The 142,209-nt window shown below is 44.7% G+C and overlaps 10 protein-coding genes and 3 pseudogenes across 11 annotated transcripts; 8 read left to right on the forward strand and 5 right to left on the reverse strand.

Annotated features, from left to right (window-relative positions):
- The first annotated feature begins 25,178 nt into the window (after positions 1–25,178).
- Positions 25,179–28,258, forward strand: LOC136523399 (protein SUPPRESSOR OF GENE SILENCING 3 homolog). The gene is made up of 4 exons (XM_066517092.1): positions 25,179–25,280; positions 25,444–26,238; positions 26,679–26,970; positions 28,157–28,258. The coding sequence occupies exons 1-4, from the start codon at positions 25,179–25,181 to the stop codon at positions 28,195–28,197; spliced, it is 1,230 nt and encodes a 409-aa protein (XP_066373189.1). The 3' UTR covers positions 28,198–28,258.
- A 137-nt stretch (positions 28,259–28,395) lies between these two features.
- Positions 28,396–29,870, reverse strand: LOC136523400 (uncharacterized; annotated as a pseudogene).
- A 3,821-nt stretch (positions 29,871–33,691) lies between these two features.
- LOC136520474 (uncharacterized) lies at positions 33,692–38,244 on the forward strand. Its single transcript, XM_066514017.1, has 3 exons — positions 33,692–35,864; positions 35,979–36,207; positions 37,754–38,244. Exons 1-3 carry the CDS (start codon positions 33,963–33,965, stop codon positions 38,005–38,007), a joined length of 2,385 nt encoding a protein of 794 aa, XP_066370114.1. The 5' UTR covers positions 33,692–33,962; the 3' UTR covers positions 38,008–38,244.
- Positions 38,245–51,211: 12,967 nt separating this feature from the next.
- Positions 51,212–52,753, forward strand: LOC136522087 (uncharacterized). Its single transcript, XM_066515875.1, has 2 exons — positions 51,212–51,688; positions 52,436–52,753. The coding sequence occupies exon 1, from the start codon at positions 51,252–51,254 to the stop codon at positions 51,657–51,659; it is 408 nt and encodes a 135-aa protein (XP_066371972.1). The 5' UTR covers positions 51,212–51,251; the 3' UTR covers positions 51,660–51,688; positions 52,436–52,753.
- Positions 52,754–53,559: 806 nt separating this feature from the next.
- On the forward strand, positions 53,560–56,864 carry LOC136522086 (uncharacterized). Of its 2 annotated transcripts, none has more exons than XM_066515873.1 (3): positions 53,560–53,953; positions 54,985–55,212; positions 56,548–56,864. In XM_066515873.1, exons 1-3 carry the CDS (start codon positions 53,773–53,775, stop codon positions 56,721–56,723), a joined length of 585 nt encoding a protein of 194 aa, XP_066371970.1. In that variant the 5' UTR covers positions 53,560–53,772; the 3' UTR covers positions 56,724–56,864. The 2 variants fall into 2 exon arrangements, with proteins under 2 accessions (XP_066371970.1, XP_066371971.1); XM_066515874.1 differs by having other exon boundaries at positions 54,988–55,212.
- Positions 56,865–57,000: 136 nt separating this feature from the next.
- On the forward strand, positions 57,001–62,567 carry LOC136522085 (uncharacterized). The gene is made up of 9 exons (XM_066515872.1): positions 57,001–58,974; positions 59,072–59,159; positions 59,349–59,459; positions 59,641–59,723; positions 60,074–60,188; positions 60,787–60,878; positions 61,271–61,336; positions 61,421–61,514; positions 62,128–62,567. The coding sequence occupies exons 1-9, from the start codon at positions 58,649–58,651 to the stop codon at positions 62,236–62,238; spliced, it is 1,086 nt and encodes a 361-aa protein (XP_066371969.1). The 5' UTR covers positions 57,001–58,648; the 3' UTR covers positions 62,239–62,567.
- Positions 62,568–62,827: 260 nt separating this feature from the next.
- LOC136523401 (WRKY transcription factor 72A-like) lies at positions 62,828–63,787 on the reverse strand. Its single transcript, XM_066517093.1, has one exon. It carries the CDS (start codon positions 63,785–63,787, stop codon positions 62,828–62,830), a length of 960 nt encoding a protein of 319 aa, XP_066373190.1.
- Positions 63,788–74,687: 10,900 nt separating this feature from the next.
- On the reverse strand, positions 74,688–78,431 carry LOC136523402 (WRKY transcription factor 72B-like). The gene is made up of 6 exons (XM_066517094.1): positions 78,295–78,431; positions 77,792–77,863; positions 77,429–77,503; positions 76,720–77,298; positions 76,473–76,586; positions 74,688–74,936 (listed from the first exon to the last, which is right to left on the reverse strand). Exons 1-6 carry the CDS (start codon positions 78,346–78,348, stop codon positions 74,688–74,690), a joined length of 1,143 nt encoding a protein of 380 aa, XP_066373191.1. The 5' UTR covers positions 78,349–78,431.
- A 2,878-nt stretch (positions 78,432–81,309) lies between these two features.
- On the forward strand, positions 81,310–83,053 carry LOC136523403 (glutathione S-transferase T3-like; annotated as a pseudogene).
- Positions 83,054–83,457: 404 nt separating this feature from the next.
- Positions 83,458–84,768, forward strand: LOC136519909 (uncharacterized). The gene has a single exon (XM_066513290.1). The coding sequence runs from the start codon at positions 83,458–83,460 to the stop codon at positions 84,766–84,768; it is 1,311 nt and encodes a 436-aa protein (XP_066369387.1).
- Positions 84,769–94,802: 10,034 nt separating this feature from the next.
- On the reverse strand, positions 94,803–97,937 carry LOC136521815 (single-stranded DNA-binding protein WHY1, chloroplastic-like). The gene is made up of 6 exons (XM_066515581.1): positions 97,508–97,937; positions 97,320–97,412; positions 96,775–96,869; positions 96,046–96,119; positions 95,870–95,958; positions 94,803–95,317 (listed from the first exon to the last, which is right to left on the reverse strand). Exons 1-6 carry the CDS (start codon positions 97,838–97,840, stop codon positions 95,204–95,206), a joined length of 798 nt encoding a protein of 265 aa, XP_066371678.1. The 5' UTR covers positions 97,841–97,937; the 3' UTR covers positions 94,803–95,203.
- Positions 97,938–105,004: 7,067 nt separating this feature from the next.
- LOC136522418 (glycosyltransferase-like KOBITO 1) lies at positions 105,005–107,245 on the reverse strand (annotated as a pseudogene).
- Positions 107,246–109,554: 2,309 nt separating this feature from the next.
- Positions 109,555–110,696, forward strand: LOC136523404 (uncharacterized). The gene is made up of 2 exons (XM_066517096.1): positions 109,555–110,495; positions 110,579–110,696. The coding sequence occupies exons 1-2, from the start codon at positions 109,555–109,557 to the stop codon at positions 110,694–110,696; spliced, it is 1,059 nt and encodes a 352-aa protein (XP_066373193.1).
- The last annotated feature ends 31,513 nt before the right edge of the window (positions 110,697–142,209 follow it).

Consider the following 142,209-nt stretch of genomic DNA (forward strand, 5'->3'; position numbering starts at 1 on the left):
ACCCTATAGGAAAAATCTGAGGAATATATGGATATGCTATAAAAACTCCTTTAAACCTTATTGGAAAATAAGGAAGAAAATAGCATATTTGTTTGTGTGGTTTAAATAAACCACTATGTCATTGGTATCCCATTAAAAACTCCAGTGAGGAAAAAAATATTGGAGATACGACATAAAGATAGCTCCCCAAAAAACCTTTTAGGAAAAATATGAGGAGCAATATAAAGTGATATGCCGCTAAAACTCCTGTAAAAACCCAGTGGGAAAATTAGGAGAAAATATGACGACATATTATTGGTATTGCCTCTTGAATAACTCACATGAAAAACCTTTTCAGGGAAAAACCATGGTTGAGTTGTGAGGGCAATATGTGTCTTTGATATTTTCTACAAAAACCCCGATGGGAAAAATATAAAATATGACACATGCTTATGTTAATATTACCTCATTATAAACTTGAACAAGAAACCTTATGAGTAAAACTTGTGAAAGAAAAGATTATAATATGATACAGGTACAGGTTAGCATCTAAGAGATGTCTCCCCCTGATGCTTGCAAATTTCTAAGTCGTCGCATACCAATCTTATGTACAAATTTTGAAATATAGATGTTGGTAAGGACTTAATAAATAGGTCAGCGAGATTATCACATGACTTGATTTGCAAGATGTTTATCTCCCCTGCTTTCTCGTAATTCATGGGGATAAACCAGCTTAGGGGCAATGTGCTTAGTGACATTACTCTTATGTAACCTGTTTGCATCTATGTAACATAAGCGAAATTATCTTTATAGATAATTGTAGGTGATTCAATCAAACCATTACCCCATGACTGTTGTATGCGGTTAATCATTCTACAAAGTCATACACATTCATGTGATGCCTCATATAGAGCAATAATTTCAGAATGATTAGTAGAGGTCGCTGTCAAAGTCTGTTTAGAAGACTTCATAAAATAGTTGTACCTCCATGTAAGAATATAAATCATGTTTGGGATTCATAATTATGGGGACCAGATAAATAACCAGCATTGGTGTATCCAATCATATTGGGATCATGATTTCTCTTAAAGAATAAACCAAGATCCTTTGTGCCACTAAGATATATGAGGATATGCTTCGCTCCCGTCTAATGACCGTGAGTTGGATTTGCACTATGTCTAACTAGTAGTTCCCTGCAAATGCGATACCAGGCCTGGTGCAATTTACAAGATACATAAGTGCTCCAATGACACTAAGATATGGAACCTCGGTCCAATATCTTTTCTCCAATATCCCGTGGTCTAAATGGATCTTTCTCTATTTCTAAAGAACAAACAACCATCGAGGGTTTTGTTATGATATGATTTGTCCATATTGAATTTCTCCAATATTTTCTAGATATAGGCTGATTGATGCACTAAAATTCCTGAAGGACGGTGCTCAAGCTGTAAGCCTAGGCAATATTTGGTGTTACCCAAATCCTCTATCTCGAATCCACATGATGAAAATTGTATATCAAATGATTGCATAATTATTTCTGTATCATGATGATATCAGAATAATCAATATACACAATCATGCTTAATTATACATAATGTATGTTGCGATTTGTATTTGGATTCAGAATGTGAAGTCCATTGGGACTTATACGTCCGAATCTATCAAATTCATTTGATCTGCCAATTACTGAATTTGGAAAACTTCATTTTCACACATACAATGGGGTATGCTATGCTGGGTCTCTGCGTGAAACTATATGCTATAAGCTCTCATTGTTCACCACCTTGCTTCTAAAAGAAACTCTGTAAGGGAAGATATTACTGTTGTAATATTTCTCATCATTGAACAAGAGCAATCTCCTTAATTGCCACCTTTTAGTTTGACCAAATTTGACTGTGAAGACACTCTGCCTAGGACTTTTGATCTGGATCTAGTAAGGTGAAGAGCAATCTTTGAGGAGTTTATGTCAAGACAATTTGTAGTCTTTAAATGATTGATTCATTGCTTGGAATCAATATAGCATGTGAAAATATTAACCCTTTTGGACTCCATGTCATTTTTCATGTGGAGTCAGTGTGTTTTGATGCCTAACGATCAGAATTTGGGTGCACCGTTGATTCAGGTGGATTTTGATCCGGGTTTTGGATGCTCATCCATTTTGGGTGTCTACCACTTGAGGTTGGCTTAGATTTACTAATTTGGAGGATCTTGTCCTCGGTATCGTCGGATGCTTACTTGGAGCATTATCCTTAGGAGCGGCCATACTTTTTCCCCTCTTCTTTGAAAGTGAGAGTTGAATGGTTTTAATTAGTATCTCCATTCTTTCAGGCGCATTATGAGTAGGATAAGAGGATTTTGTGACACCCTTATTATCAGTAAATGCTTCTGGCAGATTCTTTGCAATATGATGCAAATATGAAATGTTCTAAATGATTAGGTTTAGATTCTTTGGTACGTGGATGTGAGGATTGCTCTTTTGATTCCTAGCATTCTTTGTGTGGTATAAATCTCTCCCTAATGCCTAGAATCATCCTCAAATTATGATCAACATACGGGCAATGTATAAATCACTTGCAGGGTTACCTCATTGGGATCCCTAATGCCCATTGCTATGTTGGGGTAGTGATATCGGTATGTGAAAACATACTCGATGCGCAGATGGGAAATGTTTGGCTGCAGCCAAAGTTCCATGTACGCACTGCAACGGAGAGAGTTGAATAAGTGCAGCTTGATGAATTTGAATTAATGATGCGGCGTGTAAGGCCGCATGAAAACAACTTAGTGCTGGTAAATTACAATTCTATTTTAATATGTCATGCAATTTGATTCTCAATAAGAGACACAATCAAACTATTTTTGGTATGGACATAAGGTACTTGATATATAGTACCCAAAAACCAAATAGTTCCATATAAAATGGATTTGATCCCACGTCCAGGATAATTTGCTCTAAATTGAAGATTTCGAGCAATGAGTTTGGTATAGTGATGGTTCTCATGACCAAGAGACACACCTGGGACTATATTATGGATGCATAAATGAGCAATACATAGTATCTTTATGGTCCATAAAATGGTAAATAGAGTCACATATATGTTCTTAAATTTCTTCAAGAAATTTAGTGGCTCATATTGATGCTATGACCAATAGAATTGACAACAATTCCCACGTTATCTCTATAATTAAATAACCAAGGCAAATGTGCCAAGTCTTGTTGACATTAAGAGAGACAATTATTTTGTACGCAACATTAGATACAGGTTATGTATGTGTAGTCAAATCCAACTGAGGATGTTTTATTTAAGTATTGCGATATCCATTGTTAAGAGAAAATATTCCTCTTAGTTGTCATCTTGGGGTTTCCATATGAAAACCACATTGACAGATATCTCTATAATTTTAATTGGGTACATTATAGAATCAGAATACAAGAATGCATTCATGATTATTATTTGAGTATCAATAGGGAGTATGATAGTAGCACGACCAAAGCCCACTATCATGACATCGCGTCAAGCGATTAACAAAATATTTCCTTATCTCTATATAAGAGTTTAGGAATATTTTGCTTCTCTATGTATAGAGTTTGTGGTGCAACTATTCACTAGGCAAAATTTCTCTTTGCATTTGGATTGACTCCCGTATAAGTCTATATATAGCATGAAGAATAAAATGACATTCTTTACAGATATATAGATTACATACAAGTTAATTAAAGGAATATCAAATGTGATGGCACATTATTGTAATATTCAATTGAAATTGATGACAACATTTTATATTATAACACCAAATGAGACATAGATACTAGGTATCTTTGTAAATGGGAGACAAATTTTGGTCTCCAAAATGGATCAAGCGAAGTAAAGTCGATGATCGTGCTCTCCATGCTCATAAGACCCACTTAGTAATTAAGTGTTTGGTTGCTACTTGGTTTCTTCATGAAATTTGTTGTGAACAACTGCCCTTCCTAGTGGTGTCAGGTTGAAGATAGAAGCGTGCTTCATATCTTTATTGTTGAGCCGGATATTTATGTCCAATAGATTTGTAATACCGATCAATTAAATGTTTCAAGGCATGACATTTCCAAGTTGTGTGGCTGTAACATACACAATTGGGACAAAATATGGTTCTGTCATATTTGGGAAATGCCTTGACCCTAAGGAATGCACGGGGCTGCTACTTCTTTTTGTGTTAAATCTTACCATTAAAGTTCTTTGGATGGCATTATTACATGGCATCGAACTTGTTATGATTCTGAAAATTCAATGTACTTCAGATGATAGAGCATCACTATAATGCTAATGATGATTCCTCGATAAGAGTTTATCATACACTTAGACCTGAAGTAATGTAGGAATTAATCTAGAATAGATTTGGTAAGTTGTGTGCTTTCGCGAAAACGCAATGTTGGGGGATATTTTGGAACAACATAATTATATTCTCAAGTGGACTTAAGATCCTAGAGATAAAGTTGTGGCCAATCAGAGTTGGCATTGGGCAGAATGACTGCCTTGTGTTGTTCATACCACTCATTGAAAACTAGCCATATAGTGCTTCGATTTGCATCCATTGAGATATACATATGTGTGATCTGGATGTGTATGGTGCTTTATTTAAATAAAACTCCATACTTAATTGTTTAGTAAATGGTGATGCTCTCTTACGAGGAGCACCAAGTATATTTGCTATGAATCCATAGAACAATAAAGTTTAACTTTACGTCCATTGGCCATGTTGGATAATGGTGATCATCAAGAGTGAGAGATCAAACTCTTTCGTGTCCATTATTCCAACTAGGTGCAAACCATAGATTTTCGGAATTTACTTTTAAGGGTAAATTAAAATTGCTATGGTAGTGTTGTAATGGGATGCAAAATAAAGACAAGATAAATCTTGTATTAATGATAGTGTAAAAAATCTCATATGCATAATATCATAATGGAGGTAGTCACCATAAAGGTGTAGACCTCAAATTGGGCATAGTCTATTGAACAGTAGATGCCAAGTGGTGTATGCAATTTGTATAAACACGTTTTAAGGTAATTGTCGATGTTTTACCACCGATAGCCTACCACGGGGGTCCTTGAGGCAGTATTGTTCGGGCTTCAGCGTATGCGGAACTCGACGGTGAACGCAAGAGACAATCGACTTATCCTGGTTCAGGCCCTCGACTGTGGTCGAGTAACAGCCCTACATCCAGTCGGCGTTAGCCTCTACGTTAGATTGATTATGAAGTGTCGTACAATTATTGTTCTGTTGTCTTTTTCCCCAGGAGCCCTGCCCTCCTTTATATAGTCAGGAGGCCAGAGTCCTAGTCGGTTTACAATGAGAGTTCCTAGTAGGATTACTGAATAGTACTACTACTAAGATTACATGAGAAGAATCCTAGTTAGACTAGATCTTCTCTCTTCCTTGCAGGGTATCCTGTGGGTCCCGCATCGACAAGCCCCCGAGCACTTCATGGTTGAGCTCTGAAAGTCTCGTTCTGCTCCTTCAGGTTTTGTTGAGTAGGAACAAACGTCATCCGAGTGCTTTCTCTTCAGGTCTTGTTGAGTAGGAACAAACATCATCTGAGTGCTTTCTGGAGTGAAACCTTGTAGCGCTTCTTGGGATCTTCGAGTGGTGAGTGCTTTTTTGAAGAAAAAGTACATCCATCTGGTTGTAGCCCCCGAGCCTCTTGCTATTTGGAACAAGGAGCTAGAGGATCTTGTCTTGAAGTTGCTCTGATTGTTCGTTGAAGTTTTATAAAAAAGAACTCGAATATGGCTTGTTCTGGGTTCTTTTTGTCGTAATGTCTTGAAGTGGTCTGCGTTGAGGAAGTCTTTTGGTGATGTGCGCTTTTTTGAAGAAAAAGGGCACTCACTGAGTGTAGCCCCCGAGCCTCTTGCTATTTGAAACAAAAAGTTGGAGGGTCTTGAATCTTTATGTTGTTTGAAAATTTGTGTTCTGAAGTAGTCCCCGAGACTTGGATTATGTCATCATCCGAGTAGTTTTGTGGCATCTTTCTGAAGCAGCCCTTTAGTCTTGGATTAAACCATCATCCTTGTAGTTTCGCGGCATCCAGCCTCCGAGCTTATGTCCGGGTTCTTTTATTCAGAAAGAACTCGGTTACATGGCCTTGGCATACTCTCTGCTAGTCTTCTGTTGTCAGATGTGGTTGTGTGGAGTTGGTTGGGTGTAAATGCTGTTTGTTGACGGGTTGTACCGTGGTGGTATATCCTTCCGAATATGCTTATCCTTGGTCACTGTTTCTTCACGCCTGAGTCCTTTTTCATTGAGTTCTATCTTTTCACTGTTTCCTTTGTCAGGTCTTTACCTTTGGTGCTCCCGGTTCATGTGCACCGCTCTTTTGGTCTATAAATACCCTCCTGTGGTGCTTGTTTTTGAATCATTGAGCATTCTATTGTGTGGCCTGAAGTCTTTGTAGTCATGGATATGGTAGTTTGTGAAGTTGAGCAGCCCCTGGGCGTATCTTGTAGTTGTTGTATATCTCGTCGTAGCTGGAGGAAGTCTTGTGATAGGGGTTAGAGGTAGACTAATCCCGCAGTGGCATTGCATCAGGAAGTTGGTGGCGGTAGTTGGAGGAAGTCTTGTGATGTGGGCTTCGTTCCTTCATCCGACAGTTTTTGGCTGGCGCTCTTTGTCTGCCCTGCGGCTGTCCGGTGCAGATCAACACCTGATCCTACATCACATCAGGCTTGGGTAGACAGATGCCTGCCAGCCTCCTTTGGTCCATGCTTTCCTGCTGTGCTGCTGATTTCCGTCTTGGATGCACTGTGTTCGTCCTTTGAAGAAAATAGTGTAGCCGAGGGCGGTTTGTTCTACCTGGCAGCAAATTGGAACACATAGTCGTTCCAGAGGCTAGCTATGTCCGGGTTCCTCTTTGCTACCTTGCTTGTTGTAGTACCGAGTTCATCGGGTCTTGTAAGATGTGTAATCTTGTACTTCTTGATTTCATTTGTAATAAAAAAGATTCTTGCCTTCTTAGTTGCCATGCTTTCTCCTGCTGTGTTGCTTATGGAATTTCCGAGTTCTTTTTATCAAGAACCAGGTTCTTTTGTTCCTTCAGAAGTTACCCTCCCTTTCTTCTTTGAGGATGGGTTGTTCTTGCAGTTATCTGATGGCTCCGCAGTAGTGCTGGATGGATAAGTCTGAAATCTGCCCATTGGATTATACCGTTGTGTGGATTTGTGCCCTCCGTCGTTTTAGCTGCGTCGGTAAATGGACCGTTGCGTTCTCACATGGTGTTTTAACGGGCCTGGGGGCCATTTCTAACGCTGTAAAATTTATTTATAGACCCTTCATCCTCTTTTTCTTTACTGTCTTTCTTTTGCCTTCAAACCCTAGCTCTTAATCATCCGCCGTCGCCATTGCCACCGCCATCCTTAGCGCCGCCATCTAGGTTTTCTTTTTCCTCTGATTTCTTTTTGCCTTCGTTAGTACATGGGCAAGAAGAAAACCGCCAGTAAGTCCCAGTCTTCTTTCGTGGACAAGGAGTCTTCACTCTCCTTGATCGAGAATCAGGAGTTTGTTGCCATGAGGGCTGCCCAGAAGTTTTGGCCGGCTCTGACAACCACCGAAGCGCAGCTTCGTGAGCTTGTCAGCGATGGCTTGATCCAGGGCTAGGCTTTTGCTGAATGGAGAGTTCCAGGCGAGCATCGAGTTCCTGTTCTAGTTCCTGGTGAGATCGTTCTTTTTGTCTCATTCATTCGCGCTGGACTTTGTCTTCCCGCCTCCGCTTTTCTTCACCAATTTCTTGATTATTTTGGGATTTGCCTAAACCACCTTGCTCCTAATGCAGTTCTTCACCTTTCTGTCTTTGTTCATCTTTATGAAGCTTTCCTTGGAATTCCCCCTTCTCTTTCTCTGTTTCGTTACTTCTTTCGCCTGAAACCCCAACCCCGCCGCGAAGAAACTAGCGTTCTTGGCGGTTGCGGGATTCAGTTTCGCCAGGGTCTTAAGAGCAAGTTCTTTGACTATGACCTGGTTGATTCTGTAAAAGATTGGCGTGCCGACTGGTTTTATGCTGCCAATTTGATCCCTTCCCTTGTCGTCCACTCTGGATCTGATCCTGTGGTGAATGACCGATGGGATAAGAAACTTGAGTCACCTACTGAGATTCAAGTGATCCATCCATTCCTTGATAGGATTAGCATGCTGAAATAGCAGGGTTTAACCGGTTTTGGTATTGTTTCGAGTTTTCTTCGTCATCGAGTTCAGCCTTTGAAATAGCGGGAGCACCTTGGCTTTGAGTATTCTGGGGCCAAGGATCCTTCACGCATGGTCCTAGCTCTTGAGCTGACCGATGAGGAGGTACTCGAGCATCTCTAGAAGATGTTGAAAGGAGTGAGCGTTGTTCCTCCTGCTGTCTCCGAGTTCTCTGCCAACAACCCGCCCCTAGCTGTGAGTTGTTTATCTCTTTGTTTGGGTACTTTATGTACTCTTGCTACATCCATTTTTGCTTAGCTTTTCCTTGTCTTGCTATTTTATCCTTTTTTGTAGGAGCTTGGGTGGAACTTTGTTGACCCGATCCCTCTTGATATTCTCCCTGCCGTGGTGGAGACTGGGGATAAATTTGCTGGAACTTCTGCAACTAGTAAGTCCCCAACCTCCACAACGCTTCCTGGAGTTTCTTCCGGATTTGTTGATGTATATGAAGAATATGTTCCTCGTCTAGTCCCTCGCGGTCCTCGTAGTGTCCCGAAGAGGGGGCGAACGGATGGGTCTTCATCTGGCCTACCTGTCTCCAAAAAGTCTCGCAAACCAAGTACTCTCTCAGGTACTCCAGTTGTTGCTAGCATGCTCTTAGGTGAGCACATTTAATACTCTTTGTTCATTTGTTTTCCTGTTTTTCTCTTGAACCGAGTACTTTTTATTCTTTTTTCAGCAGGTGCTCTGGTTTCCTTGGTTGAGGCCAAGGGAGAGGAGGATGATGAAGTACCCCTCATCATGCGGTGGTGAGTTGTTTTCATATTTCTGTTGCATTGAATTTCTCTTCTTTGTCTTGACTTTTAGCCTTGAACTTTTTGAAGTAACCGGACATCAGGTACGAGTTCTTCTGAGGCTCCCGCGCCGACTTCTTCTGAAGCTTTGGTGTCAAGTTCTTTGGTAGCCTCGGTACCGAGCTCTACTGCTCCTCCAGTGTAGAGTTCTTCCACGGCTCCAGCCCCAGCTTCTTTCGTGGCTCCGGTATCTGCTATCCCGCTCCCATCGTCGGGTGGCGGGGATGTTTTCGCCATCGTGGTCCCCCCTGCGAGGCCTTCTTTTGGCTTTGCGAAGAAGAAAGTGGCTAGGTGAGTAGATTCTGGCTTCATCCTTTTGCTTCTGTCTTCCTTCTTCTAGTTCTTATCGGTGCTTTCTTTTATCAATTTCCAGTCTTTCGTCTTCTCTCGTTTCTTCATCGACTTCTTCTCAGCCTTCCGCCGTGCCATTGAGTTCTGAGCCTCAGGACTTGCAACATACTGTTGGTGAAGTTACTGCGGGGGCTTTGGAGCTACCTGGCAAAGTTGCGGACTTGGCCGCCCCAGAGGTAACTGTGGCCATCGCGTCGGGTCCTTCTAAGGGATTGGCTTCGGCTTCCCAGGAGGTTGCTTTGGTCGTTCCTTCTTTGCCCTAGCCGGCCTCTCCTTCCCCTTCTCTTGCTTCCGGCAGTCCCTCTTTTACCGATGACGTGGTGCAATAGTTCGATGCCACCCATCGGCTATCGGAGCTGACCACAGCCTGGGGGAGCTTGGCGTCCTCTGCGACTTCTTTCGGCGAGAAGCTTCACGTAAGTTTTTCTAAGATTCTTTCTTAGGCCATTTGTTTTGCCTTTGTCCTTACGCCTTATTTTTCTCTTTCTTTAATTGTTTAGACTTTCTCTCGTGACCATACCGGATTCTTCTTTTTGTCTGAAACTGAGAAGAAGTTGTCCTCCAAGGTAAGTTCTCTGAAGACTGACCTTGACCTCCTCCGGGCCGAGTTGGAGGCTGAGCGTAAGTCGCATCAAAAAGAGGAAAAGGCTCTCCGTGCTCGGGTGGTAGAGGTAGAGAAATAGAGAGACACTATTGCCCAGGAGTTGGAGAAATAGAAAGATGCTACTATTCGGGAGGCTTCAAAGAACTCGGAGGCCATGAAGAGCTTGGAAGCCGTGAAGAAAGAATGTAAAGGTATTCTGGGTTCTCTCTATTTCTTTCGGTATTCAAACCTTTCCCTCCTGCTGACTTGTTGTTTGGTGTCTTGTCCAGCTCTCCGAGTTAAAGGAAAAAAGCTCTCGGAGGGCATTGATGAAATGAAGACTCTTGTTCGTACAAGTCATAACAAGGCTGAGGAGGTAATTACTCATGCTGAAGAAGAACTTGCACTTGCTAAGTTGATCAGGCGTGGAGCTGATAAAGATCTTGTGCATGCCCAAAAAACTATTGAAGACTTGTCTAGGAAGCTGGCGACGACTACTGAAAATTGGAACGTTTTGTGAAAATCCTTTCGTTCAGTAGCTGATGTTCTCTAGACTCCAGCGGATGACGGGCAATCTTGGGCTCAGTTCATTCCTCGGATTCCGACTCGTTTCCAAGAGTTCGCGAAGAAGTGCGCTCAAGTATGTACCAAGAATGTGCTGGCCTCTATCCAAGATAGCAGAGGAAGCTGATAGGCAAGAATACCTTGATGCCGTTGAGAGGATGGAGCTTGAGGTCAAAGGTTTAGCCAGTAGGGTTGTAGACAGTCTTAATATCGATATTTCCCTTCCTGATGACAATGCCTGATCCAATTGACCAGCCTCTTGTAATATTACACTCCTCTTCAAATGAAGATTCTTTATTTTCATTGATGTATTCTTTGCCCGGGTGTGGTCAGAATTACTTGACTTGCTGAGTACTTTGTCCCATTTTTGTCTCTGCCCTGTAAACAACTCTGTGCGTTATCCTGACGAAATCCCTCGATTTGTCGAGTACTTTTCTTTTCTTCCTCTTTTGTGATCCATCGAGTGCTTTGTCCGCGCTATGACTTGTTAGATGTAGATCTTTGTGTTGACAACCTTTCATCTGCGCTATGTAAAACGACTCGGCATAGAATGTTGCCTTGACAAACTTCGGCATCTGAGTGCTTTCTTGAGTGGCACTTGTGCTTTTCTAAGGAAAAAGTATTCCTATCTAGATGTAGCCCCCGAGCCTCTTGCTTTTTGGAATGAAGAGCTAGAGGGTCTTTTTAAGCTTAATTTTGGTCGACTAGTTTTAGGTGTTAGCTTTTAGCTACCCTCATCGGCGGGCTCAAGCGTCTTTTTAGCTATTTTGCTCTCGGCCGGGATGCTCAGGCATGTTTTCAGCCATTTTGCTTTTTGTTTGGGGTGTTAGCTTTTAGCTACCCTCATCAGCGGGCTCAAGCGTCTTTTCAGCTATTTTGCTCTCGGCCAGGATGCTCAGGCATGTTTTCAGCCATTTTGCTTTTTGTTTTGGGTGTTAGCTTTTAGCTACCCTCATCAGCGGGCTCAAGCGTCTTTTTAGCTATTTTGCTCTCGGCCGGGATGCTCAGGCATGTTTTCAGCCATTTTGCTTTTTGTTTCGGGTGTTAGCTTTTAGCTACCCTCATCGGCGGGCTCAAGCGTCTTTTTAGCTATTTTGCTCTCGGCCGGGATGCTCAGGCATGTTTTCAGCCATTTTGCTTTTTGTTTCATGAAAACAACTTGTTGAAAGTCATGACAAGACATGCTGTGATGAATATCATCTTTATTGATCATGAATATAAACTAATACATATGTTGTCGAGGAATATTGTCCTTTGTCGATTGTGAACGTTGGTCCCTTGTGGCTTGCATATCTGTTTTTTCTTGAGTTGTTTTTACGCGTAGAATCTTCTTAGTTGGCTGATGTGCCATGTATTGTTGACTTCTCTTCCATCTTTGGTTATTAACTTGTATGTGCCTGGTCCGGTGACTTTTGTGACAATGAACGAACCTTCCCATGGACTGAGTAGCTTATGTCGTCCATCAGTTTTTTGTATCCTTCTTAGCACTAAGTCTCCAACTTGTAATGATCGAGGATGGGTACTCTTGTTGTAGTGTCGTCTTAAACCTTGTAGGTATCTGGCTGATTGGAGGATAGCGTTTATTCTGACTTCTTCTGAGCTATCGAGTTCTAATCTTCTTGTGTGTTCTGCTTCTCCTTCATCATATTGTTCTATCTTTGGTGATGTCTAGATCAAATTGGCAAGCAGTACGGCTTTTGACCTGTAAACTAGGAAGAAGGGTGAGTAGCCTATTGCTCTGCTTATTTGAGTTCATAGCCCCCATACTACTTTAGGTAATTCTTCAATCCATTTGGACCCATAGTCCACTAGTTCTTCGTATAACCTTGGTTTTAATCCGGCTAGTATGAGTCCATTAGCCCTTTCTACTTGTCCGTTGGCTTCTGGATGTGCAACAGACGCATAGTCTATACTGAAACCACAGTCTTGTGCCTAGCTTTTGAATTCTGTAGCTATGAAGGGGGAACCTAGATCTATGATGATTTGATTGGGCATGTCGCTGTATTTCGCGAGTGGTTTGTATTCAATCCACTTGGTGAACTTGTCGATTGCTACAAAGATGTACTCGAAGCTACCTTTTGCTTTCTTCAGAGGTCCTACTTGATCTAGCCCCCAGCAAGAAAAAGGCCAAGCAGGTGGGATGCAGATAAGGTTGTGAGCTAGCACATGGGCTTGTCTTGCAAACATTTGGCAACCTTTGTATTTTCTGACAAGTTCTTCTGCGTCTTTCAAAGCGGTTGGCTAGTAGAATCCGGTGCGAAATGCTTTGCCAACCAGTGTTCTTGAAGCGGCATGATTTCCACAGCAACCTGAGTGTATTTCATCTAGGATCTCTTTGCCTTCTTCAAATGAGACACATTTTAGGAGTACTCCTGATGATGCTGCTCTTCTGTAAAGTCTATCTCCTACTAGAACGTAGTTTTTGCTTCTGCGAACAACTTGGGTGGCTTCTGCTTTATCTGCTGGCAATTTATTTTCTTTGATATAGTCGATGAAAACTTGGCTCCATGAAGTGTTGATTACCAAGATCTGAACGCCTTTAGCCTAAATTTCATGGGTTGTTTTACTGGGTTGTTTGATAGAGGGAACTGATAGCTCTTCTATGAATACGCCGGGAGGAACCTTTGCTCTATCTGATCCGAGTTTGGCGAGGACATCTGCTGCAATGTTGGAATCGTGCAGGACGTGTAGAATTTCTAATCCTTGGAAATGTTTTTCAAGTTTCCGTATTTCAGCACAGTAAGCACCCATGTTTTCTTTGGTGCAATCCCAATCTTTGTTGACTTGGTTGATGACTACTGCTGAATCACCGTATATGAGTAATCTCTTTATTCTGAGGGTAATTGCCACTTGTAGCCCGTGGATGAGGGCTTCATATTCTGCTTCGTTATTTGTAGCTTGCCATAATATCTAAAGGACGTACTTGAGTTGTTTTCCTTCTGGAGAAATGAGGAGAACGCCTGCACCAGCTCCACCTAGTTTGAGTGACCCATTAAAGTACATCTTCCAGTGGTCAAGGATTGTATCTGATAAAGGCTGTTGAATCTCTATCCACTAGGCCACAAAATCGGCAAGGGCTTGAGATTTGATTGCTTTCCGCGAGGTGAAATCGATGTTAAGAGCTCCGAGTTCAACTGCCCACTTTGATATGCGTCCCGTCGCATCTCTGTTGTGTAAGATGTCTCCGAGCGGGAAGTCTGTCACCACTGTGATCTGGTGGCTTTCAAAATAGTGGCGAAGCTTGCGTGAAGTGATCAATAGGGCGTAGAGTAGTTTTTGCACATGCGGGTACCGTATTTTTGATTCAGATAATACTTCGCTGATGTAGTATATGGGTCATTGTACTTTATACACGCGTACTTCTTCTTCTCTTTCTATGACTATTGCCGTGCTGACCACAGCAGTAGTCGCCGCAATGTATAGCATCATATCTTCGTCTTTCCTTGGGGGTGTGAGAATTGGTGAGGATGTGAGGTATGCCTTAAGTTTCTTGAAAGCTTCATTGGCTTCTTCTGTCCATTTGAACTTATCTATCTTCTTTAGTAGTTTAAAGAAAGGTAGTCCTTTTTCACCGAGCCTTGAAATGAAATGATTGAGTGCCGCCATGCAGCCCATTAGCTTTTGCACATCTTTGATGTTTCTGGGTGGGCCCATCTTCGTTATGGCTCTAATTTGCTTGGCGCTTGCTTTGATTCCGCAATGACTGACCAAGAAACCGAGTAGTTGTCCTGAAGGAACCCCAAACACACATTTGTTCGGGTTCAATTTTCATCTCCACTTTTTCAGGTTCTCGAAGGTTTGTCTTATGTCTTCAATCAGTGTATCTGGGTTCTTTGTTTTTACAACTACATTGTCCACGTATGCTTCTATGTTTTCACTGATTTGATCGCCAAGTCATGTTTGGATAGCTCTTTGGTAGGTGGCTCCAGCGTTTTTGAGTCCAAATGACATGGTCTTGTAGCAGTAGGCACCAAACGGGGTGATGAAAGATGTCTTGCTCTAGTCTTGCTCTTTTAATGCTATCTGGTGATACCCTTAATAGCAATCAAGAAAGGATAATAGGGTGGATCCTGCTGTTGAATCAACTATCTGATCAATGCGTGGCAGCCCAAACAGATCTTTCGAACAGTGCTTGTTGAGATTTGTGTAATCAACACACATGCGCCATTCGTCCGTATTCTTTTTCTGTACTAGAACTGGGTTTGCTAGCCAATCTAGATGAAGGATTTCTCTAATGAATCCGGCTGCCATTAGCTTTGTGATTTCTTTTTTAATTGCTGCCTTCTTGTCAGGTGAGAATCGTCGTAGCCGTTGCTTTACAGGTTTGGAGCTTTTATTAACATCAATTCTATGCTCAGCCAACTCTCTTGGGACACCTGGCATGTCGGCCGGCTTCCAAGCGAAGATATCTTTGTTATCCCAAAGAAAGTTGGTGAGCGCGAGTTCCTATTTTGCCGAGAGGTGAGCACTGATGGTTGTTGTCTTGGAGGTATCGCCAGTGCCCAAGTCGATTTGCTTGACGTCGGCTTCTTTTGGTGGTGCGATGATGCTGGGCTTTTTAGCCGGTATTTCTAATTCTTCTTGGCTCATCTCTGCAGCAATTGTGGCTATTTCTTTTCTTCCATTGTCGGCTTATGCTTTGGCTACGATTTGGATTGCCTGAACATCGCAGCCAAAAGCACGCTTCAAATCACTTCGAAGAGAAAGGACATCGTTGGGTCCTAGCATCTTAAGCAGTAAGTACGGATAATGTGGTATTGCCATGAATTTTGCCAATGCTGGGCGTCCGAGGATTGCATGATATGACGAATCGAAGTCTGCAACCTCAAATTTGATAAACTCTGTTCGGTAGTTCGAAGGAGTTCTAAAAGTAATGGGTAAAGTAATTTGTCCAAGTGGCATGGCTGCCTTGCCTGGTACTATGCCGTAAAAAGGTGTACTTGTTGGTGTGATCATCCTGGCGAGTTGTAGTCCCATCTTCCTTAGTGTTTCTGAAAAGATGATGTTGAGTCTGGCTCCCCCGTCGATTAGTACTTTGGTGACAGTCATACCAGCAATAGTTGGATCTAGAACCAGTGGATAATGGCCTGCGTTTCCCACGCTAGTCCATTGATCTTCTCTGGTAAATTGGATAGGATAATGTGACCAATTGAGATATCTTGGTGTAGCCGGTTCTGCTATCATGATAGTCCATAGTGCTAGTTTTTCTTGATGTTTGCTTCTGCAATCTGGAGCCCCTGAGAAGATCACTGCTACCGTTCCCCTAGGTTTTTGAAATCCTTTGTCCTCGTGGTTGTCTTCATCTTTTTTCTGATTGTCCTCTTTGGTGTTCTCCTTACTATCTTTTCTTGTGTATCGATCATTGAAAGTGTAGCAATTTCCGATGGTGTGTCTCCCATTGGGGTGCAATAGGCAACGTATGTTTTCAATATCATCATATCTTCTAGGTTTGGAAAGCTTCTTTGATTTGTCGGTCATTGCCACGGTATTGTCTGGTCTACGTTTTCTTTCTTGATGTCTGCTATTTCGATGATTTTGCTTGTCCGGGTTGTCCTGGTTGCTTCTATCCGGGAACCTCTCTCGTGTTTTTCTTCTGCAGTAATCATCTTTTCCACTGTTCATCTGAATTCTTCATTGTTTCTCAGATTTTCTTTGCAGAAGTCTTGAAATTGCCACCTAGCCATGATTCCGTGAGAGAAAGCTTCAATTACTTCTCGTTTGGTGATGTCATGCACTTGAGCCCGTAGTTCATCGAATCGTCGATAGTAATTTCTGAGACTTTCGCCTCCCTTTTGCTTGAGTCCTTTTAGTTCTGCATGAGTGATCGGGTGTGTGATGATACCCGCGAAATTTTCACAGAAAGCTCTTTGCAAGTCATCCCAATTTCTGATCGACCCTGGGTTCAATTTATCAAACCATTGGAGGGGCATAGTTTCTAGTGCCATGGGAAAGAATAGGGTCTTGATATCATTGTCTCCTCTGGCTAGTTCAATTGATTGTGAATATATTCTAAGCCATTGCCTTGGTTCAGTTTTGCTATCATACTTAGAGTGGTTAGACGGTTTGAACTTGTGAGGTAATCGTACCGATGCAAGCCTATTCGCGAAACAGGGAAATCTGTCATGTGTTCTGGCTTCTTTGAATTCAGATTCGGCACCTCCTTCTGGCCAACTGTTATTTTGATGGGAATAATTCTGCGAGGCTGTCTGGGTAGGCACCTTATTCCTGGTCTTTCTTGGTTGTTCAAATTAGTGGCCTTGATTATGTTCCTTCCTACTTCCTCCATTATGGCTTCCACCTGGCCCAAGTCTTTCGAAAGCGGACTTCCTTTGATTTTGATCTTCTTGCCTGTGGGTTGTTGATCTGGCGGGTAGTCTTGATTGATCTCTCTCTTCATGCGTTCTTAGGATCGTCGACCGGAGCAAGTCTTGGAGTTGTTCATACTTCTCACCGGGATGTGAAGTTGCTCTGAGTTCTTCTAATGCTTCTCGAATCTTATCGTAAGGCGTATTTGCCGTGCGTCTTCCTTCGACTTCTTGTTGTGATTTTCTTCTATCGTATTCAGCCAACTCTGACTCATATCTGATCTAGGCTTCCCTGCGCTGCCTAGCACGGTGTTGGCGCCCTTGCTTCAACTTGTTTTTCCTTTCTCTAGCTTGTTTCTGACTCTCGGTTTCTCCATCGTAGCCCTAGGCAAAGGGTGATATGTTGGATTCTGATTCATCTGATGACCTGACATCGGGTGCTTCTGGGGGATTTAATGGTGACCGAGGACATCGAACCATGAGTACTTCCCGTGCGTGAGTCATTCTATTATTGGTGTTGGTTTTCATACTATCGGAGTTGTTGATGACTTTAGTAGATGCCTCGATGTCGCAGATCGAGTCCCCTTCTTGGTAGGGTAGAATAGTCGTCGTCGTTGTGTTGTCCAATCGGGTACTGTTATCCTCAGGAACAGAGTTCGGCCAGTGAACGATGCAGTCTTGAGATGTTATAGTTAGGACGAGACTTTCCTAAGCTCCCTTCAGCGGCATTCTTAGTACTGGATCGAGGACTTCTCTGAGCCGTGCCTGATAAGATGTTGCCATGTTTAGGAGTCCAAGTGGAGGAAGATCCAACTTCTTGAAGGGATTCTGCGCGTACTCTGAGTTGTATTCTTGATAGGTCAAGGCCGCGTTCTTAAGTCCCATCGGAAAAGAACTTGGTTTCCCGAAAGGACTCGGATAAGACTCCAACTCGAATGCGGAGCTCGAATTCGAGTCGGATGTGCAAAGCTGTGGAACCTGAGTTGAATCAGACACTATGAGCTGCGCGAATCCTCCGGAGATTTGATCTGTCGTGGTCGTCGAAATAGAATCGTCTTCATGGTGTTTCGAATCTTTGAGGAGATGACTTTGGAGCTTGCCATTATTGTCCGCCTCGCAGATCCATGAGCCGAAGATGAAAGTTGATCCCGTTGAGAAGATCATGTTGTTGAGGTCCATCGAGCTCTCGGATGTAAATTCACCGAAAGCCCCTACCTGGCGCGCCAGCTGTCGATGTTTTACCACTGATAGCCTGCCACGAGGGTCCCTGAGGTAGTATTGTTTGGGCTTCAGCGTATGCGGAACTCGATGGTGAACGCAAGAGATAATCGACAATGCAAATTCACCGAAAGCCCCTACCTGGCGTGCCAGCTGTCGATGTTTTACCACCGATAGCCTGCCATGGGGGTCCCCGAGGCAGTATTGTTCGGGCTTCAGCGTATGCGGAACTCAACGGTGAACACAAGAGACAATCGACTTATCCTGGTTCAGGCCCTCGACTGTGGTCGAGTAACAGCCCTACGTCCAGTCGGCGTTAGCCTCTACGTTAGATTGATTATGAAGTGTCGTACAATTATTGTTCTGTTGTCTTTTTCCCTAGGAGCCCTGCCCTCCTTTATATAGTCAGGAGGCCAGAGTCCTAGTCGGTTTATAATGAGAGTTCCTAGTAGGATTACTGAATAGTACTACTACTAAGATTACATGAGAAGAATCCTAGTTAGACTAGATCGATAGTTGGAGGAAGTCTTGTGATGTGGGCTTCATTCCTTCATCCGGCAGTTCTTGGCTGGCGCTCTTTGTCTGCCCTGCGGCTGTCCGGTGCAGATCAACACCTGATCCTGCATCACGTCGGGCTTGGGTAGACAGATGCCTGCTAGCCTCCTTTGGTCCATGCTTTCCTACTGTGCTGCTGATTTCCATTTTGGATGCACTGTGTTCGTCCTTTGAAGAAAACAGTGTAGCCGAGGGCGGTTTGTTCTACCTGGCAGCAAATTGGAACACGTAGTCGTTCTAGATCCTAGCTGTGTCCGGGTTCCTCTTTGCTACATTGCTTGTTGTAGTACCGAGTTTGTCGGGTCTTGTAAGATGTGTAATCTTGTACTTCTTGATTTCATTTGTAATAAAAAAGATTCTTGCCTTCTTAGTTGCCATGCTTCTGTTTCCTAAGCAGAAGGCCATAGGTTCGACCCCTACCTGGCGCGCCAGCTGTCGATATTTTACCACCGATAGCCTGCCACGGGGGTCCCCGAGGCAGTATTGTTCGGGCTTCAGCGTATGCGGAACTCGACGGTGAACGCAAGAGACAATCGACTTATCCTGGTTCAGGCCCTCGACTGTGGTCGAGTAACAACCCTACGTCCAGTCGGCGTTAGCCTCTACGTTAGATTGATTATGAAGTGTCGTACAATTATTGTTCTGTTGTCTTTTTCCCCAGGAGCCCTGCCCTCCTTTATATAGTCAGGAGGCCAGAGTCCTAGTCGGTTTACAATGAGAGTTCCTAGTAGGATTACTGAATAGTACTACTACTAAGATTACATGAGAAGAATACTAGTTAGACTAGATCTTCTCTCTCCCTTGCGGAGTATCCTGTGGGTCCCGCATCGACAGTAATCATCAAAAGATTGATGTAGACCTTAGTTAATCCACAAATGAATTGGGTACGCACATTGAGGATAGTAACTAAGTTGTGGACTTAGTGTAGATCCCGCAGTAGCAACTATGGTGCTACCTTGTGTATTGCCAATAGGAATGCTGATTAATGGTAGTCATCTTGTGAAAAGATGTAGACCATATGTTCCAATTTGTGATGTTGGATACGCACGTTGAGGATAGTTACTAAGAACTTAGTGTAGATCCCACGGTAGCAACTATGGTGCTACCTTATGTATGGCCAACAAACAAATATAGAACATGTGTGTTATACATTTAATGAGAAAAATACACATAAAATTTTGCATCCAAGTTTTAAGCGCTTAGAGCTTTGGTAAAAAGCATAAATGGGCTTAAATTAAAATGATCAATTACAAAATAAATAAATAAATTGCAAGATCATGGTCATTAGGAAGGGTATTTGTTTATCGGATTTGCCATATAATGAGGCAAATATTTTGAACAATGCCATAAGCGGACATTTTACAATGGTAAAACATCACAAGTACAATTATTGTCAAAGTCAGTGACCTCAACATAACAGTACTATTTTTTCCAGCACAGAAGAATTTACAAGAGACATCAAATAGTCATATGCGAATTCATGCTGAAAATCAAATGATAACATGCCAGCCGAGTCAAATGAAAACAAAAATTCTTTCCATACTCGGCATGGCCCATCATGCGTACAGGCACAATGGGAAAATAGGAAGTGCAGGGTGTTGATATGGGCTGTTGGCCCATATTGGCTTGGACATGCATCCAGTCGGTTGGCTGGCAATTAGAGTTACGTATCTTGCAGCCGATGTGAGCCACCGCCGCCGTTTCCGATTTCTCCGCTGCGCCGCCACCGTCGCCAATTCGCAGGGGGTGCTGCCCTTGGGAGCAGCCGCCGCAGCCAATGGAGCCGTTAGGTGCTGCAGCCAGCCAAGCGAGATGCTACCGCGGGCTTGTATACTGCCACCGCCGGCTGCAAGGAGCCGGCCACCGCCACGAAGGGGCCCGGATTGGGCTGGCCGTCGTCGCGTGCCCGAGCATGGCGGAGCCGCCGTAGCCGTATTGGGCGAGGCGTCGCGGGCACCCGGCCACCAATGCCACCAGGCGAACGGGGCATGGCCGCGTGCACGAAGCCGTGCAGGAGCAGCAGGCCGCGCGGGCGCCTCCGCCGGGAAGACCTGGCCGCCTTCCGTCGGGGGCCGCGAGCGAGGAGGCCGTGCAGGGCGCCGAGCACCGGCGCTGGGGGGCACAAGGAGCGGAGGCCGCGTGGGCTGCCTGACGGGGAGCAGCCGGCCGCGGAGTCGCCAGGCACGGGCGTTGCCACCCGGGCGCACAGGAGCGCGGGCACCGTCGTCGATGGGCAGGCACGCCGTCGGTCAGGATCAACCACAACAGCATATGTGCAGAGTAGATCGACCGCAAAAATACCGCTTGCGAAGGGCGCAGAAACGCAACCAACAGGAAGGTAAACATCAACGACGAACTCGTTCTAGATGGTTCTGACCGGATTGTTGAATTCTTTCTCTGAAGATGTTCTTTGCCTTCAATTGGGAAGAACGCAGATAAAAAAATTTGCAGCAATTGTGTTGCAGAAAATGAATGAGTACATGTCCACTTGCGTCGGATCCATGCTAGGGGCTCCGATTCCTGCGTTGCTTTTCTCGAACGGTGATGGTACAGAGGCATACGAAGCCTGATGTGCAGAAGGGAGCACTGGAGATACGAAGGAAAGAGAACCTGAGATTTTCTCATCGGATACCATCATTCCGCCTGGCAAAAGAGAATGATGGCAAGCTCTATGGCTTTTATGAGCTTGACCCTGCTGCTATTCCTGACCTTCTTCTTTAGGAAGGATCTTGCCTGAATCAGCTTTCGATGCCTGACTTGTCTCAAGACTGTAAGAGCAAATGTCTGAACTTCTAGGATGTTTTGCTTAGCTTAACCTATTCATGTATCCAGAACCATGCTATCTTCTGTTGCTATGTATCCTCTTCTGTAGTAGACATGTCATGTGGAAAGTAAATTGAATTGTCGCAGTACTAGTACAACCTAACATTCGAATCTGCATGACCAATTTCAACAACATATCATGACTAAGGAGATGAATCAAGGCTGTGTCCTTATCAAAATTATGTAAGGGTCCATTTGGATCCCTTCATTTTGGAAGAACTAAAATTTATTTAATGGATTAGGCTATTAGGCTTGGAATTTGAGATTCCACAACTTTCTAAAGTTCACATATAAGCTTATCTCAAATTCATAGGGTGCGAGATGGAAATCGATTCTATAGATCACCATGTTATGTTTCTACTCTGTAACTTGGCAAAATATTCAGTGCGAGCCACATATTCGGTGCAATCCATAAAAACTCCATTAAAACCATACTTAGAAGTTTTCAAAAAGATTGAAACTATGCACACCAATATGTGCATTGTCACAAAATTTGAGATTCAAACTCGTTTTGCAAAAAATCATATGAAAATAACAAATTTCATTGAAAACTCCTAAGTATGATTTTGCAAAGGGTTTTCACGATTGCACCGAAAATGTGGTTTGCATTGAATATTTTGCCCTGTAACTTATAGCACGCTCTTCAACTCACTTTCCTATAGAAAGAAATACAACATATAAACATCTCCCTTGCATAACAGTATACAAATATATTTCATATATAACCATATTAGCTTAATTAATATGTGTCTAAATTATAATTTATTAGAATGAATTTAATTGCAAGGATCCAAAGGGACTTAAGTGTTTATAGAACATTTGTATAGTATTTTTGTAGGGCAAAACCAAAAGTGCCAAATCTTTTATAATGAAGTGGTGTCAGCCACATGCCTCCGTTGTTCTCCTTGCTCTTGTTCTTGAGAGCAAAAGTGCTGATAACGTGTTAAACGTGAATATAAATGAACAAGATTGGAAGAACTGTCTCTTTTATTGATCTATGAAATATATTTATACAAGTGAAGGGGAGTTACGAAGGGACAAGACTGTTCCCGAAGGACATGCTCTTTGGGAGTAAAACTAACTGTCTAATCCTATCCACTAATCTTGTAATTGATGGATGAGATCACTTTGTGAACAAGTGTCTGTTCGTGGCGTTGTTGATGAGATCACCGAAGGGGTGTCTGTTGAGAGACACTGTTTCGTAACACTCCTCATGGTTGAACCTTGTTGCTCTGTATATGCCCTTGTCTTTATACAGTAATAATAAAATAATAATAATCGCTGCTTATACACATTTTCTCTGTAATGCAGCTACGAAAGTAAGAGTGCATCTCTTCTCTTATTATCAAACCGGGGGACTTTGGCCGCCGCTCAGGCTGGCCACGTCGCCCCAAAATCCGCTGTCCGTCCGATTCGCCGATCGACGGCCCGTGTTGGCTCCGCCGCTCGCTACAGGACGCCCCGCCCGCTACGAAGCCCTCGGCGGCTCTCCCCGACCCCGACGACCGTCGGTCCGGATCAACCACAACAGCATATGTGCAGAGCAGATCGACCGCAAAAATACCGCTTGCGAAGGGCGCAGAAACGCAACCAACAGGAAGGTAAACATCAACGACGAACTCGTTCTAGATGGTTCTGACCGGATTGTTGAATTCTTTCTCTGAAGATGTTCTTTGCCTTCAATTGGGAAGAACGCAGATAAAAAAATTTGCAGCAATTGTGTTGCAGAAAATGAATGAGTACATGTCCACTTGCGTCGGATCCATGCTAGGGGCTCCGATTCCTGCGTTGCTTTTCTCGAACGGTGATGGTACAGAGGCATACGAAGCCTGATGTGCAGAAGGGAGCACTGGAGATACGAAGGAAAGAGAACCTGAGATTTTCTCATCGGATACCATCATTCCGCCTGGCAAAAGAGAATGATGGCAAGCTCTATGGCTTTTATGAGCTTGACCCTGCTGCTATTCCTGACCTTCTTCTTTAGGAAGGATCTTGCCTGAATCAGCTTTCGATGCCTGACTTGTCTCAAGACTGTAAGAGCAAATGTCTGAACTTCTAGGATGTTTTGCTTAGCTTAACCTATTCATGTATCCAGAACCATGCTATCTTCTGTTGCTATGTATCCTCTTCTGTAGTAGACATGTCATGTGGAAAGTAAATTGAATTGTCGCAGTACTAGTACAACCTAACATTCGAATCTGCATGACCAATTTCAACAACATATCATGACTAAGGAGATGAATCAAGGCTGTGTCCTTATCAAAATTATGTAAGGGTCCATTTGGATCCCTTCATTTTGGAAGAACTAAAATTTATTTAATGGATTAGGCTATTAGGCTTGGAATTTGAGATTCCACAACTTTCTAAAGTTCACATATAAGCTTATCTCAAATTCATAGGGTGCGAGATGGAAATCGATTCTATAGATCACCATGTTATGTTTCTACTCTGTAACTTGGCAAAATATTCAGTGCGAGCCACATATTCGGTGCAATCCATAAAAACTCCATTAAAACCATACTTAGAAGTTTTCAAAAAGATTGAAACTATGCACACCAATATGTGCATTGTCACAAAATTTGAGATTCAAACTCGTTTTGCAAAAAATCATATGAAAATAACAAATTTCATTGAAAACTCCTAAGTATGATTTTGCAAAGGGTTTTCACGATTGCACCGAAAATGTGGTTTGCATTGAATATTTTGCCCTGTAACTTATAGCACGCTCTTCAACTCACTTTCCTATAGAAAGAAATACAACATATAAACATCTCCCTTGCATAACAGTATACAAATATATTTCATATATAACCATATTAGCTTAATTAATATGTGTCTAAATTATAATTTATTAGAATGAATTTAATTGCAAGGATCCAAAGGGACTTAAGTGTTTATAGAACATTTGTATAGTATTTTTGTAGGGCAAAACCAAAAGTGCCAAATCTTTTATAATGAAGTGGTGTCAGCCACATGCCTCCGTTGTTCTCCTTGCTCTTGTTCTTGAGAGCAAAAGTGCTGATAACGTGTTAAACGTGAATATAAATGAACAAGATTGGAAGAACTGTCTCTTTTATTGATCTATGAAATATATTTATACAAGTGAAGGGGAGTTACGAAGGGACAAGACTGTTCCCGAAGGACATGCTCTTTGGGAGTAAAACTAACTGTCTAATCCTATCCACTAATCTTGTAATTGATGGATGAGATCACTTTGTGAACAAGTGTCTGTTCGTGGCGTTGTTGATGAGATCACCGAAGGGGTGTCTGTTGAGAGACACTGTTTCGTAACACTCCTCATGGTTGAACCTTGTTGCTCTGTATATGCCCTTGTCTTTATACAGTAATAATAAAATAATAATAATCGCTGCTTATACACATTTTCTCTGTAATGCAGCTACGAAAGTAAGAGTGCATCTCTTCTCTTATTATCAAACCGGGGGACTTTGGCCGCCGCTCAGGCTGGCCACGTCGTCCCAAAATCCGCTGTCCGTCCGATTCGCCGATCGACGGCCCGTGTTGGCTCCGCCGCTCGCTACAGGACGCCCCGCCCGCTACGAAGCCCTCGGCGGCTCTCCCCGACCCCGATGCCCTCCTCCTCGCCGCTCTCTCTCTCTCTCTCCCTCTCCCTCTCTCGATCCATGCCACCATGGCGAGGGTCCACGGAGCGCACGGCCGGGGCGGCGCAGCTGCGGCCGCCCCCCTCCCCCCCCCCCCCCCCCCCCCCCCCCCTCCCCCACACGGCGTGCCCTCTCCCCCCTCTCTCTCCTCTCCGCTCACTGCCTCTCTCTCCCGATGCCGCCAGGGCGGCGGCAGCCAGTGCACGCAGCCGACCCGACGCGGGCCGCCGCCGCCGCCGGCCTGGCGGCATCGGGTGCTCCGTGCGAAACAGATTTGGTTAGCCTCGCCCTTTCATTTTTTTCCCTTTTATTATAAGAAATCGGTGATCTACAGGTTAATAATTTGTTGCTTAATTGTTAGAAACTATTGTAATATTAAATTTAAGAAATCAACGATCTATGGGTTAATAGATCCTTGCATTTCTACAATTTCATATTAGGTTAAGAAGTCAAAGAAACAAGGCCAAGTAGGTGGGAGACAGTGGGCACCATGGAGTTCCACAAATGCGACACCTAACACAGCAAGGCCAGCATGGGGTGGCAATGGTTCCTGCCACACTTCTGGAACAAGTCGGGCTCAAGCTTCAGATCGTGGTGCTGCTAACCGATGCAATCCTAGACCGCCACCACAAACACTGCGCCCTGTCGTGACTCCACCTCTGGCAAATGGTTGGCAGTGGCAATCCAGGCCTCGCCCATCTGGTTCTGAAGTAGAGAAGGATGATGCTCCTCCATCTGGTTCTGACCCTGAGGTGGAGAATGTTGATGGCAACAATGCATCAGATGATGATGATGATTTGAGTAATGATATCAGTGATGACTATGATTCTAATGCAAGTGAGAAAAGTTTTGAGGCTCGGAAAACTAACAAGTGGTTCAAAGGGTTCTTTGAAGTCTTGAATACATTGAGTGTGGAACAGATTAATGAACAAACTAGGCAATGGCGCTGCCCGGCACGCAAAAATGGACCTGGGGCAATTGGCTGGTACAAAGGTCTGCAACCTTTAATGACTCATGCTAGAGCAAAAGGTTCTACAGGGGTTAGGCTTCACAGAGAATTGGCTGCATTGCTGGAAGAGGAGCTCTCTCGCAGGGGAACTTCAGTGATACCAGCGGGCGAACAATTTGGGAAATGGAAAGCGCTGGGAGAAAGCACTGATCGGGAGATAGTGTGGCCACCAATGGTTATTGTTATGAACACCTTCTTGGAAAAAGATGACGATGATAAGGTGACTGTTTTTTTGTATATAATTTCATATTAGCAGTATTTTTCCCCCTGTGAAATGCTAAGTACATGTTTTGCATTTGGATTCCCTCTATCCCTTTTACTCATAGCTTGACACTTATGCATCTTCTTAGAGCATTTGATCTGACTGTACAAAGGTGCAATATGCTCCCTAAGTGGATCAGTTACCATGAATAATGTGTTATGTTTATTTACCTACATATTATATTCTTGTCTTGTGCATTCTGAGTTGACCACATTGATCCTCTTTATTATTTATAGCTAATTGCGTTCAATACATTGTGTGCTCACAATTTTTTTGAGCTGAGTGTGGATCATAATGCTCCTTAGATCTTATAGAAGAAGTCCTTTATAGCTCTTCAAGGGCTATACAATTAGGTTATGTTGTATTCTGATTCCTGTTTATTCTTTGACCTAATCTTGTGGAAGGGCATGGGGAACCAAGAGCTCCATGATTATTTCGGAGAATATGCAGCAACTAAAGCACGTCATGCCTATGGTCCCTCTGGGCACCGTGGTATGAGTGTGTTAATATTTGAAAGCTCAGCTGTGAGCTGCATGGAAGCTGAACGTCTGTATAGGCACTTTGCTAATCAAGGTAAAGACAGGAATGCATGGCAGCTCAACAACAAGGTTCGATTCGTACCTGGTGGGAAAAGGCTGCTATTTGGTTTCTTAGCGAGCAAAGAGGATATGGAGGAGTCTAATAAGCATTGCCATGGTACTGTTTCTTACAAAATTACTGCTTTCTATTCTGTGTATGTTTTTTTTTTATCTGGTAAACAACATGATTTAGTGGACTTCTCCCTGAATTCTTTATGCCTTGAATTGTTACTGCTTTCTATTCTGTTGTTTTCCTTTCCTTTTTACATCCTGTTTAATCTGTGAACGCTAAGCGGGATTTTTATGGTGGCTGGAACATAACATCAGTTTATTTCATTTAAGTTTTAAGGTGCGTTAATAGATGCGCTGTTTGGATTTGTTCCTTTTCAAGAGCAGTTCATATTTCTAAATCTGGATGCAGCGCTTAAATTAAAGCATCTTGTTGGGAGAGCAATAACAGCAAAAAACTTGCTAATATTTCACAACGCTTCCACCGACTAACTTAATCCACAGTGGAGCACAACTTAAAATGACGCTTATTTTTAGGAAGAACGATACTCGAGCTGTAGATTTCCTTTTTTATAGGCCAATCAATTCTGGTTTAGTGCAGCTCCCTTCTTCACGGGCCTGCTTGTGAAGGCAGGATTTCTCTATGAACTTATGGAATGTGGCCTTTTGAACTAAATCATATGGCCATTAGACCGCTTCCTGATAACTTACGAATCATCGAAGCAAAATGCTTCTTTGTGTGCCATTGTTGTCTTGTTTGTGAAAATGAAAATACATCACCTCTCTTAACTGATAAACCATTGCTCATTATGAATGGGTGAAGAAATTGTGAACACAGGGACTATGACTTTCCAAACAGTACAACAGATAGATCAAAGAATTGAAATCTGTGTAAGATAATCTGCTGCTCCGCTTGATTGTTTTCCTGCAGCAGGGATTAGGCAATAGGTCATCTATTGCTGTCCATCTACCTATCTAGTCTACTCTACCGGTACGGCAATAGGCCAAACCTGTAATGGCTTACCTCAGCCATGTCTAAGTAGTTGGGGGCTCATCTCATTTCTCATGCAGTGTGAAGACCTCAAATAGTTTATTGCATTGGCTTCTATGTTCTTGCTAGGAAATGTGATCTACCACATCAAGCATTTCATGTTTAGAATTCTGAATAGTTTTACCGTATTAAATATAAAAAGAGCTCCAATCTTTCAGTTTTTGTGCAACAGATATCTACATTAAACTCATAATAGTGTTTCCATACAGATATTAAACATATTTTTTACCTGCGCCTTAACCAGATGATTGGCCGACGCGCGCGAGGACACGCGTAATGGACTAGTAATGGAAAAAAGGGATCGAGATTCAGTGACTTGCCTCTGTAAAGTCAGTAAGTCACGAGGTAACTTTCTTTCCATCTCATCCGTCCAAAGCAGATCCGAGTGCTCTCAGATCATCTTAGACATGGGGCCACCTGTCATACCTGGAAAGGTACCGCTCGTATCGTCGTCTCCAATCCGCAGACAGCGGCCCTAACTAATTAGTGCCAGCGCCGCCGCCGCGTATCCGACGATCCCCCTGGTGGCGGCACTTCTTTCTCTTGCATTAGCAGCCCGAGCTCGGCTCCTTCTCCTCCAGGGTGGCCACATGTGGCAAGCAGACGAGACGTCTGGCGAGGCGAACGGGACGGCAGCGAGGCGCGCGAGAGGCGGGTGCGCGGCTTCTCCTCTGGGGCGGCCATGTACGGCGCGGGCAAGATGGTCCAAGAGACTGCATAAGAGAATTCTTGGAGATAAGAGGGTAAGAGAACTCTTGGAGATGCTCCAATCGATTGCACTCATGCCTTCGGATATGGTAGAACCCCCGGCACGTACCCACCTTGATCCGACGGTGGGGACTAGCACCGTGCGTGGAGATTGGGGGAGGGGAAGCATAACATCATAGTTGGTGGGGGCGCGGTTTATGACTAATGAGAACACCGTGGCGCCTACGTGCATGAGAGAGGAAGATACCGACTGTATCGGAGGGTTGTTGGCGGACAGTAAGGTAGCTGGGGTATTGAATGTGCCTTGCGGCCGCCAGAGAAGACGCAGCCGGACACCGACGGCGGCGTAAAGAACCCGGATTGGGACGACGCGGTGTTGGCGTTCGACCTCGACGGGGATAGCGCGCAGCAGCAGCGGCAGCTGGTGGTGGAGTTCGAGGTCAATGCGCAGGTGCCGATCCTCGGCAACAAGCTCGTCGGCACGGCTAGCGTGCCTGTGGCCGACCTGGCGGCGGCCGGAGGAGGAAGAGCCGGAGACGACGTGGGGCTGCAGCACGTCTCCTACCAGGTGAGTGCCCCGACGGCAAGCCGAACGGCACACGCAGCTTCGCATACGCCATCAGCGGCGGCACCCGGCGTGCGCCCGCAGCCACAGCTCTATCTGGCACGCATATGAGCAAGGAGAGCGCATATGCCCTCGCGCGCAGTCGCTTGTTGATGGCGACGACGGTGACATCCCACCACGTGGTGGCGAGCGCCAGCAGGTAGATCGCGACGAGTGCAAGGAGCAGCGTGGCGGTGTATGCCAGGTACGCACAGTGCCCACTGCCATCCGCGGCATGCGCGAGCTGGCCTGGGTAGGTGGCAACGGTGGCTGGCGTGGTGAGCACGAGCACATGCGCGTTGAGGAATGGCAGGCAGGCGAGCGTGGCCACCGAGAGACGCGCGCAGCAGCAGGAGCACGCAAAGCGAGCGGCCCTGACTCGCAACGGGTGACGAGCGGATACGCGAGGCACGACATGACGTGGCGGCGCGGAGGCAGCATGGCGCCGCGGAAAAACAGGAGGCGGAGCATCTCAGCGTGGGCCACAAAGCGATGTGCCGAGGTCGAGGATGTGGCGCAACCGGCCCTGCCCCACGTTCGCTTCCAAAGAGACAAGCACGAACGATGCCGCGACGGCGAGCGCGCCGATGACCGCGAAGTCGGCTGTGCCGGCGACGGGCGGCGGCGTGAGCTTCCCAGCATCCATAATCGTCTAACAAGCAGGGAAACTGCAGCAGCTGCAATAGTGAACACTGAGCAGCACTCCATGAATCCATCCTCAGACTCAGACGTGCAAAAGCCGGATGAGACGAACGTGTTCAACAGCCAAAGCCATACATGGAAGATGTCAAGATCACACACAAGAAACAGAAGCTCGACAGGGGACAACTAGTAGCTGAGGCGATCGTCCCTGCCGTCCGTGGTCACGTGGTGATGCCGATGGACGGCAACGTCATCGAGACGCCGCTGTCCTCCTCGGCAGCGGGGGATTGCTCCACCGGCACGCTCTCGATCATCCTCACCACGTCGCCCATGGAGGGCCGCTGCTCTGGCCGCGGCGCCACGCACGCCAGCGCCACCATCTCCTCCTCGATGTCCCTGTACCGGAGCAGCTCCACGTTGAACACCTCCGCAGTCCACTCCTCCCTCTCCATGTACCGCACCCACCGGGATGCCCAGGCTCATCGCCGTGACCGCCGCGCCCTTCTTGTGCCTGTCAGGCGCCGGCGCCGGCTGCAGGTGCTGCGCCGGCCGGCGCCTTGCCGGTCAGCGCCTCCAGGACGAGCACGCCAAAGTTGTACACGTCGCCACGTCGGTCTCCTGCGACAGCCGCTTGTTGTCCACCTGCTCGGGCGCCATGTAGTGTCACACCCTTGGCCGCCGGCGATCGCCGTTGACGTGAGCACGAAAGGGGAAATCGGGTACGAGGACGCCGGCAAGGCAAGCCCTCTGCCTTGGCGAGATTTCTGTATTACGATATAATATCTGAGTCCCAATCCCATACGAGTGCGGCACTTATGTGCGCTTACAGAGTCTGGCCATCAGGGCCCACAAGATAGTGTAACAATTGGAAAACGTAAATAGACGAATACGCCAACTAAGTATACGATACAGCTTTCTTCAGTCGCCACCAGCTCACTGTATGTCGTCCGGCACGACATCTCCCCCCCTTGAGGTGCCGCTTGTCCCCAAGCCGGCGCATATGGGAATCTTGTCTTGAGCACATTGTAATCTTCCCAGGTCGTAGCTGATGGAGGAAGACCGGTCCATGTGACCTTGACTTGAGGAATCACCGCGTCGCCTTTCTTGACCAACCGGCGTTCCAAGATTGCTTCAGGTTTGGCCGCTGCAGCTGCCAAGTCAGTAGTGACTGGAAGGGTATCATAGACAGGAGTATAATCTGCAATGAAAGGTTTGAGCTGAGAAATGTGAAAGACAGGGTGAATCAACGAGCCTTCGGGCAAGAAGAAGATAAACTCATTTGGAGGCCTTCACAACAAGGACAATGCACTACAAAGGAAGCCTACAAACTATTGAGCACCCAACCGGTGATACCCAACTTGGTTTCAGGTCCAAGATCTCTTACAAACAATTCACAGATCCTTCTTAAAACCATCTGGAAACATAAACATATGCCACCAAGAATTAAAACCTTTGCTTGGCGCCTTCTTCGACAGTCCCTAGCTTCAGCTGAAAGAGCAGGGCGCTACTCCACCCATATCAGCAAAGACTGTGTAGCCCATGCGGCATCACAGAAACAGATAGGCATCTCTTTTTTTATTGTGATTTTGCTCGAGTTTTCTGGTTCTCTGCAGATCCTCCTCTTAGGACGCACCTTCTACCTCAAGACCAAGATGGTGTACAGGAAGCAATTGCAGCTATCCTGCCACAAGGATCCTCTCCGGAGAGGGTACAAAAAATATTCACCTCTCTTTGGTACTTATGGAAAGCAAGGAATGATCTAATAAGGTTCAATAACAAAAAATGGACAATAGCGAAAGTACATCATGAAACAAAAGCAGACATTTCAGTGGCCACTAACGCTCTGTATGCTCCAGCAGTCACTCTATCAGCAACAACAAATTTTCAAGAGAGTCGCAGAATCTGCACCATTCCTGCTCTTCTTCCAGGTACTAGATGCTTTGTTGATGCAGCCACTAGTCTGGATGATGGTTCAAACTATTTAAGGCCAGCAGGCATTGGAATTTTCCTTTTCTCCCCATCCCGTAAGCAATCTCTGTTTGTCCAGGCACAAGTTCAGCAAGTCTCCTCAGTGATAATGGCTGAAGCTGCTGCACTCAGTCTGGCTGCAAAAATCTGTAAGCATCTTAATCTTCAGGAAGTAAGTTTCCTCTCCGACAAAGAGATGTTAGTCAACTATCTAAATGGCTGCCTCCACAGAGCTGAGCCATGGAGTATCAAGTTTTCACAACTGAATTTAGGCTGCAATCTCAAAGCTTCGCCCACCAGGTGCTCAAGATTAATAGAGATGTTAATGTTACAGCCCACAACTTAGCCTCTAGAGCAAGATCAACTTCAGGTTTACATTACAGCTTCTCCTGTTCAAATTCAGCACATGTTACTATGTGCCCTTGTAATTTAGCTTCTCTGTCAGCCTGGGAGCCTTTCTCCCTTATCTTTGTAAACTGTACCTAACCTTAATATATCACGTTTCTCATCAAAAAAAATTAAAAAAAAATCAGGAGCGCGCAGAGAAAGCTCACGGAAAGGCTCCTCTCGCTCTCGGGCCCTTCAAGGTTGAGCGCCTTCTTGACGGTGATCAACTCTAGGAGAACAACGCCGAAACTGTAGACAGTCGCTCTTGTCTGAAGCTGGCATGTCTGCATGTACTCGGGGTCCAGGTACCCACAGGTCCCTTGCACCAGAGTGACAAATTGTGACTCGTCGGTCGGTGCCACTATCGAAGCTCCAAAGTCTGATACCGTCACGGAGTACTTGTCATCAAGAAGTATGTTGGAGGATTTCACATCACCGTGAAGGATTGGTGGTGACGCACACGAATGCAGGTAATCCAATGCTAGGGCAGATACATGGGTAATCCGTAACCGAGTTGAGAATGGGGCGTCACAGCACCCACTGCCACCATGGACGAAATGGAATAGTGTGTCGTTGGGGATGAACTCGTAGACTAGCATTGGGACCTCTACTTCGAGGCAGCATCCTAGCTAGGAGCTTCACGATATTCTTATGGTTGACTGGGACAGAATGAGCATCTCCTTGCCAAACTCCTTCCTGCGCTGTTCACCTGTCATTGATATGCACCGTTTGATTGCGACCAGAGTGCCGTTCTTGAGCGTGCCTTTGTAGACAGTCCCATGACCGCCGCGACCAAGAACATTCTTGTCGTCAAATTGGTCTGTCGCCTCCATGAGCTCTGCTTCTGTGAAGATTTTGAATGTAGTGCCTTGCCCTGTGCTTATCTGCTCCAGAAGCAGCAGACCCCCATGTTGTCGAAAGTAACTCTCCTTGATATTGGCCAGTTTCCTCCTTTCGCGGATCAAATATGAGCAAGTGATGGCTATGTCCAGTATGACAACAGCGACGCTTATGCCTGAATTTTTTTTTTCATATGTTACTAGTACAGTTTAACCGTCTAAGAGAAGAAAAAAAAAGGCCACTGGATATAATTGTGATTTACCAATAGATAGTATCGCTGTGCCAGAGTGTGACAAGCCACGCGCCTGAAGTCGGAACTACCTCGTCTGTTGACGCAACGCCCAGGGCATGGAGATGGACTAAGGGCACACTCATCGATGTCTGAAAAATGAAAATGGTGGCACACGATCTCAGAGATCAGCAATTTGATTAGCTCCAAAATATCAAATCTAACGATTTTTTTTAGGCCGCTGGACCGGACGGCTAATGGAGTGCGTTTCCACCGCAGTTTCACACCGAAACATCAGGCAGCACGGAAGACTCCCTCACCTGCTCCTGACCCGCTCCGGCCCCGGCGTCCACCTGCCCACCGCCGGTGGCCAGTCCGGAGCCAGAGTCGGCCCGGCCTGCTCTTCCCCTCTTTTCCTCTTCGCCGCGCGCGCAGCCGGCCCAGGCCGAGGCCCAACGGCCTCTCTCTCCCCAGCGCCTGCGCCCGCCCCGATATCCAGATTTTCCATCCCCACGCCGAGTCGCCCGACCTCCGTATGACCACCATATCCTATCCGGAAAAAAACTAGATGGATAGTGATTGGGCAAGTCACGCCGAATCTGTGTCCGAAACCCTCGTTTTGACCTGACCTCCACGCACACGACCTCCGCCGCTCGCCATACAGATTCGGCGATGCCGGGGTTTCGACTCTTTCGCCGGACGGTGGTGCCGACTCCCGACGCCCCTCGCCATACAGATTCGGCGATGCCGGGCTCCTCAGTCACTCCCCGCCCTCCCTTACCGGGGTCGAACAGATTCCCTCCCGGTCATCCGATGAATCCCTATCCGGTACAGCGGAACTCCGGCAATCCCTCATCCCGAGCCTCCGGTTCTTTCTCCTTGATTAGCTCCTTGTCCAAGATCCACTTAGATCTACCTTTGAGTACCTCCAGCGGCGGCGGCGTCCCCGCCTGCAGCCGCACCATATATGGGCCGAAAGAAGTTCGGGACAATTTCCACCGTAACCTAAAGGAAGATGAGGTTAAGCGAGTTCTTGCCAAGATCGAGATGATCTACCGCGAGGTGGAGCTTGACAGCGACGAACTGGAGAGCGGCTACTGCTGTTGCTTGGGCCTTCTGAATCCCAAAGCAAACATCCGCGTCAACGGCTCTATTTTCAACAGTAATGGCCTTCTGAATCCCAAAGCAAACATCCGCGTCAACGACTCTATTTTCAACAGTGATGCTTCGTCGCCGGGTAAGGGAGGAGACATGGCCCAGCGGTCGCTAGACGGCCTCATCACCTTCCTAACTTGCCTCTTCCCCTACCTCCCGGTCGCGGAGGCCCTGGCGTACCTTGACGCTGTCGACGCCGACCCCCTTGCCGCCGCTGCCCTTATCATCACCAAACGTGGGCGGAACTACTGCTGGAACTACTACTGGATGAACCCTACCATTGCCGCCGCCACCATGGAGATGGCCCTCAAATGCGGAGCAGTTGCCGCCCAGCATCCAGACCCATCCCTACTAGTGAAAGGATGGACGAGTCTTTCACCTTACCTGCATCAGATCGCCCTTCCTCTGTCAGTCCCCTGTCCTGACTACAATACTTGGAGTTTCATACTCCGCAATCTTCGAAACGAATATTGCAATCTTGAGGTCCAAGCTGCGTGGGAACTTGCAGATGACAGGCTTCATGCAAAGCTTAGGTTTTCTGATGATGGTGGCTTACCCACAGGGCTTCCTCCTGTCCGCGCAGCCATGAAGCGCGTGCTCCTTGCAAAAATCCATGGATTCTACCTGAAAGCATTGTGCAGTCTCCCCAAGGATGAGCTGACTCAGAGGTATCACCGTGCCTTGGTCATGGGTGGCTACTGCTATGGCCCACTGCAGCCTGCTGCCAACATCATCGTCAACATGATATGGTATGAGCAAACTTTCCCAACAACCAAAAGATTGAAGAAGATAACCTTGATCAGCACCGGATTCCTGTGGCGAGTTGCGGCTCGGTCACTCTATGGCCTCATATCCTTCTTGTGCACCCGCTACCCGAGCCTCACACCAGACCATGCCGTGCAACGCCTGCTGGTGGCAGAGGCCAACTTGCAAGTTGCTGATCCCAATCTTTTTGAAACGCCTAGCAACCTAGAGATGGACTGGTCTTGGTGTCCACAAATTGGATCAGGCAAAGGCACTGCTTCCATACAAATGAAGGCGGTTAGGAAGGCCTCTGCCAGTGTCCTAGAAGCATATACTGCTGCAGCCACTGCTGCTTTCCACCCCAGCCCACCTGCGCAGAAAGAGTTTCTTGGATCACCGGATTCTGTGGAAAAACTCAAGAATGCCTCATATATGGTTTGTCTGGATAATGGTCACCAACTCTCAAATGAAGAATTTGGTTTGCTCTTCATGTTCTTACAAAAGTGCTGCCTATCCTCTGTTGGCACGTTGGACCATCAACAGGAACCTGAACCTACAGTGGTAGGCAAGTCAGAATACGCTGAAATATCTCGACGCGTGCACAGTTTCTGGGGCCTGCATGACCGAGTCAGTAGCATGGTCAACGCTGCACTGGAGAAATTCAACAGAACTCATGTTGGTTTCTTCTATTACTCACTCTTATTACTTGCCTCAGTTATATTAGTCTCTTTTTCAGCTATGCCTGGTTTCCATTTTAACCCTCTTCTTCATGGTTGAAATTGATTGCAGGAATCCCAGTATAGCCTTCATATTATCTGTGGTGTTAATGAGCTTGTATCTGGGCCAAAGTTTTGCAACAACTTTCTGGCGCATCTTCCTTTCAAATATCAGCATTACCATATCAACTTTCTGGCGACTCTGGATGCTCAACCTCCAAAGCTCTTCTTTGCTGAATGTAACCTTGATGATCATAATGATACTTGGTGTGTCCCTGTGGATTGGTCACCCCCAGTTGGTGGTATGCTCTAGTCTCTTATCTCATGGGTCATGGTTTCTATTTTATTATTAAGTCTGGTCGATTAGATTGACCTCTTTCATTCTTACTATATCAATCAATTATGCAATCTGGAATGTCCATTTCGAAATAGAGTTATGCTATTTAACCGCTGCACGATTTGTGGCAAAAGAATTATATATTGGATTGTCTTTGAGATCTGCTGCTATGCTTGCTTCATTTGCTTATCTTGAACCCATTTGAACTACAACCTGTTTAGTCATTCACCATAGGTAGAGCAGCAGTATTTGCTGAATTGCTGTGGCTCTCAATCACCTCTAGATCTGCTCTTCTTTTTCCTCTATTTCCTTCTTCAAGATCTGAGGTTTTCCTTAAACTTTCTATGGGTTTGAAACATATTTCATGGATGTGGATGCCGTCTATTGAGTTCTCTGGCTTTTCTTTCTCTTGTGTCTTTTTGTGGTTTAGAGTTTGCTTGGTTTTGACTTTTGAGCACTGGTGAGATGACTATACAAATGCTTTCTTTGTTGATTTTCATTTGCTTGTTATATTTGTTGGGTTAGAGAGAAAGGTACTGCTTAATTTTGTTTTGATTTTAGTTGTTTGTGAAGGAATTTCTTTTTCCGTTTAGTTTTTGAGGGGATTTGAAGGGCGGGCCTGGTGCAAGCGGTAGAGTCTCACCGCCTGTGACCGGAAGGTCCCGGGTTCGAGTCGCGGTCTCCTCGCATTGCACAGGCGAGGGTAAGGCTTGCCACTGACACCCTTCCCCAGACCCGCACAGCTCTGTGCGCTGGGTACACCCTTTTAGTTTTTGAGGGGATTTGAGTTGCTTTTATAAAATTTGCATAGTAACTTTTTATATACTCTTATGCATTCTAAGTAGTCCACTGCTAGTGTAATTGCATCATTTTCTCATTTTGCATCAGCTGCTCTGTGATAGTAATTTTCACCTACTCCTACATATTGCCATGGATCTTGATTTGCTAATCAACATGTACATTTCAACCGTATCATATCTGATGTTTATTTCAATGTTACCATCACGCTAAATTGTTGATCTTTTCTATGTAATTTATATGAGCTTCGTTCTTCCTTCTATTTGCTCCTGTGCTATTTGAGTGATATATGACTATTGGTTGTGTTTGTTTTAATCAAACCTGTTAACATTGATGCGTATCTACTGTCTATTGGTTACAATTAGGTAGACACACATCACGCAAGTTATGTGTGCCTACTGATCTGTCATGATTTATTGGTCACATCCTGACAGATTTTCTTATAAAATCTTGCGAAAGATATGTAGATATTCCCAATTCAAAATATAGGGCGTATAATTAAGTCAAACTTTAGAAAAGTTGGCAAACATTTTTTTCAAATTTATGCTTGGCTGATAAAGTTACATCAGTAGATTCTCATTCAACATATCTTCTAGTATGATTTATTTGCATTGGTATATATTGCAAGAGTAATCTGTGGTCAAAGGACGCATTCCAAATACTGATGCGTCCATGGTCTATACACATTTATTTATAATTTGTTGCATCTGCAGGACAAGCTCGGTGCTTTTATTGTGAGAGTCATGGGTATAGGATCATCCATCCAGCCTTGTCCTTCCATGGGTTTGACTTTGAAGATGCCTTCTTTGGGCCAGATAATAAAGAATTTTATGACAACGACCAGATCATCTTCTTTAAATCTGCATTTATGGAATGGGTGAATGGTGTGGAAGAAGATGCTATCTACATCAGTTACCGACTTCGTGGTGATGATGGTGATGGGGACTCCAAGCGTTTACGACTTTGAGTATGCTTTAGATGATCACCGTCGAGACATCAAACTTGACTTAAAACAATTACTTATGTGTTTTTTTTGTTGAGTATGCTGTTATACTACCTTGGATGATTGATCGTCGAGAGAACTTGGTGTATTGTAATTGTGTCTACTTTGTGGAGTATGCTGGTGTGTGAAGTACTTTGTGGAGTATGCTGCTGTATTTGGATGTACTTGTATCTATCTCAATCCACATATTTGCTGTTAGTATATGTGTGTCTTGTATATTTGTGTTTATATTGGTTGCGGCTCCTCGCCCGCCTGGCCGCCTCCCGGGCTCCTCGCCCTCCGTCCTCGCCGGCCCGTGGCTAGGTGCGCCTCACGTCGCGTGCTGCGGCGCTATCGTTGCGCCGCCCCCCCGGCCTTGGTGCGCTGCCACCGTGCGGCCTGCCGCATTGCGCCGGCCCCAGTCATGGCTCCGGTGGCTCTCTGCTGCCTGCTCGTCTTTGCTGCCCCGGTGTCTCTCCTTTGCAGTTTGGTCATCATCTGAACAGCTCTGTTTTTTATTGTTCTGAACAGAGGCTGAAAACAGGGACTTGACTGGTGCCGTCTTTCTCCTTTTGCTTGGAAGAGAGGCGTGCCATTGTGTCCAATAAAAAAGGAGAGAGTGATGGAGCACCGAGTTGAAATTTACTCTACACGATGCATGTTCGTTCCTCGGTGCGCGGAAAGAGTAAAAAAATGATAGAGAGAATTATCTGTATGGCCTCAAAAAAACCTATGTCTTTTTTCTATGGCCTTATTTTTTTTGAACTTACCTATAAGGCCCGAAAACAAAAATCTCTTACCTGTATGGCCTTCCGTCCATTTCAGACACTTAGTGGTATTAAGTGAGAGGTCAAATGACCATTTTACCCCTAGAAAAAAAAGTACACATACAGTGTTAAGTGGAGTATAGATCAAATTGACATCCATGTATGAAAAAAATCACATCTAACAGATTGCGTTTGTCCCTGACATCAAGCTGGGCAATCGTTTTTTACCGTACATGCAGTACTTATAGATTTCTACGTGAAGTACACATATAGTATGTACGTACATATAATTTTGTATCTATATAAGTTACATCTAGGGTTAATAATAAAAAAAAGAAGGAAAAAAGCTTATGGCCCTCTTGGCCTCTTCCTGGCTTGCATGCCGTCGAGTTCGCACAGCACCTGCTCCGAATCCCACATCGGCATGTGCCTCGAGCACGACTAGCAACGCGCTGTGGCCGCACAGCGCCACCGAACGGCCGGCGTGGTCCAAGCAGCCAATGCGGTGGCCAGTCGCCAGTCGGGCAGCCGGGGCCTGGATCCGCCGGCTCCCTCGCCGCTGAAGCCGCCGCCGCCGCCTGTCTGCAGCCCGACGGCTGCTCGTTGTCGTCTCCCTCCTGCATACACGCGCGGTGGCCAGTCGCTCGGGTTCTTTCGGTCGCGAGAAATAGAAGGGAAAGAGTCAGAGAGGAAGGGGTAACTTAGACATTTCGCATAGAGTGGAAGGAGAAAATTGACCGAATACAGTGACAGAGTAGACGGAAGGCCATACAGGTAAAGGTAATTCGTATTTGGGCCTCATAGGTAAGTTCAGAAAAAAGAGGTCATAGAAGGAAGATGCAGATTTTTTTTGGAGGCATACAAATAATTCTCTCAAAATGATATCCTAGCCGGAGCCGCGTGTAATACCCATGGCCACCCGCCATCGCCGGAGACGTGAGAGACAAGGTGGATATCGCCGACGAGGAAGGAGCAGAGGACGGCTCTATCTTCCGTCTCACTTTAACAGCAAAATATTCTTAATTGTCTTACAAGCCACAGTGCTAGAATATAAGGCATACAGCCGACTGGTCCGTGGGACCCACTAGTCATACTCTATCATATAAAGCAACTAACTGAATAAACGCTTTCTATAGCTGGTGGCGCGTTGCGCTTGTAACGCCTTCACCCTTGAGTCTTGACACCTCCCCCGGCAGAAGAATTTGCTTGTCCCCAAGCAGGCGCCGCTAGAAACCGAGTCTTGAGCACATGGTGATCCTCCCAGGTAGCTGACGACGATGGTAATCCCGACCAGGTGACGAGAACCTGCGGTACAACAGTGTTACCTTTCCTTACCAGTCGGCGTTGTAAGATGTGCTCTGGGACAGCATCAGTAGCCTGCAGATTAGTGAGTGTAGGTAATGTGGAGAAGACAAGGGTGTAATCAGGTGTAAATGGTTTGAGCTGGGAGATGTGGAACACATGATGGATTTCACTGTGAGCTGGTAATTCTAGCTTGTAAGCAACAGCACCAATTCTCTCCAATATATCTTACAAGGACTGAAGAACTTGTAAGCTTTGGAAACGGCCGACTAGTAACTGATGAGCCATTGCATGTAGATGCGGCGACCACGATCGACACCTGCTGAGCCTACCAGCACCAATACATTGAGAACAAGGCTAGGATAATAGGATGCCAGCCTTGTTGTCTTACAGTTACCTAGTTAGCTTCAATTTGTTATTGCCCCACAAGGTAAGCTGGTAAGGCAGTAGTAGATGTAGTGACCAGTGAATCAGCTTTATTTTGTTACACAGCTTGTGATTGTACAGCTTGCTTGCTACCCCGCTGGTTCCTGCAAATGAAGTTTCTTTCAGTCGATTAATACTCCTGTATAGTTTATTGCTTCATTCTGTATAGTCGATTAATCACTCTGTACAAGTCCTCACAATTTGAGATTCAAATTTGTCAAACCACCTTGATGTCAAAACAACCAAAACCAAAGTCGTAGATCTCTATGAAAACTACAACTTTATAGTGGATGATTTCTTTTTTCATTTGAATTTGTTTAGAGTCCCAAATATTGATTTCGAAATATTGAAATGTGAATACAAGGGGAATATATATGCACTATAGACACTAGCGACTTTGAGGTAGAGTGCTTAGAGGAGATACATGCGAGGGCACAGATCTTGGGTTCGAATCCTGCCGTGTATTTTTGCGTGAAAAAAAAATCATGTGATTTGTGTGGGGACTTTCTGGGATTTAAAATTTGTTTTTTTGGCCCGATTGTAGGACTTCTCGAAATCCCCTTGACCACAGATTCATGAACTACCTTGTAAGTTCAGGAAATTCGTTCGTTTGTGCCCAACACTTTGATTCACTGCTTAGAAATTCCAGCTTCTTTACTTATCAACCAATCTATTGATCTTGCTACTAAATGTCTTACTTTGAGATATGTCCCTGTTTTCACATTTTTCCTTGTGAATGCAGAGGCTTTGGCATTGTGTCACCCAGATGTTGATGCAACTTAGAGGAGCACACAAAAGCAAGACTTTTGACAACAAAGTCACCTATGTCCCTAGGATTTGCTCAAAAACTAAAAATAAAAAAAAATCTATATGTCTCTAGGAGCAGATTGTGTTGGCGAACTGTTTTTTTTTTTTGACAACAATGTTGGCGAACTGGTTGACCTGTTCCCTTTGCATGCCTAAACGGCTAAACCAAAGGAGAAGAGTGAAGAGAGAAAAGAAGACCTCCAGCATACTGTAAGAATATTAAGAATTATTATTAATAACATATATAATTAATTAGATGGTAATTATTATCTTTAGCGATTGGCTCCATAGAGTATCTCCAAGAGTCTATCTAAAATTTCCACTCTAAATCATAAATTTAGAGAGTCATTGGAGTAAAATTCGTTTTTTATATCTTTGTACCATCTGACAGTTTTTCTATAATTTGTGCGCACTCTAGACGTGAAAGTCGTAGTTTACTTTTCGTAATTAAGTGGCAACTAGTGGACTAACCTTTGTCTTAAGTGTTGTTTGATTTGAGATAGGTGGTGTCCACACCAAGAGTTTCGTGCTTTCAAATATAAGTACATCTTTTTCTAATTGTAACACTGATGGAATTAAGCACTATATATCTCTTCCATACTAAGCACTAGATAATTGTGATAGTTTTAGCCCTTGAGAAAAGAGATACACTAACGTTTTGTTTACATGGTTTTTCAAAGTAATGGAAATAAGACCATTTTCTAACTTTTAATTACGAATTTAAAGATTTACGTACTTATTATAATTTGTATCGATCATCTATTCAAGTATAATGTCCCTGGTCCGCATCTTTTGCAACTGGTACGAGAAAAACCAAATTGCTGTTTTTGTTCTTAGATTTTCTCCTCTTATTTGTGAAATCACATTTTGGGTGCACATTAGTGTCTTATTTAACATTGATGATGACTAGTACGGTTGTTCAGAGTCATCAATACATCAATCTGCATCAGATGCGTGCATGTGGGGCGTGACGAAGGTCACGCGTGATGTCACGACCGAAGAAGGGGCTGGACGCGCGGCCGGGAATCGGCGGCGCCGGCGGCACGGTGGAGGTGGTCGGCAAGGCAGAGACAGGAAGAGAATCTTGGCGAAACATACCATATAAAAAGGAATGGAAAGAACACCACTTTTGTTTGTTCTAGCTGCTGACCTGCTCCAATCTCTCCTTAACAAAGCCAAGGACATTGGGCTCCTCAGTCTCCCAACCCCATCAAATACTACCCCTGACTTTCCTGTAATCCAGTATGCCGATGATACCCTCATTGTGATGGAAGGGGATGCTAGACAACTTCATTTTCTGAAGTCAGTGCTTCAATCCTTCTCTGAATCTACTGGTTTAAAAGTCAACTACAACAAGTCAATGATGCTTCCAATCAACATCCCTCCTGAGAAGTTTCATCACCTGGCCAATACATTTGGATGCTCAAAAGGGACATTTCCTTTCACCTACCTTGGACTCCCTCTTGGGATGACCAAACCAAAAGTTGAAGACTTCCTGCCCCTTGTAACCAAGTGTGAGAGAAGATTGGTCTGCACATCTTCATTCCTATCTCAGGCAGGAAAACTTGAGTTAACAAATGTTGTTCTTTCTGCCCTGCCTATATTTCACATGTGTGCTCTGTCATTGCCTAAGGGAGTTATCAAACAGATTGATAAATTCAGAAAACATTGTCTATGGAGGGGGGCTGATATTAACTCAAGAAAACCACCGAAAGCAGCTTGGGAAATGGTCTGTGTGCCCAAAGAAGATGGTGGACTAGGGATAATAAATCTGGAAAAGCAAAATGAGGCACTTCTAATGAAAAACTTGGACAAGTTCTACAATAAAAAGGATATACCATGGGTTTCTTTGATTTGGGAAAAACATTATAGCAATGGAAAGCTTCCAAATAATTCAACAAGAAGAGGGTCATTTTGGTGGAGAGACATTATGAAGTTACTGGAGACTTTCAAATCCTTCTCCACTGTTCAAGTACAAAATGGAGATACATGCCTTTTCTGGCATGACAAATGGTTACAGCAACCTCTGAAAGAAGATTACCCTGAGCTCTATTCTTTTGCCTTGAACAACAATGTGTCAGTTACAAATTATTATGCACATCAGCAACTGCAAGAGATTTACAGTCTTCCTCTATCTACTGAAGCTTTCCAACAGTTTCAGTTAGTACATTCCTTTATTGAACACTTTCCCTTAACAGATCAACATGATAAATGGTCATACAATTTGGGAGAATATTCAGCATCAAAAGCCTACAGATCACTGATGGGTCAAACAAATGTTCCCCAGATTTACAGTTGGCTTTGGAAAAGTTTTTGCCAGCCAAAACATAAGGTGTTTTTTTGGCTATTACTAAAAGACAGACTAAGTACAAAGAACATTCTAAAGAGGAAAAATATGCAATTAGACTCTTACCACTGTGATCTATGTCAGTTGTCAATGGAGGAAACCTGTGAACATCTTCTCATTGAATGTCCTTTTGCAAAAGATTGCTGGAACCTACTGGGCATTTCATTTCAGATGGGACTGAACATCTCAGATTGTGTTACACAGCTCAAAACTCAAACCCATCCAGTTTTCTACATGATGGTGGCAATACTAATGTGCTGGGCAATTTGGACAGTGAGAAACGACTTCATCTTCAAGAATGTCCAACCAAGTGTTCAAGCAGCCAAAGAAACATTAAAAAAGGAGTTGTCTTTACTCTCCCTAAGAGCCAAGGCTAAAGTTTCGGTTGATCCAAAATCTATTGTAATCTTCTTGATTTTGCTTATTTTTTTCTTCTCTTTCTTTGTTTCTTGAGCCCTGTTCTTTAGTTTAGTTTAGTCTAGTTTTATTCTGTTCTGTACTGTACTGTTTTCAGTTTTAATAAATTTCTGTAGGGGGTGCCCCGTCCAGTTTTATCAAAAAAAAAAAAAAAAAGGAAAGAACACCTCACTCCATTAGAAGGGGTGACTTTTATATATATAATCGTAAGGTACTCAGTACAATTACAATTAGGGCACTTCCAATACAGAAATCATCATAGTTTTTATGGACATTAATCGTACTGCCACCTAAGCGTTTTACTGATGTGGCAAGGTAGTTATTGAAAATAGAGAGCAAAAATCATAGAAACTGGGTCTAAATTAGAAACTATGTCTACACGAGAACTAAGACATGAAGGGATATGATTGGTAAAGAATGGAGAGAGAATGTATGTGATTGGATAAAAAAATTCTTCTGTAGAAACTATCCATTGAGACTATGGTTTCTATATGTAGTGTTTATAAAAATTAATTGGTATAGAAACTACATATAATTTCTAGCATTGGGATTGCCTTAGACCCTAAATATATACAAATCTAACAATATCCATGCCATTTATGTCCATATTTACCAGTTAAGTACGTGCCAACCTAACAAATTAGCACACAAGCCTACGTCAATAATAAAGTATTTTTTACTTTTGCAAGTTGCTTATGTCCAGAGCATAGTTCTTTTTTTGAGGACACGTCCTTGACACGCGCGCTTTTCATTAAGAGGATAAAATTTTACAAACAAAAGCAAGCTTCCAAGTGCAGAAACGCGAGGACCGTTTGCCCTGGACGTACAGTCGCGGCGACACCGGCTTGACAGTTGCCGGCTTGACCAAAGAAGCACGTAGTCGTAGTCGCAGAGCACCCCGGAGGTTAGGTCGCCAGAGATGTCGCGCACCCAGCGCCTACCTTGCAGCGCGTCATGATCATGAACCGAGCGGTATTTCGATGAGCGCACCCAGAGCATAGTTCTAGAAAAACCAAAACATCATATAATATAGAATGAAGAGAGTAATTTATTTAGCGAATATTAAATGGACATGGAGATTAATTTTTCTAAAACATGTACATGTGCTGAGTATTTGTGACTTTGTGTTCATGGGACAACTTCCATCCGTTCCCTGGTCCCGGGGGGTCGAGCGTCGTGTTGCACGACAGCACCGCGTCACCGCGGAAAGTATTGCCCGCGCGGCCGCGCCCATGTTGATCCTGCCCCCGCCGCCAGCCGCCATGCCAGCAACGGACCGCGGAAACATGCTTGTCTATCAGTTAGATTAGGCCTTGCTAGCATCAGAGCGTCCGCAGTGTGGAGAAGCGGGGGCGCTCCTATCCTGGGTCCCACAAAAGACATGACTTGTGCTGGTATTCAGGTCGCAGTGTATCGAATCGGACTCGGCTCCATATCCTGGTATTTAGCTCGGCAGTGATCTATGTTTTTATTGAAAAGGGGCGGGGTCGATAGCTCGGAGTTGCTTCTCCATCAGAACCACCCCACAATGTTACGTACCTGGTTCTGTAGCTGCATTTAATGCATCGAACCGGCTACGAAACTCACACTGCGGACGCTCTCACCACGCACCACAATAATAAAACAGATACAATAACTAACTATTAATAAACCAGGTAGCTAAAGAGGATTATACAATAGCTAATAAAGAACACAAAATTTGAAGGAAAGTAAAAAAGCATGCAGTACTTGATTTAAGAAAAACTTTCCCTAGCTACTCCATTAACTAATAATAACGCCTTATATTTTTTTTAGATAATGGACGTGCTGCCTTATACTCCTATATATCTATATCTATACTTTATACCTAATAATAAAGAGGCGAAATTTTCAGCCATTTTTCCGTCCATCCATTTTTTTTTGTCCATCTCCATCTAACTACGGAGTAGGAATCCTAATCTAAATAGATAGATTCCTCAGATCCTAAGTACTCTAAATATAACTCATAATAATCAAATAGAAAATGATAAGAGTTACGTTCTTTATTTTTGCTCCGCTTTCTTTATTTAGTTATATATGTCAAAAGCGAGGCAAAAAAAATCACGTCCGTGTATTCCTTATTTTATATTTTCAATCCGTTTACAAAGGAACCAAACTCCAACTGCTATCCCTTTTTTCTTCAAGCTGTCTTTCTTTTTTTCCGTGTCCAACTTCTTTTCCCGTTTTGTAAAAAAAAACTTCTATTCCCGTGACTTTGCCAGTTTCCCCACGGTTCTTTTTTCCGTATATCTAGCTTTCTCGTTCTGTGATTTTTCTTTTGGTTTTTTCTTTTCTAGAGTATCTCCCGTTTTATTATATATAAACATAAAATATAATAAATACAATATTATAGATCTTTAAACTTTGATCGTTCTTTATCCGCCCTATCCCTCATAACTAAATATTCTCACAACTAAGTTATTGATGTAAGTTTAATAGTTAGAAATAAAACTTATTATTAGAACCTGGATTAGTCGATGGTCTAATTAATCAAACCATAAGCTGAAATCTCGAGTAGTTTGTCAACTTAATGGAAAAAAATGTATCTTTAAGTTGTAACTATACACAAATGCAATCCTCGACGAGGGTTGCTATGTGGAAATTTAATCGAGAGAGGTCTTGACAACAACTAACTCCTTGCCGATTTTAATCAGATATCATAATTACATATTAGATGCCACGTAGAAATTGAGGTCTTGGACAACAACTAACTCATTGCCTATTTTAATCAAATATTATAATTACATAGTTTTATGTATCCTAAAAGGAAGTAACTTATATCTAACTCTACAAACACATGAAAAATAAAGATGGTAAATTTATGAGTACCTATTTTTGTGCCTTACAACAGAGGAAAAAAATCTATAGTTTAATTCAGTGTAGATTTGATAGGACATCATCTATTATTGCCAATATTAACTTATAAAATATTGTTATATTATATTAACGGCTCTGGCACCGGAGCAAGTGAAGCCACATCAAACAAGATCGTACGGAGGAGCGCTTCTGTCCTTCTGTACATGGAGCCAAAGTTGTTTTAGTGGCTCCGCCTGTAGGCCTTCAACTCAGGCTCCGACTCTGACCACACAACACTCGGCACAGAGCCGCACCAAATGTGCATGCCCTTATATTGTGGTTGCTATAGTGAAGCCACATCAAACAAGATCACACGGAGGAGCGCTTCTGTCCTTCCGTACATGGAGCCAAAGTTGTTTTAGTGGCTCCGCCCGTAGGCCTTCGACTCCGACCACACAACACTTGGCATAGAGCCGCACCAAATGTGCATGCCCTTATATTGTGGTTACCATAGTGATCATATAATAAATTATGGCTATTAATTTTTCTATAGAAAGGATAAAAATAAATAGATATGTAGTATCTCATCCTAATTTCCTATTAAAATTTGATAGATTTTCTCTCCTGTTGCAACGTACGGGCATATTTGCTAGTAGATATTAAATCTTAATGACCCTATCTAGCTCATTCGTCGTCCCCGATCTCAAGCTCCTCGTAGGCGCGCCCGTTGGTGATGTACTGCAGTATCAGGTCATCTTCGTGCCGGTGGCTCTCGTTGATGATAGCGGCAGCCCTCTCGGTTGCTCGGATCAGCTGCTCATACCTTGGGTCATCGGGCCTGGGTTTCCACGCCGCGAAGTTGTGACGAGGGCGGCACGCCTTTCGCCACATGAGATCGAGTATGTACTATGTAGGCCTCGCGCACCTCCACCAGCTTCGTCTTCCTCGTCGGCAGCCCCGCTGGCTTGGTGTTGGCCGGCACGTCAGCCGCCGCCGAATTGTTGCCATTTATTCCGGCTCCGGTCTCCTCCATCTTGCGCGAGCGCGAGCGATCGAGCAGCGTCAGGTCGAGGGCTCGGAGCGCAGGCTTTGGTCGTGGCCTTCAGGGTTGCTAGGCCAGGGCGTTGCTATATATTGCCGGAGTTTTGGACTTGTTGCGGTTCCGTGTGCCGGCCGAGTCAAAGCCGATCGAGATGGTCCTGATCTTTTCGTGGATCCTCAGCAGGCGACCGGACATGACAAGCCAGCGGGTCAAACCTTTCCCCCGCCAGCTTTACGCTGGATTGTAGGCTCTCGGGCCACGCGCCATCCTGTGACTTGGCACGCGGACGCGCAGGACCCGAAGCTGGTGTCGCACCCTTGGGACGCGTGCGCAACACACCGCCTGCCCGGACTCCAGGCCTCGGTGCGTCGTTGCCAACGCCGGTGAGCCGGGGAGATCCCCGGATTGGGCAGACGACGGACCCAATGACAAGCGACCCAGCGACACCGGTGCCGGCGGGAGCCGCACCCTGCCCGTGGCCGCGGCAGCAGTCGATCCCCTGGTGGAAACGATTGTAGTTGCCATCGCCAGAGTCGTCATTTGCATCCGCACCGGCGCCAAAGTCATCATCATCTGGAGACGCCCCCCGCGTCGCGTCGCCGTGGTCCGGACCGCCCGGGCCCGGGTGATGGTGGTCCAAGTCACCATTAGGGCCGCCATCATCATCCGCCCCGTCATCGTGGTCGCCCCCATCCGGGGAAGCCGGCGGTGTATTCCAATCTTGGAACGCAACTAGACGAACGCGCACCAGATAGCGCAGGCCAGGGAGCTCCTCCTGCACAGCTTCGACGGGGTTGAGGACGCGCGGCTCCGGAATGAAGATGATCGACTCGTCCGGGATGAATCTCGGGTGGAAGCACCATGCCGCCACGAAGAATTCAAGGCCATCATCGGCCGGCACATCCCGCGGCCAAACGACCTCGATGTCCGCACAGGCAGGGCCCAGGACAGTCTATGCCGTGGAGGCGTTACGCGCATGGAGGGGGACGCGCCTCAATCCCACCAGAACTCTGAACCTGAAAGATCCACCGGAGGCCATGGATGTCCTCCGCCACGGCCGCCAGATCAAGGAAAACTGGGCGCCAACCGCCGGAATGTCGAGGACTCGATCCCTGTCTTCGCGTCGCCGGAACCAAACGACGAAGTCCTCGGGGTCGTGGCGGCGGACCCTGACATCATCATCCATCACACCGAAGCGGTCGAGGAGGAACTGGCGCATCATGGCCGGCGAAACTGGAGGTCGGGTACCGCCAACGACAGCGGCAAGCGCATTCCCGAGCTCGTCCTCAGCAGCCTGTAGCTCGGAGGAGCGAGGGACGATGACGAACTCCGTGCGACGTGGTCAGGCCGGGCGACCCAGTGAGCCCACCGCCGGCGCCTCCGTCACAGCCGTGGCCGCAGCGTCCACAGGATGACCCGCGAACATCTGGTTGGGCCCGAGGTTGCCCACCGTCGCCGGAGTAGCCGTAGCCGCCTGCCGGGCACCGGCACCCGGAGACCCCAGCGGAGGAGGAGGGGGCGGGGTCGGTGGGGCACAGCAGCGGGGAACTGAAGGAGAGCGACCTGTGGAAGTAGACCGCGCGGAGATGGTGTCGTCCGCGTCGACGTCGCGAACACGCCGCCGCCCGGCGGCCGGTCGTCGAGGGGCCACCCGCCCACCCGACGTCCCTCGAACGGTCGCGAAGGCGAGCGCCGCCGCTTGCCCCCAGTGGGCCTCAGGGGCAGCGGACATGCGAACGAGTGGTGACCCACGCACCTGCAGTTGAAACACCGCGCGGGGAAGACGCAATCCGCCTTGACGTGGTTGCTCGCCAGACAATTAAAGCACAGGCCGACAAGGGCCGGCGGGACAGGGCGCGACTGCTTCGAAGGAGAGCGACGGCGACTCTGCACCTGATAGAAGCCAGCAGCGTCCGGCTCCTCGAACGCGCGCGGGGGGTGTGTGTTGCGTTGCAGCCTTGCAGGGGAGGCGCGACGTTGCGGCGGGGAAGCGACTGGAGCTTGATCCAGCGGGCAGTGGGAGTTCCTCGCCGCCGCCATGAAGCCTTCGAAACCCTGTTGGCGACGACGACCGCCAACAGCAGCGACAGCCTTACTCCTACCCTCCGGCGGCGGAGAGGGGGGCTCAGACTCCGAGTAGTCCTCAGAGTCGCTGATGGATACCCTTCCCCCGTGGCCGTAGCCAAGAGCGGACGGGGAGGCATCCCCGAAGAAGGTGGCCACGTCCGAGTGGAGCCCCGACGAACCCGCACCAAGGGAATGCGGCGAAGGAAGCTCGTCGTCGGCTTCATCCGCCCAAGAGTGACAGGAGGAGGAGCCTTTCTCCATGGCAGGATAGTCGGAGTCACCCTAGGGGTGGGGACGGGCGGCGCCTGGACCGGGGAGGCTAGCGGAGCTGGAGGACGGCGCCAGAAGTGGAGCTGGTGGGCGGCGCGGCCTGGGTGGCCAGCGGCGAGGGTTTGGGTGGAAGCCGGGGCCGGAGTGGCCACCGGCGGTGAGCGGGAGCGGGGGCTCAGCTCAAGACATGGAGATCGTTAACCATCTTGTGTACTGCAGTATCAGGTCATCGACGTGCCGGTGGGTCAACCTGATGATGGCGCGAGCCTTCTCGTAGACTCTGATCAGCTGCTCGTCCCCAGGGTCATTGGGCTCAGGTTTCCACGCTGGGGAGTAGAGGTGGCGAGGGGCGCACGCCTTCTCCCACATGAGATGGAGGATGAGGTCCTCGGGCACCTCCACCAGAGCTTGGTCTTCCTCATCTCCGGCCCCGCTGGCTTGGTGTTGATCTTGATAGGCACGTATGCCGCCGCGGCGCCGCCGTCTTGTTGTTGCCGCCGCTTGTTCGTCTTCCCCTCTCCGCCATCTTGCGCGCGCGGTCGAGCAGCGCCGTCGGGCTCGGGTTTATTTGGTCGTGGCCTCGACGGAAGGCCTGGCCGTTGCTATATATTGCCCCGCAAGGCCGCAATCGCGGTACAACGAAGTAACGAACTCGACTTGGACTTGGACTTTGACTTGGACTTGCGTACCGCAGACAGACCGTAGCCGGAAAAGGATCTTCCGAGGGATGCGTGCGTGCGTACGTGACTTTGGCCGTTGACCGATACGGTATATGGATGCGGATGCCTTGGCTACCAAGTTGTAATCGCTTTGGGACACGGGACAGACAGTGACACGACACGAGAGAGTTCTACCTTGCAGAGCACGGCACTGCACCATTCTACATTCTTGGCCTATATATATAGAGGAAATACATGCTAACTTCATCGCCGCCTGCTGTAAGGATATCAAGTATTCGACCAAGTTCGGTATGGAACGACGAGGAGGAGGCGCCGATGGCACGGTTCTCGCCTTCACGGGCCTGACCGTTGTGACCCTGACGTCCGGCGTGTCCGCTTACAGAGCCGCAGCCGCAGGGGACGTCGGCTCCACGGCGTTCGTGGGCGCCAGCTACGCCGCGCTGCTGCTTCTCTTCCGCAGCCTCCGCGCCTACGAGCGATTAACGTTACCGCCGCCCGGGGCGGCCGACGACGACGACGACGACGACGGGAGGCGTCGCGTGAAACGCGAGGTCTGGACGCTTTGCACGCTGCTCACTGTGCTGTTCGCGTGGAAGGTGGCCGCGGCCATGCCGTCCTGGCCCACTGCCGCCGCCGTGTGGGCGATGGCGGTTGTCACCGCCGTTGGCGGTTTTCTTGCCTTGTGTCGTCATCCGTGACGTCGTCAGAGAGAAGAGAAACGATTGATGTAAGTTCTCTGTTGCTTGGTGATCGATGAATCTTGACATCTTGTGCACTTAATAAGTAACTACGAGTACGTACATATATGCTTGACGAAACTCCGTGCGGTAAGAGATCATTTTTTTTTTGAGAATAGTAAGAGATCAAGTTACCTGTTCTTTATGTCGGCTTATATTAATCAGATTTTTGCTAAATATATCGCAATGTACTCATCAATTAATTTCCACTTCTACTATATTTTAGGTGCTTGGATTTTAAGATGATTTCAAGCAATACTTTTGTACTACCAATTAGTACAAGTGAATTGTCACTTTTGTGATTTGTTCTTTGTCTTTGTGTCATAATATATCAATTTTTTGTCCTTGTCTGGCTATAGGAATAATTGTAAATTGTTAAATTGTCTTTGTGCCAACACATATAAGATTTTGTCAGATTTTTGGTTTTGTCTAACTGGTTTTTTATTCTCAGAATAAAAAATTGCAGATCGTGTCTACAGAAATTGCAATGTAATAAAACTACAATTTTAGTGTAAAATATATGCAATAAATGTTGCCAGAAAGAAAACTAAAATTCAGGCATCTGAAATTTAGCAAATCCCATTAATTTCTTGCAGGTTAATTAACGAGTAGGTGATGTCATTATTGGCAATTTTGGTGTGCGAGAGAGCTTATATATATAATTTTTAGTTTGTTATTACAGCAAAATCATGCCTGTTCTTTAAAAGGAACTACACTAAAGTGGATAAATCTTGCAGGGTCACAAAAAAACTTCAAGGTTTCAAATAAGGGAGAGGCCGATCATCATGCATATATATGGGACCCTAGAGAATTATTATTCAAAAAGTCATCGTTTGTTTAACGGCGTGTTTGCTTGGGAGGTTATATCATAATAACACTTAGGTTTAACCACGTGATTTAAACCATTTATTGTAAACTTTTAGGTATAGTAAAATACATCATCATTTATGTGTATTGTATATTTTTGTAAGTGTTGAAACAACAAGTAATAATTGGATCATAGACCTAAGAACTGATTCTTCTTTTATGGCAATCGTGTTGCAGTTTGCATATATATATATATATATATATATTTTTTTTTTTGAAAAAAGAGTAAATTAAGAGTTGATTTGTTTGTGCAGTTTGTACAGTTTTTTTTGGAAAAAAACAAAAGAGCAAACCAAGAGCTGGTTTGTTTTTTTGTGACAACAAAAACACAGGCCCTCATTATTTACCGAGTGGTTACGGCATGTCAACCTTGGGGAAACTATGAGGACATTATTTGGACCGGGGGCCTTTGCCTTGCCTAGATGGTTAAAGATAGAGGTGTTTGTTTTGATTGCTTATGGCTTTTGATTCTTGTGTTCTTAAGCCTTTTTTTTTATGAAGTCAAATTTGGTCTCCGGCCCTGGCAAGGCTAGCAGCTTCGCTCGGAATGAGTCCAACAGGCGAGTGAACGAGTTTGCTTGATTCCCTTGCCCCTGTCGCCTGCCCTCGCCTTGCTGGGCAAGGCTATCCGGAACCGTGGAGGAAGTCTTTGTTTTTCACAAGTAAAGATGTAGTTGATGAGAAATCCAAACACATGTTCACCGTTTAAGATTTTACCAAGCTAGATGAGATAAGGGCGAAAAGGGTATCCAAAGACACCACACCAATTTGCCCCGCAATGTCCCCATTTTTTTTTTTGTCTTCACTTAATCGAAGCCAGGAATTTATAATAAGTTAGGTTACACATGATTTACCATCTTCCTATACACCACAGCATATAGAGGAATCTTGTATATGGCACAACAGACAAGTATGCACGGTGAGATTTTTGTGATGACTTTGTTAACTTTGCAATTTAACGGCTTATTAGTCCTTCAGGTTTATGTAGACGTCAGCATGGGGTAAATATCTCTCACTGCGGCCCACTGAGGCCGACGCGAAAAAGCTCCAGGCCTCCACGAATCTGGGCGGCCCGCTGAGGCGCTGATCACCACCACACCAGATCTTTGTTCCTGTTGCTTCCTCGGCTCGCTTCCTCCTCTCCCGTCCCGTTCCGTCCCTCCCCGCGTCGCCTGCTTCTTCCCCCAACCAAACACACCAATCCGCCATGGCGCTCGCCTCCGGCACGTCCCGCCCGCTCCTGGGTCGCCCCGCCGGCACCGCGCGGCCCCACCTCGCCGTCTCCTCATCCTCCCCCGCCTCCTCGATCCGCTTCCGCCGCGGCGCCGGCGTGGGCGCCGGCGGCGGCAGCAGGGCGGCCGTCTCCCTCCGCGCCCCCGCGCCTCCAGGTCCGTGGTCAGCCCAGGTGTTTCTTTTCCCCCGCGTAATAATAATTAGAATTAGTTGGGTTATGCTCTTGGCAAATGATTTGGGTTTGGGTTGTGGAGGAGACGTATGAAAACTGAACTTTGTTTGATCCGTGTTATGCTCTAGCTTTTGGATACGGTCACAGTCACAGGGACGATAGTCGATGACTCGATATGGGTATATTACGTGCAAGACTCTTTCAGTGCAAGCTTAGCTTCGTAGCCGCAGAGATTATGAAATGCTTTAAATCGGCTGTCAGCAGTAGTATAAGATATATTCTGCTTCAACAGGATTCCAATTAAGCACGCATATCGCAATCTACTATTGTCTTTCGCCTACAGTCGAGAAAATTGCCTTTTTGCGTTAATATGAATTAGCTTTTCTGTTGGCTACCGTAGTGCTCAGTTCAATCCTTGGCAGTTTCGACCTTGTTTCTTTCATTGCCAGGTTATCCGCATTCAATTTATCCTTGAATCACAGAGGTTTAAACTTCACTGCTTTCCGAGAAGTAGAAAGCCTCAGACATACTAGTTCCCAAGTAGTACATCTTATCTTATAATCTTATAAATCCCAAGGACTGTCGTACATGACAGTTTTACTTGGGGTTACCTGGATTTTGTTTCCTTTTTTTCTTCAAGCCACAAGTAAAACTTCACCTTTCTAAAGCTATGGGTAATGTGCAAATACAATACTCACGACCTGTATAATTGTCAACTAGTAGCATGTTTTATCCATTACAAAAGTTGCAAGTGTCACTGCAGTAAGCATTTTGTTTCTGATGTTCATGATTGGTCAGTGGTAGTTCAAACTGAACTTCCATATTTTGTCGTTAACATGAGAACAACATCGATCCATGAGCATTTTTACTGCCAACAAACACGACCGTGGAGCTATAGACTGAAGTGGACATCAATTATTTATACTACGTCGTTTAACATGACGCAAAATCATGCACACAATTCTGCTCATGCTCCATTTAACATTAAGTCAATGATTGATCATATTTTTGCAGCAGCAGCGGCAGCAGCAACATCTGGTAGCATTGCTCCGGCAATTTCATTGACTGAAAAGGCCTTGAAACATCTGAACAAAATGAGGGCTGAACGGAACGAAGATTTGTGCTTGAGAATTGGAGTGAAACAGGGTGGATGCTCAGGCATGTCTTACACCATGGAGTTTGAAAGTCGAGCAAATGCCAGCCCTGATGATTCTGTTGTAGAGTATGATGGTTTTGCAATAGGTAACTGCCTTAACCTGGATATGCACTATTTATATATTTTTTCTAGAGTGAGGATGGCCCCCATTTCCATTAACCACAGCGAAAAAACATGGTGTTTAGAGTAATTAGACAGGAAAGAAAGACTAGACAGGAAGCCACTAACAAAATCAACCAAGGCCAAGCCTGCAACATGGCACTAAACTACCTGATTCAGATAGAAGCTACCAACTAAGCAGACCCCAAACAGTACAAAACCTGCTACCACAAAACAATCTGGCTACCAAAACAACCAAACGACCAAGTCTTTTTCCTACAGTTGGACATGAACTCTCACTTCGCCGGTTCACGTGTTGCTAGTTCCTCTGCTTTGTCAACCTCCAGGTTTCAGCTCCTTTTGCTGCCCTCTCACGCACTGGAGCCTTCATGGATCTGATTTTCTGGAGGCGAAGTTGTACCAGATGTAGGCATCGGCACCAGGAGCTGCGTAGCGGTGTTGAGCATTGTCCACACTCCCTCCATAACCACCTCCTTCATTTCATCTGGATATAAACCTGCCCAAGATTGCACCAGCATGTCTCTACTGGATTCTTAATCAGTTTATTCTCAAATCATGCCCTGTTTTGGGCTTTCCAGATAGCCCAGCTTATTACTGCAACACCCAACACATACACTATTCTTGAACCCAAGGCCAGTATTGTTGCAAGTTCATGTGAATATTAACAGCACCAAAGCACTTGGCTATGGTTCTCCACACATGCCACATGGTATTAAAAAAACAAGTGAGGAGCAGTTTCCTCATGCTCACAGAAGTAACATTTGGAACTCCGTACCGAATTTTTTTTTATCATATTTTCCCGGGCCACTTGGCTATGATGCAGTACTTATATTAGGATTTAAAGAATGGTTACTGTTTCTAGAATTCAGCCTTTGAATATCAGAGTTCTCAGTGTTGCTTCTGCCTTGGTTGAACTCTAAAATATAATTGCTCAAAAAGTTACTATTGCTTTTAAGTAGGATTGTTGGAGATGATAATACATTAATAGCGAAAAGAAACTTGGCATTTCCTATTTGATTTGCATGGCATGCTAAGTGAACGTGATAGAGTAACAGATTAACAGGTCAGCGAGATCTTCCTCCTGCACCTGTGAAGTTACTTTAGGACTTCATGTCCTGCTTCCTAACACTTGCTGACTGCTGTAATATAGGCAATTCTTCATACCTTCCATCTCAACTGATTGCGACTTGTATAGAATGAACCAATTCTAATGGCATACATTTATAGACAGATTTTAAGAACTTCCATCTGAACTGATGAATGAACCAATTCTAACAGCATGTATTTCTTTGGTTCTGCAGTCTGTGACCCAAAAAGCCTTCTTTTCATGTTTGGAATGGAGCTGGACTACAGTGACGCGCTCATTGGTGGTGGCTTCTCTTTCCAGAATCCAAACGCAACAAAAACCTGTGGGTGCGGCAAATCTTTCGCGACTGGGAAAGAAACTGAGGCTGCAGCAACCGCTTGCAACAACTAGAGTAGCGAAATATTGATAGCAAAACATGATGTACCATGTTATATAGCTTGCTCCTGTTGAAGTCCTGTGGCTACAGCACAATACAGAAGGCATAGAATTCAAAGAAAGCACACCATTATCAATGGCCCCCATATTTCAGCTTTTCTTGTTTGGCGATGATTCTGAAGTCCTTAAACTTGTGTTATGGTCCTGGACTCTCAAAATGTATTTTCAGGTATCCAAGCTTGTCTTGATGTGTCATCCAGGCCTAGAACTCCTAAAATTTTATTTTTAGGTTCTTAAACTTGTCACAGTATACCATCTGATCCGGATGAGCTCCAATCAACTTACATGCTAGTATCTAGGGCTCCATCTACATGTTCTCTCTCTTCTAGTGTGGCACATTACCGTTGCTAACTCACCATCTCCACCATATGACTTCATCATCATCCACATCAAAGGCCATGACGCTAACAGTGGTGACTTAACTGCATAATTAAAGCTAGTGCTTCTTAGAAGAAAGAGGTAGGTGAACCATTGATTTACCATCAAGTTTCTGCCAGTCAAGAATAAGGTCTGTATCCAACCGCTATGCATATGGTGTCGAAACGCGGAGTAGATCATGTTTCTTTAGACAAAAATAATACACTATGGCCAGAGGCGGAACCCGGGGGTGGTGGTGGGGCGGCAGGGGCCGCGGCCCCCCCGCGGCAATTTTTTCTAGAACCCCCCCTTCAGCGCTCAGTGGCCCAAGCCTACCAATGGAAGCAGAAAGGTCGCAGAGGAAACATCAGCGCCTCGCCTAACTCGCTACTCGCCTAGTTGCGTCGCTTCCAATTCTCCGCACGATCACATCGGCCAGGCGGAGAGCAGTGAGCAGAGCTGCAGTCGCCGCGTGCCCGCGTCCAATCGCCGGCGCGGAGGCCGTCATCGGCCAGGCGAGAGCAGTGAGCAGAGCTGCAGTCGCCGCGTGCCCGCGTCCAATCGCCGGCGTCGCGGCGTCGCGGCTCGCGTCGCGGCTGGCTCGCTGGAGCAGGCGAGCGACGAGCAGGCAGCACCGCAGGTCTGCAGCAGCCGAGCCCGAACGACAGAGTTACGGAGCGAGCACCACCGAGGCATTGATTCGCTGCGAGCAGCAAGTCTGCAGATGCAAGCAGCTAAGCAGCCATAAAGTAAGTATAATTTATACGATACAACTTCTGATCATCCGTGCAAAAATTTAATTCAGTTTGTATCATTCTAGATTGAGAAAGAATTTGCAGTATAATTTACAACCGATGCCATTATAGACGATTTCTATGCCATGAAAACACCTAAAGTGAAGCTCAAATGAAAAAGTAAGGTTTTTTTTGTCCTCTTTTCTAAAGAGTCACTTCTATGTGTTGTCATAAAAAACATTATGATTATATGAATTTTTATATTATATATATATATATAATTTTTTTTTGCCAGTCCTCGTATTTGTCTGGCCAGACTGCCCCCCCCCCCCTTTCTCATCTCGCTGGTTCCGCCACTGATTATGACAATTTTAGAGACCTAGATGACATACCGAGATAAATCACAATGAGACAAGTTCAGAGACTTCAAAATAGTATCTCGAAAGTTTAGAACCTAAATATATATTTTAAAGGGCTGATGACTTAAATACGGTACAAATTTACGAACCGCTGCGTATTTTACTCAATGGCCCCGTTCTACTACCCATCTCAAGATAAGTGTTGCTTTAGGTTCTAACTTTCTTAAGTTTAACTAGATTTATAAAAAAATATTAGCAATATTTTTATCTCTGAATAAATCTACTATAAAAAATATATATTATAATTAGTTTAATGATATTTATTTTTTATTATAATATTAATAGTTTTTATATATTCAGTTAAAGTTAAAAATATTAACTTTTGGGAGTGGGAATAACAGTCATTTTTTCTTTTTTGGACCGAGCCGGTATGCGTTATCCGAGGAGCTGCAGAGCAGCCGCTTCTCTCAGCCACGTCTTCCTCACACGGTCGCGGCGCCAAGCAATGGCGACTACGGCGCCCCTGCTCTCGCCCCAGCATGCTCGCCCTGCCCATCTCCCCCGCCGCCTCCCGCCCCCCCTACATCTCGCATCCCACCTCGACGTGCCAGCGAAGCGGATGCGCCTTCGCCGGGCGCCGCCACCTTGTACAGCCAAGTTCGGCAAGTTCGACGCCTCCGACGCCCCCGCGGAGGCCAAGGAGGCGGAAGCTGCGGCGGACGGTGGGGTGGCGCAGCCTGTGGAGGAGGACGACAGGTCAGGCTCACTGCACCCTCAACTCGTGCCTGCGTAATTGAGAACACAAAAGATGCTGACGTTCTGGGGCGGCCTTTGCTGTGTCTGTGTGGTTCAGCTGCTTGCCATCGGATTTGGAGGGCGCGATTCGGCAGTCGGGGAAGGCGAGCTCTGATTTCGTCAACTCCGGAGGCCTGCGAGCTATCGTATGATTCTCACTGTGCATACTGCACATGCGTATTGTTGCTTCTGTAATTCGGCTCAATCGTGTCTGCTGTAATGCTGTATAAATGGTGACAGAATTATAGAAGTACTCTCTTTTTGCTGAGCTTCTGATTATGCATCTTTACCATACGATTCTTGAGGATTTATGATTGGTGATGTCAATATTGCAGGCAGAGCTGTTGATCCCTCAGTTGGAGTTCCTCAACGAGGAAGGAGCACAGGCTGAACTCTGGGCATTGTCAAAGATTTTCCTGGACACGCTTGTACAAGAGACAGGACAGGTTTGGATACAAGGTCGTTTCAGCATTAGACATGGTTTTTACTCTCTCTAGCTTAAAATTGCACCACTCTCGCCCTGATTGATATTTGAGACTACAGATTACTACTTTGCAAATTTTTTCGCTCTTGACCTCTTGTGATTTATGTATTTGTCTGTTTCTGATTCCACTTGCTGTTTTGCAGAAAGTTACCGCCATTTTCCCTGACGCTGGAGCAGCTGCCCTTCTCAAGTATCAATGGAAAGATGCACAATTCAAGTGTGCCAGGTACTAACGTACTATCCGCTGAGAAGTGATGGTTTCATACCAAGTTGATGTAACTTGTTGCATCTCATGATTTTCTGACTACAAGTGACATGCTACCGATATCAATTGAAAAGCACAATTGATTTTCTTTCGAAACTAGGAACAGTTAATTTTCTAGCTACCAAAAATTGTACAGTTCACCTTTTGTTCTAGTTGCAAATGCCACATTTTACTGGACATGGCAAGACAGAATTCTGACTCATTTTTGTGTTCTTGAAGAAGAAACTTTATGGATGCGTCCAGATTATGACATTAAATAGTACTCAGGTTGTTATTTCAAATGTTCAATCTGTTTTTGACTTGACTTGCAGCTTAAGTGACCGGAAGCCAGTTGATCCTGAAGATGAGGTCGCAGTTATGATTATCCCTGATCATCAGATGCTGGAAGCTGTTGAACGCATCGCGTCTCAACTCTCTGATGATCCTGTATGCAACTTATGCCTGATCAGATTGCAAATTTCTGCAGATCTTGCATCGAAATATATATATATATATATATATATATATATATATATATATATATATATATATATATATATATATATATATATATAATGAAATTTCATTTAATGTTCCAAGCAGATTTGGTAGAATAAATTTTACATGCACAGGAGTATTAGGATAAAGGGCATGCATGCAGTGTGGTAGATCCAGATCCAGACCATAAATCAATCATGTGTTCCATGTATATAGTGCAAATTGGCTAACAAAGTTCCAGATCCACCCAATTAGATTCATCCCAGATCAATATACATTGGTCTAGCCCTGGTCCAGATGAATTCCTGGATCCGCCCCTGTATGCATGTGCTTATGCAGGTTCTAAATGCATCTGCTCCAGCAGATTAGTCTATTCCACCTACATGTATAGCCATTTCATGAAAGAACAAATGCGAATCTTCATGCCTAAAACCATCCATCCCTATTTACATTAATTTAACATTGAATTTGATCAGCAGCCATCTTCGTATTTGTATATATATTTCATTTGATGCTATCCTCAAGTAGTGTCTACTTTTTAATGAAGATAAGACCTCTTGTCATGTGGAACCCACGCCTTGTTAGTGGAGATGTTGGAGTAGGCTTTAATGTCCGGAATCTGCGCAGAAATTTCTTAAGGTAAGTCAAGTGGAAAATCTGTAAACTTTTGCATGTCATTATTGTGTAACTATTCTGCTTCAGCAAATAGATATAATGCTTATTGAGGCCAGAATATGATCTGAGATGTCTCTTTTGTGAAATATACTGATATGTCCTAAACTACAGCAGTTGTACCCATAAATCATATGTTACCTCGGATAGTTATATTTTCTAAAAGGTATTTAATGAAATAATGAATCCACTGTTTTATGTCAACACATGGGGTTGAGAAACCTTCCTTAGATCTTATACAATTAATTAAATCCATGTATTTTCCATTGTTGACTCAAGGTATCGTTGGGTTGAGCATGTTTGCTTATTATATGTTGATTTTTCCCTTACTTTTGCTACATCCACCACTCACTTTGCAGTACTTTTACCACTGTTTACTCAATGAGGCCATTGCCAACTGGTGCAGTCTTTAGATGCTTTCCAGGGTGAGTAGATAACTATTGTCATTTCCATTCATTTATGATCCAAAAGAATAAGCTAAGGCATATGTTTCTTTATTTATGTTACAGGCAGTGGAAAGTGTTTTATGATGATCCAAATAGGCCAAATCGGTATTTGCTTGCCAGAGAACTGACAAGTAGGCCCGATGCAACTGATATTGAGGTAAGGCACAGATACTGACAGATACCTTATTTGTTGTTTTTTTTGTTTATATTTGATGATTGATGATTACCTCTTTAGTGAGTTCCTCCAGCCATGAAAACATGATGTTTCAGAGAAACAAAACAACTTTTTTGCTTCTGCTGCTGCTTGTCTGAATGCCATCTATTCTTGACTAGAGGTAGTAATTATGTTGAATTGAATCTTTGCACTGTTGAAAAAGTGAGTCAAATCATGCGTCTGCTATAAGAACTAAAAAGTATCCAATAGTCAGCATTTCTCAGTCTCTAGACAGTATTGAATCTTTGCACTGTTGAATTGAATCTTTGCACTGTTGAAAAAGTGAGTCAAATCATGCGTCTGCTATAAGAACTAAAAAATATCCAATAGTCAGCATTTCTCGGTCTCTAGACAGTATGTCGTGGCTGCAGTACATTAATCAGCTAAACTACTGACATTTAACACAAACTGGAGAACGCCACTTTTTTATTAAAAAAAACATGTGCCTGGTAGGAAAATACTTGATTACATATGCTGCTGTAGCCTTAGTTCAGCAATAAGTTTATATTTTCCCAAACTTAAATTTAAAAACTATAACGGTACTGTAATTTTGCAGAGAATATTTGGTGGTGCGGATGAGCAATCTGAAGAGGCACCATCATTGATGAACAATGTCATGGGCGTGTTTAGTTCTGTGAGTCGGTTTATGAGGGTCATCTCCAAGTGAAAGTCGAAGCAAACATTGTTCACACTTGAAGCTGTCAACAATCATCATGGAGATTGTTTTGGTGCATCCATGCTGTTTAAGTCTGTAATTCCATGGTACTACTGTTCGGAACGGTATAGTTTGGCATTCCAGCACAAGCCACCAAATGTGAACACATCCCATACCGTGGATTCCTGGAGTCATCTGGTGGTCCTACACCGTGAGGTCTTATTTATATAACCTAGAAGAAAAAAACTGTAGATAGATCCTCATTCTGGAAAAGGCAGGTATGTATTTTATTATAATTCAATACTGTGTTGATGTATCATAATCAGCTCACATTTTGCTCACTCAGGGAAGGAAAGACTGGACAAAGATAAATTCAATCCTTTCGTCAAAAAAAAAAAAGATAAATTCAATCCTTTGTTTTACATGTGTGTTGTGTGAATCAAAACAATTTCTTTACCTTACAGCGAGAGTCAGGATATCTATCCTCTAAAGTGACACCCCAGGATATGTACACAAAATGCTGAAATAACCAAATGTTGAAAAGGGAAAAAATATTTGAATGAAGTGACCTAAATACATTCAGAATCTTCAGCTGATGCGATCAGTGCTCCCTGTTCTCCACAAGAGAGGTGGAGGTGCTGTGAGAACCTGACAAGCCCAGCGACGGCTGCAGGAACGGCCGATGCCCATTGGAACCCTGCTCCATTGCCGCTGCCGTCGTCGACGATGGCCGTGCCAGCAGCGCCGACGAGCACGCCGCGCCCGCGTTTGATGGCGACGGCCCCAGGCCGAGGTGCTGTCCCCACTTGAGCCCCTGCAGCTGGCTCCCGCCCTCTCCTCCCGCCGACGATTTGTTACCGCCCTGGGTGCCGACGTACGACGTGATGGCGGCCGCCAGCGCCGTTTGGAAGCCCGGGTCCGACGTGATCACCTTCGCTATCGTGTCGGTGAGCACGCCCGCCGGTGCGCTCCCGCTCGCAGTAACAGCCGCCGCCGCCGCCTTCTGCTGCGGCTGGTAGAGCACGGGGACTTCCCCGCCTTGTTGCCTTCCGTTGATGCTGCTCAGTGCAGCGCCACCGTTGAACAACGACGCAGCTGGTGACCCGTAGCTCAGGTACCCAGCACCACCAGCCGCCGGCCATGCAGCGCCGGACAGCGCGCTGGGCCCGGAGTTGGAGAAGGAGAAGCTCGTGGGATGATGGTACCTAGCACCGCCGTGACCCAAGCTCGACGAGAACCTGTTGCCCAGAGTGAATGCCTGCGAGGTGGCAGCCGGCGAGGTGAGGTCGAGCGTGATGGTCGGATAGGACGGCGTGGAGGTGATGGACGCGGCGCCGCCGGTCGGGAGGAAGAAATGTTTGGAGGGGTCGTGCGCCGCCGGAGGGAAGCCGAAGCTGAGGCTGGCGGCGGCGGCCGGCGAGTTGGCGGGGAAGCGGAGGGAGGTGGAGGAGCCCGAGGTGAGCATGGACGCCGCGGCGGAGGTGGTGGAGGCCATGGCGGTGGCGGAGGCGGAGAGCGGGTGGTTGTGCGTGCCCTCGTACGTGCTGATCAGGATCGACATGTCGTCCGCGCACCTCTGCACCTGCAAATGTTACATGCACGGTGTGTCATGCTCATGCATGAAAATTCGTGGTGACTTGCTTGCAGGAAATTAATGAGGCCACAACCAAGCAGCATCTGGCTAGTTTCATAGTAGTATAATAAACAATCAAAATAAAGCAGCATATCAATCTCCCGGGCCTTGATCGAATACCATGTGCACATACACTCATTGGATCCTCAAGAACTATGCCAATTCACTAGTGATTTTTTTTGTGACTACAAGTTGAGGTTTAAATTCAAAATTTGTATTACGGTAATGCTCTCCTCGAGGCGTCCATTGTTCTCGACGTGGCTTCCTGGGATTGCGGAGCCCAATATGCTTGCTCCTCTCTCTCTCACGCTCCTTTTTTTTTCTCGAATACGCAAAAGATTTGCGTATCATTGTATTTAAGAAGAAGAGTTTAACCATACACACGACACGCTTCTAATGAGCGTCCTAGGAGGTCTTCCCGTTGTGACTGGACCTTCCTAGCAGACTGTTTCAAACTTCGATATTACATAAAAGTAAACAACTGAACTAAGAGCAGCGTAGTAACCTACGGAGCTAGGCGTCTCCGCTACTAGCCACGCGACCCAACTCCATCATCCGAGAAGAGTCTTCTACTAGTCCTAGCATTGGTCGCCGGGAACAACACGTCCAGTGCTTCCACTTCGCTCGATGTCAAGTTCCTTGCGAAAAAGTCATCGTAAGCTCGTTTGGACGCGGATGAGATTGGAGCTGCCGGCGGTGCAAAGCCCATCCTCTGCACGAGGAGCACCTCGCCCCACTTGGAGGTCAGAATGTGCGCCAGCGGCTGAGCGGCAATCCGTCTGCTCCGTTTTGGTAGGGGTTGCCTTCTGGTTGCCACCTTCCGCCTGGGTGAACTTCGATATTACATAAAAGTAAACAACTGAACTAAGAGCAGCGCAGTAACCTACGGAGCGAGGCGTCTCCGCTACTAGCCGCGCGACCCAACTCCGTCATCCGAGAAGAGTCTTCTACCAGTCCTAGCATTGGTCGCCGGGAACAACATGTCCAGTGCTTCCACTTCGCTTTCCTTGCGAAAAAGTCATCGTAAGCTCGCTTGGACGCGGATGAGATTGGAGCTGCCGACGGTGCAAAGCCCATCCTCTGCATGAGGAGCACATCGCCCCTCTTGGAGGTTGGAATGTGCGCCAGCGGCTGAGTGGCAATTCGTCTGCTCCGTTTTGGCAGGGGTTGCCTTCTGGTTGCCACCTACTGCCTGGGTGGGCTGGCGATCAATGGCGACATTCGCTCGAGCTGCACCTCCTCAGTGAACCGTGTGAGACGTCGGGCAGCTTCGCGTGGTGTGGGTGTCGCGTCGCTGGGGGTGGTGCAACCATCTGCGACGCCGGGTGCTCCCGCATGTGGTGGCATGAGTTGTGGCGGCCCCTGCACTGGCGACATTAGAGACAAGTCTGTCGTCCACTGAGCAGCCGTCACCGGGGAACATGTGTCAGCCACTGGTGCTTCAACCTCCTGAGGGGCTGTCATAGCAGGCAGAGACTCAGGTGTTGCTGCTCTCATTGGCCGGCTCATGACGAGTGAGGCGGCGAGCTCCTCTAGCATCGGGTCAAAAGAGATGACCAATGCGGGAGGCCCCGCACTCACGCACATCACCAGCGCCAGTGGATCTGGCTCAGGGAAGCATAGTGCAATAGTAGAAGTAGGTGCCTCGTCGGCGTGGTCGACAGGCGCACCCGTGCTGATGTCCTTCGGCGTAGTCTTGCGTCGCTGATATCGTCGTCGTCTCCCACCGTCGCCCCCACAGCCCTTGGTGCGGCACCCTCCACCCCGCCGCGTGCCGCGTGTTGGGAGGACGTAGGGTCGTCGCGAGCAGAGTACCGTGGCAGGTTGGCACCCATCGCCGCCGAGGTCAAAGCAGTCCTTCGCCTACATTCCTTGGCGAGGTGTCCGAATCCGCGACAGCGCAGACAACGCCGTGACAACCGACAAGTCGCTACTCGGTGCGAGTAGGAGAGGCGGTTGAAGCATCTGTCGTGAAGCTCTACCGGGATCTTCTTGACTTGCGAAAGTTGCTTTTGGCTAGGGCGAGGCTCCGTCGAGGCAGCAGTAGATCCTGTGACCTGCCGGGGGAGGATCTCACACCACCCATCGGTGTTGGGGGCGGAGACCCGTCCATGGCGACCGAGGCGTTAGCGGACAGGGGCACGTCCATCCACTGGCCGAACAGGCAAGCCGTTCACCAGCTGCGGGCATGGTGGACCTCACAAATAACCAGGGGAGATAGAGAAATTGCCCGACTGGATCTAGATGCTGCGCTAGCCCCTCTTCTCTTGTCGTGCCTCTCTCTCTCCCTCTCTGGTTGCTGCTCGGGCGCGTATACAGGGCCGGCCGAGCCTGGAGCTCCCCGGTCATCGTTACTCCCTTCCTTCTGGCCCTCTCGCGCCACACTCCTGCCGCCTGAGGCTTGTAGTCCCCCTGTGCATGCTCGCCGAGCATATCTTGCTGTTGCCCCCTTTTTCCTGCTCGTCGCGGCCACAGGGCAGGAACCGTGGTGAGCCGTCCCTGGTAGCCCTCCAACCAGCCAACCACGCTACCTCTACGTCTGCCTTGCCACCCTCGATCTTCTGCACGCGTTCACCGAGGAGGATATCTGCTAGCACATCGCTACCGCTGGTGCCGCCTCCAGCATGCTGCTGGTATGCGCGGCTGGCCCTACACCGAGCCTACATTTGTCCAAGCAGCAAGTAGATGTTGTACTTAGAAGTGAATGTTGCAAGCACATGTTTCGAGTGTTTCAGAGGTATGTTATAATGTTTCATATGAATGTTGCAAAAGTAGATCGGGATGTTTCATATGTTGCAATGGTTGTACACGTATGTTGCAAACGTCTGTTCTGTATATTTCATCTATTTTGAAACGTATGTTGCACGTGTGTTTATCTGGATGTTGCATATGTTTCACATATATGTTGCAAGTGTTTTATCTAGATGTTGCATATATTTTTCAATGGCTTTTTTCAAGTGTTTTTGCAAATGTTTTAGACCATGTTTCTAGTGTTTCATTTGTCTTCAGGCGTATGTTGCAAATGTTTCATCTGAATATTTCAAAAATAGATCGGGTGTTGCTGCTGTCACGCACCTGCTGCAGCAGGTGTCCGGGCGGGGGAAGTAGAGGGGGCGCGAGCGGTCTCCATGTGGGGTTAGGAGGCGCGGGCGACGTTTGGACGGATGTGGGCCCCTACATAGGCGCGTGAAATGGAGTGCAGGCGCGGGTGTCCGGACGCACGACGCACACATCCGTACAGACGTCGTCCGGGCGCTAGCATTGTCGTTTGTATCATGGCTTATATTAGAAAAATATGTTTAGGATTATTTGTGGTTATCTTTCATATTTTCGTATCTTACCTCTTGAGAATCCAACAGTTTGGTTCGCAGCGCGGCCTAAGGGTGCTCACATAGGCAGGTTGATCCAGTCGTCAGGCGCTGAAAATCGACCGCCTGTGGAGCTGCCTGACCCAGGCACTTTTGCTAGGGTTAGAAGCTAACAGGCCCTAGATGCTCGGAACAATGAAAATAATCACGAAAAGGATCTACTACGTATATTTTTATAGAGGTTAGGCCGGTGACACTCGAGCATTCAAAGGTCCCTACACCAAATTTTAAATATTTGACATTAGATCCACCATTTCTCCTCAGTTCGTCCTTCTTTCTTTTCCATGGCAATAGATGCCTACCACTTTTTTCAACGGCTCTTGCTATCCACTCACTCGCCAAAGTTTTGAATTGTAGTGGCCTCTCCCCTCCACCCCATGTCCCCATCCACCAGGCTCATCCATCATCTACCTCCTGCGCCCACCCTTCCATGACACCTCCACCACTTAATTTTCCTCTAGGCCTGTGGGAGAACACAAGTACTCCCAAACCCTAACCTCGCCAGAGGCGAAAAGAAGCTCTCATGATGAGGTGTAAAGAGAAGCAAAATTCATATACAAGAAAAAAAACTCGGATCTGAATCTGTGATATAATAGAACATTCAACTTTTTGTAGCATAGCTTATAGTATATATTGGCCATCACCTAAAAAGATTATATATTAACTAAAAACAAGGCTGGTGCATGGAAATAGAGAATTCTTATTGGTGTGGTAAAAATTCAATCAATTTAGAAATAACTTAGAGTAACTCCACCGGATATTATTTTCCCTTTCCCTTAAACTTCTTTGTAGGAGAATCCCCTCTAACTTATAGGAGATACCGGGAATGCATGTTACAGCATATTAAAAACGATAATGCTCTGACTCCCTTCCCTCTATCTCGCCGTGGTAGTTCGAGCTCGGCCGACGAGCTTGCAGAGCCGCGGATGTCGGGTAGGAGCAGCAGCAGGCACAGAGCGGGCGGGCTGGCCCAGGATGGGCGGGCGCAACAGGCACGAGCAAGTGTAGCAGTGTGCGCAAGACGCGGGGTAGGCGTGGGCGTCAGGACCGGGGCTAGTGTCCGGACGCCCCGGCGCTAGCCATACCGAACATATCTCCTTTTACCTCTCTTGACACTTAGGACCCACATGTCAATCGCAAAATATCTATTCTCCTTCTCTTTTCTTCTCCTTTGCCTCTCTTCTATCTCGTGTAACTCTTACCGCTGCCAGCCCTCTCCCCTGACACCGCTCCGAACACTACTGGGCCTTCCCACCACCGACACCCCATCGCCTGCTCCCACTATTGGCCGCTCTCACCACCTCATCCGCCATCACTGGCGGAGGGTAGTGGAGGCCAAACTGGGTTGTGGCCCCCCTTGCTCCATTCATACCTACAATTTTGTTACCTGTTACTGCCAAAAAAAATTCAAACTGTTGCTGCCGCTATTTGGAGAAGATGAACATGTCCAGGGCTTTGTTTCTTATTGCTTTACCAACGATTGTATCCACGCACAGTGGCCCAAAAACAAGCTGTCCAGAGCTAGCAAGTCTGCCATTGCTCTCTGTAGCAATAGAAAATTGCCCCCGCTTGATTTGGTGCTGTGCTCCGCCACTGTCCGCCATCCCTTCCAAGGGAGAGAGGAGGGCATGTGAGGTTACAAGGGTGACCGCCATGGGGGAGATGAGAAGAAGCTAAGGTAGCAACAATGAGAGACAAGGTCGACCGACTATACTTTCCTTCTCTTTTATCCTAGGGTAGCGGTGTGGTCTGCTTGTGGTGACCTCGACTTAGGGAAGTGGTGCGCCCTACTCGTGGCGTGACCAGCTTGGTCGGTGTGGCTTGTCCTATCAGCACTGGCGAGAACCAAGGCAATGAGCACCTGGCAGAGGTAGATAATGAAAGGAAAGGGGATTGAATCGCTCTCCCTTTCTTTGAGGGATTGAAGGTGTGGTTTCTCAATTGATAAAAAATAGGAAAGGGGATTTGCTAGAGCTTGTCTTTTGCATTTGATCCTCTTTTATCACTTGTTATAGGGAAAAGGGATCACTTAGGGCCTGTTTGACATGACTCTAGCTCTAGTAGCTGCCTTTACGGAGGAACCATACCAAACATTTTAGGTGGATGAACCGTTTTCTATTAAATAGTAGAGGAGTCGAAGCTGTTTTTGGGTCTAGAGGAGGAGCCACAGTTTGTGTCTCCTCCTCGAGTACTTTGGTTCCACTTGAGGAAGGAGCCATACCAAACAAGACTTGATCATCAATGTGATAGAGATACTCTTTTATAGAGAGTTTTTTTTGGGGGGGGGGCTCTTTTATAGAGAGTTAAATTTGAAATTTGTATGAACTATAGCAAAGTAGTTGGGGTCGAGGCCCATGGGAGAAGAAATGGACTTCTTTTTTTAAAAAAAAGAGATACTACTATGGAACTCGGCCTCTCTGGCCTGAATAGGCTACGAACCAGTCCAGCTCTCTCCGAACACTGGCTTCCCAAGGCCCATTTCTCTTCAAATTCAACTAGCCGTCGGCCGTCGCCATGGACGCATGGGGGGACCAGCAGGTCGAGTAAGCAAGCGCGCGAACCGGAAGCCCGGTGACGTCGGGAGCGCCCCAGGCGCGGGCACCCTCCTCCTCGGGGGCTCGGGGAGTCGGGGTTCCGCCTCCGCCGCGACAGAGAGGAGTGGGAAGCGGGCGCCTCGGGCTACGCGTCGCCTTCCCTAGCGCTCCCTCGCCGTGCTCGCGGCCTCCTTATTAGATAATCTACTGCTTCCTTGTGTGAACTCACAGCAAGGGAAGGTGGCGCCGAAAAGGCTCCCTGCTGTGGTACTGTAGCCGTTGTAGAGGCAGGCGCCGAACGGCTCACCTGTCGTACTGTAGCCACATGCAGGGACAGGCGCAGAAGTCAGTCCTTCTGTGTTATCTAGTCACTGTTACAGCAGGGCAGCTATACTAGGACTAGATAGATAGAGTTGTATATATAGTTTGCCACTGCAACTCAACAAAGAGAGTTCAGATTTGCCATCTCCTATACAGGGCTCCGGCCAACGCTGGTGCTTGTATTGTGTGTGTATGCTATGTTCTCCCTCTTCTTCTACCTCTAGCCATAGTGTGTGTGGTCGGACAACGCTTGTTCGTGGTCGGCATAGCTAGTGGGTGCTCGGCAACACTAGTGGGTGCTCGACAAGACTGGTGAGTGGTCAACTCACCTGAACTGGTGATCCTGTGGGCCAACAAGTGGTATCGGAGCCGTACATGCACCGTCGTCGGACTAACCGCTGGCGATGACGAACGGTTCGGAGATGGGCGATAGCAGTGGCACTGTTGTGGCTGCCCAACCACGATCTGAGGTTGTTGTTCGCATGGTGCGGGAGGTCAGCGGCACCAGTTGGTCGACGCTGACTCGCACCAACTATGGAGAGTGGTCGATGACCATGAAGGTCAAGCTCAGAGCCCGACGGGTCTGGAATGCTGTTGACAAAGGCACCAACAATGAGGAAGATGACATGTCAGCGTTGGAGGCTATCCTCGCTGCTGTACCGGTGGAGTATAGGGAGCCGTTGGGGGCGACGAGCTCAGCTATGGAGGTGTGGGAGGCTATTGAGGCGATGCACGTCGGTTCCGACCGCGCAAAGAAGGCGACGGCCCTGCTTCTGAAGCAGGAGTACACCAACCTCAAGTTCAAGGATGGTGAAATGGTGGAGGACTTCTCCCTCCGCCTATAGATGCTCATCAGCAAGATGAAGAGCCACGGCGTCACCATCGATGAAGAGGAGGCGGTCTCCAAGTACCTCCACTTCGTGCCGGCAAAGTACATCCAGATCGCTCACTCCATAGAGATGATGCTGGACTTGTCCACCCTCACCATTTATGGATGTGATAGGCTGTCTGTGGGTGGTGGACGAGCGCCTGGAGCAGGCGACAACAACGAAGGACAGTGGCAAACTGCTGCTGACAGAGGAGGAGTGGGCTGCTCGGAGGAACTTCGGGGTAGCCTCCTCCAGCCGTGGTGGCGATGGCAAATGCCACGGCTAGGCTTCTTCGGTAAAGAAGAAGCAGGTCAACCCCAACGCCTGTCGGCGCTATGGGAAGACGGGCCATTGGGCACGAGAGTGACCAAATTGCAAGCAGGAGAAGAAGGCTGAGGCTCATCTGGCGCAAGCTGATGATAATGATGAGGCCACTATCCTGATGGCGACGTTCTATGCACTGCACGGCATCGACGCCGAGGAGAAGGAAGAGGTGACGATGGTGGAAGGACCTAGGAAGGCCTTGAAGGTTGTCAACCTCGACGAACCGCGCGCCCAAGTCCACCTCAGACGTGTGGGCACCGACCAGGAGCAGCGGTGGTATCTAGACTCTGGTGCCAGCAACCACATGATGGGCTCCAAGGCATCCTTCTCCGAGCTCGACGACGATGTTACCGGTACGGTGAAGTTTGGTGATGGCTCACGGGTGGATTTCCAAGGGCGCGGCACCATCATCTTCAGGTGTCAGAATGGGGAGCACCATGCGCTAATGGATGTATATTACATCCCGCAGCTGCATTCTAGCATCATCAGCATTGGTCAGCTGGATGAGCGCGGTAGCGAGGTACTAATCAAGGATGGAGTCCTTAAGATTAGGGACTAAGAGCAGCAACTTCTTGCCAAGGTGAAGAGGTCCCTAAACCGGTTGTACCTGCTCGACCTGAAGGTAGAGCAGCTGGTGTGTCTAGCGACAAGGCACGCCGAGGAACCGTGGATGTGGCATGCCCGGTTCAGACATCTCAGCTTTGATGCACTTGGTCGGCTAGAGAAGATGGTCCCAGGGCAACCCCACATCAAGCACAGAGGCGAGCTGTGTGATAGCTACCTGGCCGGGAAGTAGAGGAGGCTACCATTCCCAAAGGCGGCCAAGTATCGCGCGAAGGACGCTCTCGAGCTCATCCACGGCGACCTCTACGGGCTGATCACGCCAGCTACAAATGGTTGTCGGCGGTACTTTCTCCTGCTCGTAGATGATTGCAGTCGCTACATGTGGCTGCAACTCCTAACGAGCAATGACGAAGCGGCGGCGGCGATCAAGAAGTTCAAGATGCGCGCGGAGGCCGAGAGCAGCAAGAAGCTCCGCGTGCTGAGGACTGATCGCGGCGGCGAATTCACTTCGGTGGAGTTCACTGCGTACTACATGGATCAGGGTATGGTTTGACACCACACCGCGCCATACTCGCCACAACAGAATGGCATGGTGGAGAGGCGGAACCAGGCGGTGGTCGGCATGGCTTGGTCCATGATGAAGGCCAAAGGCATGCCAACAAGGTTCTAGGGTGAAGCGGTGACCACTACGGTGTTCATCCTCAACCGTGCTCCGACCAAGGCCCTGACGGGCAAGACATCGTTCGAAGCTTGGTATGGGCGCAAGCCGAGCGTGTCCTTCCTCCGAACATTCGACTGCATCGGCCACGTCAGGAAGACAAAGCCGATCCTCACCAAGCTGATGGTGTTCCTTGGCTACGCAGAGGGTACCAAAGTGTACCAGCTCTATGACCCACGTGGAGACAAGGTGCTTGTCTCGTACGACGTCGTGTTCGACGAGAAGGCGGCTTGGGACTAGAACAGTCCGAGCATGGGGGAAGCTGGCGGCTTCACCAGCACCTTCGTCGTCGAGCACCTGGTCATCCACGGTGGTGAAGACGCTGGGGAAGAGGTGCCGAGCACTTCGAGAGGGGTGCCGAGCACTACAGCAATAGAGCCGAGCACTTCTGGGGCAGTGCCGAGCACTTTGGGAGGGATGTCGAGCACTCTGGGGGGAGTGCCGAGCACTCCTGGAGGGATGCCGAGCACGCCAAGAGTGTGCTGGGAGGTTCTACAGTGGTGGCGACCACTCCAGGATGGGTGCCAAGCACTCCCGCAGCGGAGCCAAGAGGTCTTGCAGTGGTGCCAACTACTACTAGACTGAGGCTGAGCACTACTACAGTGGTGCCGAGCACTGCAGGAGTAGTGACGAGCTCCTGTCTAGAAGTAGTGCCGAGCACTACAACTAGGGTGCCGAGCACTCCGGTAGAATAGGGAACTCCATCAACACTGATTGAGTTCGCCTCACCTCCAAGTGACATCACTGAGTTCATGGATGTCTTCCATGAAGGTGAGGAGGTGTGGTTCCACAGGCTGGACGACATCATCGGCGGCATAGGGCCCTCAGGCTTGGCTGGTCGGCTGCTCAATGACTAAGAGCTGCTGCTCGTCAGCGTAGAGGAACCACCCACATTCGCGCTGGCCGAGCGTGATGGAAACTGGCGACGGGCGATGCTGGAGGAGATGAAGGCGATCGAGTAAAATGAGACATGGCAGCTCGTTGATCCACCTCTAGGATGTCGTCCGATCAGCCTGAAGTGGGTGTACAAGGTCAAGCGGGACGAGCTCGGCGCCATTGTCAAGCACAAGGCGTGCCTTGTCGCCTGAGGCTTTGTTCAGCACGAGGGCATCGACTTCGAGGAAGTCTTTGTGCCAGTAGCGCGCATGGAGTCAGTCCGTTTGCTACTAGCTTTAGCAGCAGCAAAGGATTGGCGTGTCCATCACTTGGATGTTAAATTGACCTTCCTCAACGGAGCTGGTGGAGACGGTCTTCGTCAGGCAATCTCTAGGTTTCGCCATCAAGGGAGAGGAGCACAGGGTGCTCTGACTGCGTAAGGTGCTCTATGGGCTGCGGCAGGCCCCACGAGAATGGAACGCCAAGCTTGACGCCACGCTGGGCGAGCTTGGGTTCCAGCGATGCGCAACCAAGCATGCGCTCCACACGCGGCGACGGGGGAAGGAGGAGATCGTCGTTGGCGTGTGTGTGGACGACTTGATCATCACCGGCGCGCGCACGGAGGACATCAACAGCTTTAAGCGTGAGATGGCGGCTCGTTTTTGAATGAGCAATCTCGGCGCACTCTCCTACTACCTCGGCATCGAGGTGAGATAGGGGAAGGAGGAACTCACACTCGGTCAGAGCGCGTATGCCTCGAAGCTATTAGAGTAGAGTGGCATGGCTGAGTGCAAGCCATGCGTGACTCTGATGGAGGAGCGGCTGAAGCTGACAAAGGCCAGCACCGCGGCGAAGGTAGATGCAACACTCTACCAGAGCATCGTCGGCGGTCTGCGCTACCTAGTCCACACGAGGCCAGACATTGCGTTTGCCGTGGGCTACGTCAGTCACTTCATGGAAGATTCCAGAGAGGATCACTGGGCTACGGTGAAGCGGCTACTGCGCTACGTCAAGAGGACGGTAGATCACGGGATCATCTTCCCAAAGACCGACGGGAGTAGGCTGCAGCTCACTGTGTTCAGCGATGCAGACATGGCGGGGGACATCGACGGGCGGCGGAGCACCTCTAGAGTGCTCGTCTTCCTCGGATCGGCTCCAATTTCATGGCTGTCGCTAAAACAGAAGGTGGTGGCGCTATCTACGTGCGAGGCAGAGTACGTAGCGGTGGCCACAGCGCCGTGCCAAGTTGTGTGGCTACGTCGGCTGTTGGGCGAGCTGACTGGTGCGGAAGCTCACCCACCAGCACTGATGGTGGACAACCAGCCCGTCATCGCCCTCGCGAAGAATCCGGTTTTGCACAGTCGGAGCAAACACATCAACGTGAAGTTCCACTTCCTTAGGGACTGTGTCGATGGTGGGCAGATCGTCATCGAGTTCGTCGAAACTGGTCGGCAACTCGCGGACGTCCTCACCAAGCCGCTCGGACGTCTTCGACTCACGGAGCTGAAGGAAATGATCGGCATATAGGGGTACAAGGGATAGCAGTAGGATTAGGGGAAGAATTGTTAGATAATCTACTGCTTCCTTGTGTGAACTCACAGCAAGGGAAGACGACGCCGAAAAGGCTTCCTGCTGTGGTACTGTAGCCGCTGTAGAGGCAGGCGTCGAACGGCTCACCTGCCATACTGTAGCCACATGCAGGGACAGACGCAGAAGTCAGTCCTGCTGTGTTATCTAGTCACTGTTGCAGCAGGGTAGTTGTACTAGGACTAGATAGATAGAGTTGTATATATAGTTTGTCACTGCAACTCAACAAAAAGAGTTCAGATTTGCCATCTCCTATGCAGGGCTCCGTCTAACGCTGGTGCTTGTACTGTGTGTATATGCTATGTTCTTCCTCTTCTTCTAACTCTAATGGGTGCTCGGTAAGACTAGCAGGTGCTCGATAAGATTGATGAGTGATCGACTCATCTGAGCCGGTGATCCTGTGCTCAAACACTCCTCCCCGTATCTTGTCGATCTGGTAAGCCCCCGAGTCCCCGATCTCCAATCTATGGTGCATTCGTACTTCTGACCTTAATTTCGATCCGTGATGAGCGCCAGTGCGAATGTACGAGTCCTTGGTTCACGAGTTCGATTAGATGCGTGTTTTTTGTTTGGATTCTGTGTGGCGTGGTGGTTCTGAATTCTGATCAATTTATGGGTGAGCTAAGACCTAATGTTCAATTTAGCTCGTCTACTGCCAACTGGTAGTGGTGGTACTGATAGATTAGTAGAACCCGTAGAGTAAACAGCTGGGGCTTCGGAAGCGGTTGGATCACTTCATTCGGGTTTCAGGGCCTTGTTTAGATCACCTCCAAATTCCAAGTTTTTTCACTCTTTCTTCGTCACATCAATTTTTAGCCGCTTGCATGGAGTATTAAATGTAGGTAAAAAAAAATAACTAATTGCACAGTTTAGTTGAAAATCACGAGATGAATCTTTTGAGCTTAGTTGGTCCACGATTGGACAATATTTACTAAATAAGACGAAAATGCTACTATTCATTGATTTGAAATTTTTTGCAATCTAAATATGGCCCAGAGCTCTAATAATAAGTGACAGCATTTGTTTATTAGTTTACACATTGGTCCATGTCAAGTTGTCAACCAATCACTTGCGATTTCAATGCCTCGTAGACCGCAAGCAATGATTGTACAAACTAAGCAGACTTCGGGCCATCCATAGACTCCAAACCCACGTTCTCTAGATACTTTTTTTTAGAGAATTATGGGCCTAGATTCAGTACCCGGTTATCCACCCCTAACTTCCCCAAGTCAATCTCTAGCAACTATATTATGTGCATCTTAAATAAAGTCCCTTCTGTTTTCAACTGATGAATAAATAAATTATAGCCGTGTAAAGGAGACTTGGGTTTAGTATGTTCGGGTTTTCCATGTTCAGAGACAGTAGCATTTTACTCCCCTTTGAACTGAACATGTGTAGTTTCAAATATGTGAATTGAGCAGTATTGTTTGATGTAAACCATGCATTATGTACCTGTTTTCTGACGGGGCATCCTGCTGCCACTGTACACCGGTAGTAGGCACGGGGGCACGGGTTCCCCTTGGCTATCTTCTGCCCATACTTCCTCCATTGGCATCCATCATTCATCTGATCAATAATCCAAAGCATATTTGCATGTTTAGTTATCTGATCTCCGTGTATCATTAGCTACTCCACCAATATATAGTACATATGAGGCAAGCATTACATCTCTCTCAAATGGAATATTATGTCTACGTACCGTTGGTGCATCACACCTTGCCCTTACAGACACCCTTGCCTTCTTGGCCTGTGGCAGTGGGCCTATGTCATCCTCAGGCTCCGTGCCGACGTTCCTCAAGTTCTTCTGCGTTTTGCTTGACAGCCACTGCTGATCTGCTGCCTCCATGGCATCGTTCTTGGCATCCTCGGAGCTAACTTCAGGGCTCAAGGTCATCACATCGGGCTGGATCTTTGCAATGCTATTAGTTGCACCATCTTTGCAGGCTAACAGTCCAAGTGACATGCCTTCTTCTTTAATACTCATGAAGTCTTCTCTCCCATTTCCTTCTGCAGCACTATTCTTCTCTTCCTTCCTGTGCATGCTTGTGCTCGTGCCGAGGCTCAGTGAGACGAATTCAGGCTCCTCGATGCCGGTGGGCATGATGGTCGAGGGGTCAGCAAGCTTCTTGGCTTGTCCTTTTTGAACAACGTCATGGAAGTGTAATTGAAGAGATCGGTAGTCCTCTACAATGCGTGACAACATTGTTTTTAACCTCTTGTTCTCTTCTCTTACCTCACCCATCTCTGCCCTTGTGGATGCAAGTTTATCTTTATCAACCTGAAGACACAAATGCACAACTATGAGATCGATCTGTAGCCATTCCTTAACCAAGTCACATATGATAATAATGGACTTGTCTTTGTATAAACCTCGGAAGATTATTGATATAATCAGAATGCATCCTGACCTTGTTATGATTAGTTGAAGTTTGATTTGGTGCTTCGTCCATTTCAGATCTTTCCTTTAGGCTTGGGGAGCTTGCCTAGTAAGGCACAAAAAACGGCTGATCAGAATACTGCAGTAGATAATAAGAAAAGGTAAAACTACACACAGAACTCATGAAGAAACTATGTTTTCTCTTCTCATGAAAATTCCAGGGGGGAAAAAACTTCAGGATAAGGTACTTAGACTTCTGAAATAGGTGCACTATTGTTGAACAGAGATGGACAATGGACCGATTTTATCCTCTCATGTTTAGCCATGCATGAATTGCTTTCATGCATGGTTAATGAATTATTGAATATATATGTTTATAGTAATAGTTAGGCACCTCTTTTCTTGAACTTGATTCGTGTAAGGACTTAAACAAGTTGCCATCCAGGGTATGACCATCATCTTTGATCTGCAATAGTAGCATGGAAATTTGTTTTTGTAAGAACAGCAAAGAAATCAAAGCCCAAAATATGTTGAGGACCAACTATACATGGGGCAGAGACCATTCCAGTTTAGTTTTTCCACATGTTTTTTGTGTGCTATTTACATATGCACCACAATTAGTGGTTTCTAATATTTAGTTGGACACCTGATTGATTTCAACATCAGAATTTGATGCCGAATATGTCTCCCTAATCCTAGTTCCAATCATATCTATATATTCCAGGAAAACTGCAATTCTGAAGGAAGTCCCTTTACATATATAGATCAAGAACAATAAATCAATAATCCAAAAGAGAGAAACTGTGTCCTGAACTCCTGATCATACATAATTGAATACACAACTAAATTAAACTCTTCAGAAAATCACAGACAAACAGAACGAGAAAAATACCAAACCTTGCTTGTTAACTGCTCTTCATGTCTACCAGACTGCTTCTCCCCCCTAACCATCTCTCTCCTCTTTGACAGAAGCTAGCTAACTTTCAAGGGGTCTAATCCCTCCTTTCTTCTTCTCTAACTTCCCTCTAGCTCCAGTTCTCTCTCTTCCGATCTCTTTGTTCCTGCAGCAGTCTATAGCTTATAAAGGCAGGCCACAACCTCTTGTCTCTCTCTCTCTCTCTCCTATTTGGACTTTGGCATAAAAGAAGTCGTAACCCAGTGCTAACCTATGTTAGACGGTCAACATCTGATATGTCAAATATCGCCGCACTCTTCCATGACTTGGAGACAGAAAAAGAGAAAAAAAAGGCACAAGCGAGTAGGCAACTGAGATTTATGTGGACTTCAACGTGTGCAACATGTTGCTGTTGTTTTTTGGCCAATTAAGATGTGCGTCCAGACTGCGTACGGCCAGCTGGAGGAGCGGGTCCACACAGTTAATGTCCGTATGAAGCTTCCCACGAGTCATCACGTCAGCCGACTATTAGAAAACTGTCTTAACATAAGAACTTGATTTTCAAAGCTTCAACATAGGACCTCTAAACAATAGGATGGTTATAGGCAACCGGTAATCTGGTATCCATAGGATAGTATCCATAAAGCTAAGGTACCTTGTGGATTTGCCATTATATATGGTCTTGGGGAGCTGAAAAGTATTGATAGCTCACGCTGAATTTATGGAAACAGCTTAAGTGACTATGACCACGGGCTTTGGGGACTCTCTGATGGGAAGCTACTGGTTTAGATGAAACTAGTAGATTATATATAAATTGGAAGTTTTGTTCCATGACTTTAGGAATAATTATATTGCTCATGTTTAAGATAGTTCTGTTAGTCCCTAAGATCTCTGGCACGGGTGAGTCGACCACTCAACACCGCTGTCGACCACGCACTGTCGTTGCCGACCACACACTATGGCTATAGGTAGAAGAAGGGAGGGAGAACAGAGCACACACATAGCACAAGCACCAGCGTTAGCCGGAGCTCTGCAGAGGAGATGGCAAACTGAACTCGCTCTTTACTGAGTTGCAGTGGCAAACTATATATACAACTCTACCCATCTAATCCTAGTACACAGACATGTCAGGCTGCCATGCTGTTACATTGACTAGATCTGACAGCAGGGCTGACTTTGGCGTCTACCCCTGCTGTGGCTATAGTGCGGCAGGTGAGCCATTCGGCGACTGCTCCTACAGCTGCTACAGTGCAACAGCAGGGAGCCCTTTTCAGCGCCGCCTGTCCCTGTCGTGCGTTCACACAAGGGGAGCAGCAGATTACTTAACAAGTTCAACAATGACTTGTCCTTTACTGAGGGGAAAACAGTATTGACATTTGATGAAATTAGAGGACCACGTACATCTTTATCTGTATACTGTATATCACTATTTGGTTTAGACTTGAGGACCACATGTGTCTTTTTCAGAAGTCAGTATTGTTCTTGGAGAAAAGTCCACTTAATTTCACCAGCATGATGTGGTAATAGTAGCTTCAAAATTGAGTTAATTAATTGCTTTGGATGCTTATATGAACAACCATTGTACATGCAGTTTAGTTTTCTAATGCTATATTCTCTGATATCTAGAAACATTTCTCCAAGCTCTGAATCACGTCATTGACTTGTGATTCAACATGTATTGGTTTATTAAGAAAGTTACTAGTATTCCAGTAGAGGGTCTGCCGCCTTTTTTTATGGGTTTACCATTCGGTGTTAAAATGAAGGATCTGACATTTGTTTCTAAGGCTTTGGTGTATCTATATGCTTAGTATCTGATCACAATAAAGTGACCAAGTATATATAAATTTATGCCATAAACAAAGGGGATATACTAACTTAGAATTATTAGATTTTTTTCACGAACGCCTGAACACATATTTCATTAAGAGGAGAAGAAGTGCGACCGCAGGCACGGCTAGGCCAGAACGGGGCTTAGGCAGCACGGAATCCAGTTACAGCAGTTCACAGGAAAGCTACCAACAAACACGGACTACTCATTGATCGAACCTACAAGAAGCGATCATAGCGTAAGAAAACCTGTAGAAATCCAAACGTCCACCTAAGCGCGAATTATTGGAACTGACTAATAAAACAATATAAAAATCTAAGACATATCTGACTGAAAAAATTCGTCATTCAATTCAAGAAAGTAATGATTTGCTGCTAGCTAGATTGGGCTTCATCTACAAAACTTGGATCATGACTATATATATCTCCTAGATCCAATGTTTCCACTTCCTCAGGCGCATCGATGGTCCACTTGTATATGGTATTCTTTGAGAAATAAACAAAGTGACACATTAATCAATCACAAGACCATTGACCTTAATCATAACTAATTCTGTAGAGATTAAGAACATAATGCAGTGCTGTGATCCAAAGTTAGCTGTACCATTTTTTTAGAATATTGTGTGGGTTCAGCTGGGGTGGCCTTTGAGATTCTGACTGCCTCTTCCGATGACACCATTGGTGCTCCTTTAGAGGCCAACTCTACGGATTTGGTTCTTTTTAGATCCCAATGCTTTTAAATCTCCATTTACTATTGTCCATTTGTGTTGCAACCATGCATGGTTCTAGGCTTCCACTAGTAACAGATCATTGCCTCGACAAGTGGTATGTACTTAGGCCAGTCTCAATGGGGATGTCATGGGAGTGTCATGCACATTAATTAGGGTGACACATCAGCATGGGAACACTTTTTGCATGAAATGGTGAGGAGAGAGAACAAGTTCGTTTCATGGCCACGGCACTCGCCAGCTCTGTTTCCAAGCTCTCGGTAACCCCACGACACCCGCATTGAGAGGGGAGAGTTTCATCCCACCGATCCCGTGCTCCAGGCGCGAAGATCCAATCCTTCCCGCCCCATTCCCCACCGCGCGCGTGATTCCTCCCGCCTCGCGCGTGATTTCTTCTTCCTCCTTCCCCGCGCGCGCCTTCTTCTCCTTCCCCATCCCGCCCTGGCCGCTAGATTCAGCGCCATGGATGTTGGCCGTAGCTCCGGGCGGCGAGACAAAGGAGGGAAAGGGCGCGGAGGCAGTCGCCTTGGAATGAAGACGGCATTCTCTCCTACGCTGCCAGCCCCTCCGGCTTCTTCTCCGCCGGCCCCTGCTTTGCCGTCTTCATCCCCACCGCAAGTAGCAGGAGTGCCGCCGGCCGCTGCGCCATCACCGTCCGCCCCAGCGCCGCCACCGGGTCCGCCAGCACCGTCCGCCCTAGAGCCGCCACTGGGTCGAGCACCGACATCTGCCCCTGCTGCGCCTTCTTCCTTCCCTGGTGTGCCTTCTTCCAAGCCGTGGCCACCGCAAGGAGCAGGATGGGGAGCCATGCCCCCAAATTTTCTATCTCAACATGGAAACCAGTAAGCCCCAGATCCACGGTAATCAATTTATTTCGATTTGTAGAGATGCATAGATTTATGCCTGCAATTAGTATTTTTTGTTTTGATGAATATGCCTGCAATTAGTTGATTTCAGTGTGTAGAGATGTATAGATTGATGCCTGCAATTAGTATTTTTTGTTTTGATGAATATGCCTGCAATTAGTTGATTTTAGTGTGTAGAGATGTATAGATTGATGCCTGCAATTAGTATTTCTGGTTTTTTAATTGTGTGAAAACTTCAGGGTCTATCCACCTGGTGGTTTTGTAAATTTCCTTCAACAACCACACTATCCGCCGCACCCACACATGCCAGGAGAAAATTTTCATTTTGTTGGTCAGACTATGAACGTGAACCCAATATCTCCACCACCACCACCAAGTGCCTATGGAACAGTAACACCCAAGCTGTGAAACAAGGCACTTCAACAAACGAGACGGTGAATATTGACATTGAGGAAGGAGAGAATAGTGAGGCAAATAGGACAGTAAAGAAACGATATTGGACTCATGACGAAGAAACGAGGCTGGTAACTGATCAGTTTTTTATTTTCCTTTTTGTAGGCCAGTGTTTGGTACAATACTTGATTTGTTCATATTTTTTTATTTTGTATTTTGTAGGCCGGTGCTTGGTTGAATGTTTCAAAAGACCCAGTTAGGGGTAATGACAAGAAATTTGATACATTTTGGAAGGAAATTACTGAGGAGTTTAACATGAAATGGAATGGGAAGCGTAGAAGGGAAATAAACCAATTGAAGGTTCACTGGTCACGCCTGAAGTCATCGATCACTGATTTCAATGACGCTTGGACTAAGGTAACTCAAATGCATACAAGCGGATACTCCGATGACATGCTAGAGGAAGAGGCACAGAAGATATATGAAAGCAGGTTTGGAAAGCGTTTTTCGTTGGTGCATTGGTGGAAGATATTAAAAGAGGAGCCCAAATAGTGTGCATAGTTTGAGGAAAAAGAGAAAGACAAGACTGAGATAGTTGATGTTCCAGAAGAACAGTCACGTCCCATTGGTAGAGAAGCAGCAAAGGCTGAGCGTAGTGGAAAGCGCAAGAAGGATAATGTTATGGAAGGAATTGTCATCCTTGGGAACAATATTGAGAAAATTATCAAGGTGCCGCAAGATCAGAAGGTGGAGTGCGAAAAGGTTACAGAAGCACAAATTCAGATATCAAACGCAAATTTGAAGGCAACAAGGAGCAAAAGGAAGCAAAGATGTTTGAGGTCTACAATTCCTTGCTCAATCAAGATACAAGTCACATGTCTGAAGATCAAAAGGCTAACCGAGAGAAGGCATTACCTAAGCTTGAGGAAAAGTTATTTGCTGACTAAGGTTAGTTCTCAGTCTTAATGCTGCACTATATATTTGTGTGAATGTAGCACTATATATGTGTGAATGCAGCACTTTATTTTAAGACTTAATGCTGCACTTTATTTTATGACTTAATGCTGCACTATATATTTTATGACTTAATGCTGCACTATATATGTGTGAATGCAGCCCTTTATATGTGTACTCCCGCAACCCTATATATGTGTGAATGCTGCACTTGATTGGCAGTTTCACATCTAGTGCACGCATGGCAGTGTTCACATGTACATTAGGTGTGAAAATTGCTGCATATGAACCTATATATACACACCTCAGCCTTCTCTCTCTTGCTCACACGAAGGCCTTCTCTCTTTCACATTCTTTTGCCATCGAGTTGTATTCATTCTAGTGCACAGCTTTGAGGATGTATGAGGAAAATGACAACCCTGATGGAAGTCAACATTCTCTGTACTCGTTGGATGAGTTCCTTGCTGAGGGTCAGATCATAGATGATGTTCTCAATGAAGCCACAGTGGTCGTACAATACACCATCGAATGTCTACAACAAGAGGCTTCTGACCATCGATTCCGTCCGAGGAAGCACATCAAGAGGCCACGAGAGGAAGCACATCAAAAATTAGTTAATGATTATTTCTCAGAAAATCCTCTTTATCCTTCAAATATTTTTCGCCGAAGATTTCGTATGTCTAGGCCACTTTTTCTACGCATCGTTGAGGCCTTAGGCCAATGGTCCGATTATTTTACTCAAAGGGTTGATGCTGTTAATCGGCAAGGGCTCAGTCCACTACAGAAGTGTACTGCAGCTATTCGCCAATTGGCTACTGGCAGTTCTGCAGATGAACTAGATGAATACTTGAAGATAGGAGAGACTACCGCAATGGAGGCGATGAAGAATTTTGTCAAAGGGGTTAGAGATGTATTTGGTGAGAGATATCTGAGGCGCCCCACTATGGAAGATACTGAACGTCTACTCAAACTTGGTGAAAGACGAGGTTTTCCTGGTATGTTCGGCAGCATTGACTGCATGCATTGGCAATGGGAAAGATGCCCAAATGCATGGAAGGGTCAGTTCACTCGTGGTGATCAGAAAGTGCCGACGCTGATTCTTGAGGCTGTGGCATCACGTGATCTTTGGATTTGGTATGCATTCTTTGGAGTAGCGGGTTCTAACAATGATATTAATGTTTTGAACCAATCTACTGTATTTATCAATGAGCTAAAAGGACAAGCTCCTAGAGTCCAGTACATGGTAAATTGGAATCAATACAACACTGGCTATTTTCTTGCTGATGGAATATACCCTGAATGGGCAGTATTCGTTAAGTCAATACGACTCCCTATCACTGAGAAGGAGAAGTTGTATGCACAGGAACAAGAAGGGGCAAGAAAGGATATCGAGAGAGCCTTTGGTGTATTGCAGCGTCGATTTTGCATCTTAAAACGACCAGCTCGTCTATATGACCGAGGTGTACTCCGTGATGGTGTGCTAGCTTGCATCGTACTTCACAATATGATAGTTGAAGATGAGAAGGAAAATGACATTATTGAAGAAAATCTAGATCTAAATGTGCCTCCTAGTTCATCAACCGTTCAAGAACCGAAATTCTCTCCTGATCAGAATGTTCCGTTAGAGAGAGTTTTAGAAAAAGATACTTCTATTCGAGATCAATCGGCTCATCGTCGACTTAAGAATGATTTGGTGGAACATATTTAGAATAAGTTTGGTGGTCGTGCACATATATCTGGTACTTGTGACTATCTTTTGCATTATTGGTTATCTACTGTAGTTAGTTATCTACCTTAAGAATTAACTGCACTGATCTGTATTAACTGAACTGTTTTTTTTGTTTCTGCAGGATGAAAGCAAGGCTGAAGGTTATCTGAAAGCAAGGCTGAAGGCTGAAGGCTATCTGATACTGCACTACTGAAGGCTATCTGATCCTGCACTACTGAAGATTATCTGTCTTGTGAGAAGAACCAGTGAGAGGCCGTGTGCAAGGCTCTAGGCTATCTGAACTATTTTTTTTATCTATCTTAGTTTACTATCTTAGTTCCCGTGAATGCTGAACTGCTCTATGCGAATGCTGAAGGCTACCTGAACTCTGAACAATCGTATGCAGTTCCATTTTATCGTACTTCTGTGTGTGGATGGCTACATAATCAATCGATGCATATGATCCCATCATTGTACAACAATTAAATGCTTTACTTAGTTTTGGAATCGGTGAAATGAAACGCTCCATTGTGAAGGCTAGTTTCATTCATTGTTTTATCCCGCTCAAGCTGATGTGGCGTTTTGGAAATCGTGTAGTGAAACTAAGCATTGAGACTGGCCTTATTAGCACTACCATTCTAAAATCCTTATAAGTTGTTGACTATACTTACCCAGTTAGAAATTAGACCAGTCGCTTAATCTTTGTTGCACTGAATATATACTCAGCTAGAAACTGACAGTGTCTTCATAAATCTTTATTATTTTTCTTTGTCATTTTGGACCTTCATAGCTAGCCATATATCACTAGAGAGGATTGAATATATATCTATGCTACTCCATAGCAGGGTTTGGAATTTCGATCGAATTTGGCGATTTCTGGTCCTGCTGGTGACCTTCAGTAAAGAATATTACCGGTAATTTCAGGTTTATTTCATTTGGATGAGATTAATTCCGCTTTACAAATTTTATTCAAAAATTTCAGTTGAAATTTCGGTTGATTTTTTGTCCTACCAGTCCCCTCCGATATTTCTGTCACAACTAGTAACACGAACATTTCGTTCTCATGCAGCTGAGGTAATCAGCTATTGTGTTCGGTGTGCCGTTCAAGCTTTCTCTTTGAATTGGTGTACAAACCAGCTGGGCTTACATATTTATATTAGGTATGTGATGCCCTTTAGCTGAGCTTTGATTTTGTAGCAATTGAAGTAGGTAAAACCAGTTCAGTTTGAACTGAACAGTAGCTGCACGTATTTCTCTTCAAGTTTGTGCTGTCCACTGAATTGATATTTTACTTACAGCAGTATTTGTTAATTTAACTTTTTTTAATGCAATATTTTATTTGTGTATAGTCTCAATTTTTTTTTAATTGTGTCTTGGTCTTTGATCTTACATTTGTTTGACTTTGGAAAAATTAAAAAATAAAATATTTTGCTAGCTCTCTTACTATTTGAGCCTGTTGAAGTTACAGAATGAGCGGTGTGATGGGTTTACACGCATGTGTCCTTATTCCACTGCGCTCCCCTGTTTCTGATCTAGATTCATGGATTATAAGTCAACTGAAGTTATAGTATTTTTGGTTTAACGTAAACAAATAATGCTGATGAGTTGTTACAGCTAGCAAGATGTTCTGTGTCTCTACGACTCTATCTCTACGACTCTACTACATAATTAGAAAGGTGTTTGACCTGTAGATTTCGATTACTATTTGTACTTGTACGGTACAGGTACCATGTTCCAATGAATGCGGGTTCATCCTTACAGTTGACTATGGTTCGCGTTTTGCATTTGTCTATGCAATTCGTTAACCTCACAGAGTATCTTTTTATATTTTATTAGACAATGAGGCCATGTGTTTTGGTTAATGACCTCTAAAATCTATCAACCTAGCTATATATATACAAATGGAGCAATGGTGCTGCTCGATCTGCCAATCTAGCTCTTCGAAGTAAAAGTTATATGTAGAGCAATCATGAGATGAATAAATGTAGCACGAGTACAAAAAAAAAATGGTGCCTGGTCAGTTATAATCTACTAAGTATATAGTATATGTAAGTTGATGGCAGATAAGATAACTTGTTCAGATGAAGCAATTACAACTAGAGTGCAAAGTTGCACCGTTTTTCTTGAATTTCTAAACTCTAAAGTAAGGAAGAGTTGGGCACAAAATATAGTGCAATGGTTTTGAAATCAGTGGCGGCGGCTGGCCAATATTTAAGGAAACAACCCTGTTGACGATCATGTAGCTAGGACCTATAGCCTGGTTTACATGATTTCTTGAAATTATTAGGTTTAGGTCACCAACAGTTTTGACAATTATATCACAATAGGGCTGTCAGATCGATCACACGACCGCAACGACAAGACTTGATGATATATTAAGAATATAGGAGGAGGCATCAACTCAACGCCCGACTTATGTCATGCTTACGTCGTCTTTGTTGTCGCAGTAGATGTGTAGATTTGTGCTTTTGTTTTGTCTTTGCTACTTTTCAACTAGCTAGATGCATGCTGTGTGTGTGTGTATATATATATATATATATATATATATATATATATATATATATATATATATATATATATATATATATATATATATATATATATATATATACATACATACAAAACAAAATGCATGCATTACTCATCATATATTTTTATATCAAACAAATCTAGCATATAATTTGTAGCGGTCATCATGAAGCAGGCAGCATATGGGGCCGAGCTTTTCAACTATCTTGTTAAAGAGGTGCCTAATCCACATGGGGAGACTACTCATTGCCGTTGGCTGAAAGGAGGCAACCAATCAGAAACCCTGAAAATATTCTGGTATCAAACTGCTTGCTTGAGAGAAGTGGCTTCCCCATGCATATATTTTTGTAGCGTCCCGTCAACTTTTGTGGTCTATTGGGTACTGGGAGAGTCCTCACCTTGCATGTGCCGACTGATTGGTTGAGCTTTTCCATTGAACTGTGAGCAAGTGGTGTTATTCGGGTCAGAGTCACCAGTTCAGAATTTCTAATTCCTGAGTTCAGAATTCTCGATGGAATTATATTGTGGTCTACGTACGGTGCATTGTCATATTTTATTTATGAAACGTTTGAATTGCTGTTGAACTAGGTGCAAGTGGCGTCGCATGGTTGTAGGCTAGTAGAGTTGTAGTCACTCATAACAACATTTCCTAGTAATTATCAGGGCCGATTGTCAGCCTGTTTGTTTGGCTGTGGCTTGTCGTAAACGATCGTAAATTTCCAGCAGGAACAGTGTTTTTCTCTCACACAAACCAGTCAGTGGTACTTCTTCACGAACCAGCAATGATACGAACCAGCCAACCGAATAGGCTGCTAGTTCTCATGTTGAAAACTTTTGCGGAGCAAAAAAAAATCCCTTTGTTCCAAATTATATCAAATTTTAGAGTTGTCTTAAGTTGAATCATTTTAAGTTTAACTAGCTTTATAGAATCAATATTTATGTCACTATTTTAATATCGCTAGATATATCATGGAATATATTTCATTTGGTGTTATGGAAGTTGTTACCCTTTTGTATAAAGCGAGTTAGACTTAAGATAGTTTGACTTAGATTAATTCTAAAAATTGATTTATTTGAGGATGATGTAATATAATATTACTGGAAATTGCCTACCTCGAGTTATTTAGGCTATGTTGAATTGTTGACATAGCAATTGAGCATGGTCTGAAAAGTGAAAACCTTGAGCTGCATAGAGAGAGGTCGTCTCTGTAAGAGGGAAAACAAATGGCAGACAACTCAAGTTGTATTGCTCAAAGACTTACGCCTATATACAGGTACATCACGGTTGAGATTAGCTACAAACAAGGAGAGCCTTAGGTTGTGCAGAACATGGAGAAAACTGTTCGCTAACACCCCTCTGCAGTGTGAGCGTCGTTGCCGGCGACGCACAGACTGTTCCGGAACTCCTTGAAGCTCGTCGTCGGTAGTCCTTTGGTCATCACGTCGGCGAGCTGCTACGTCGTGGGTACATGAAGAACCTTGCATTGGCCAACGGCAACTTTCTCCCGTACAAAGTGCACGTCGAGCTCGATGTGCTTCGTTCTTTTGTGATGCACTGGATTGGAGCTCATATAGCAAGCCGAGACGTTGTCGCAGAACACGATCGTGGCCTTGGTCAGTGGACAGTCCAGCTCGCCAAGCAACTGCCGGAGCCAAGTGCATTCAGTCACGGCATTTGCGACGCCGCGGTACTCCGCTTCGGCGCTGGATCGGGAAACTGTTGTTTGCCGTTTGGAGGACCACGATATCAGCGAGTCCACCATGAACACACAGAAGCCCGATGTTGAGCGCCACGTGTCGGGACACCCCACCCAATCAGTGTCTGAGTAGGCAGTGAGATCGGACAGGTTAGACCGACGGAGATGAAGGCCGAGCGCCGTAGTCCCGCGGATGTATCGGAGGATTCGCTTGACAAGTCCCTGATGCGCTGTGGTCGGAGAGTGCATGTGGAGGCATGCCTGCTGGACGGCGTACTGCAGGTCCGGCCTTGTCATGGTCAGGTACTGAAGGGCCCTGACCATGCTGCGATAGTCGGAGGCGTCGGCAGACGATAGAGGACTGCCAGCAGCACCGGATAGTTTGTCGGCAGTGTCGATCGGCGTGTCGCTGGGGCGGCAGTCCGCCATGCCGGCTCGTTCCAGCAGGTCCATGGCGTATTGTTGCTGCTGAAGAAGGAAGCCGTCAGAGCGCCGGGTCACCTGAATGCCAAGGAAGTAGTGCACCGGCCCCATGTCTTTGAGCTTGAATTCAGCATTGATATCGTGGGTAATGAGCCGCAAGGTGTCACTGGAAGAAGACGTGAGCACGATGTCATCGACGTATAGCAGCAGGTAGACAGACTCCTTTCCTTGTCGAAGCACGAAGAGGGAGCTGTCGGATCGTGTTGGCTGGAAGCCTATGGTGCCGAGAAAGCTGGCCAGCCGCATATACCAGGCCCTGGGCGCCTGCTTGAGGCCATAGAGGCTCTTGGAGAGTCGGCACACCAGATTGGGGTTGTTGGTGAACCCAGCAGATTGACAGGCGTACACCTGTTCGTCGAGGACGCCATGAAGGAAGGCGTTGTTGACGTCGAGCTGGTGCACAGGCCAATCACGCTGGGTAGCCAGAGTCAGCACGGTGCGCACTGTCGCCGGTTTGACGACGGGACAGTACGTCTCCCCGTAGTCGACACCCGCGCGTTGAGTGAATCCGCGAGCCACCCAACGTGCCGTGTACCGATCGAAGCTCCTGTCTTCCTTGAATTTGTGACGGAAGATCCATTTGCCGCTGACGACGTGGGCGCCAGGTGGGCGAGGAACGAGTTCCCACGTGTTGTTGGCGATCAGGGCATCGAACTCGGACTGCATGGCTGCTGTCCAGTTGGGATCCTTGAGCGCCTGATTCACCGTGCGCGGGATCGGCGAGATGGTCGTCGTGGTTACTGTCCTGGCGTAGTGTGGGTTCGGCTTGAAGATCCCGGCACGCGCCCTAGTCAGCATGGGGTGCGGTACAGGAGCAGCGGGGCGCCTAGGTAGACGAGGAGGAGCCGATGGCCGCGTCCGGCGACGAAGATCACGGCCCTGTTGGGGACGCGCGTGACGCAGAGGTGCCGTGGGAGGTTGCCAAACACATCATGTCATTCCATGCCCTTGCTCGCACACAATTTGGGAGCAATGTTCGCTCTTTTCAAACTGACAATGGCTGGGAGTTTGATAACTCCACACTCCATCAGTTCTACTCCGAGTGGCATCTCATTCCGGCTTTGATACCATGTAAGAGGGAAAAATGAATGGCAGACAACTCAAGTTGTATTGCTCAAAGGCTTACGCATATACAGGTACATCACGGTTGAGATTAGCTACAAACAAGGAGAGCCTTAGGTCGTGCAGAATATGGAGAAAACTGTTCGCTAACAGTCTCGTCTGCATGCAGTCTGAATTCTGATTGGTCAAAAAGACCTCTGTGCACTTTCTGCAGCCGTACGTGCAACTCGTCGTGCCACCACTTTTTTCACGGCGTCAAGCATCGACGCCTCTTCTCGTCGTACTTCTGGCAAGGTCATATGATCGAGCCTTTTTCAAACGTGCTCTTCTTTTGTTCTACTTCAGTTGCGCTCGTGATAGAGAGATGGTTCGTTTTAATTGGTTTCTCTCTTTGAAAACAAAACGTGAGATGAAGAATTTTGTTCGCAAAATAAGATTTTGTAGAATTTGAAGCTCTGGTACAGCAGTACCACTGTACCAGTTGAGACTATCCAAACGTTGTATTTGACCATCTGCAACACAGAGTACATCGAAATTATTTGTCCTGGACATGTCCGTTATCATCCCACGACGTGGAGCAAGCAAACCTGCTAGTTTTGAAAGCAAGTGGTAGGAACTATGCGTTTCGATCAAGAAGAAAAGAGTTACATGTACAGAGAAGGGCAAAAACCTAAAATACATCGGATGCATGCCTCAGCATGTGGGCCTATTTGTTGACAGCTTGAAAAAGATGTCTGACCCAGGCAGGCTTAACTCTTAGGCGTTCGATTTTGAATGCCTGAGACCAGAATTCGTTGCCAGGTCTCAATGCAAACACGTCCTAAGAACCCAACAATAAAAAAAACTACTAGTTACATAGTACCAATCCTTTTCTCTATATATGATTTTTTCTTTAACAAAAAATCGATGAAGCATCACTGTCACCAATCAACTTGTTGACCTTAAGAGAATTTAGCACCTTCTATCTCAGTATTCAAAAAATATTTGCGACTTGCATCAAGGAGAGGAATGGTCAAGCTGTCTACGCTAGCATTGTGAAGTAAGTATCAAAAGAAATTTAAGCGGATGCCAGCTAGTCTCCCAGCAGTATCAAACCTCCAAGCTACATCACATAGGCATACAGGCTTCTTTCAAAGTGGATAGCATTTGCATGAATAAACTAGGTCTACCAAAATTTGGCTGGATTCACAATCCAACAGAACTCACCCACGTAGACGTAGAAGAAAATGCAGAGAGCAACACGCTGTTCCACAATTCAAAACAAGAATTTAAGATCATGTCCATGTATGGTCAACTGTTCTTTCAAGGGAATTGTCTCATAGAAGTAGACAACAGCAAAGTAGATGACAAACATGACCAAAGGACGGTTTATATACTGTACAATATATCTGGTGTACCACAGAGGAAGAGATGGGTCTTTTAAAAAAACAGAGGAATTGATAGGAGGCCTTTTAGCTGCTGGTTTCAGATATCTCCATATGATTTAAGAACATACGGCTTTAACCACTTCTGTGTAAACAGAACCATTGCCTCAACACTTAACAGGACTCATCATATGACAAATTGTCATCTTTTACTTAATCAGAAGCCGGCTCTCATTCAATTTTCAACCCTTGGTTCGTACAACCCTGTTAACCTAATAAGAGTCAATAATGTTCAGCCAATAAACTGCTTGTTTCTTCCCACTGTCTGAAGAGAATAAATATGGCCTGCTCGATGTCAACTAGAACTGTTTTTCATTTCAAAGCATTTATCCAAAATGACTTCCAAAAAGAATGCAACAGTACGTGCTGTTGCGGGGTTAAAAAAAAAGTTAACATCTGAAACATGTCAACTAGAACTTTTTACATTTGTAAGCATCTTGACTTTGGAGGATTGCAATAGGAGGGACAAGCTCACACAACTGTCGCATTGTACTTACAATGCTACTGAAGCATTTCAATATCCATAAACTTCAATAGCGATCAAATTAAACAAATGCCCACATGCAATTGAAAACTGGGAATATCAGTAAGTCCAAGCTTTGAAAAAAATGAATTTGCTAACATATCATCACAGTAGTTTGTGCAGCCATATAACCCTTATAATAATGGCGCAGGTCAATGCTTTCATCAAGGATTGAATTGTGCATGTCAAGAACACAAACCTTGTTTATTTCCATTTCGGCTGCATCGCATAAAAAGTTTCCTTGCAGTTAAAATATTAAAGCTCAGGCCTCATTGGCTCTTTGGTATTGATGTGGATTATTTATATGTAGTCGAGAATGGCAACTGGGTGTTAAACATTTGAGGAATCAACTTATAACCACAGCATCAGAGTAGAAAACAGCTAAGATCTCATTAGACCCATTTCTTGGAAGCCTCTTTATTGTCCTTCAATAATGCAAGGTCAAATCATCTTCACACAGTCCATGTGCTTATCTAAAAGCCGCCATGGGAATGAAAAATTTAATAAAAAAGAAAAGAAAAGAGAAGAACTGGTTCCGTAGGGGGGACACGACACGAGTTGAAAAGAATCAGTCAGAAGTTCAGAACACACAACAGAGAAGTTAAAAATGCATGTTCGCTTCCGAAGTATTGCTGGAAGGAAATCACCAAACTTAATTTGTGTCATTTGAAGTGGTAAATAGAAACAAGAAAAATGCAAAAGAAAAAAAAAAGAGATGTAAAATGTCCTAAACACCCTGGTCCCTTTTTCACCCTTTGACATAGGCTCTTGTTTCTGCCTTTATTTCCATGTTGATACAGTAAAAAAATCGTGGGTTTACACTTGTCCACACATTTTGGAGAAGAATGCTGACTATCGTGTTCCAATTAACTCGTCTGTACGACCTGTCATACTCATCTTCATTTCACTGTAAAGATAATGTCTCTATTTCTGAATATTCTAATTGCTGGTGTATTATTGTTGTATCGGTAGTGATGTAAATGATGAACACAACCAATCAAATCACAAGATCCCACATCTAGTTGAAGAAAATCACAATTCATCCGTATGGTGAACTGATTTCAAATCCCACTAAACAAAATACAAAATTACAAACACATAACCTGCGGAAACACGGAACACCTAGGAGGGCAAAAGAGAAGAGTATAACAAACTTTATGTACCTCAGCAAATTCGCAAAAAAAGGGAAAAGATTTTCGTAGCTGAGTACATTATGGACCCTCCTCCAGACGATTTCTTTGAATGTTGGCCAACCCGAGATAAAATCTTTAGCACACTTAGCTGTCCTCACAAGTCACAAAGAAAGGATGTCAATGGTATTGTCATTTTCATGTCCTCCCTCGGGATTACTTTCGTCCAGGGTTAGTTTTTCTCAACCGCTCAACTTGTCCCAAAAACCAAGGAAAGCAAAGTGGACAGAATAAGGTTGCAAGTTGTGTTGCCGAAGTCAGAGAGGTACACTCACCAGGATAGGACGATTTAGTTCCACTGTCTGTGACAGGATCCATAGGTGAATTCTGAGTGCAGATGAGAGATGAGAGATGACAACATTCTGAATTTCTGAATTCTGATGCACAAATGGCAACAGAGTTCGCAGCCTAGCCTAAGGGGATGTGACTTGTGAGTGTGGCACTACTGTAGCATGTAAGCCCTACCCCTCGCTCAAACTGGTGCTACTCATCACAGCAGAGCGGCCAAAGCGGCTGAATTTCACTGTCTGCCCAAGATGAGGCCATGACACACACACGGCGGCATCATGGCCTCGCCTCATGGTAACACGCCGCCTCCGTTGTCCGTTCTCGAGAGGGGAGCGCGAGGCTATGGGCACTTGTTAGTTTATTAAGGGAGCGATCAAACAGAAAAACGCCAGAAGGAAAGGAATTCTAGCAGAGACAGAGAGGTTGAAAACGGAAGTCCACTGCACTGATTGGAAGGGGGCCGGGGCGCCACCGGGAAGAAGACGATGAGGCTGAGTGGCTGACCTGACCAGATGTCCTTTGCCACCGGCGCTGTGCGATGCGATGCGCGCGGGCGGCAGAGCAGAGGGCGTGTGCTCTGCTGGGTTTGCAAAAGTGCAGGAGGCCAGGAGCCTCTAGCAGCTTCTCGTCCCACCGGCCGCCGCGATAGGACCGGGCTCACCGTGGGCCGGGCCGATTTGCCATTGCCAAATTTGAGGCTCCCGCACGCACCGAAGCTGGTCCAGCTTTCATCAAACAGTGAATGCAGGAAACAAAGCCACAGTTCGGCAAAAGCACACCACAGTTCCACCAGGCAGACATTCATCAGGGGTTAACGAAGAGTCGCAGACTACATGTATACAATAATCTCATGTATGCAAGCATTTCGTGAGAAAAGGCCAGCCCCTTCCCGGCAGCCCAAAGCATTTCTCAGTTGCGTCCTACTAGCGGTAGAAGAATCAAGGAGCAGATTCACAAGAGGCGTTCGCAACCTACACAACCGCCGCTGCCTCCTTCCATGTCAGAACTGAGATTTGTTGCCCAAAACATGGCCCCCACGCCCCGCGAAACTCTAGACAGCTGAGAAATTCCGGATAGAAGTAGTGCTACCTGCCTGCTTAACTAGAAAGGAAACGAAGAGTAAAACCCAAAAAAGGGATCCATCAATTAACCACATCTGAGATTACCCAGCCAAACACTACCAATAATTCCATCCCTTAAGTGTGAGTTGAGGCCATTTTGCTGTAGTTCATCAACAGGTCACCTTCGCCATTCGTACTCAGATGTGGACTGAGGTCTGCTGTATGTCCGTGATTCCTCGGGTTTGATTGAACTTGCAAATGTGCTCCAGCCCATGAGGTGTGGTATGATGTACTGCACAGGTGATAGATAATAAGGTATTATTTTCTTGAATGGATGTGAATGTTGCATGCTATTTATCTAAAAGATGAAAGGGTAAATGTTTGCCCAACTGTTTTTATTAAATCTGACTGATGAAAAGGAATGGCTTCATTGTTTAATGTTTCAGAAGTAACCTAAGCTTTAGAAATTCAACATTCACGTAAGGGTGGGATGGCAATGTTAACCAAAAATAAGTGGAACGAATAAGAGAGTACTGAAATAAGTGAAGATTGAATATGCAGCAAACATACATAACTAAACCAAATTGTTACAAGGACAATTCAGCTGTTACATACTGCACAGAAAAATCTTAGTACTGTCAAAATAAAGATTGATGACACAAATCATGTAACATGTTAATATTTGCAGGACAATGTAAGTAGAAGTGTAGAACAGAGAGTCGAGCACAAAGTAATCAGCCAACTAGAACTCATGTAGTCTGTTCAAACTATAACAACAAAAACAGGGTAGTCACAAAGAAGCACCTGTAGAAAGATTGATGATAAAACAGGACACGCTACTTACATTGAAAGTTGATACAATGACAGAAAACTCTCCCTTGGTTATAGGGATGTAAATGCTCTCATCAACATTGATAAGTCGGTTCTGGACACCTAGCAGCAACGAATGATTACCAGATCAATCTGTGAACATTAATCAATGAAACCAAAATCTGTAACAATTAGTTGGCAACTACATACTGAGGTTGAAAAAGCGACCATTGCCATCTGGTGTTGGCTCAACCTTTAGAACCTTACGCACTTTACCTTCTTCGCTGTTTATATCAAAAGATGAAATGGTAATGTGGTTAATAATTTCTTGATGCACAGTACCAAGGTTGAATGTGCATGAACACGAAGCAATAAATAATGGAAGAAAATATAAAACACAATGAATTCAAGGATGTAAAAATGCTTACAAAGTCTAGATATATGATGCTATAGACAATGTGACTGTAAAAATATGGAACCCTCACTGAGCAATCTTGATTAGAGATGTTGGATGGATGAAATCAAGATCACATTAGGTAGCAAGATTTTGTGTGTTGAAATAAAAACACAGTTGAAACAAATGCCCTCTTTCGCTAACTGTAACAAAAGGAGGGGCAAGAATGCCTTCCCCAATCGCCATTCCTTTTAAAACATACGATGAAACAAATAGAGTTGATAAGCAACAATGACAAGTCCTTAAACCAGATTGGCACAAACAGTATGAAAGAAGTTTGATGACAATATAACTGCATTCTTACAACTGGACAGGCAACAAAAGAAGAAAAAAAATGCTGCAACTGACTAGGAGAATAACAAGCTGCATAACATGATCATGTGCGTTTGTGGCATCTTTTCTGGAAACCTCAGAGCTAAACAACAATAGGGGGAGACTCACTAGGAGAAGAACTCAGGTAATCAGATACAGTAAATGATACCAACCTCCGGCCCTTGAAAGGGTCATGAAAGAACTCGCATGAATCTGTCGGACCAAGAGTAAGCAGAGTTCCTATCTCCCACACAGATAATGAGAACACCTGCATAGTATAGCATTGAATTACATCAAACAAGTTAGTGCAAGCACATTAGACGGATACAAAGAATCAGCAGGCTGACTGCAAAATTGACAAAAACATACAGCAGGCAAGCTATAGGAAGCAGGAAAGATCACAGAGGATCCCAATGAATAGAACCCATGGGCCATAATACATGCCATCGCTTCCATGGTCAGAGTGACGAAGCAGTAACTATCCTTCCTGGTTCAGCTTACAAAGAAGCAACAATGCAGCCAGTTGAAAACCGAGCGTCTAAATTGCTATAACATTTATTTTCAGCATGAGAAAAGCAAGCTGAATTTCTAGCTACGCTACAAATATCGGCTCTTCTCTCCCCATACCCGATGGATTGGATCAAATTGGTGGGTTGGGTATCAAAAATCAAAAAAGGAAGATAACTTGAAATCAAAAGCTGAGGCAATTGGAGCATACCTGCTTGCGCGTCCAGTCGTACTGTCGTGTGGCCACGGCGGGCGCGAACTGCAGCAGCACGAAGCCCTCCTTGGCCACCTTGTACGCCCCAGACTACAAGAACTCGCACACGCAAGCATCCGTCAGCGCAATACGCGTAGGGAACAATGACGGAAACAACGGGGGCCCCACCATCCTCCTCTACCTACATCGAGCGGCACGAACTGCGGCGGCCTGGGGTCGAACGACAGCGCGGCCTTGCCCTTGTAGATGCTGTAGCTGGTGAAGACCCTCCCGTCCTGCGCGCCGTTGGGGGCGCGCCCGTACCCGCCGTCCCCGCGCGGCGGCGGCGGGGCCCGGGGGTCGAAGTAGTCGGAGTGGCGCGGGGAGGCGACGGCGCACGCGGGAAGCGCGGCGCCCTTCCTGGTGGAGGCAACGGGCGGGGGTAGGGTCAGGGCTTGCGGGGGCCTGGGGTGGTGGTGTACGGGCAGGAGCGCCGGCGGCGAGACGAGCGAGAGGAAGAGCGGCGCCGGCTGTGGCATTGCGCCGAACGGGCTGGGGGCGAGGAGACACGCGGCTTAGGCCGTCGGACGGGTGGGCGGTGCCAAGGGGTTTATCCTGTGCTGCTCTGTTCTCTGTGGATCGGGCTCATGGCGAACACCCGGGCCGTCAAGTTATCGGCTTTTGGGCCTATGCTGACATGGGCCTACCTCACTGTGAGTAAAGCGGGCAGCTCTCCAGCCCGTGAGAGCGTGGACCCACTTGACAGCGAGAGTCGCCGATGGCCACCGCTCTAGCGCCATTTGGGCCTGTCTATCTATCTATGAATTACTGCACTGTTTCTCAAGGGAAAGGTCATTCTCATCTTTCTGAACTGTTGCGAGAGTCCAAGTTTCTATTAAGGGCTCGCTCCTTCGGTAGGGCTCCAGAATCTTGGAGAAATGTTTTAATTTCTGATTTGTTGGAGAAATGTTTCTTAGACAAACATATACAGCCTGTTCGGTTGGCTGGTTCGTATCGTTGCTGGTTCGTTTATGTGAGAGATAAGTACTGCTGGCTGGTTCATTGAAACAGTGTCCATGTGAGGGGGTTGCCGAGCCCAGCCAGCCCCAGCCGATCACACTGATAATCACTTGCTAGAACCACTTGTCTGTCTCGATTTAGATTATGAAGAGAGGAAAATGTGATTGAATAGACCCAAGTGCTCTTAACACGTGGTGAGTTTTTCTTGAGTTATTACAGAAAAAATAAATCATTTACAGATTGGTGGTTTTTGAGAAATTATCACAGCCAATATGTGTTATAAAAACATACTGATTATAGATTTTGTACAAATGGTTCTTAAGAAAATAAAGCATTTGCAGATCGTTGATTCTTGCCAAATACCAGACGATTGGATGCCAGCTGGAGGGCAGTCAAAAGAAAAGGTGGAGGAGAGAGAATCCCTGCGAAACCAGCAGAAGGCCCTTTCGAGGTTCAGACTCCAAAAAGTGAAATGCTTCGGTTCTGATTCTTTGGCCGGTAAACCTATTTGGAAGTGATTCTTCAGATTCTCCTTAGAAACGGAACCATCTTACAATCTGAGTGGTTTCAACGTGACATTAGGTCCGTTGTAGGTGGTAAATCGGATTGCTCAATAGTTTATCTCTCTTAAGAAATATTTTAGGATATGTAATTCGCAATATATATATATATATATATATATATATATATATATATATATATATATATATATATATATATATATATTTCAGGATAGAGTTGTCCAATTTTTTATTGAAAATTTCCAATATTACTTTATTATAGAAAAAACGAAAATGAAAAACAAACGTCAGCTATCCTACCGCTGCCACCACACCTAATAAAACCATCGAGGAAGGGTAAATATGCACTACAGCGGACACGTGCTTTGCCGAATATAATTGTACTCGATAAAGAAGGCTTTGCACTCGACAAAGCCTTTACCGAATGCTGCATTCGGCAAAGAGCTGTTGACATATCCCTTCACGGCAAAGGCTTCTTTGCCGAGTGCTTTTTGTCGGGTACTCGGCAAAGCCTTTGCCGAGTGCCGAAAAAGCACTCGGCAAAGATTTACACTCGTTAAAATGAAAATGCGAAAAAACCCAAAAATAATAGTCATAATTTTCAAAAAAAAATTCGGGGGAGGCCGCCACCAGCCAGCGCTCGCCCGTCTTCATCGAAGTCGGTGCATTTTTTGCGCTAAATTCGCGGCTAACGTGACCGGCGGGATTCGAACTCACAACCTCTCCCTCGCGTGTCTGCTGCTCTACCACTGCACTACACTGTCACTTGTGTCTAGATTCCATTATCTATCCTCATATATTATACTAAACCGAGAGTAAATTGCTTGTTTGAGGCCCTAAACGAATTCAAATCAAAAAGTGGTCAACTACAAAGTTTAATAATTTTTCGAGATCTACAATTTTCATTTAGGAAGTTTTCCCATCCGAGGTTGTTTGAAAAATTCAAATTTCAAATTTAAGAGATTCACACGTAGTTTTGCATTATAAGATGATTTCAAATCAAAAAGTTGTCAACTATATAGTTTCATAACTTTTGGAGATTTACAATTTTCATTTAGGAAGTTTTTTTATCCGAGGTCTTTTGAAAAATTCAAATTTTAAAATTTTCAAATTCAAACGTCGTTTTTGCATGACAAGATGATTTCAAATTAAAATGTTGCCAACTACAAAATTTCATAACTTCTCAAGATCTACAAAGTTTATTTTGGTCATTTATTCATCCGACATAGTGGTAGTAACATTGTTCACAAATCTTATATATCTCTTCTACTTTCATGAAACTAATGAGAGATACGAGAGATGTAGATTTTATGAACAACTTTATTGTCGCTTTGTCAAATGAAGAAATGACCAAAATAAACTTTGTAGATCTTGAGAAGTTATACAACTTTGTAGTTGAAAAGTTTTTCATTTGAATTCATTTAGGGCCTCAAAAATTGCTTTGAAAAACTGATTTGCCGAGGGCAAAAAAAAATGCACACGACAAAATGCGTCTTTGCCGAGTGCCTTTTTTCTGGCACTCGGCAAAATACATATTTGCCGAGTGCTAGAAAAAAGGCACTAAGCAAAGACGCATTTTGCCGTGTGCCGAAAAATAGCACTCGGCAAAATACATATTTGCCGAGTGCCAGAAAAAAGACACTCGGCAAAGAGGCATTTTGCCGTGTGCCGAAAAATAGCACTCGGTAAAATACATATTTGCCGAGTGCCAGAAAAAAGGCACTCGGCAAAGACGTATTTTGTCGAGTGTTTTTTTTTGCCGAGTGTATTTTATTTGGCACTCGGCAAAGACCGTCTTTGCCGAGTGCCCGATAAAATACACTCGGCAAAGCCTCCGGCACTCGGCAAAGTGTCGGTTTCCGGTAGTGATGTGTTCCCTTCCTCGCAAACAAAAGTGAATATGTGTTCTCTAATTTAAGCAAATCTCACAGTAGAAATGTATTGTTCAGTTTTTAGGAAAAAATCAGGCCCATCAATTTTCAAGAAAAACACAAACAACAACGGCAATTGAAAGGCCGGCCCCATTGATAAGGAACTAGAATGCAAAATAAACAGTGTACTACTCTCTCCGTAAAAAAAACCACAATTCTAGCTTTAAACCTGAACACGACATGTGTCCAGATTCAAAGCTAGAATTGTGTTTTTTTACGAAGGAAGTACATGGGTTTTGCTACGATACACCCAGGTAACTGTGGACCGTCGATCTGGATGGTTACAATTACATATTGGCTCTGTTCGCTGGTCTGAAACTTGGCTGAAACTGACTGAAAAACACTGTTGTGGCTGAATTGTTGTGAGAGAAAAATAATGTTCCGGCTGAAAAAACAAGCCGAACAAACCAAATATGGGGTAAGCCGAACAGGGTCATTGCCTCCTGATAGGTAATAGGAGAAATTTACATTTTTATTTTGAGAAATAGGAAGGTAAGCTAAATTTTGGGTAAGGTATCTATAAACCTATACCTAATAATAAAGAGACAAAAATTACGTCTCTTTTTTTCAATTATTTTGATCTGGCCTTCCTAACTAACCTATGAATGTCCAAACACGGTTTGTATTTGTATGTCTGCAACCTTCCTATTTTATATGCCTAGCTTGGACATCTGAATCCTAATCAAATAGGTCCCTTCGATTCTGAGTAAGCTGAATAGAAGTCCTAGTTCAAATAGAAATAGAAATAGAAAAAAAGTAGTGTAAATCTTATTCTAGTATTAAATCACAAAGAGTCCCGGTCCTTTTTCTATTTATTTATCCTACGTATAAAGTATGGAGAATCTGTTTCTTTCTACTTCTACCGGTAGTGTGTCCATGTGTTGCTACAGGACAACTAAACTTTTGTACTAAAAACACAAGGATCGCACGATAAGATAACAATACTATAAAATTAAATACCAATGTTAAAATTATGGTTAATCCAAAAAGTAAAGTTTGTGAAATTAATGTCACGGAGAGCGCGGCGTCAGAGGCTTACAAACTCTACTTTATAGACCTTTCCGTGATGTGCCTAAGATAATATTTTATATCGACAGGAAGAAATCTCCAATATCCATTTCTTTCGTGCGCCAATAAATTCACGAATAAGTTCCGTCGCATCTCCATACCATCATGTACACAGGCTCGAGTATATATATCAATATTAGTGCCTGTCGCATGGATAATACTGCGTCTCTTGAAAAATCTTCCACAAAAACTTAAAACAAAGTGTTATACTCACCGTATAAATATGTGTGGCTTTTGGTCTATTCTACGCAGACATATATGTAGAATAAGATATCCACTTAAGTGTCTGTGGCAAGATTCACGATCAGCGATATATAGAAATAGTTAAATCGTAGGTATTATTATTGCAAGCTATAGTGACTCTGCGTTAGTTACCCATCTATGTAAGGATCACCCCTGCATTCTAAAAACTTCTGCCGTTCATATCAGGATGTAGTTCTTTTTTATAAATATTTCCTTTCCAGGACTTCTAAGAATTTAGGATCAGCCTTAAGGACTAATATTAAGATGTGTCACTTAGCTTAAACAATTTTGAGGTAATTGCCTTGAAGCATTCATGATTTGTAATTTATGTTCTATGGTAAATTTCTCTTTCAAATATCTTTGAATATGTTCACATTAACTTCAAGATGCTACTGAATATGATGAGAAAAAAAGTAAGCGGAGGAGAATACAAATAATGGCTTGTCAGCAAACTGGGGAACTTGAACGTAAGAAGCTACTTAAATATTTCCCTGCAGGTTTCAAGGGCTATTTCTTTAAATTGGGGAAATTGAAAGTAAGAATCAAGGAGGTCAAGACTATAGTCAATTAGTATAGTTGCATGAATGACTCAATTAGCAATAAATAGTACTTTTGTATGATGTAGTTTCCAAAAGCTGGGCGGCGAGTACCTTTGTACAAGTGTTTTCTGGATTACATACATAATCATATACAATTGCGTGCAACTTAAATTGTATGGAAAAGATATCGTTGTTTGGTTATTTTCATGTGCATCCCTGAAATAAAAGACGTGTCGTTAGCACGAGAACTATACTAATTTGTTTATAGACCTACACATTCGTCTGCTTGTTGATGATGCCAGACGCCGCCGAGTTCAAGAATTTGCTAAGGACACCATGTCGCGTCTCATAGATTTAGAGACCTAAATAATATTAAAATTATTTACACGCTTGTGACACACACTTTGAATAGATGATGGACATGAATTTAGTTTAATATAATAATCATTTTGTGCATTTTCATTGGTCAAACAGGTTCAAAATATGTGGATTGAGTAATATTTGTCTGACATATTTGATTGCTTCATTTAGTTTGTAATATCGGAGACTTTTTACCGATATAAAACATTATTTTAGCCGTATCACGGAAATGTCTATATAGTAGAGTTTGTGAACCTGCGGTATCGTGCTCTTAGTGACTGTTAATTTCATAAACTTTGATTTTTGGATTAAATGTCAGTTTAATGTCTTACAATATTGTTATCTTATCGTGCGATCCGTGTATTTTTAGTACAAAAGTTTAATTGTCCCGTAGTAACGCACGGACACAATACCTAGTGAGCTACATAAGTTAATCGTCCATCATCTACTCCAGTTATCTACCTCGACTAAGTAAACCTGCATGATCAAAGCTTCACAAAACCCTCCGAAGATGCAGTTGCCATCACAACTCACAAGTCACAAGAAAGAAGAAACCCACCGAGAGCATTTGATGATCGATACGTCATTGCAGGCAGCAAGTAGTATGATGATCATCAACACTTCGTCACAGTGCATTCATTCTTGTCTCGAGTCACCGGTCACCACTTCCTGCCTCCTTGCACTGCAACTCCGATCCACCTGATCCATCTGATCAGGCTCCGGCGGCAATCAGCAAGAGGCCGTTGGCTGCGTCGCGCTCCCGGCTGCACCAGTAGTAGCCCTGCCTGATGTGGCTCCCCGCCGCCTCACCGCCACTCGGACCGCGAAGGTGATGCAGCAGCGCCATGCCCAGCCCGCCCTCGCCGTGCTTGTTGAGGCGTGCCTGCCAGGCGGGCAGGCGGAAGGCGCGCACCTCCACGGCGTCGCCGGCGCGCGCGCCGTGGCGCGACACGAAGAGCGACCACTGCCCCGCGAGGCGGTACGTGCGGGCCCTGGGGTCGCGCCGCAGCGACATGCGGTATGCGCGGCCGAGGCGGTCGAGCGCCGGCACAGGCAGCCCGGCGCCTAGCATGAGGCCCCGCTCCACCGTCGTCAGCATGCGCGGCAGCGGCGATGGCGCCACCAGGCGGTCCGGGAGCACGAGCCGCGCCTTGTCGCGGCTGCGGTCCGACAGGGTCAGCTGCTTGGTGAGCACCACCGCCGGGCGCGAGATGCGGAGGCGGAGCAGCTCTGCGCGCAGCCCGTCCTCGCCCCGCTCCTCCTCCGCCGCCGCGTCAACCTCCACGTCCCGACGCCCGCGCCCCGATCCCATCCCCGTGGGCATGGGCGGCTCCGACGCGCCGAGAAGAAACCCTCCTCCGTGGATGTTGCAGAAGTGGCTGGCCATCTCCTGGATCACCGCGGCTGCCGCGTATGGGTGGTACCGCACGACCCTCTTCTTCGGCGGGAGGAGCTCCAATGGGACGCCCGCGAGGTCGTCCACGTCGCGCTCGCCGCGGGTCACGGTCACCGGAACCCCGCGCTCGGGCGCCAGGTGCTCGACGAATTGCTCCCCGTTCGCTGCCCGGGTACCTCCTGGGGTAAGGAACGTGCACGCTGGCGCCGCGGAGGCCGGGGGGGGGGCGTCATCCGGAGGTTGCATGGGGGCGGCAATGGCGGGGAAAAGGAGGGGAAGGGCGGAGGGGAGAAACTGGGAGGGAACGGTGGCGGAGGAGGGAGAGCGAAGTGCAGCGGCCACAGTGGCGGTGGCGGGGGAAGAGGTGGGGTTTTGCGTGGCGGCGAAGTTGGTGGGGGAGCAGGGGCCGGAGCGGGCCAGAGCATGGCAGATTCCAGAGTTCCCATTGGTCGCCCACTCGCTCTCGCCTGGCCTACCATTTTTTCTCGCTTCATTTTCACACACAAAAAAAACAGTATAGTTCTTTTTTTAAAAAAAATCACAAACAATTCAGCTATTTCTCCGCTAATAAAAAGATTCGTTTCTCTGCTAATAAAAATAATTCAAATACATGATAATAATACAGCAACGACGACCAAACAAGCCTATGTTATCCGTATGCTCAAGGCTGCATGCATCACGCATGGTTAAACCCGAGCCAATACTAAATAATGCCTCCAGAAAGTCATGACAAAACAGTGGCGCTTTCAGAGAGCTCCAGAAAACCTGGGGGTGACATTGGCGGCATTGCTTCTTCCTAGGCGTCAACCATTTCCAGGATCTTTCTTACGGTTGCCTGCAACTTTTCGTGGCCACCTTCCAGTGTGGACTGACCGGCTGTTCCGTTTAGTTGGATGGCCTCGTTTTCAAGACCCATGTTTGATGACTTTATTTTTGACTGTACTTTCGCTGATGTTACTGCATTGGTAAAGACACCAGATTCCTTGAGGCCAGGGATGATAGCCTACAAAGATTGGGCATAAAATGTCGCAGCAATAAAGAAACAACTTCCACGAGCTGAAAGCCTACAAGATTGAAATCTAGACTAACCATGGACGCATATATACGTGTTAAGACACCCTTCCTCAAAAGTTTCAAATTGGTTTCTTTATAAGTCCATACAACATGTTCCCGGTACCTAAACAAAGGTAGTCAGACCAATGTGATCCCTCTTAATTCAGGCAGGATAGGGAGGAATGGTTGGTGCTTGGTACACAGAAGGCTAAGGGTGTTACCAGTTCTTCATCTCCTCCTCAGTCGTTGTTGATGCAATTATAAAGGCCTGCCATGACAGAGTACAAGGGAGGATTCATTAGCTCTCCCAAGTTAGTTATCCAGTTAGCTACCTATGCACAATGATACCTAATAAGAGTCATAGTAGTTTCTTTTCTTTCTTTCTTTTTGGTAAAAAAACAGTTATATGGTTCTCTGGCATGGCTGGCTATACATTGTACAATGGAGAATGGACCATAGGAAGCATTTATGTGATGAGTATAAGGCACACGAACAAGGTACAATATTGTGCTTGTGCAATGCCCCATCACCCATGTATCTGATTCAGACATAACTACATCCACTCATCCACTTTCAGTTAAAAAAAGATATTACATGAATATATTGTGTAAACTGAGATTGTTTCCACCCACGACAGTTTCCACAAGCATTTCCATAGTATAATAAATCATCTAGCCATTTTTCTCCCCATCTCATTCTTTATATCATATCGCTTAAATGAAATAAATGTATTATTTCAATGTTTCAGTCAGGAAACAGTTATGATGTTGACAAGGTGGCCTGTACCCATAGGACAACAATAGATGCTATGCAGATACAGCAAAGGGAAGAAAAGATAGCTCACCAAACGGTCAAATTCCAAGATAAAACATCGCTTCACATCTTCTTTAGTTGGCTTGCAACCACACCTATCCCTCCTTGAGGTTAGGTCTGAGAACTTTGTGTAGGTGTAATGCAGAGCCTCCTCCAATTTGATTTCACTACAAAAGAAATATATAACTAAACCATCGAGTAGAAAGAAACTGTAGTTTGTTGACTGACCATTTGTTTTAGCAAAAAAAACTCCACATATTGAGATATCTTACTTTGGGGATTTCATGTAATTATGCCATCTATCAGCACCATTTGGACGCAAATGCTCTTGAACCCTTGCAACCGATTTCCCATTACCATAAGGAAGTAGTTTGGATTACCACATGTTGCTTCTTTGTATAGACCAAAGTATGTATCCTTCGGAAGATGATCATACTTTTTCTTAAACATGGAAACCTGCAGGCACAAAACAATATGATTGTATAAATGATGCAAGCTATCAAACACAGACAACGATAATCAGACCATTCCTATTATTTCCTTCAATGCATTAATGAGTAGTTCTGTGCAGTGTTTGCTAAACTATAGTTTTTTCTAGACAGTGAGTCGATATTTGGTTATCTACAGGTCGCACTTTGCTTCTCAAGTAAGCCAGTGGATCATCATTAGCATACAGAGCCAAATTTTTCCTTTCTTTTGCATACATGTTACATATAACAGTAGCTTCTGTACCTCAGTGAAAGGATCCTTAATGTCATCACGCTCAATGCTGCTCTTCTGGAAAAAAGAAATATATACAATAATCAGATGTGAAGCACGTTACCATATTCAACAAACATGTTACTTGTGTGACTCACATAATTGGGGAAGATAACCATGTCAACATTGCCAGGAACATCTAAAAGCAATCACCTTAGGGAGTACTCTCGGGCACCAGCTGGGTGAATCAACTCATCAGTATAAGGTGAATGATCCAATCCATCCCAACATCCTGTGACAATAAAACAGGGGACATTCACATCAATCTCACGACTAAATACAAGGCCTTTTCAAAGTGAAAATGACAGCTAATAAAATGACTCCATAATTAGCCAAGAACTAAACTAAGAAACTCTTTTTAAGAAGAGCGAATTCCCTCAGTGCCATTACAAATTTTAGGACTTCCATGTGTGCCATTGAAATCGCGAAATTTTGTTACCGGCCACCGCAAAAAAATTTCATGCGTTGTGTGCCACTATCGACGGCTTCCGTTAGAATGTTGACGGAAACAGTCCCTGCATGAACACTGTAGCAAGGCAAAATGTCATTATTGCCCTCAAGGCCAGAAACCTTATCTTGGAGGCTCCTTATCCTCTCACGAACACAGCTACATGGTTCCTGGGGCGTACGCACGCGTACACGCGCGTCTGGGAGACGAGCGCGCACCACCAGGCCGGGAAGAGCGGGAGCAGGCGGGACAGGAAGGGGCCGTCGGGCAGGGGCTGGGGCGGCCGCGCCACCAGGCCAGAGAGGGGCGAGCGTCGTCGAGCAGGGGCTGGGCGGCCGCGCCACCAGGCCGGAGAGGGCGCGAGTACGCGGCCAGAGGCAGGCCCCGCAGCTCCGCCAGACCGGGTGCGCCGCCGAGCAGGGGAGGGTGAAATGGGGACCTCAGATCCACGTCCTTCCTGGCTTCTTGCAGGGTAAGTGATGCGTGTTCTTCTCCTATGTTGTCTTGATCTAGGTGATGGGGCAAGTATGTAGTAGATCTCTACTTTTGATGCCATCCGAACTCACAGGATGGACCCTAAATTGAGCTATCTGTTGGAGATAAAGCTTGTTGGCAACCCTAGATGTAGGAAGGAAGTCTCTTGCTTTATTATCAGTATGGTTGTAGACTCCGACACCTGCAATTTCAAGGATCTTGTTGATGAAATTGTGGAAAAGTATCCTCCTGGTTATGAAGAACTTGTGACTGTTGCCTACTATGATGCTACTAGTAGAAACCATTTAGAAGTCAAAACACATCAAGAATTGCTTGCGATGTTTGCCAAACATGTTGATAGCAAGGTGGTGCACATGGCTATTGCATACACTCTACCCTCTGAAATCCCTGAGTGGCCTAATGCTGAACCTTCGTCCAGCATGCATGAAACAAGCCAGTCTACTAATGTTGATGCCTCTTCTGATGATGACACCACTCCTGATGATGACCCTTACCTGACAAATCCAAAACCGGAGAATGAATTTGTGGGTGTCGATGAGGAGGGCTTGTACTTAACCAATGCACCTAAAATTGGGGCTTCTCATGAGGGCATGACCTCTAAGTCTGATTCAGAATCTAACTCTGACGAAGACTATGAGGAGGAGGATGGATTGGTGGGAAAGGATCCTATACCGCCTTCTATTGTTGCTTATGACAAAGAAGACCCCCCAATGGACGTGGGTAGCACATATATGAACATGAGTGAATTTAAGTTGGCATTGTCTTACTATGCAATTAAGCATGAGTTTGGATTTAACATTGAGAAAAGTGATCCAGGAAGATATAGGGTGTATTGTTCAAGGAAAGTACAAGATGGATGTAGGTGGAGGTTGAATGCTTCTACAATGGATGACAAAGTTTCAATAAAGGTAGCTCTATGATTTTGTAAGCTTGTTTTCACATTGTTTTGTTTATACTATTAACTCGTACTTATTTTGGTTTCATGCCAGGTAAAAAAAAACCCTCATGGACATAGCTGTACCAGTGCAAGAAGAAGTAAGGTAGTGAAACATGCAACCAAATTCTGGGTGTGTGATGTTGTGAAGGACTGGCTCACTGAAGATCCAACACAGGGGGCAAAGGAATTACGGGCTAAGATAAAGACAAAGTACAAGGTTGAGGTACCGTACAGGAGAGTATATGATGGTAACGATCTAGCACATGATCAACTTTTTGGTGACTGGGATAGTAGTTTTGATAACTTATTTAAATTTAAGGCAGAGATTGAAAGGTCATGCCCTGGTAGTGCTGTAGTAATTGATCATCACACAATCCAGGACAAGATTAGGTTCAATAGACTTTTTTTTGCCTTGAAACCATGCATAGATGGTTTTCTTAGGGGCTGCAGGCCATATCTAGCAATAGATAGTACTTTTTTGACTGGAAAGTACAAGGGCCAGCTAGCATGTGCTTGTGCTGTGGATGGACACAACTGGATGTATCCAGTTGCTATTGGAATATTTGACTCTGAGACAAATGAAAATTAGATCTGGTTTCTGGAAAAACTTAGAGATGTCATAGGAGTACCTAGTGGGCTGGCTATTTGTACTTATGCTGGACAAGCTGTGATGGCTGGAGTGCAGCAAGTGTTCCCAAGAGCTGAGCATTGTGAATGCATGTTCCATTTGGTGTCCAACTTCAAGAAAAGGTACCGAGGCAAAGTGTTTGATGACCATCTTTGGGCAGCAGCTTATTCATGGTCTTCATATTTTTTTGATATGCATTGGAAAGCAATGGATGAAGCTAATACAGAGGCAATGAATTACATAAGGGAGCACCATAAAAAGATTTGGACAAGAAGTCAATTCTTAACCCATTGCAAGGTGGATTATGTCACAAATAATCTGGTTGAGAGTTTCAATAACTGGGTAAAGCCCTTCAAGGCCATGAATGTGGATGACTTCCTAGACAAGATCAGACAACTTCTCATGAAAAAGTGGCACACAAGGAGGACAGTGTCAACAAAAATAGGAGTTGTTTTGCCACATATAATTAAAAAGTTGAAGGAACAAAGCTTCAATTTGGACATGGATGTAGATTCATGCTCAAATAAAGTTGCAGAAGTGTGTGTGAAGGGAAGCAATGGCTTCAAGTGTGTGGTGAACCTTGAACAAAAAACTTGTTCGTGTAGAAAATTTGACATCTCTGGCATTCCTTGCGTGCATGCTATTGCATTTATCACTTCATTAGGACATCCTTTGGAGATGTATGTTGACCCATACTATTTAGTTCAAAAATTTAGAGGTGCATATGAGAACCTTATCCCTGCCCTTACTGACAAGTCCCAATGGCCACAATCAGCCCATGTCTTCTTCATGTATCCTCCACTTTTGAAGCCCATAGCTGATAGAAGGAAGAACAAGAGGTTCAAAGGGTGTACAGAGAACAATGGCAGCACAACACACAGGAAAGGGCAGCATAGGTGTGAAGTGTGCCAACAATATGGACACCATTGGCGCACATGCAAAAATGGTAACCCAGATGATATTGCAGCCCTATTAGCTGAGAGGTAATGTATCCTATCTTGCACTAATGCAAACTAATAACTTATACTAATACTTTGTTGTACTAATAACTTGTAATGTTATGCAGGGGCCCTCGCAAGAAGAAGAAAAAAAATGATTTTGCACAAGAAACAACTGAGAATAGCATTGTTCCTGGTGCATCTACTTCCTCTAGACCAACACAAATGTATTTTCCACCTAGGTGAGTTGAAATCAATTCTGAAATGTTTTATTTCTAAAACCTAGATTCAGTTTTTTTTGTTCCTGAGTTGAAATCAATCTGTTTTTAATGCAGCCAAGGCTGCTCTACTACCTTGAGCTCTGGAAAAAGTAATAAGTAAGTTGAAATTCAATGCATCAAGTACCATTTGCAAATGTATAGTACCTTTTCTTCTCAGCTCAAAGTAATAATTTGCATGTATAGGTCAGCATGTGGGTCAAATCAACCAGAACAATTATCCATTGAGTATCCTTTGCCAAGTTCTTGTGAAACACCACCACCTGCCCCCTCCCAACCTAAAGGCAAAAGAAAGAGAGAAGGCAAGGCAGAAGGGAAAGCAAAGACAAAGAAGACAAAGGGAATGCAAGCAAATAAGAAGAAACCTTTGGTGGCAGCACATAGTCCTGCAATGTGCACTAGAAGCAAGACTCCTGAAAGCCCTGCAATGTCTACTAGGAACAAAAGAAAAATCCTAGAATGAATACCTATACTGATCACTTATTTTGCTATGTCTGTGATGAGATTAGGTTCCTGGTATGACATCAAAAACTGACATTCATGTGGCCTGTCATGAGAAACTTGGTACTCATGCCATCTATGTGGCTGCTCATATTTTGCTAGGTATCTGTGGTGATATTAGGTTGATGTAATGTCATTAAAAACTGATGTTCATGTGGTCTGTGTGATGAGAAACTTGGAACTCATAATGTTATGTGGCTTGTCTGATGAAATATTATTTGTTGATGACATATTAATTTGTAAACTCCTATTTTGCTGGTCATTTTGCTTATATATTACAAGACATTACAACTCTCATTTTGCTTGACTTATGTTGCTGTCATGTTGATGTAATATGAACCAGCGATGTCAACTAAGGAGAAGAGCAAAATTTCACTTCATTCCATTGGAGGGGCAAATATGTCTTTTTAGGGGAAACCTGACTTCAAGTTAACATACAAGGGATAGAATTATTTTACTATGGCTAGTAAGGAAATTTAGCAATTTCAGTGGCACACACAGAAGTGGCAAAATTTCTAGTGGCACTGAGGGAATTGGCTCTTTTAAGAAATCTGAGACAAAATTGAAACATTTATACAGTCATATTGTAGACAAGTAAATTAGCATATTTTCTACCGCCTGCTACTGCTAAGAAGATGGCAAACAACACGAAATCCGGGTGCTCATCAGAGGTGGACCCAGAAAAGCACCCATAATTTTCGCAAAAAAACAAATATCAGAGTTAGTAGTAGAATTAATGCGGATATAGTCTTGTGATTAGATCAGATCGAAATACAAATTGCCAAATAGATTAAGCTAGGGTTCGTCTGGTTCTCGGCTTGGCACGGCAGGAAGGGAGGAGAAAGGGTGCTTACTTCAACCATACCGCCAAGGGAGCTCGCGCTATCGGGGGATCTCATGTCGCTGCTTGGGGGAGCTCGCGCCGCCGCCGGAGATCTCAGGCCGCCGTTTGGGGGAGCTCGCGCCGTTGCTGGGGGATCTCGCGACACCGCTTGGGGAGCTCATGCCGCCGGTGTTGGGGTGCTCATAGGAGCTCGACAGAGCTCGGGTGCTATGGGCAGGGTGCGGTGGCTCTGAGCACGGCAGGTAACGACATTGGCCTAGCTCTGTGTGCAGTGGAAGCGGCGGCCCGGACGACCGCTGGGGTCGCTGGATCGGGGAGGACGCGCGCCGGCCGCCAGACATCGGAGATGGTCACGTGGATAGTCAGCGCGCGATGGTGGCCTGGCCGTGGACCTTCAGGATGGGACCCTCCCGCGTGGGGGTGAGGAAGGAGGGCCATCAGGGCCCGCTCACGCTGACGCACCACCCGTGGGGGTGCCGCTGCCCTGCGCTCGCCGCCGCGAGCCTCGGGAGAGAGAGGGAGGGGTGGAGATCCGGCGGAGAAGAAGGGAAGGAGCATCTGTGACTCCAGCCATCGTCGACGAGCCAGAGTAGGCCACTGGAGCTGGAGGGCTGCGCGGCGTGGGCGTGGTCGTGCAAGGGGCGAGGGCGACAGTGGTGCGGGGATGGGGATGGGGATGGGGAGCGGCACGCGCCGCGGTGGCCAGTGGGATCCAGCGGGTCGCACGGTGGGTGGGGGGCGGTGATTGTGGTGTTTTAGCGATTTGCGCGTGGACGGGAGGCGGGGTTCGTAGGCGTGGACAGACGTACGAAACAAAATAAATGTCGTACCAAAAAAATGTTCATTCTTCGTTCTTTTTAGCCGTAGGAGATGAGCAACCCATTGGCCGTTTTTTTGTCCGAGGTATTTAGTTTTTTCTTTTGCGTGTTACTTCCTTTTCTTTATTGGTCGTTTTCTTTTTTCTCTCGAGTCGGCTCCGCACGTGGGCTCCGTCAGTTTTTTTAAACGACGTTGGCTCCGTCCATTTCTTTCATTGCAGTTTCACTTTTAACGTTTATCATCTTTTTCATTCAACATGTTCGGAAAATAAGATAAAAGAAAGACTTTTGAACCTTTATTTTTTGTGAATAAAAGTTTTTATCATCAAATTATCGATGCATTTTTCATTAAGAACAAAACTGAACCTGGTTGAACTGATGGTCTACCTAATTAAATGCGAACTAATATTGTGAGGTGCTTGTTGTTAGTTCAGTCTAAATAAATTTGTGTCTCGACTGTATGAATGCACTTGACGAGTCCTGCAATATGGAAACTAGAATGAGGTCTCCCATCATAATTATCGGCGGGTGGACCACTACTTGACATATCGACAACTACCTCCTTGTCAACTTGAACTAAAGATTAGAATAACACTTCTAGATTTTTATGGATCCCCAAATAAAGTCACGAAACTTAATATTTAACTTTACCAGAGCATGCATAGTATGAAATTGAATTTATGATATATTTATAGCTTCTAAATTTATAAAAGGTTATACACACATAATTTATGTTATCGTTTTCCCTTGCAATCTGATAACTTATTTTCTCCTGTTGCAACACACGGGCATATTTGCTAGTTAGACCTAATATACATGCAAACGCATATGTATGAATGGTTCTCAACATGACATGTAACCTTTTTTAATCATTTGGTCTACATAACATGTAACGTTTTTCAACTCATTGATCTATGTGGAGTTGTAATTTATCCCATGATGCTAAACTTGAGTTTTTTTTTGTTCAATGTGACAAATATTGAGGTGTATTTTAGTTATTTACTTAAATAAAAACGTGAACATGTTGATAAGGAACGCCAGACATGAACGTGTTGGTATTTAAATTGTTTATTTATTAGGCACATGTGCTAGGCAGGGTTCAAAATTTTGGCGAAATTTCGCCAAAATTTCATGAATTTCGGTGGTGGCCAAAAGAAAAATCCAAAACTTTGCAATACACTAATACATGTGCTATACTCTCTCTGTCCCTAAATAACTGTCACCGTTGGTGTGCGTGCTGGAAGTTTGACTCAATTTGTAGAAAATGCGTGCAATATTTATATCTCCAAATAAATTTATTAAAAAACTAGATTCAAAGATCTTTCCAATGATACTAATTATGTACCATAAAAATTTATATTTTTTTAATATACATTTAGTCAAAGTTGTTTCTTAAGAAACGAAAACGACTGATATTTAGGGACAGAGGGAGTATAACTCTAGACTCATATTTTCTATTTATTATATTGCATATTCTTCTATTCAATAGATGTGTAGTCATAAATCATACTAATATTTGTTTAGATCTAAATTTTTCTAGAAAAAACATACTTCATGTGCTAGTCTGTAAAAAACATTTCGGCAATATTTCGGCTGTATTTCATGAAATTCGGTAATTTCGGTGGTGGCCGAAATTTTTACAACACCGAAATTAAAAACCCTAGTGCTAGGCACCTCTTAGACCTTGTTTGGATGTAGTCAGATTCGCATCCACTCCAATCCACCGCAACACATGCGGTTTGAGATCAATTCGATAACATCCGAGCAAGGCCTTAGTGTGCTATATACCGGCATGCAACAACAACATGTTGTACCGGTGCACTCCATTAGTTTTATGGCAACAAGAAGTTATTCTTGGATAGTAGATATCTTGTATATATATTTATTTAGTTTGTTGCCTTTTCTTTTTTTGTTTTCTTAATATTTTAATTAATTAGTAATTACTTAGTTATTGCAAGCATTTTAAAAATTAAGGGCTACGATTGAGATCTTACTTTCTATAAGGTAAAGGATGTACCTTAGCAAGGCCCAAAAAGTTTGCTTGATGCTTCAATTGGACCGAATCAATAGAGAAAGATAAGCTGGATTGTATGGATGTTCTGGTGCTTAGTGTACGCAAGAGGAATGGTGTTTGTTTGCTACGGGCGGCGTGAGAGAGGATGGCCAACACAGATATTACTGATTGCTCGGTGAACGGGACAGAGAAGCTGACGGAGGATATTTGTAGCTTCGGTTGCTTAGATAGATTGGGATTTTGCATGTGTGAAAATTGAAACTTGGGCAGCTCAGAAGTCAGATTGGGTTCAGGCTTAGGCTGGTGTTGGTGTGTGTTGGATTCACATGAGGAAGGAGGGAGCCGCGAGGACAATTTGTGGCTGCTAGGTTAATTTGTTCCAAGATATTCTTTGTTGCTGCCTTACTCAGTTGAAGAAATATCTGCATGGAGCAGGAAAGGAGAAAGAAAAGAATGGCGGCGCCTCTTGGGAGAGATGGACGAATCGCTAGACTTATTGGCCCATCCAGAACTTCGTTTTTTTCTTCTTTTTGTTAGTTATTAATCATCATCGTCTCATGTGTGTGCTAGGCTGCCAGCCTTTGCTTTTCTTGCACTTCTTGCCCTTTTCTTTACTGACGTGTAGTTAGTAGTGTAGATATTTGAGCGCATGTTTGTTGCTTGTGCATGTGCAGAAGAAAATCATTACCACCCTGTCACCAGGCTTCAGTTTTCACAGGACGATCCGCTATCATTGATCTCCATTGCTCCTGAAACTCGATGCGGAAACAATTTTGACCGCAAACAAGTGTATTAAGAAAATAAAAAACAATGGATTGGTACACGTTACAATTTTCTCCAAATAACGAAGCCTTCTGTATAAGATAAATTGTTCAACTTTTTTGTTCTGTGACCGATCAGTTACTGATTAATTGTTGGAAACAACAGTTTCTAAAAAACGAAAACCAGACCGAAGTACACCAAATGCCCAGTCCTACAATTAGGTCTAAGCTATGTCCAGTTGTTTATTCCTTATTGGACTTGATTGTGTTAGCAGTTTTTATTCTTCCGTTGCAATGAGTAATTCAGAAAGCAAGAATGGATATATTTTTCTTCTTACCTAAGACATGCATGCCATTAGGCCTGTTCTTGTCCACTGCACAGTTGTCTCCCACCAAACATTGCTTCGTCCGGACTCACTGGTGCTTGCTAATCCATTCCTTAGACTGCTGGGGGCAGCTACGTTTTCCCTTCAAAATAGATCAGTCACAGCTAAGAATGACCCGGCCATCCATCATCTACTGGCACACGAAAGTTCTACTAGAGGACATACATAAAGACGCGATTGAAAGGAATGTCGCTGTTGGCGCCCGTCAGGTTTGATAAAATAATAAGGTGGAGTCAAGGATTCGTGGCAGGAACGAAGAAGCCCTGCGAACAACCCAGGGCTCTCCCGTTTTGTCCACATCGCCGCTTTCCTGGCTGCTGCTGCCGACTTCAGTACACCTGCATGTTAATTAATATTCTATTCTATTACCCGCCAATTCTTCAGAGATCAGAATTCCAAGCTGCAGTTAGCCTGCTGCTGGCGATTGTCACTCCTTCCGTGATTGTCATCTTACGGTTCAAAATTTGTCCCACTAAAACTACACATATTGCCACCAGGCATCGATTGTCCTGTCCATAGGACCCGCGCTTAGTTCCACCGTAAAATCACGATTGCACAGACGTGGGCACCCTCTTAGCCACAAGTTCTTGCTCGGTACCTCCCCGTTCTCCGTGGAAGATTCCAGATCCTTGAGCCGTATTGTTAAATAGGAGTAGTTGTTAGGACGGAAGAAAGGTTATTTGGAATTTGATGCTAATTCCTCACTAATATTCAGTGGTGGATACCGGATAGACACATCTTCCAATAACGGCCCAAGGCGCCAGCTCAATTTAAAGAGTAAATTCGTTGTGGCCAGCTCGCGAGGCCAGCATGTCCACGGTAGCAAAAAAAATTTTGGCCGTCTGATTCGTGATCTGTGGTTCTTGTGTGATAAGAGAACGTGTGGACAGAACGGACGCAACGGTAGCAAAATTATTTTGGCGCGTTCGATTGGAGATCTGCGGTCCTGCTGGCTCCTTCGGTGCCAAATATATACCAGCTCGAACCCTAGCTCTCTCACGCATCCACATCTGCCTCTCCTCTCTTTCCCTTCTCTCGGTGTTGGCGGCGGCAGCGGCTAGGGCAAGGCAGCCCACCGGCGAGGGAGGCCCCCGGCACGGTCGCCCAGAGGGACCTAGGCACGGCAGCGTGGGCCGAGTGCCCTCCCCCGGCTCAGCGGCGCGGGTGCCCCCCCGGTCCACGAGCGTGGCGCGCGGCCGCGGCCACCGCGGCTGCGGGGTGAGCGCGCCCCTCGGCACAGCGGCGCTCCGGCGTGGGCGAGACTCCGCGGCGGCCGCTCCGGCGAATATGCTGTCTGCTTCACGACTCCCCGGCTCCCATCCCTCTCTGTCTCGCAGGGCAGCTGCTAGCCGGCCGCTCCAGTGACTCCGTGGCTCCGTGGCCGTTTCCGTCGATCTACCCACCAGATCCGGTGAGGTCATCGCCAGCAGCTAGGTTTGACCTCGCCCAGGTCAGTTATCACACCATCGTCCCCGTTGTCCTTCTCTGCATCTTCACAATACCTGTGCTTCGGTGATTTGGTTTTCTTTGATGTGACTGCAGATCCGGTGAGGTCATCGCCGGCAACTAGGTTTGACCTCGCCCAGGTCAGTTATCACACCATCGTCCCCGTTGTCCTTCTCTGCATCTTCACAATACCTGTGCTTCGGTGATTTGGTTTTCTTTGATGTGACTGCGGCAGGCTGGCTGCCAGCGACGTCCTCGCGTTCTGCAGTGGACGGGCCGAGAGTCATGCCATCACGTATTGCCAATTAATATATATTTTGATCCATTGTTGACGATTTGAGTTGTTATGATCAAATAGATTTATCATTTATGCATTGGAGGGTATAAAGTGCAATGCATATCCATAGGTGTTTCAAAATATGTTCTCTATGATTTAGCATTACTATTCAATATGTCCACTACCTTTCTGTAGATAAACCGAAGCTTATATTGTCATTCTGTATCCAAATTTTTTTGCTAATATGAAGTTTGTTATACTGTCATTCATGGATTAGTGGCACATTTGCAATTTGGCAAGGACTTTTAAGAATTAAAACTGCAGTTCGTATATATGACAGTGTCTGCCCTTATTTATCTAACATTGGTTCCACACTGTACTATTTAATTTGTGATGGCATTCCACCTTGTTTTGTATTCTAACATTATTCATAGGTGACCTTCCAAAGTATGCTCCTTTTTCTGTCGGATTTTATAGGAGATTTAGATATTCATTGCTTTCAAGCACTGGTTTAATTAGAAGCCTTGTTGTATTTGTTTATTTCCTTTTACATGTGCTTTCCAATGTCTGGTGGAATCATGCCAGCAGGGAGTTGCTTACATTTCTTGTCCCTTGCAGATTTTCCTCTTTTTGATCTGAAGCTCCCTTAGGGATCATGGGGCTTCAGGTATTGCAACGGTCAGTGACTCAGTGCCTTATTATGTTCTTATTAGGGATCATGGGCTTATAGTTTTGTAGTCAGTGCAGGAGCTATTGTTCTTAAATACAATTTCGTTTAGAAAAGTCTTCCTGTAGACTTATCTAAACGAGTCCTGGAAGTGTAGGAAAAGTCTTCCTGTAGACTTATCTAAACGAGTCCTGAAAGTGATCTGCATGCAAACTCTTGGTCAAGTATGTGTTTCCCTAATTCTCTTGGCCAATAAGATGCCAAGGCAAGAATGGATTTATGGATTCATTTTTAGGGATGTAAATAAAATCATATATAAGTTTGGTTTTGCCTTCCAGTATGAAACTGAATTTGACATTGGTATTTGAGATTTATGTTGCCTGGTGTTTGAGAAGGTCTAGAGTTGAAAACACAAATAATGTTTCCTGCCAATCCTTTTTTGGTGTTAATTAAAGTGCAGTCGTCCAGTGATTATCACAAAAGAAGGAAATTGATACCCGGTCTATAAAAGAACTTCCTGAATATATGAGGTATACACTTTCTGAATATATGATGAAATATGTAATTTTTGGCACTGAAACATCTGAGAAGGCACATAAAAGAGTGCACCTTATATTAATATTTGTAAAAACTGTACAGGTCCCTTGGCTTTTTGTTGAAGGATATAGTTTTCGGATTGTTTACTTTTAGTCTTTGCTAGAAATAATGTTCCTTTTCGCATAATCCTAAGCTGAGGCAGCCCTGTGGTTGCGCATTGCCCGCTCTGCCTAGCAGCCTAGAGCCAGCGTAAAGTGGCGGCAACTTTGGGTTGCTGCGCCAGCAGCTGGTCTAGGGTTTAGACTGGTTAGACTCTGGAATGCATTGCCTATTATCTACAAATCGATATATAAGACCTGAAATTTATAAGGACACAGACCAGTTGTCAAGATCATCTGTATTCAGGTAATAAACCATTCAGAAAACATCAGTTAGGTTAATATGGTCTTAGGAACTTATAATATGCTTTATATTGGAAGTTATAACCAGAGAAAAATGTTTCATTGAGGAGTATATATATTCCAGGAATAACTAATGGCTGCCTAGAAATACTTTGTGCTCCAATATAGTTGTGTTCTATCAATAACTGGTACATCAACTTTCCAATGTTATGTGGGAATTAAGAAGTTAGGGACAAACTTTGTATCAGGGATGCTTTGTTTGGCCTACCATAGGGGATGTTTGCTTCACTGAACTATAGAAATCCACTTGCACTCTTAATGATAATGACATAATGTTGCTATCCTTCTGATGGCGAACCAGGCAAACATAAAGTAAAAAAAAGGTGCAACAATACCTTTACGAGAGAAACATGCCTACAACATTTTACTATCATCTTTTGACATTGCTCATGCACATATAATGGCTAGGCTAAGTGTGTCCTGCTTGTTATTCTTCTATCATTATCTTCTACGGTTTTGACTACTAATTCTGGTTTGGTAAAAATTATCTTCTTTAACATGATCAAGCTGGAAGCTTGTCTGATCAAAGCTGGAAGCTCTGTTATCAGCCATGAAGTTTAGGAGAAGCTCAAGAGAAGCTGCCACTTTCCTTAAGTAACATCATTAACCCTGCGCTCTTGTGACACGTGCTATGTACCGTGACTGCCTGTACAATATGCAATGCTGCAGCATGTCAGTTTAGCTACCACCTCATTGATCTATGACTCGTGTAAAATATATGTAATGTTATCTCAATACATAAATCGCTACATGTAACCTCGGTTAGCGAGTTTTGTAAATAAATGACACTGAATGCGAGCTATTTTGCTATTTTGTGTATACTTTTAGCACAGTCAATGGTCTATCTATGTTTGCATATTGAGAACATTGTCTAATGTAACATGTTATGTTCATGTTAACCTATTATATTAATATAATGTGCAATCACCTAATATTGGGTTGAGTGTCTGTATGTGATCATATTCATTCTTTGTCATATTTATCTCATGATTATTCTATTTGTCAATTAGAATTGCAAAATTATCACGCGTGTGGCGGACATCTCGCAGCTATTTTTGAGACATACCGTTGGTCAATATGTTACTTCAATGTTGCAGTACCACTGTTCTTCATCAATGCTGTTCCACTGCACGGATGCAAGCACGGCCAGTGGCCCGCGCGCATGGGCGCGCGCGAAGGACTAGTGTTCATTACTACGTCCAGATAGGTTACTCCTCTAGTTTGTCCAGCTCATATTGCCACCTGGCATCGGTTGTCCTGTCCATGGGACCCGCGCTTAGTTCCACCGTCTCCCGTGACGATTGCACATACGTGGGCACCCTCTCATCCACAAGTTTTTGCTCGTTACCTTTTTTTTTTTTCCATTTCATTACTTTTTATTTTATGGTTTCTTTTCGATTCAATTCTTTTTGGTTTCGATTAGCTTTTCGTATAGCGAATTCATACGTTGCTAATATACGGCCATATATACGTATGTATAAGGTTCCGTTCGAGCATTATACATAAATAACACACTAAAATGTATGAAACTAGTATATATACAAATATGCATGAATGAAATATGTACATATATATAATAAAGTCACAAATGTACTCATGTCCTTAGGATTTCTTGCAACCCTAATCTTCCTTCGTCGTTTGGCTACCAGGTATGAATTCTTTAGGGTCATAGTAGTATGCGCCTTTAGGATCTATGACCTGCTCCAAAAGAAATCCTGACAATGCCTCTTGAATTGCTTTGATCTGGTCACATCGCAGGACCTTCGCTTCCTCCATTCAATCTTCGATTCGAACGAAAGCAAAAGTATGAATATATATATATATATATATATATATATATATATATATATATATATATATATATATATATATATATATATATCAACACAATAGTAATAAATAAATTGTGTATATTTCTTACGTACGGGGATTTCTTCACTTGTTCTCCTTGAGTACTCCACGAGGAACTCGCAGACATAGTATGCACATAAGTTGTTCCCCGATCCCTACTACAGACACCACTTTACAAGAAAAAGATTCATCATCAACCAATGAAGCACGGTAATAATAAATTGAACTAAATAAAGATGCAGTGACCTACATAGTACTTACTGGGTATTGGACTATATGCAGAGGCACTTCCCAATTACCATAATGGTGTTTCTCGGCGAACGTTTTCCAAGCACTGCTCAACAAAATAAATAAATAGGAGTTATATCATTAAAATGGCATAAGAGAGTATACAGTGTGTGCGAGACCGAAATTACCACTGGAGTATATCGAGGATTTCTTGGTAATCTGCTCGGGGTTTTGTCGCAGAGTCAAAGATTTTTACACTGACTCCTAGGTCATATCGATGACCAGCAGTATCCAGTGAAAGCTACATGTTTATACGCAGGCATAACTCATTAACTAAAGTCAACATGGAGTAAGCAAAATAAAATGGACACAAGAAATTCACACTCACTTGAAGCCGTATGAGAAGAGTATCAGTGTCTTGTTAGCGTTCTTATCTAAGAACCTGAACAGAAGATTCTCCACTTGAGGTCGCCATTTATCATATGGAGTAACCCTATCCTTGAATACGCGATTTGGATCAATGAAACCAACCTCAGTCATCACTTTTTTCTTTAGTTTCAGCATCTCATATCTGCATATATATAGTACAATATATATATAGTGTGAGGATAACTATATTTGAACAACGAACTAACGTGCAAGTTACTTCAATTCAATTGTAGAAAGAATCACTTACAGACACCAACAACTGACGAGAGATTTGTCAAGAGTGTCCCAGTGTAATAGTTGGTGTAATTCATTGAACTCAATATGTACAACGTCATAGCCCAAGTAATGCTCTGGTCTCACTCTGGCAACAAGTCATGCTGCTTCGTCATTCTCGGTCACTTTTAAGTACCACTTGTTCAACAGGAACATCTGTGTACCCAGTGATGAGTAGTACTTAGGGTTCACAAGATTCTGGCCATACACATAGGTCCGGTAAATATCATAGTCGCCAGTTGGTATCGATGCTCCCCCATGAGTTGTTTAGCTGTGAGACCTGTGGTGGCCATAAAGTCTTCTAGTGCCTCCTTATTTATTGGACCCCCTATGCGTTTGTGAAATCACCCTCAACAACTAGTGGGTTGATTAGATTGCTGCCCGAGCTGTGCAACATCTTTCTCTGCTCTCTTCGCTTTCAGCGATGCCTTATATGACTTGTCAAGAGAGCATTCATAGTCCGATAATGGTGAGGGCTTGCGTGCATCACGCTGCTTTTTCTCGCATTCATAGATTTTTTTCCTTAGTTCTCGTTGAGCTATGTAGTGCGGCTTTGGCAGGTTTTTCTCAAGTTCCAACCTCCTTGCTCTCGATTCTGCTAAACCTTGCTTCCAGTTAACCAAATCTTGTTGTGCTACCACTTTTGATTCCACTTCAGACTGCTCATAAGGTAGCTTCTCTGGAGGGGGCTTTGTTTTACGATGGCTGGCTTTCTTCTTCACCGGGGACTTCATTGGGGGCGGGGGCCTCTTCTGGCTCTGTGGCGTGGGAGGCGGAGGAGGGGGAGACCGCCTTGGAGGCGATGGAGATGGAGATGTAGCCGTGCCATGGAACGCATCATCATCGTCTAGAGCACTCTGATGATCATCATGGGATGGAACTAGACTCAGGTTGGGAGACCTTGTGAGTACAAAATGATTGGGAGTAAATGGTTATTACGCGAGAAGCCAATAATTGAGAATGATTAATTATTGAAAAACTATTTCGTTCACTTTCATCCGCACCTATCATGAGGTAGTTGAGGAGGAGGTGACAGTACCCTAGCCGTTGCACCGAGAATAATGATGTATGCTTGCGCCATAAAATGAATGAATGTTCTGCTTGTCCTAGGGTCTTCTCCCCATCACCTTCAGGAAAGTCAAGAGGCACTTCCCTATAGTCTTTGATAACTCTTCCCACCGAGACGCTATAATAGCCAGTGGAATTGGATTCCCATGGATTGTTGGTGTCTTGTCAGGGGACCATAGGAGAAACAATACCGTGCGCCACCAAGACTGTGGCACCGGTATTCCCCAAGGGAATGTGCAGCTCACATTGGCGTCAAAGGCATGGTGATGTCATCCAAGGGGAAGTGCTGCAATGCTTCATCTTGATTTGGGAGCTTAGTGGAAGCGCAGATACTTCTTAACTGAGGGGGGCTAATGTTGACTGCATGATCTGATGTTGATGGCTGCCTTTGGCTACTCAACTGTAGTGCCACTTGCCATTTGATTTCCTCTTGCATTATCACCTCCATGCTCAGTTCTCGCTCCCGCTCTTGCTCTCGCGATTAAAGCACCTCCTCCTCTAACATTCGGATCCACTCTGCCTCCTCATCCTTCCTTCGCTGGTGGCTTCTGTAGGTAGTGGTGTCCTTAGGAAAGCCAAGCTACCACAAAATCAACCATTTGCCTCGCGTTCGCCTAGGGTGTTCAGGAGTCTAGAGGGCGTACATGAGCTCATCCTTCTCTCGGTTGGGCACAAAGGCACCACTGGCAGAAGCATCTACAATATCAAAAAGTCTTTGTGCTGCTTCTCTGATTGTTCCACCAACAACTGACTCCTCGGTCTCTGGGTCCAGTGATCCCTCATGCGTGAAAAACCAATTCTTGGAGCATTTCGGGCCAATCGATTGAAAATGGATTGATCCCTTTGGCAAGCAGGTCTTCTTCCATTCTTTGCCACTTTAGAATGGCACTCCTATAGCCACCTGATCCTAGTTTTGTGATGGTACCGCTTTTGTCAGCGCATTCTATTAGTTCCTTCTCACCCTGTTCCTCACCCTCTTCTAAGGTCTTGTACCTCACAAATTCAGGCCAGTCGTCCCTCAACTTTTTGTATGGGCTATTTTCACTGAAATCTGGAGTCAGATTCTTCTTGATAAATTCAGTGTACAGCTTCTTCTTCCTAGAATGGAATTGTGTGGCCATCTTCTTGAGAGCCCAACTTTTAAGTAGATTTCTTAAATCTACACCTGCTGGTAGAAGTGAAATGTACAGTGACTGAATCCCAAAGAATGCCCTTTTCTCGCTCAGAGACAAAACTGATCAGAGGAGCATCCTTCCTCTTTTTCCATTCACGGACGCTGATCGGGACCCTGTCCCTAACAAGAACCCCACAGTGGTTTACATACTTCTTTGCATTATTTTTTTGGCTGGAGCAGTTCGCCGATATTAGGATCGACTTCTGTGATTATGTAGTGGCCCTCCAACGGTTTTGTCGGGCCTCGTACACTTTTACTACTTTTCGTCGACGTCGTCGATCCAGAGGGCTACATACGTAGAAACACAAAGATTCAATAATACATATATATAGGAATTATTTAAACTATGTTTAATTTTATATATATAAGAGATGCAAGATTATTAACAAATATACCTCGCCAGCATTTTCTTGCACAATAAGTTCTTGCTCATCTTCAAAATTCAGTAAGTATTGAGAGCCGTCATCGAACTCCGGGTCGGCCTCGTTCTGGTTGTTGGGGCCATATTGAGTGCCAGCATTGATAATGTTCATCATGGCCTCATTCTAGTCGTAGTCGTCTTGCGGCTCGACCATCTTAATTACCACAACTATATATAAATGAAACCATACACTAGTCATGCATATGCAAATGTAGCGAGTCAGTGGCTTAAACTTAAATAACTATATGTTGACTTCAGGGGTTATTATTTACGTCGAGCTCGATTTGGTTAGGGTTTGTGCATTGGTTAGGGTTTGGAGCGGATTCATGTCACATTAATTATGAAGAATCAAATTCAAATATATATAACTATATAGAATTCAGGGTTATTATTTACGCCTTCGTTAGGGTTTGGAGCGAAGCTCGGCTGGGTTAGGGTTTGGAGCGGAGCTTGGCCGGGATAATGTCAAAATATATCAAAATTCATGTCACACTAATAATGTCAATATATCAAAATGTAGATATATATATACCAAAAAATTCATAGCACTAATAAAAACAATCTTTTTAATTGTGATGAAGATTCAAATATATTTCTACAACTATATATTGTAGTACACTACTACATTTTTTCTACAATTCATAGCACTCAACATTTTTTCTATATATATATATATTCAAGTAAACTACTACATTTTTTCTATTTTATCTACAAATAAAATCTATCTATTTTTTCTATATTTTTTCTATGCCGAAAAAAATAATATGCACACACACACTCATACATCACACACACACACACTGTTGCAATTTCTCACATGCGCAAACGGGGCAGTGTTCCTCCGGCGAGCACAACCATGAGGGCACACGGGAGGGATGAGGACGACGAACGCGTGCGCGTAGAGCTAGCCAGGGATGAAGTTCGCGCGTGGACGACGCGCTCCGACGGCGAGGACGAGCGAGGGTGCCGGCGGGGTGACAAGGCCGGTGCTAGATCAGAGATGATGTAGGCCAGAGATGAGGTTGATGAAGCACGCACGTGACGAGAGGTGGTGCTGGAGGCAGGCACGTGGATCCAGCAATGACGAGGACGAGGATCGACGACGGCGGTAGATCCAAATCAGATCTGGGTGAGGGTGAGGACGACGGTGGTGGATCCGGATCTAGGCGTCGTGCACGAACGGGAGAGGCGTGAGCCGGGCCACCGGCGGAGATGGCGAGAGAGGTGCGCATGCGTGGAGGCGGTGCTAGAGGCGATGATGAACGAGCGACGGCGGCGTGGTGGCTCTCGAGCGAAGCAAACGAGATGATGGAGGGGAGAAGAGAGGAGGTGATATATAGGAGGGACCTTTAGTCCTGGATGAAGCCACAGCCCGGGACTAAAGGTCCTTTAGTCCCGGGTGATGGCTAGAACCGGGACTAAAGGTCTAACCTTTAGTTCCGGGTGCAGGCATGGACCGAGAGTAAAGGGAATTTTGGTGGGCCGCGAAAATGTAGCCCATCTTTAGTCCCGGTTGGTTGATCCACCTAGGAGTAAAGGTGGGCTGCAGTTTGGCTTCCCGCTGATTTTCAGAAGTTTTTCCTTTTTTATATATTTCTTTTATATAAATATGCAAAGAGTTGTTAATTGCCTAGTAAATAAAATATTAGCCAAAAAATACAAAAAAAATTCTGGACCTGGTTTTACATTATTGTACACAAGAAAAATATATAACCTAAACTCTTTTGTTTTATCGTATAATTATTTATCATAGTGTAAATAATAATCACAATTTCCACCATGCAAAAATGTACTACTTAATTAAAATCATTAAAACTATTGCTTTTCGACAGGAAATTAGTTTTCACATCTTATTAACGTTGATCATTTGGTTTTTTATCACACATTCTCCACAGGAAATCCACTATCAAGCAGAAAATTCATTTAAACCATAGAAAATATGAAAACATGATAGAAAAATCTGAAGTCACAATTATTACATAATAGGTCTAATACATCACCATATCAAGCGGGAATAACAATGAACTTCTTCTTGATGTATGTCCCCTGGTTATGAATCATGCCAGTAACCATGGAGTGTCCTCATTATTTAGGAGGATGCTTGGGTCACTGTTTAATGTGAAGGGCAGAATTCTGTCATTCTTTTTATAATCTTCTGAACATGTCAGACCTATCCTCGATTCCTACGATGTTTCTTTTCTCTGAAAGAACTATGTGACGCTTTGGCTCATTGTCTGAGTCGTTGTCGTTGTTTTTCCCCTTTCTTCGATTTGGTAGCCATGTCCTTCATATAGAACACCTGATTCACATCCTTGGCTAAGACGAATGGTTCGTCTCTGTACCCAAGATTGTTGAGGTCCACTGTTGTCATTCCGTACTGATGGTCCACTGTTACCCCACCTTCGGTCACCTTCACCCATTGGCATAAAAACAAAGGGACCTTAAAATAAGGTCCATAGTCTAGTTCCCATAATTCCTTTATGCAGCCATAATATGTTTCCTTATTCTCATTTGGGTCTGTGGCATCTATGCGGACACCACTATTTTAGTTGGTGCTCCTTTTATCTTGGGCTATCGTGTAAAATGTATTGCCATTTATCTCGTACCCTTTGAATGTCAGGATATGCCAAGATGGTTCCCTAGACAACAAGTACAGTTGGTCATCTAGACTCTCATCACCCTGACATCGTTTTTCGCAACCAACCACTGAAAGATTACATGTGTCAACAGTGTAATCTAGGCTTCAGTCCTCCCCAAGAATTCGGATCATACAATGTCCTTGTGTACCTCGATATACGGATCCACCAAGGAGTTTTGCAAAACCTGTGTAGTGTGCTTTACGAAAAGAATCGTCCTCCTTGCCAATATATGCTTTCTTCCCTAGTGTTCCCTTTCCATTTAGTCTCCCCTCATGCCATGATTCAGGAACACCAATCAGGTCGAGGTCAGGAATAAAATCAAAGCAGAACTCAATGATCCTCCTCTATTTCGTAGCCCTTAGCGATGCTTCCTTCTGGCCAAGCACAGTTGTGAACATATTTCTTTAGGACTCCCATAAACCTCTCAAAGGGGAACATGTTGTGTAGGAACACAGGACTGAGAATACTAATCTCTTTGATCAAGTGAACTAGGAGGTGCGTCATAATATTAAAGAAGGATGGTGGGAACACCAACTCAAAGCTGACAAGACATTGGACCACGTCATTCTATAGCTTTGCTAGATGCACTAGATTGATCTCCTTCTGAGAAATTGCATTCGATGAATGCACATAGTTTCACTGGTGGTTAATCATACATTTGGAGGTAGAATCCCTCTCAATGCAACCGAAAGCAATTGCGTCATAAGCACGTGGTAGTCATGAGACTTTAAGTTTAGGAATTTCTTCTCTGCCACATTTATTATCCCCTTTACATTCGAGGAGAAGCCAGATGGGACCTTGATGCTGTTTAGGCATTCAAACATGCTTTCCTTCTTTTCTTTGCTAAGAGTGTAGCTTGTCAGGACTTAAGTACTGGCGTCCATCATCTACCTTCTCTAGATGTAGGTTCTCTCGTTCTTTCATACATTGCAGGTCCTGTCTTCCTTCCAGTGTGTCCTTAGACTTCCCATACACACCCATGAATCCTAGCAGGTTCACACAAAGATTCTTCATCAGGTGCATCACATCGATCACTGCTTAGACCTCTAGGACTTGCCAGTAGGGTAGCTCCCAAAATATGGACTTCTTCTTCCATGTGGGTGTATGTCCGTTAGCATCATTCGGAATAGGTTGGCTACCAGGTCCCTTCCCAAAGACTACTTGTACATCCTTGACCATATTGAATACATCCTACCACTACGGTTGTCAGGCTTTGTTTGGTGCTCTGCCTTACCTTTAAAATGTTTGCCTCTCTTTCTTAGGGCGTGATTCAATGGAAGAAATCAACGATGGCCCATGTACATGGCCTTTTGACATTTTTTCAAAAATATACCTTCCATGTCATAAAAACAATGCGTGCATGCATTATATCCAATGTTTGGCTGTCCTGAAAGATTACTAAGAGCAGGCCAATCATTGATTGTTATGAACAACAATGCTCGCAGGTTTAAGTGTTCCTGTTTGTACTCATCCCACACATGTATGCTTGTGTTGCTCCACAAAAGTAGAAGTTCCTCAACTAATGGCCTCAGGTACATATCAATGTTGTTTCCTAGGTTACCTTCGGGCTTTGGATGAGCATTGGCATCATAATGAACTTCCGCTTCATGCACAACCATGGATGAAGGTTGTAGATACATAGAGTAATAGGCCAAGTGCTATAACTATTGCTCTGTTCCCCGAAAGGATTTATGCCATCTGTACTTAAAGCAAACCTTAAGTTTCTTGCATCATCTGTAAACTTCAGGAATTCTCTATCGATTGCTCTCCACTGGGACTCATCAACTAGGGTGTCTCAATATATTATCTACTTACGGTCTTCTTTGTGCCATCACAGCAACTTTGCATGCCCTTTGTTTCTGAACAAACATTTCAAGCGTGGTATTATAGGAGCACACCACATCATCTTGGCAGGGATTCTCTTCCTAGGGACGTTCACCATCGCCCTCAACATCACCAGGGTCATCTCGCCTTATCTGAAACCACGATGCACGGCATACCAGGGCATGCATCCAAATTCTTGTACTCCTTGCTGTGGTAGAGGATGTGGTCATTAGGACATGCATGTATCTTCTAGATTTCTAATTCCAGAGGGCAGACGACCTATTTTGCTGCGTATGTAGTGGCGGACAATTCGTTTGCCTTCGAAAGTATCTTCTTTGCGATAGTCAGTAACTCCCCAAATCCCTTCTTCGGATACACCATTCTTTGCCTTCTATTGCAGCAATTCCAGTGTGGTACCCAACTTTTTTTGCCCCTCTTCGACAGTCGGGTATAGCAATTTCTTGTGATCCTCTAGCATGCGCTCGAACTTGATCTTCTCCTTATCACTTTCGTATTCTCTCTTGTGCATCACGGATGCCCTGACCAAGATCATCATCGGGCTCATCTTCTGTCGCTACCATCTTCTTCAGCAAGCTACCTCTTCTTCAGCTTCCCCATTGCAGTATCATCAAAGGCACCGTATTCAGTAAAACCACGAATAATCATGTTGTCATCATCCCCTTCTTCTTCATCTTATTCCATTATAACACCTCTTTCTCCTGTGCTTAGTCCAATAAATATAGTTTGGCATGAAACCCGACATAAATAGGTGTTTGTGAATTTTCCTTGAGCAAGAATAATCCTTCACATGGGCAGCATATGAAACCATTCCGCATGTTTGCCTTGGCCACATTTAAGAAATCATGCACGCCCCTCATGAACTCTAGAGGAGCGGCGGTCAGCGTTATACATCCATTGCCGGTTCATCTACATTACGTACATGATGTACACCATATCAAAAACTTGTAATAACCCATATTATACAACATGTATGGTTAGTAGTTAATTAAAAGATCCAAAATATCCATCAATCAACATGATTAATTAATATCCTATACCACACAGTTGTTTCACGTACTCTCGAACATTAATTTATTAAAGCCTTGATACAATGTAGACAATCCCAAATAGCACTAAACAAACTAAACCTACAATGCACTTCAGCAGAATAAGGATTTCGCGATCAATTCCAACTAAAACAGACAGATCATTCTTCTGCTGCTTCTCTGCCTCATCATACACAGGTGCACTCTCATCAGCCGCCTCAGTCTCATTTGCAAGAGATTTGTGGACAGTGCTTAACATACTCTTTCCTCCCTAGTACCAACCATCACATGATCTAGTGCCATCTCACTGAAATTACAACAACAAATCAAGAACTTTAATTAAAATCATCATGAAAAATGGCTACAAACAATAGCAAAATATGACAAAAATTACTCACTTCGCGATCCGGACACGTGTAGAAGATGCTCCCTTGGTTGGGACCCTTCTTCTTCACCTTGTACTCTCTCACAATCTTCTGTCCCACACTTGCCGCACAGCAATGAGAGGGAGGTCCGGCCTCAGTCGCTTAGGGACCCCATGCGAGGCCGAAGGACCCAAAAGCAGTCGCCATCTACTGACTCTCTATACTCATTTTCATCAACTACTATAAGTTTCTCATTTTCTGAACCATGAAATTAAATGAGCTATATACTAAAAATCCTTTTATTTCTCAATTTACTAAACCATGCATAAAATGAGGCAATGAAAGGTGCATACTAGTTTTGATAAGCTACTATAAGATTCCTTCATCTACATATGCAAACTATCAAGTGATTTTGAGCTGCCATATAAATAAAAAATATCCACTATTATTCCCAATCTAGAAAACCAAAATTTTCTCTATTTCTAGACCATGAAATGAGGCAATGAAAGGTGCATGCTAATTTTGATGAACTACTATAAGCTTCCATCATCTTTATATTCAAACTATCAAGTGATTTCGAGCTCAAATGGTATATAAATAAAAAAAAATCAACCATCATTTCCAATCTAAAAACCACAAATTTCTCTATTTCTAGACCAAGAAATGAGCCATGCTAGTGACGAAACATGGAGGATGAAGTTGGATAACCTTTAGAACCGAAGAATGGATAGAGGAATGAAGTCTTCACCAATCCCGCAAGCATAAACCCCTTCCACGATCAAGAACACAGAGCAGGCAGAGAGCTTGAAATGGCTCGGGCTAAGGAGAAAGTATATAGCCCGGGACATGTAGTGCCCGGTTTGTGGTATAAACCCTGGACTACAGGTAGCGTTCTAGTCCTGGTTGGAGCCACCAACTGGGATTAAAGGTTTAGTCACGGCTGATAGCTCCAATCAGGGACTAGGAGAGTGACCTTTATTCCCGGTTTGAAACCACGAACCGGTACTAAAGGTCTCCTCCTACAAAAGCTACGCCTCTAGCCGTTAGACAGGGGACTTTAGTCCCTAGTTGGTTGCTCCAACCGGGACTAATCATGTCTTTAGTCCGCCTAGAACCGAAAGTCTGTTCTCTACTAGTGATGGTAGATTTTTACAGGAGCATTTTTGTAATTTACCTTCTGCATTGATTTCTATGCCCAGGAGGGAATATATGTGTATATCATACTTAAGTAATTATTGTTTTTAGTCTACAATTAAATAGTTGTTAGGACCGAAGAAAGGCTATTTGGAATTTTTTATGCTAATTCCTCACTACTATTCTGTGGTGGATAAATGTCTTCTAATAACGGCCCAAGCTAGGCGCTAGCTCAATGTTCATTACTATGTCCAGATGGGTTAGTTTGTCCAGCTCGATGTGTTTTCAGCTGAATTCTGAGTACATGACATAGAGTACAACATATTTGTAGATAATGGAACAAAGTTATAGCCACTTAGTGTACGACATATATAGGTACGGATAATGTTCTCTGCTCTGCCTGTCCGTTTTAGCGGTTTGGGGATGATGTTCATGGTGGTCCCAGCTGGTCTGGTGCATGCATATACAGTACGTATGAGAAGAATATATATTGCCATCGTTTTCATGTAGTAATATTCAGCGCCTGCCGGGCGGAATTCATATTCTGACAAAAAAAATGGCATTGTCTTTTTTTCTGGCAAGGAACTGTAATTGTCTTCGAAACTCTCAGTGGGCTATTGGATGTGTGTTGCGCAACTGATCTTTTAGTTGTTAGAAACTGGGTGCTTACGTACCTGCTGTCTTGTCATTACATATTGGATGATCAGGCAACATACTCCTATTTCAGGCCGGATATGCCTTCGAGTTTATCTATGTTCCTGTTTTCTTTTCTGCGACAGAGTTCTGCCAGCAATTAGATATTTTAGTTGTCAGAAACTGATAAAACTGCCTTAGTAATGCATGTACCATCAGTACATTCAAGATCAGCAGCTGATCTGCTGATGGTTTTTGCAGCTAATAAGCTGGTTGATGCTGTTTTATTCTAAGAGAAATCATTGTATCATGGCTAATAAGTCGGGCTGATAAGTTCAAGCGAATAGGCCAATCGACTAATAAGAACTTGAAGACTTGCTGTGGTGAAATGATCTAGTTGCTTTTTTTACCATGCCTAATTAAGCACATTTTTAATTGGATTGGAATAGAAAGAGAAACAACACATAATCCTAGTAAGCCTAATCTTACCAAGATCACACTGATCCTTGCAAGACAGTCTCACAAAGGATCATCAACAAAGTTTGCAATCAGTTAATTACATAAAAAAACATCTATGATTTGACGAAGCTTAGCATTAAGAGGAGCAATAGAAACAACCACAAGATTACTACCCAGAGGTGATACTCCAAGCAGCGAAAACCTTCGTGCATCTGACCAACCAATACGAGCTTGATGAACGCAGCAACCGCCCTCTAGCAATCAAGACACGACCTCTTCTTGAAGCAAGGCTTCTTGAACACCTTCGCCAATGGAGATCCAAGATCGGGTGGTGGAGCTGGTGGGAAAGGGCAATGGCAGCACCTCCAACAATTAGGGGCTCAACCTCAAATGATGTGGCCTGAACCACAACGACCAACGATGATGGAAATGCATACACCTGTGTTCCCACAACTAAGACAAATTAAAATTAAAGCGTGGCAACCATTCGGGACCACTAAAGTTGGGCAAGGTGCCACAATGACCGGCAACCCAACAAGCGTGGCAACCATTTGGGACCCAAGCGTTCTAGTTTCAATCTTGCGCTCGATTTCTAAACATCAGAGTAACCGCGGCTCTGGGGACGTCCATCCCATTATCTGCTAAAACTTTGACTTCATGCGAGCTTTGGCTCGGGTGATCACCAAGTTTGAAGTACATGTAGCTTAATGGCAATACCGTAGGTATGATTGTACACTAGATGACTTATTCCAACATAAATATTTGGTGGATGCTAGGGAATTTAATAGGCGTTTGTAATTTGCGAAAAGCATGGCGTATGTTAAGAAGATGTTATGCTCATGAGTATTAATCTAATTTGTCAATTAATAACTATTAAAGGTGCACATGTAACAGGTGATCCACATTTCATCTCATACATAAATTCATTAACTCTCACTACACCGAGTCTACAAGAGAGCTAGAACAACCAAACAATCCTGTCCGAAGACTTCAGGCATTCAAAAAGAACTATGTAGAGGTGTACTCACACAGGACACCAAGGATGAACCTCCATACCCGTGCCCTGAGTAAGGGTTTGCCTCGAGGTTCCGACCTTTCCTTAATGTGGCTATCTAACCCATGAATGGTACAGGTGACGAGTTCGAAGCACTCATCTCAGAGCTACCTCGCTACATCTTGGGCCGAATCCACGTGATTGTCAAGTCACCACTAAGTACTCAGCTTACCACTCCCATACACAACGTGTGGTCTATACGAAGGTTTATTGGTAGTGGTGCCTGCCTGTGATGAAGTCCCGATGATCGAGGATGATCATGATGACTCATACGCATACCTCTAACTTGCAAGAGGACATTAGAAGAGCTGGAGTTCAGATGGCTCAATGAGATCGATAAAGTTGAGCGATAAAGAGATTAAACTTGTGATTCAAGATAGAGAGTTCTTTGGATGGATTAAAGGGTGGATTAGTGGTGTACTAGAATGTATCCAAACATGTGATAGGGTGGTTAGGTCGGGGTCAAGGGTGTACAGAAATTAAAATTCATGATTTTTTAGTGGATGGTTGTAGGGTCGAGATGGCAGACTAAAGGGAGATAAATAGTTCTTTCTAAAATTAAACGTGTCGCTAACCGAAACAAATGCGGAATTAAAACTATCAGACTAGCCAAGACTACACCCCTCTATCTAAGTTCACAAGCACCTTATAAAGATCCTAATTAGGCAACAAATGTGTCGTGCTAGCTAGAGCTCACATAATCAATTGTAGTAGCAAGGTCACACAAACCTATGCAACTAGTACTTCAAGCAACGGGGGAGCTCCTACACAATGTAGTAAGCAAAAGCAGAAAGCTCCTAAGCTCACTTGCAAAGCTCAATAACAAGGCTACACAAGCCAAATTAGAGAGCTCAAATCACTTAGCTACACAAACTAAGCAATATGACTAACAAAGTTACTCAAACCAATTATTCACGTAAGGGAGCTACTTCTATGCTACACAAGCTAGAAGGTAACTAGCAAGCTACACAAGCTAACTAATTACAAGAGCAACTACACAAGCACAATGTATATGAAAGTAATTGCAAGCTTGTGTAGGGATGCAAATCAACGGGAAGACAAGGATGACACGGTGATTTTTATCCCGAGGTTCACTTGGTTTCCACCAAGCTAGTCCCCATTGTGTCGACTGCTCACTTGGTGGTTAGGTGGATAATTGGCATCACCCGCCAAGCTCACACGTTGGGAACCGTAAGAACCTACCCCAAAAGTGAGGGTAGCTCAATGATAGAGTTGCTCTTCGTGGCTCCCGCGGGGTGAGCACAATACCCCTCACAATCACTTCTCTAGAGCACAACACAATCTTCTTTACGTGCTTCGACGGAGACCACCACCAAGCCATCTAGGAGGTGGCAACCTCCAAGAGTAACAAGCACCACTAGCTTGCAACTCGATCACCTAGTGCCACTCGATACAACCTCACGATGCAATCGCACTAGAATCACTCACTCGCAATGGATTAGCACTTCTCGCAAGCACAAGTGAGTTAGAGGCTTCTCAAACCAAGCACACACAAGGACAACACATCCCCAAGGTGCGCAACCTCAGCCAAGCCCAAGCTCCACCTCTATTTATAGCCCCTAAGCCAAATAGAGCCGTTGGAGCCAAGTAGCACATTTCTGCGTGGTCACCGGACAGCAACGTGCGGGCACCGGACATAGGGTGGCGGCGCCCAATGGTCGAATTGCAATGGCTATTTCAAACTAGCTATTGGGACCCTAGCACCGAACATAGGGAGGCGGTGCACCGCCCTAGGGTGGCGGTGCCCCCCGATGAAGTTCCCCCCTCTCTAGAAAAAGTGGCAGTGCCACACTGCCATGGTCACCAGACAGTCCGGTGACACTTAACTTGATCTAAATTGAGATCCACCACTTTATAATTGTAGAGCATTTCATTAGCTTTCTAAAAAGTCCTAGATCATCGAAATCGGAGCTAGGAGTTATGCCCGAAATACGAAAGGGTGCTTGCTGCTGTTTTTGGCACGCTGCAGAGGGTGGCAGGTGCCACCGCCATAGGCTGTGCGGTGCACACCGGAAAAGGGCGGTGCCACCCCCCAGGAAGGGCTGTGTGTTTGGTACAAGTTTGGTTGCGTTTTCCGACCCTCGGACAACCCAAACTTGCTCCTTTTCTTCTCCTTTTCAACTCCAAATTGATCCAAATCAACTCTAACACCTTCTTCTTTGCAAATTAGCTAACACCACCAAGTGTCCACCGTCTTGTGCATGGGTGTTAGCTTTTCACAAATATTTTTCAAAGGATTAGTCACTCAATTCACCATGCCACTCGATCCTTGCAATGATGAAAAGTTAGATCACTCGAGTGGCACTAGATGACCGATATGCAAACAAGTTTGCCCCTTTTGATAGTACGGCCATCTATCCTAAACCCGGTCATGAACTTCTCTACACACCTATGACTGGTGAAATGAAATACCCTATAGGTTATACCTTTGCCTTACACATTCCATTTCATCTCCTTCGATGTCGATGCAACACATGCACCAACATAATCACAAATGATACAATCCACTTCATATCATCACGTGACCGTATTGGTTCATCGACCTTGACCTCACTTGCTCTTCACCATTGCCTTGGTCCATCGGCGCCAAGTCAACGACTTGCCCTTCCTCTTGTAACCGGTCCATCAAGCCAAGTCTTGTCTTGATCTTCTCCACCTTAGTCACATGACTTCATGTCATGTCTCATATGCAATGAGATTCTTCATCCCATGTGTGAGCTTTGCAACATCTCTGAGCCATTTTCACCTCCATGGCATATGTTGCTCACACACATGTACCTGTGGACTAATCACCTGTGTATCTCATATTAAACACAATTAGTCCACCTAGGTTGTCACTCAATTACCAAACCAAACAAGGACCTTTCAATATCTCCCTTTTCGGTAATTGATGACAACTCTATAAAGATATAAAAATTAAGCACTTTTGAATTCATGTTGCTTGCCCAAGCAATTTTACCATGTGTAAATGATTTTGGACAAGTACCATAATCCTGAATTGGTAGTATTAGGTCCCTCTACATATGTGCTAGAGTGTTTAGTTTGAAGCTTGCACATATGCATAGATTGGAATTGTGGGAGAGTAATTACTACCAATGATGCTAAGTTGTAAAGAATTAACCTTTGATGCGTCATGAGTAGCTAGACAACAATCCTTAGCATCCTTAGCATCATGAGTAGCTAGACAATAAAAACACTAGAAACCACAGTGAGATCAACATTATAAGCAAGGTTCTAGTATTACAGTGTAGAAATACAAGTCTAACTACTATCATATGCATGCTAGTTATCATGTCATCATTCAAGTTCTACAACTAGCATACACCACATAAGCATGCATATCAAATTTAAAACTTATGCAATACAAGCAAGCACATGACTATGCACATATCAAATGCAATCAATCAAAAATTCATGAGCTTGCTCCCCATACTTGTGTGCTTCTCTTTGTCCAAGAATTTGATCCTTCTTATTTCCTCAATGTTGCTCCCTCTTTGTCCATTGTCCATGTCCAAATCCCCAATTGTCATATTTTTGTCTCAATCTCTCCCCCTTTGTCATCAATTTCCATAAAAGGTATGCCGCTTTTGATACAAAGGGTTGCACTTAGGGATAGATGGTTGACACTTGAATCTTCATTTTTTATGGACACTACCATATGTTGGGATGACACCACTATAGCCCTTAAGATCACTCATGTAGGATCTTTTGACCTTGATACCAATTGGTGGGGCACCTTCCCCTATGTCATAGCATGGGTCATCCAAAAATCTTGAGCTCTTGTGGATGAGGAAAGCCATTCTTCATTTGGTGATCACTTAAGGTTAAGGATCACTTGTGGAACCATCGTCTTGCATGATTGATACCACGTGTAGATGTGATACCACTTGAAAGAACCTTCTATCATGGAACCACTTGTCGGATTTGTCGATAAAAACCATTTCTTGAACATTTGCTATCTTCATGTGTACCATTTGTAGGATATCACTTGTAAGTTGATCTAGACACCACTTGTGAATACCACTTGATAAATCAATTGAGTCTAGATACCACTTGAAAAACTAGATATCCATTTGCATTGTTGTCTTGTGCTTGTACTCTTGTCACTTATCATGAGCTTCTAAGTTGACTTGAACTAAATTGATTTGACTAAGCTTCAAAGTCCTGTTTAAACCCTCTCTAAGCTTCTTCACACTCATTTGGAGGTTATCTTATCGAAGGTTGTACTTGTTACTTGTTAGCAATCCAAATTACATCAAGTACTTGGGTTCACTAGCTCATGAACAAACTCATACTCATACCACTAGATCAATTAACCATTTAAGCAATAGTGGTAGGTTATGAATAGTAAGCATTTCATTTGTTATGCATGATCCTATAAGCATGCACTATATGCACTAACCGCATACTAGTAAGAGATGACATGATTCATGCTCATTACAATGATATCCTTCTCTATCTTTGAGTAGAGGATAGTCATTAGTTTCCATTTAAGCTCCGTAATAGCAATGTGAAGTCCAATTTATAGCTTGGTGAAGATCAATCATCATAGATAAAGTCCATTCTTCACCCATATGATTTGAAAACCACTTATGATCAAGTGCACTTTCTTGTTGTGGTTGGCTTGCTTCATCATTTGTCATCTTTGCTTGCATGGAGAGCATCAATGTGAGAATACCACTTGAAATATCATGACTAGCTCTCTTTTGGGTGTTGCTTGATTTTCTTGATCAATCCTTTTGATTGATTCAACTAAGCATCTCAAATATTCCTCGGATCACCACTTCCATATTAGCCTTCCAAGTGCCACACTTAGTTTACCTACACATAGGCGGCAAGCTCCTACACTAGGGAGAAGTGACCCCTATCCAAAGAACCATCCTTAATACTCACTTGAAATGACTTGATAGATTGATTCAAGTGATGGACTTAACTTGAGTGAAACTTTGAATCCTTATTTAAGTCATTTTCTTTCTACTTGTTTAAATCTTTTTCTTTCCACCAAATGATTTTCAATTGTCACTAGAACTTAAACCTCATCTTTATTTTGAGTTTGATCTTGATGTTCTATTTGAGTACCAAATATGTGCCAAGTATACTCCACAATCAAATGGTCTTGTACTCATTGCTTATCTTGCTTCTAGATCAATTCAAAATCAAACTTAGGTGCCTCAATCACTTACAAACATGTTTCCAAGTTGAGGACCTTTCAACCAAAATGACTCTAGATCAATCCAATAATTGTTACTTTTCTGGCAGATTTTGTACCCTTCAGAGAAAAATGTATATCTCCCAATGTACAGATCCAATTATCACGAAATTTGGTGAAGATGTGCCTAAATAATTATTCTAGCATCTGTAAAAATTTGAGCTTCATTTGACTTTATATGAACTGCCAGAAATCAAATATTCCACCACTGCTACATGCTGAAAACTGCTGCACTATAGCTGAAAAGATTCACTCCAAAACTGAAGCATTTCTTATCCAATTTGCATGAAATTTACATAGCATCTAGTACCATAAGTCTAGAGCATGCACACCAAATTTTAAGCCAATCCAAATAGATTTGATCACTCAAATTCAGACTTGATCTCAGCTAGCTCAGTTTTTCAAATATAGGACAGATTTCTACCAATTGAGCTACTCTTCATCAAATTGAACTAAACTTGAAATAGACTTATTTGAATACTTTAAAAAGACATATATCCATTCAATTCACTTACTAAGGGTCATCTTATGAATTTATCCAACTCAAATCAATCCAAACTTGATTACTAAGCAATTTATCCATTCAATCATCTCATAGCAAGCAATAAATGCATATATATCCAATTCAATCAACTCATATGCACCTAAATGAATGAAATCATCTAGAGATATACCTTTATAGTTCATGACCATCCATTAGCAATATTCAACTCTTATATTTGCAAGCCATCAAATAATCCAATAAATCATCTACAACTTGAATATGACACTTGCATGTTGTAGCACATTTGGACTTCACTAATTCTTGGCTTGGCATTGGGATAGAATAGCACTAGGCTTCAATACTTGACTCAATATATGATGAGCAATAAGAATTCCGTTGAATCAAGCCTCCAATGCCGATGGTACCTACAAATATTCATTCACTTTTTGATGGTACCCAAACTAGTTTGGGTCCTCTCAAGTTAGGAGCAACATACTTAGGCATTGCCTTAGTATAAGTAGCAGGATGTTTTGCAATAGCAACCAATGAGGTACCATCGCCATCCTTTCTAAGCACAATATTATCATCAATTGAAATGGGCTTAGAATTATTACTTAGGGGACATGAATGAGCTATGTGTCCCCTTTCCCGCCATGAGTAGCACTTTCTCTTTGATTGAGCATTTTCTTCCTTGCGCATGTGGTGCTTCTCATTGCCTTGCTTCTCCTTGTTTGCTTGAGCCTTCTTTTCAAGCTTGTTTGGACAACCCGAAGCTTGGTGGCCCAAATCTTCACATGCATGACACTTGATGTGAGCCAACTCCTTCTTTTTATCTTGAGTCTTGCTCATCATCTTGGCATCTTGATTAAGCTTTTGATGCATTGCCTTTCCACCCATTCTTGTCTTCTTCTTCTTCATCATCAAGTCACCACCATCTTCATGGTTGATTTTGATTTGAACTTAGGGCTTTTCTTCTTGCTCAACTTGGGGCTTTGGTTGAGGCTTCACTTGTTGCTTCACCAATTCTTTGGTTGGGCACATAGAGGTGAGATGACCCTATATGCGGCACTTGAAGCATTTGACATGCTTTAGCCTCTCTTCTTCTTTCTTCAACTTGAGCTTCTCTTCATTGGGGCAACCATTTACAGGATGTCCCACTTCATGGCATTTGAAGCACATGTAGTGAGATAGCTTCTCCTTTTCTTGCTTCTTTATCTTTCTTGCCCTTTCTCTTTCGCCCTTGGTCATCTTGTTGATGAAGCCAACTCCACCCTTGTCACCATAGCTTCTTTGATTCTTCAACATGTGCTCGAAGGTGACCTTTGAGTTGTAGCACCTCTCTAACTTGTTGCTCAAATTCTTCACTTTTTTTTGAGCTCATTGTTCTCCTTCAAAAGGTTAGTCTCATAAGACAAGGTAGTAGAACAAGCATCTATAATTAAAGAACATGGCATAGCTAACAAATCATCACAAGAGGTGGATACATTCTTCTTGCCTACATCATAAGGGTTAGCAACAATATGTGATTGATCAATTGACCCATGTGATGAGCTCTCACTAGTTTTATATTTTTCAGTTGAAAGCTCTTTAGTGAGAAAAGCATGGTCTTGTACCAAGTTATCATGAGCAACACTAAGTTCCTCATGAGCCAATTTTAGCTCCTCATGTGAACAAGTAGTAACATAAAGTAGATGCTTTTGTTGTTCACATGTGTTTTTTAGAAATGAGTTTTCATTTTCCAATTTCAAGGTTTTAGCTATCTCATTTTCTAAAGACATGGTCATGCTAGCAAGTCTACTCACAAGCTCATCATATGAATCAACATGATCAACCACATTATCATTTTGTACCTTTGTGTCATCTTGTGACATGAAGCAATGTGGTGTAGTGGATGGGCTTGTAGTAGCATCACAATCATGGCTCAAGCATGAACCATCATCACCAAGTGTGCTTGAGGTAGAACCATCATTTGCATCAGTTGGGGCATCACCATCCATCTTGTCAAGTGAACTTGTGGTAGATTGATTGTCGTCATCGTCATCACTTGACCATGAGGTGGAGCAATCTTCCACAACCACCAAATTGTGGTCATGCTCGACACACTCATGTGCCTCCTCCTTGGGCTCATCATCATCATCGGAGACCCTCCCATATATCAAATTGAGGTACAACCAAATATCATGGGCGGTCTTCATGTACATGATCTCCCCAAAAATCTTATCACTCAAAGATTGATAAAATATGTTAGTAGCTTGGCAGTCAAGATGTAGGCATTTCTTTTGCTCTTGAGTTGCATTCTTTTCATCCAACGCGTGAGAAAAACCCACATCTATGATCCACCACATTTGAGGGGAAATAAACATAAAATTGCATGTCATCCAATTTTTCCACTGTGCAAAGTGTGTGCCATCAAAAGTGTATGGGCACTCAACATCTAGTCCATAAGCCGCCATCCTC

The sequence above is a fragment of the Miscanthus floridulus genome, chromosome 18 (genome assembly GCF_019320115.1).
Source record: "Miscanthus floridulus cultivar M001 chromosome 18, ASM1932011v1, whole genome shotgun sequence".
In the NCBI taxonomy this organism is placed as follows: domain Eukaryota; kingdom Viridiplantae; phylum Streptophyta; class Magnoliopsida; order Poales; family Poaceae; genus Miscanthus; species Miscanthus floridulus.

Bases quoted from the DNA above. Each gene is read 5' to 3' on its own strand.
- LOC136523399 (XM_066517092.1), top strand. From the start codon at position 25,179: ATGCCGCCAGGGCGGCGGCAGCCAGTGCACGCAGCCGACCCGACGCGG. The intron at 26,239-26,678 runs GTTTTTTTGTAT...ATCTTGTGGAAG, and splicing joins ATGACGATGATAAGGTGACT to GGCATGGGGAACCAAGAGCT. The intron at 26,971-28,156 runs GTACTGTTTCTT...CGCCTTAACCAG, and splicing joins GTCTAATAAGCATTGCCATG to ATGATTGGCCGACGCGCGCG.
- LOC136520474 (XM_066514017.1), top strand. From the start codon at position 33,963: ATGCCGGGGTTTCGACTCTTTCGCCGGACGGTGGTGCCGACTCCCGAC. The intron at 35,865-35,978 runs GTTGGTTTCTTC...AATTGATTGCAG, and splicing joins AGAAATTCAACAGAACTCAT to GAATCCCAGTATAGCCTTCA. The intron at 36,208-37,753 runs GTATGCTCTAGT...TTGCATCTGCAG, and splicing joins TTGGTCACCCCCAGTTGGTG to GACAAGCTCGGTGCTTTTAT.
- LOC136522087 (XM_066515875.1), top strand. From the start codon at position 51,252: ATGGAACGACGAGGAGGAGGCGCCGATGGCACGGTTCTCGCCTTCACG.
- LOC136522086 (XM_066515873.1), top strand. From the start codon at position 53,773: ATGGCGCTCGCCTCCGGCACGTCCCGCCCGCTCCTGGGTCGCCCCGCC. The intron at 53,954-54,984 runs GTCCGTGGTCAG...ATATTTTTGCAG, and splicing joins CCGCGCCCCCGCGCCTCCAG to CAGCAGCGGCAGCAGCAACA. The intron at 55,213-56,547 runs GTAACTGCCTTA...TTGGTTCTGCAG, and splicing joins GTATGATGGTTTTGCAATAG to TCTGTGACCCAAAAAGCCTT.
- LOC136522085 (XM_066515872.1), top strand. From the start codon at position 58,649: ATGCGTTATCCGAGGAGCTGCAGAGCAGCCGCTTCTCTCAGCCACGTC. The intron at 59,160-59,348 runs GTATGATTCTCA...TCAATATTGCAG, and splicing joins CCGGAGGCCTGCGAGCTATC to GCAGAGCTGTTGATCCCTCA. The intron at 60,189-60,786 runs GTATGCAACTTA...TTTTTAATGAAG, and splicing joins CTCAACTCTCTGATGATCCT to ATAAGACCTCTTGTCATGTG.
- LOC136523401 (XM_066517093.1), bottom strand. From the start codon at position 63,787: ATGTCGATCCTGATCAGCACGTACGAGGGCACGCACAACCACCCGCTC.
- LOC136523402 (XM_066517094.1), bottom strand. From the start codon at position 78,348: ATGGTTAGGGGGGAGAAGCAGTCTGGTAGACATGAAGAGCAGTTAACA. The intron at 77,299-77,428 runs GTCAGGATGCAT...TTGTGTCTTCAG, and splicing joins CTTCAACTAATCATAACAAG to GTTGATAAAGATAAACTTGC. The intron at 76,587-76,719 runs GTACGTAGACAT...ATTATTGATCAG, and splicing joins CAAGGTGTGATGCACCAACG to ATGAATGATGGATGCCAATG.
- LOC136519909 (XM_066513290.1), top strand. From the start codon at position 83,458: ATGTATGAGGAAAATGACAACCCTGATGGAAGTCAACATTCTCTGTAC.
- LOC136521815 (XM_066515581.1), bottom strand. From the start codon at position 97,840: ATGCCACAGCCGGCGCCGCTCTTCCTCTCGCTCGTCTCGCCGCCGGCG. The intron at 96,870-97,319 runs GTATGCTCCAAT...TATACTATGCAG, and splicing joins ACGACTGGACGCGCAAGCAG to GTGTTCTCATTATCTGTGTG. The intron at 95,318-95,869 runs GTAAGTAGCGTG...TCACCTGTGCAG, and splicing joins TCATTGTATCAACTTTCAAT to TACATCATACCACACCTCAT.
- LOC136523404 (XM_066517096.1), top strand. From the start codon at position 109,555: ATGGCTGGAGTGCAGCAAGTGTTCCCAAGAGCTGAGCATTGTGAATGC. The intron at 110,496-110,578 runs GTAATGTATCCT...AATGTTATGCAG, and splicing joins GCAGCCCTATTAGCTGAGAG to GGGCCCTCGCAAGAAGAAGA.